Source organism: Syngnathoides biaculeatus, chromosome 23 (assembly GCF_019802595.1).
Source record: "Syngnathoides biaculeatus isolate LvHL_M chromosome 23, ASM1980259v1, whole genome shotgun sequence".
Taxonomy (NCBI): domain Eukaryota; kingdom Metazoa; phylum Chordata; class Actinopteri; order Syngnathiformes; family Syngnathidae; genus Syngnathoides; species Syngnathoides biaculeatus.
In genome coordinates, this window is record NC_084662.1 from 1,799,218 (window position 1) to 1,943,396 (window position 144,179).

At 42.9% G+C, this 144,179-nt stretch overlaps 1 protein-coding gene across 4 annotated transcripts; it reads left to right on the forward strand.

Annotated features, from left to right (window-relative positions):
* The first annotated feature begins 15,321 nt into the window (after positions 1–15,321).
* Positions 15,322–73,692, forward strand: meis2b (Meis homeobox 2b). 4 transcript variants are annotated; one of them, XR_009793871.1, is made up of 14 exons: positions 15,334–15,685; positions 16,028–16,260; positions 16,636–16,777; positions 16,890–16,940; positions 17,119–17,169; positions 18,043–18,189; positions 20,218–20,332; positions 40,994–41,133; positions 47,637–47,713; positions 60,221–60,279; positions 61,038–61,127; positions 64,957–65,053; positions 65,949–66,038; positions 66,205–67,295. XR_009793871.1 is itself a non-coding variant. In XM_061812913.1 (13 exons), exons 1-12 carry the CDS (start codon positions 15,674–15,676, stop codon positions 65,013–65,015), a joined length of 1,176 nt encoding a protein of 391 aa, XP_061668897.1. In that variant the 5' UTR covers positions 15,335–15,673; the 3' UTR covers positions 65,016–65,053; positions 72,771–73,687. The 4 variants fall into 4 exon arrangements, 2 of the variants coding, with proteins under 2 accessions (XP_061668898.1, XP_061668897.1); XM_061812913.1 differs by lacking the exons at positions 65,949–66,038; positions 66,205–67,295 and adding an exon at positions 72,771–73,687 and having other exon boundaries at positions 15,335–15,685; XR_009793872.1 differs by lacking the exons at positions 64,957–65,053; positions 65,949–66,038; positions 66,205–67,295 and adding an exon at positions 57,774–57,829 and having other exon boundaries at positions 15,322–15,685; positions 61,038–61,108.
* The last annotated feature ends 70,487 nt before the right edge of the window (positions 73,693–144,179 follow it).

The window sequence follows — 144,179 nt, forward strand, 5'->3', positions numbered from 1 at the left end:
GGGTTGCTGCTCCAGAACCCTGAGTCCTCTGTGTGCGCGTGGATGTGTCGTGAGTATTCTTTTTTCAGGAGTTGACGTAAATTATAAACTTGAATTACAACGGATCTCTTTTAAGACACTGTGGGACTCTAAGTTGTCAGCAGAATATAATTGCACCTCATCAAGTTGGTAGCCTAGCCACCATATCTTGACTTTCTTTGAGCCTCATTCCAATTTTCATTGTCTTCATTTTTCCATCTGCTCTGGATCACTGCAACCCTGTGTTCATCTCCTTGGGCCCACTGACAACCTGTCATCCCACTCCGCCAGCCTGATCCATATTGGAATCCTGAATCCCAAGTTTTGTAAACTAAGTTCCTAGCCTAGTCTAGTCTAAATAAAATACCAATTCGCACCCTCATTTCCCAGTCTTCTCTGCATCTGGCTTCCACTCCCAGCCTGAACCTGACAATTACCCTCTCAGTGGGGCAAGCTGGTAACAAAGTCCACGGGGATATGAGACCAAAGTCAGCTGGTAACTGAATGAACTGTCTTCGATGAAGCTGAGCCAGCCGAAGTACTTTTGAATAATGAAAGGAATACCCTGGAGTGTGCTGGAGCCTATACCAGCTGTCAATGGGCAGGAAGCAGGGTACACTCTGAAGTAGTTACCAGCCAATCGCAGGGCCCATAGAGACAAACAGCTGCACTCACTCACACCTAGGGGCAATTTAGAGTGTCCAATTATTTTTGCATGTTTTTGGGATTTGGGATGGAACTCATCATTTGTCTTCCTCTAAACACAGTTAGTGGAATTATGAGCAAAAAGTTCCATTACGGTCTCATCTGACCACAAAACTTTTTCCCACGATTCCTCTGTATCATCCAAATGGTCATTGGCAAACTTAAGACGGGCCTCGACGTGCTGGTTTAAGCAGGGGAACCTTCTGTGCCATGCATGATTTCAAACCATGATATCTTAGTGTATTACCAACAGTCACCTTGGAAAAGGTGGTCCCAGCTCTTTTCAGGTCATTGACCAAATCCTGTCGTGTAGTGCTGGGCTGATTCCTTACCTTTCTAAGCATCACTGAGACCCCACAAGGTGATATCCTGCGTGTGGCTCCACTCCAATTGAGATTTGACCGTCATGTTTATCTTCTTCAATTTTGTAATTATTGATCCAACAGTGGAAGTTTTTTTCACCAAGCTGCTTGGCAATTTCTCCTTAGCCCTTTCCAGCCATGTGGAGTTGTACAATTTTGTCTCTGGTGTTTTTGGACAGCTCTTTGGTCTTGGTCATGTTACAAGTTTGCGTCTTACTGATTGTATGGGGTGGACAGGTGTCATTATACAGCTAACAACCTCACAAATGTGCATCTGATTCAGGACAATACACTTTTAAAGGCAGACTAACAAGTCTTTGAGGATCAGAATTCTAGCTGGTAGACAGGTGTTCATATGCTTATGTGCACCTGTGTCACACAAATAAATCGTTAAAATTTCATACATTGTGATTTCTGGATTTATCTTTTTAGATTGTCTCTCTCAGAGTGGACAGGCATTTAAAATGAAAATTTCAGAGCCCTCCATGATTTCTAAGTGGGAGAACTTGCACTATAGCAGGGTGTTCAAATATTTATTTTCTTGACTGTATATTCACTTTAGCAGTTGTAGGCAAATACTCCACACGAACACCTTCCAGGAAGTGGTCAACCTCAGCTCTTTATCCATTCAGTTATGTCAGAATCCATACAACAACCTCCGATTCTGTTATCAAAATCCCTCCTTTGAAGAAGTAGAGGATTCGGAATCAGAGGGGTGAGGTGGGATTAGAACAGGCTTACTGAAAGTAATTAATTAATTAATTAATTATTGTAATTTTTCTGTAATTTATCTAAATGTGAATGTGTGAAGCCCTCTATGATTTCTAAGTGGGAGAACTTGCACTACAGCAGGGTGTTCAAATACTTATATTTATACACACACACACACCACACACACACACACATATATATGTTTTCCCTTCGGTTTGTCCCATTCGGGGAAGCTAGAGCGTCTCATCTTTTTCCATCTGAGCTTATCTCCTGCATCTTCCGCTCTTACACCAACTGCTCTCATGTCTTCCCTTGCAACATCCATCAACATTCTCTTTGATATGTCATGATCCTGCCGTTCCAGCCCTGGCTGTGCGGGTTCCCGCCAGTCCAGCGATGGCGCCACAGCCGCCTCACGTTCCTGTCTAGGAGGTGGCAATGGTTCCGCAGCTGCCTCCCGTTCCTGTCCAGCAGACGGCCATGGTTCCACAGCCGCCTCACATTCCTGTCCAGGTGGTGGCGAGGGCTCCGTAGCCGCCTCACGTTCCTGTCCAGGCGGTGGCACCGCAGTCACCTCACGTTGCGGTCCCAGCGGTAGCGAGGGCTCCACAGTTGCGTCACGTTGAGGTCCAGGCGGTGGCGAGGGCTCCACAGCCGCCTCACATTCCTGTCCAGGCAATGGCGAGGGCTCCGCAGCCGCCTCACATTCCTGTCCAGGCGGTGGCACCACAGTCACCTCATGTTGCTGTCCAAAAGGTGGCGACGGCTCAGCAGCCATCTCTCGTCCGTGTCCAGGAGTACCGCGGCCGCTCCACGCTCCTGATTCGTCTACAACCGGCCCGCCCCTCATTTCTGCTTCAACACCCCTGTCTCGACAGTGACAAGTGTACGGTCTCACTCCCCGGTCTCGATGGCTGCCACCTCCCTCTCCTGCTTCAATGGAGGCCGGTCAACGGCCGTCTGAGGGCCATGCCACGACGGCCACCGAGCGTAGACCGCTACCTGACCTAGCCTCGGTGGCGACCGATCCCCGGCTGCCACATGATCGCGCCTCGCTGGTGACCAATCCATGGCTGCCTCGTGACCAAGCCTCAGTGGCGACCAATTCGCCTCGAAACCACGGTCTGGGAGGTCTTTGTCCAGAGTGGTTGCATGCTGTTGTGTGGTTCCTGCTTTGCCGTTGGGTTCCTCCCCGAGGCCGTCCACCCGAATCAACCCGTGGGGATCCTGGTGCTTCGCGTCCAGGTCATCCTCCTGACCTGTCCAACGGTATGCCTCACGTTTGGTGGCCTGCACGGCCACCAGAAAGACTGGGGTTGGAGGGTGTAGTTCACGGAATCGCGCACCGAAGTCCCCCTTCATCATTTCCAGTGGTTCCACACACTTTTCATTGGGAAACTGGGTTGCTTGGTTATCTGCAGAGAAGTTTTGTGTAGCAGGGAGCTGGATGAACCTGTGTTTTTTCACATGTCCCAAAAGCAGCTCAAGTTTCAAAATGCACTCCCCGCGGCCCTTCTGAGGATAAGCGGCTAAGAAAATGGATGGATGGATATATATATATATATATATACATATATATATATATATATATATATATATATATATATATATATTATATATATATATAATATATATATATATATATATCCTCACAAGGGTCACGGGAGTGCTGGAGCCTATCCCAGCTGTCAACGGGCAGGAGGCAGGGTACACCCTGAACTGTTTGCCAGCCAATCACAGGATACATAAGAGACGAACAGCCGCACTCACAATCACATCCAAGTGTAATTTAGAGTGTCCAATTAATGTTTCATGTTTTCTGGATGTGGGAGGACCGGAGTGGCCGGAGAAAAGCCACGTAGGCACCAGGAGATTATGCGAACTCCTGACAGGGAAGGCTGGGATCAAAGTCGGGGCCACAGAACTCTGAGGCCAATGCTTTACTGCTGCTCCACCGTGCCACCTATATCCATCCATCCATCCATCCATTTTTTTTGCCGCTTTTCCTCATAAGGGTCACACGAGTGCTGGACCCTATCCCACCTCTCAAAGGGCAGGAGGCGGGGTACACCCTGAACTGGTTGCCAGCCAATCGCAGGGCACATTGAGACAAACAGCCACACTCACGATCACACCAAGGGGCAATTTAGAGTGTCCAATTCATGTTGCATGTTTTTGGGGTGTGGGAGGAAACCGAAATACCCAGAGAGAACCCACACAGGGACGGGGAGAACATGCAAATTCCACACAGGCGGTGCTGGGATTGAACCCGGGTCCTGAAAACTGTGAGGTCAACGCTTTACCAGCTGATCCACCGTGACGCCCATATACATATATATATATATATATATACAGAGAGAGAGAGAGAGAGAAGACAGACAGAGAGATAGAGAGAGTGTAATTTCGCAATCTGGGAATATCATGTGAGTGTATTTGATTAAAACAGTAATTTGAGACTAAGATTACAGCAGTACAGATATTTACTTAAATCTTTAATGATAAAAGTTTTGTTAATCCTTCCTGCAACAGTCTCCTGACCGTGGTCAGCAAGCACAGGGGAGACACACACACGCATGCACCCATACATGCATGCACACACACTACACATAACCTCTGAATCTTTACATACTTTGGACTGGCCTACAGTTTGCATTGGCTTGCCCCCCCCCCCCCGCCCCCCCATAAAACTGCATTTACCACACCCTAATTCCAAACAATATCTCAGTGATGATCAGAAATATGAAAATTATTAATGGATGGAGCCCTAATTTGTATAAACCCGCCTTGAGAAGACTTAATATCCTTACATTGTCTCATGTCTGGATTTTATCAATGTTAAACTAACTTCAGTGCCATTAATGGCTGTTGATTTCTAATATTTATGTTCATATGGAGGAGTGGCGCGAATGCAGCCTTATGGGGGCACAAGGCAGTGCAATCTGTACGCCGCTCCCAAGGCTGGATAATTTCAGAGGGTTGCGTCAGGAAGGGCATCCGGCGTAAAACTGTGCCAAATAAATATGAGAGCAGAATGTTTTTTTTGTATGTAGTTATAATAAAGTTATTATTGAACTTTATCTTAACACCCATCTCATCTAGTTTAAATGGGATCCATTTGTCGATGGAGAAGATGATCCTCGACAAAGCATCATTATTTTTCTGGTGAGGCTAAAGAGAAGAATGCTTTTGTTTTTTAGTCATGTGCACTAACTCATCCACTAATACCAAAGACTGACATCTTTGTATTTTTTCGTAGAGCAGTTTTAGTGCTTTGCAAATTTATTCACAACTAGTCATTTTTGGGCGGCATGGTGGTTCAGCTGGTAAAAGGTTGGCCTCACAGTTCTGAGGATCCTTGTTCGATCCTGGCCCTGCCTGTGTGGAGTTCTCCCCGTGCCTGCGTGGTTTTCTCCGGGCACTTTGGTTTCCTTCTACATCCCAAAAACATGCAACATTAATGGACACTCAAAATATCCCCTAGGTGTGATTGTGAGTGTGGCTGTTTGTCTCCATGTGCCCTGCGATTGATTGGCTGGCAACCATTTCAAGGTGAACCTCTCCTCCTGCCCATTGACAGCTGGTATAGGGTTCAGCACTCCCTGCGACCCAAGTGAGGATAAGCATCTAAGAAAATGGGTGGATAAAAGAAGCAATCCTTTGAGCTAATAAAGCCATTAATCTTTTTGGGAATGATGCAACACGTTTTTTGCACCTTTATTTGCGTATAATCTGCTATTCTGAGAAATAAAGTGAAGAATTTTTTGGGGGCTGAAAACTTTCCGTCGCCTCTCACTATTTCAACAGAGAAAAAACAACGGTTGAGATCCGTGAATTATCTAATTTAGCCTGCAGGTGGCATAATTTAACCACACAAAGAAGACACGTTTTGTTTTTATAAAAAGCCAACAGGGTGCGCATTTCGACATCAGATCATCCTCATTTACTATCATATCGAATTTGAAATGCAATGCAGAAGCCAGCATTTAATTCATCCAGAGTTCTGTGCCAAGGCCTGCAAAAATTATGATGTGCCATTAATTATGTTTCTTTGTGACAACTACTGTACATATCGTGCAGTTGTCTTTGCGCTTCATTAGCTAATTAAAATGCATTAATAGTTTTATTCGCTCTTTTGACCATGGGAGATCTTAGTTCATTGTTATGTCATACAGTCATTAAGTTCAAGCGCAAACACGTCTGATCATTTTAAAATCAATCAACCCAAATTGGGCGGCACAGTGACACAAGCTGTAAAGCGTTGGCCTCAATATTCTGATGACCGCCGTTGAAAACCCATCCCACCTGTGTGGTGTTTGCATGTTCTCCCCGTGCCTGTGTGGGATTTCTGGTTTCCTCTCACATCTCAAAGACATGAATTAATGGGAGATGCTAAATTAATTAGAGATGCTAAATTGCTCTTCAGTGTGATTGTCAGTGCGACTATTTTTGTGCGTGTGTCAACAAAAACGACTTCAGAGAACTTTGAATGCTCAGTAGCACTTTTATTTAGTCACTTCCGGCGCTTCCGCATATGCTACTAGACCAAACCATTGAGCAGGGGGTGGACTCTACGATTCCTAACATCTCCTCATTTATCGATGAAAACATCAAAATTGCTGAAGGCCTTATTCCAAAGTGCAAATTCAGGCGTTATCAACCATTAGTGCAAAATTAAGATTGTTTCAGTAATTCAAAACCCGTTTCACATTGGTCAACAATCATTGAATTTTTTTCATTTTTTTTTTTTAAAAGTCAACTACCCGAACCAAGCAGTTCACGACACTTCCAGTGAGGGAAAGAACTGGAACCAAATAAGTGACAAAACAAGCTTATGCTTAAAGGTCAAGTCTATTAGGCGTTCTAACCAGCCAACCACTGGTTGTCCTGCGCTCGACGGCTGGTGATGGGGATGACGTTGTCAGTGATGGGCCAGGCCTTGGCCTATCTGGGCAATTTTGTTGCTTTGTGTCAGTCTTGGAGCCCCTCATGTCTACATCATTTCTGCTGTCCCTCACATCCTCTGTTTGACCAGCTGATTGCTCCTCGAGTGGGCTGTTGCACCCCGATGGGTTGTGTTGTTCTGGGTAATGCCAGATAACGTCCCACTCTGCCGGGCGCAGATCCACCCAGTTCCGGCGGTACAGTACCCGTTCGACATCCACCAAATATCATCTGGGGCCCACCTGCCTTAGACAGACCCCTCTTCGCCACCTGCCTGACCGGTCCCCAGGCAGAGGCTTCATCCTGACGTGCTGTTCAGTACACAGTTCAGGTAGGTCTCTGGTAGACTTGTCATACCAGAGCTTGGCTGACTGGTGTTTAACTCTTAGCTCGTCAACCCCAGTGACCACTCTCAGCTCCAAAAGCGTGTCAGCGACTGGGAGTGGTTTTCTCAGCCTTCAAGACATCAGCCTCCCTGCAGGGCTACTGTGTTTCCCTTCTGTGGGTGTGTTCTGCCACTGTAATATGGCCAGCCATGGGTCGTCACCCGCATTGGCTGCCTTCTTGCAGATGTTTTTCACTATTTTTAAAGCAGACTCAGCCATGCCATTTGACTTTAGATGTCTAGGGGAGGACTTCACATGGTCGAACTCCCACTCCCTTGCAAATCGCCTAAATTTCTCACTGTCGAACTAACTGCCGCAGTCCATTATTACTCAATCTGGTTGTCCATGGCGGGTGAACTGCGCCTTGGACCTCAGCACTGTAGTCTCTGCTGAGAGGTCTGGAAGCAGCTCAATCTCCCAGAAGTCTGAGTAATAATCAACAATGCCCGTATCCTCCACCTCAGTATCTGCTATGTGTAGCTGTCGCATATCCCGGCAGAAATGATTTGCAGTCCCACAGTGGTGACAGTTCTTTCCAAATGGAGTGGAAGAGTTCCGCCCACGTCTGTGCTCATTGCCGCAGAATTTGCATGCCGTAGTCTCACTTGTGGCCACAGTCTTAAATTGATCATTTTCAGAGTGTTCCTGCCTTTGTGGAACCCGAGAACGGTGTCCATCCGTTGCATGCAATGTCTCTCACAACTTGAGTCTTCTTCTTTTTCTTTCGGCTTGTTCCGTTAGCAGTTGCCACAACGTGTCATCTTTTTCAATCTAAGCCCATCTCGTGCATCCTCCTCTCTCACAACCACTGTCCTTATGTCCTCCCTCACAACATACATCAACCTTTTCTTTGGTCTTCCTCTCGCTCTTTTGCCTGGCAGCTCTATCCTCAGCACCCTTCTACCAACATACTCACTCTCTCGCCTCTGAACATGTCCGAACCAACAAACTCTGCTCTCTCTTACCTTGTCTCCAATACATTGAAACTTTGGCTGTTCCTCTAATGAGCTCATTTCTAATCCTATCCAACCTGTTCACACCAAGCGATCACCTCAGCATCTTCATTTCTGTTACCTCCAGTTCTGCTTCCTGTCGTTTCTTCAGTGGCACCATCTCTAATCCGTGCATCTTGGGCTGCCTCACCACTGTTTTATAAACGTTGCCCTTCATCCTAGCGGAGACTCTTCTGTCACATAGAAGACCAGACACCTTCCACTAACTGTCTTACCAAGGGAAACACACACAAAATAGTGTACCGTCATTGCCAGATTAATAACAATCTTTTATTGCTTCCTGACTGTTCTCCCAACGTCTTTATGTCTCAAAAGTATTCACTGTCAATTGACAAGCTGTTGTCATAGTAGAGTAGCTCCAGCTACTGTAGAAAAAATCCCTAGGTAATCAAAATGATTTTGATTGTGATTCTGATACACTCGGGTGGGATACAAAGTGGCGACTTGTTGCAGGCGATACACTTACCCTCTCCAAAATGGCAGTGAAATAAATAAAAACTAAAGAAGTTGTTGTTTGTCTATCTGTGGTGGTGTCACATTCCAAAAATTCTCACTACAACACTATACCTGGATAAATTACCTCAATATCAGCTCTCCTGGGACCCTTGTGAGGATAAGTGGCTCAGAAAATGGATGAATGCATAAAACACCTGTGCTAAAACGTACCGTATCATGCTTTCAATGCTATCAGAGTTCTCTCTGGTGGTAATACTCACTCTCTTATGGATGGTATAGTGAATAATAATTGTAATAATAATCTTTATTGTCATGAACATCCATGCACACAAAATGTTTTCTCTGCATCTTACCCATCACTTGAGTGTGAAACATACTGGAGCAGGGGGCAATCCAGAGAGAGGTTTGCAGTATCTGTGTTTTGCTCAATGAGCCATTTGTTCAAGAGGTGTGGGTGGATACTCTGGTCACAGTCTTGAACCTTGGAAAGCAGTGATCATAACCTTTGGGCCGCAGCTGACTTAATGTCAAGTTTTCTTAACCGCACAAAAGACTCCATTGCAAATAACACTACAGCCACGGGACCGAACGGACTGAGGTTATGTGCCGGAGGGTTACTTAAAAGAGTGCAAAAGTTGTCCGCAGGAGGTACTTGGCAACTTGAAGCCAATTCATTCTTGCCGCTCCCAACACACTTGCCTGAACACAACTTGTCAGAAGACACACAGTTGTCAGCTGACTTTCAGCTTTTTGGATACTGCCCTTTAAGACACCTAACGATTATAGTTTTTAAACTACTGGTATTGAAAAACAATAATAATGATATGGTACTCTGCTATTTTTATCTGTATTTTTTTTACATCAATATGCCTATGGTATTGGTTTCGGTACTTGGTGCAACACTAATGTGCACTGCAATTGGCTCGTGACCAGCTCATGGTGTGCCTCTCCCAAAAATCAGTTGGTCTATAGGCATCAGCAAATCTATAACCCTCGTGAGCATACTGTATGTGGTACAGAGGATGGAAATATAGAGATGTGAATATCTGCTTTTAGAGGAAGAGGATAAATGATGACGCTGAGTGAAGTTGTTTCGCTCATGTGTTGTGTCATTTGTAATTAATTTCCAGTCTTGGGTGCACAAGTCCAGCGATTGACTCTTGTTAAGAGTTGAAAATCTGCTGTCAATCTTCTGTGATACAGGAGATGGGCGCACAGTGGGGCACAGCATTCTAGCACACAGAGTTTCCAGATATCACACTGTTTGAAAGATTCTTGGAAATGTGTTTAGTAAGTGTAAACAAATGGGCCAGATGCACATAATTGGTTTGCAGGACCACATGGACACTGAAAATATTATATGCGCAACCAATTTTAATATATCAGTGTGCTTTTGTGCAATTTTAGGATTTTATTTGGGGGAAACCGCAGAGATTAGACCCAGCTCAAATCATCTTGTTGTTCACGAAAAACTCTTTCCAATGGACCAATCTTTTGAGTAAACATATTAAATGGAGTTACTTCATGAGCTGATTTGTTCCTTTCTCTGTTTAATTGAGCTCAGTTGTGAGCCAGTGGCACACAACAAATTTCCTCAAGAACAGTGAGGTATTTACAGTATTAATATGATGAAATATTAGCAATCATACCACATTAAACAATAGGGCTTTGGAACAAATAATAGAAAAGTAATCATGGCTAAATTTTAAAAAATAAAAAGCTATTCAAACAGGAGACAGATTATGGTACATTCACTCAATCTACAATAATGGAATCACACAATTTTCACACAATTTCCTGAAACTTTAAGTGACACATGGAGTTTTCGTTGACCTAGATCAACGCAGCTCCACATTCCTTAAACCTTGACTGTTTGTTGTCATTGTTGTTATCTTATGCTCTGTTTCTGTGACTCCCAAGTGTGTGTTCGTTTCTCAAAGCAAGCGTTGCAGATTTATTTTAGCAAGCAAAATCATATTCAATTTACTGAGGTAATTTTTCTTATCACCATGTGCTCGATAAGGCTTTTTGAATAGGCAACGAAATTCTCCCGTGTCCAGTGTTGCAGATTGCATATCCCGCCCATGTTTCTGTGAGACTGATTGCTACAGGGTGATTAATGTGCTCATTTCCCATTATTAAAGACTAGAGCAGCGCTGTGGGCTACAGATATAGGACCTCGTCATAAATCTTAGCCAAATGAACAGTCAAATAATCGCTCATCGGAAATGAAATCTGGGCTCATTAATACTGACACCCAGACTGGGGGAAGAAGACACACAACAATCCCCCCCCCTACACACACACACACACACACACACACACACGCCCACACACCCACGCACACACACACCAGTCTGGGTCATGAAGTCACACATTCACATGAATACACATAAAATAAATGTACAAAAAGTGGATTTGAGGGGGGTTTAGTCTGGTCTGCCACCTTGGCGCACCAATCAACAATGACAAGCTCATCATGAGAGGCACACACACGCACACACCTAGTGTGTATGTGTGTGCGTCCGTATATATATATATATATATATATATATATATATATATTATATATATATATATATATACGCACGCACACACATACACACACACGCATGCACAGGCTCATTGTGTTTGTCTTAGCTCCCACACAGGAAAGCAGTTGACCCATTAGTATAAGACAAAGGGATGACGGGCCGCGATTAGAGCCATAAATAATAACCTTGGCACATCATTTGGCATCAGATCTTTTGTGAGACTCTTTAAAGGACTTGGAATGGATTTTAATTGGTAGTTTTGTAGTTTTATTCACAATTTACAAAGCAAACAATCAATCATTTTTTCACTCTATCTATCTATCTATCTATCTATCTATCTATCTATCTATCTATCTATCTATCTATCTATCTATCTATCTATCTATCTATCTATCTATCTATCTATCTATCTATCTATCTATCTATCTATCTATCTATCTATCTATCTATCTATCTATCTATCTAAATTGGAATGAAAATTGAAAAACCTTTAAAGAGTACATTTTTATCAATTCAAAACATTAAAATGAACTTGCAAAATTATATTTAAATAGTGACAATTTTCAGGGAGTCTGGATGCTTATACACGAGTGATCATCTAAAGAATTCAATACTAGATCTGTTGGGATGTGGGTTAACAACGTCCGCCCCCGGCATCATTAGCCAGCAGCGCATCAGTGGAAATTCAGCTACTCTGGGTCGAAAACGAAGGAGGTGGAAAACAGCTTCTTCGGGAGAGAGTGAAGAGGAATGCAGAATGTTGAGAGAATGACAAGAAGATATCCGAAGTTGGTTGATATGATTAGAAGAAAAGTTAATATAATGTGTGTCCGGGTGACCAGGTGGAAAGGCAGTATGGTTGGACGTTTAGGGGCTGGGTTTAAATTATTTTACCATGGTGTGGATGGTAAAGAGCAATGAAGTACCAATTATTTTAAATGAAGAGTTAGCTAAGAACGTCTGGGAGGTGAAAAGATTATCAGATTGAGTGATGAGGATGAAACTTGAAATTGAGGGTGTTATGGAAAAATGTTATTACTGGCCATGCCCTACAGGTAGGATGTGACCTAGAGATGAAAGAGAACTTGTGTAAGGATCTTGACAAAGTAGTTGAGAGGATCCCAGGCAGATTGAGTGTCATGATTGGTGCAGATTTTAGTGGAGATGTTCATGAAGGAAACAGAGTTGATGAAGGACTAATGGGTAAGTTCAGCACTCAGAAAAGAAACTTGAAGGTAGAGATGGGTGTGATTGCAAAAATTGGGAATGGGAATTGTTGTAGTGAACACTTTCTCCTGGGAGAGGAATGAACATAGGGTCACCGACCAGAGTGGAGGAGGTAGAAGCTGTATTATATCCTGTGCTGGTGAGATAGTTTAAAGGTTACTGATTGTAAGGAAGTCGTAGAGAAGAATGCAGTATTCCTCCGTCTTCCCGATCAACCGATACTGCTATTTCTTCATCAGATGAGGATAAAGCCGAGGAATCAGCGCTGGGCATAAAAGGTGTCCCATGCAATCGAGCCTTTGTTGCGGCACGCAACACGTAACATCCGCGCATGTAGTCATGTGACTCGCAAAAATTGCAGTGCGCCTGAAAATTCGCAATTGTGGATGAAAATCTTCTCAAAACACTATTAAATGAGAGAGGATTTAACATCACATTCTCAAAATAGAGTACACATTACAAGACCTATTGGATACATTGTTAATGCAAACCAATGGAATTCCCCTTTAACTTTATTTAGAATTTCATATGTACCTGTGGATAGGGGTGAGTAGAGTGGACAAATATTGTACTCAAGTAAGAGGGCTGTTGCTTTAGAAATCGTATTTGGCCATTTCATGCAGTGTGATCTCAATGAAAGCTGATTCAGTGGAATTCCCCTTTAACTTTATTTAGAATTTCATATGTACCTGTGGATAGGGGTGAGTAGAGTGGACAAATATTGTACTCAAGTAAGAGGACTGTTACTTTAGAAATCGTATTTGGCCATTTCATGCACTGTGCAGTAAGCCTCAGAAGCACCTCTTGTTCAAAGTCACCCAATTTCATGCGGGAAAAAAAATTTGGAACATCTGACCGACGATGTGTTTGTTGTATGTTCGATCACACACATTATTCAAATAAATAGTGCTTAATGTCCATGCTCAGTTTCATATTTGGGTTTTTAGCTCCCCTCTTCCCTTCAGCGGCAGGCAAAGACTTGTGAACAGAGGACCCAACCCGACTGGCTCCAAGGAGCCGAGAGCCCAAATGAGTACCATGGAGGCTTGTTATGCAGATTGGGAAGGGTTAGGGGATAGGCCAGCCCCCTTCTTCACCATGTGAGGCAGCTGGGTTTTGCTGCAGTGGCATTGTTACAGTAATGATCCTTCCACATGTTCACATTTGGTCACTGATCGAAATGTTCAAACACTTAACATAAAAAAGCTGAAATGCCTCTTGTCTCATTTTGATCTTTTTAAAGCTCATCCAAATGTTTTTATTCTAGAGAGGGAGAAAAAGAGCTTGGACCTACTTTAACTGGAAGGGATTGTATGTGTTCTCATTTACAGTACTCTACTTTATCAATCACATAGCTTACATTGTATATACAGTAGACTGGTGTGCATTATTTAAAATTTTGCCCAAGTTGTACAACCCTGTTTCCATGACAAAAAAAAAAATAAAGGGCAAAAGTTAAAGGAAACACATGATTACATATTTTGGAAATAGTACAGGGAGGATGGTGTACGACTGGTTAGAGCGTCTGGGTCATGGTTCTGAAGACCATGGTCCCAGTTCTGGCCCTGCCTGTGTGGAATTTGCATGTCCACCCCGTACCTGCATCGGTTTTCCCTGGGCACTCCTCCCCACATCATAAAATCATTCATGGTAGGTTAAATGAAAATTATAAATTCCCGTAGGTGTGAATGTGACTGTGAGTGGTTGTTTGTTTATGTGGGCCTTGCAATTGGCACGTAACCAGTGTACCCTGCCTCCTTCCCGAAGATAGGTGGGAGAGGATCCAACACTCCTGCAACCCTTGTGAGGATAAGCAGCTCAGTTAATGGATATAGTACAGTATCCCGCATGCAACATCACTGCATGTTTGCACACTATCACATGCCCTGTCTCTACCATGCACCCACTTCCAACAACAGCAACTAACCTCCCCTTGCCGCTCCCCCCCACGCCTACTCCTCTTCCACCCAGATCTCTGCTGGCCTCCTTTCTCAGTCAGTTCTGACATTGCTAATGATTCTCACTGGGATAAAGGATAACGGGTGACAGAGGCAACCAGACCGAGACTGTCTGATGATGGAGGAGAAGGTGGTGTAAAAGGAAACTTGAAGAACTTTGTGTGTGTGTGTGGCGGTGGGGGGGGGGGGGGTATCGGGTGGGGTAGAAGAAGAGGTCAAGAATGGTGATGCACTGGCGCCTCTCTGGTGATGTGTTGGGAAAATGCATATTTCACTGACTAAATGGTCATTTATTTAATGTAAAATAGGGCTTGACACACTGAATCCGCTTTCAATGAGATCACACTGGCTAGCCCAGTTTGTGGTAGGTTATGTGAGGAGGGAGGTGGTAAAATTAGGTAAACATAAAGGAAGAGAATATAGGGAGAAAGAAGCATTGAAACAGCATGGAAATAATATGCAATGACGAGAGATGTAGCTCCCGTGCATGAGGCATGCTTTGCTTGGTTACTTATAGTTAGTGTATTTCTAATTCAAATACATGCCTTAAATATTTCACAAACATAGCATATCAAGGAATAGTAGGGAATATGTTTCTATAGTATGCCTGAAATAAAGGGCTGCACGTACAAAAAATATAGGGGGTGGAAAGGTTGCCAGGTTTCTCCATCCATCCATTTTCTGAGGAACTTATCCTCACAAGGGTCACAGGAGTGACGGAACCAATCCTAGCTGTCATTGGGGAGGAGGCAAAGTACACCCTGAACTGGTTGCCAAACAGGCAGGGCCAGGATGGAACCCTGGACCTCACAACTGTGATATATATATATATATATATATATATATATATATATATAATATATATATATATATATATATACACACACACACACACATATATGTATATGAAATATATATATGAAAACCTAATTGCTTCTTCCACAAACTCGATGGTAAATGTTGGCTGGCTGTCTGCAGCCTTCACCAAGTTCCATCATTAGCATAACTCTCCAGTTCTCGCAACATATAAGCACCTCCTCCGCCAATTTGCGACCAGAGAGCGTGTCGGCGCGCGTGGACATGACATCTCTCTCCCAACAACTTGCGACTCAACGCTCTTCCCATTTTCCAACAGATACCCTGACCAAACATCAAACACGTCCAGTGATCCTCCAGATGAACACAAATCCCCTTGCGGAAGAAGCACAGTCATCAAGTTTACTATTTAAGGATAATGTTTCCTTTCCCCTCTGAGCACTTTTGATTCTCATACAGGACTATAATTATAGTTGGGAATATACTTTTCCGACTTTTGGATTTTCAAGCGATCACTGCTCCTCACGCTTTAATTTACGCGCAAGGATGACGCAAAGGGTAAGTAATACACCCCATGACTTTCCATACTAAATGCATCTTGCATCTAATTAATGCATCTCACCTCCTACATTTTGAGTTGCACACATGATTAAAATGTAATCAAACTCGAGAAGATTTACCCTCTTTTCCTCGAAATTAATATCTGTCGGTGTAACATTTTAGTCATTATGTAAATTCACAGGACTTTTTCCACAATATAGACGTTTGTTTTAAATTGTTTATATTGAATAGTTGAACATCAATTCAGTCATGTCGTTATATGTGTAAAAACATTGCTTTTTTTTATTCGTTAAGAGAATAAGAACTTATCTTCATCTAATCTTCTATCATCTATGCAAGTACGATGAATTGGCTCATTACGGAGGCGGGATGGATGGAGTTGGAGTCCCGACGTCCTTGTACGGAGACCCTCACGCCCCGCGGCCCCTACCCCAGGTCCACCATCTGAACCACGGGCCGCCCCCGCATCCCACCCAGCACTACGGGGCCCACGCACCGCTTAGCATCATGCCAGCCAGCATGGGCAGTGCCGTCAACGACGCGCTGAAAAGAGACAAGGACCAGATTTATGGGTATTTCAAGAATAAAATATTAATGACCACAGCAATAATGTGCGCGATAAAAGCCAAAAACAAGACGCCTTGAAATAAGATTTAGGAATTTCAAGCAATCCCCGTTTGACTTCAAAATTATACCAAACTATTAACTATTCTATTCATTCGAATACTGTACAGTACTTCGTCTCAACGGGCATTCTGCCAAGACAAATTCCCGAGGACCAGAACACATAATCTCTTTAAATACCCGCAATACAAGTGTCATGAAATAATTGTTCAAGGAGCTTCTGGCTTGATTTTCTTTTCCAAGCTTCTTGCAGAGTGTTTTTAATGATGCAGGACCGCCACGGACGCTACTGTTAACTGGCGTTGGACGTGATTGTGTTTCAGCCACCCTTTATTCCCGCTCCTTGCCCTGGTATTCGAGAAGTGCGAGCTGGCGACGTGTACGCCCAGAGAACCCGGGGTGGCCGGCGGAGACGTCTGTTCCTCTGACTCCTTCAATGAAGACATAGCAGTGTTTGCCAAACAGGTCGGGTAGCGGACGTGGACTACAATTCTGATTTAAAAAAAACAAATCTTACATCTTGTTTGGCAAGAAAATTATATTGTTGCGTGACATTTTCCTCATTGTCCACCTTCAGATCCGCGCAGAGAAACCGCTATTTTCTTCGAACCCTGACCTGGATAATTTGGTATGAAAATAAAAAAAATTCTCCTTTATATAAAGGCGCGTTTGCCTGGAGCCATCACATCCCTTTAGGGTGCAGTTATTAAAATCATTATTTTACCCTTAAGCGCACATAGGGTTTTATCAAGAGCCTGAAGGCTTTGCGCACCCTGGCTTACTGTTCCTTGCATTTTTGTATTTAGATGATTCAAGCCATCCAAGTATTGCGGTTTCATCTCCTGGAGTTAGAGAAGGTCAGTATTATTTGGGGATTTCTAAATAACACCGGATAATACATAAAAAAATACTGTGTGAACTAAATATTAAGACACATATTAATCAATTAATGAATACCTGTACACGGATGCACAGCCTTCCGTGCATTTTGAATTTTCAAGCATTCCTTTGTCACTTTTGTTTTATTTTTTGAAATCAGCAGTGGTCAAACTTTTCCGAGTATATATCTGTGTTCAATGATTGAATTTTCTATACATTGTTGTCAATATAAGTCAACTTTTGGAATTATATTGAATTTCAACACTTAAACCTTGTTCTGTGCTTTTCATAATAAATGGACACGTTTCCATTTACAGCAAAAGGTTGGGTCAAATTATGAATAACTCATATTCAAAGTTATTTTCACCCAAATATTTTGGTTATTCATTCAACCCCACAACACGGTTCAAATGACTAGCCCAGTTTTTTAATTCAAATAGACCAAAAACAGTTTTTTTTAATCCAGTAATTTTGTTGTTCGAGTGTACAATTTATAATTTCTTCCAGCATGATTGTGCCCCAGTGAAAGCAATGGCGAGAAAAAGGAACGATTTGTTCCATTTGGTGTGAACGAACATGACCTCAGCAAAACACCTTTTGTAAAGAACAGCTATTACAATAATGTTCTTCTATCTACCATAAGAAACATCTAACCTCACATGTGCTTTTCTGGATCAATGGTTCAAATTCCTGTAGGTAACTTCAAAATTGTTACTTTTCTGTTGAGCATAGTACTTGAAAAGAAGTGACTAAAATCATTTTTGTTCCAGTGTCAATTTTTTGGGGTGTGTGTGTCTTGTGAAAATTTAAAGCAATCACGTATTTAAAAATTATATTGCATCTTATTGTAGGTCCATGAGCTTTGTGATAACTTCTGCCATCGGTACATCAGCTGCCTGAAAGGCAAAATGCCCATCGATCTGGTCATTGAGGAGCGGGATGTCTGCAAGTCGGACTTTGATGATCTGTCAGGATCTTCCACAAACCTTGCGGATCATGTGAGTTTATGGCATTGTAAAGTCAGCTTCTAGAGAGCAGCTTCTCACTGTTCACGCACGTGTTAATGCTCGTGCTACGACACAAGGAAAACAAGTGGTCTACCTCTGAGTGGATGCAATAATTTGGAAGGCCTGCAAATGGGTTTGAAAAAAATTCTGATACAAGAGAGAATCCATATTTCTTGTGGATTCATTCAACTTATCGGATATACAGTAATGTGACATAGTATATTTTGTTAACTTATAATGAATTTTTTAAGCTATTAAAAAACTTTTGGTTGTTTAATTTAATGTATGTACTGGACATTCATTTTAATGACTAGAGATCATTTTAACATGAAATATACAATATATTGAAGGTGATGAGAATTTTTCATCGCACACTTTATGGCTGCAAGTATATGATTTTGATTGATTATGATATAGTTAGCACAAACAACACCTCCGGCCCAGTATTTGGCACATTGTGCTCAAATCTCAGAAAGCTTGACTTCTTTTGTGATGTATACGACGATGGTTATAATGATGTCTGTCTCTCCATCATCAAACAATAGACAGTTTGTGTGTGTGTGTGTGTGTGTGTGTGTGTGTGTGTCTTTGTGAGGGAAGTATGGAAACACCTTGTAGTGACAATCAGCATTTGTAGCCCATTTTTAGGGCGCTTCAAGCACCCCATAATAAAGGTGTAAATATTTAAAAAAAAGTTGTTTTCAAACAGCCAATAATGGTGTTAAAGCACAGTGCTTGGTTGTAATGTAATATTCTACCATTGCCTTAAAAATGGCTTGATTCTCCCAATACCTCTCTCCATTCCCTTGAATGGGCTTTCAGTGCTCGTACCTGTATTCCAGTAATCTGGTGTAAATGGCTTTCTTAAACAAGGCTATATGAGACATTTCTTAACTCAACCACTAAATACCAACACACTGTTATCCTTACTATTCCTCTTTTTTTTGCTGCATTTAATCATACATCATTGTGTATGCTGTGTACTAGGTGTAAGACAATGTTTTTTTTTTGTTTTTGTTTTTTTTCTTTCTCAAATTAATTCAGGTAGACAAACAGTATCACTGTCCTGTGTCTTAATTGTGATTAAAAAAAAGTTTGTTGTTGTGTCATGGTGCCTATTTGGGATCAGACCAAATGCAAAGTGCTACTGAATAGCTTACTGACTGACATAGGTATTTCTATCCCTTTTTTTTTGTGTGTGTAGTACTGACCCATCTCTTATATCTCAACAACTTACCACGTACCATCCAAAACTTCTCCCATTGTTGTTCTTATTTTTAAATGACAGTTTTATGTGTTGATTCCTTGTGCCTGGATGTTTTTTTTTTTTTGCCTGTTTCCACCTAGCAGTACTGTTTGATTTGATTTTAGGACAATTTAAATAAGACTTTCATTTGCTTGATAAATGTGGAAACACATGGCAATTCTTTGAGTAGCTGCGGTTACAGAGGAGTTGTAATTATTTTCTGTCCGCGTAAGGAAAGAGAGGCCATCATTGAGAGGCCTCCTTCACACTGTGCTTTTGTCCTCAAGCTTCTTATTGTCATCTGCCAAGCTCTTCATCTGATCACCATCAGGCAAACAGCTGACGCAAAGAGGTTGAAGTGGGAGATCTGCTGTTTGGCTTGGGCTTATAGCAGTCCGAGTAGCCCGACCAAGACTCCCAATAAATACAGGGTTCCTCCCTTAACCTGCTTATAGAAACGATCAGGACGTCGCAAGGTCCGTATGCTGCAGACTTGGCCAGTTTACCCTCGAGAACTATACTTTTTCTACGGCGTTTCATTTAATGTCCACCACAGGCAGAATGGTAATTGTTTTTTCATGTGCTGTTTAACTTGCTTGCTGCCTCGCAATGCTAATTGCACTTTGCAGCTGTCTTTGTAAAACTGTATAATGGACCTCTTACTGGACCTACTGGACCTTCCTCATCTATTTTCCCACCTCCCTCCTCTCTTCTTTACTTTTATTTTCTTATCTCCTGTCTCCCGGTGTGTGGACCTTACCCTGACCTCTCAGAACCCAGCATCCTGGAGAGACTTGGATGACGCCCACTCCACACCCTCGGTAGGAACCCCTGGACCTTCCAGTGGGGGACACGTCTGTCAGAGTGGAGACAACACCAGTGAACTGGGTAAGAGAGGCCATAGGTCTCCTCCATATCAAAGCCTTGTATTTTTGGTGACCTCTCTTTAAGCTCGGGACCTGCTGTAAGGTGAATCAATAGAATCCATTCAAGAGAATTAATGTACTCATGTCATCAAACCTTGATTTTCATTGTCTATGGCTCATTTTCATATAATTTTATCAATAGCAGTAGAACATTTGGGGAAAAAATCTGATTTAGCATTTCTTTCATGCTATCTTGCTTTTATATAGTTGAATATCTCCTTTGCTAAAGGAGCCACACTTATAGTCCTAGTTCAAAGAATTATTGATGATTTGAAATTTAAACATTCATAATGAAATATTAAATGGGGGCACCCAAATGAAATACATTTGGTTTTATGTCAATAAAGACAAATGTGCAAAATCATAAAGATGTAAGAAGATTCATAAAAACTGTACAATTTATGTGTTGCCATTCAAACCGTGAAAACAAGTGGATAAATAATCCTAACTACTTGCTAAATCCAGTCATGATAATGGGTTCCGACACTTTCACAATATTCATTCCTATCTTGGAAATAGCTTCATTTTTTTTAGCTGTCTGTTATTGTGTGAATAGATCCCTCTGGTGTAATGCGACAACAATCGGGCTCTCTCGAGTGGCATTAACATTAAAGATAGCTTGAGCGACAAAAACAGGAGCTTTTGTAAAAGAATCAAAAAAGGAGCTACAAATACACTAAGAAGCATTTTTGTTAGTTTTCATGAAAAGGCATACTAAGCAACAAGGGAAAAAAGCTGTCTATCCAAAAATTTAATTCATCTTTAGAAAACATGCTGCAAATAATAACTTAATTTCAAACACCTAAGAGTAAAGACATTTTGAAAATAAAAGTTGGATAAAAATATTTAACAATTTTAGTAATTTCACTTTTTTTTCTCTTAAGAAACAATTTTGACCTTTTGATGGCTAACAACTGCCAATAATTTAAATACTTATATCAGTAATATTGAAGGATTTTCTAAACGAAATTCAGTGGGCCATGTCTTTTCCATTGTTGTGAAAATTACTGTATATGAAAATTACCCATATATTCAAAAGCGAATTTGGGAGGACGACAGTCGCAAAGGTGTTTCCTTTAAATATATTTGTAATTTGTATCATTTTCAATCTAGAATTTTAAAAACGGTCTGATGAATAAGAGAAGGTCAGGCTAGAAAGTGGCAAAACAAGTCATTTTCAGCAGTGGCACACAGTTTCAAACATTGTTTTTGAAGATAAATTGTACCATCAAATAGACTGGTCAAAGTGTTAATTTTTGTTTTGTTTTTTTCTCAAGAGGGGAGGTTCTTTGAAGGAACAAAAGAATGAAGTTTAAATGTTTTATTAGTTTTCCAATTACATACTAACTGTTAGGATTGTCCTGGAACAATGAACATTGCTATTAAATTAGAAGCCAAATTTTCTTTTTAGGTCTCCCCTGGTTTGCCTGGGTTGCTATTCACAAATTGGAGCTCTGGGACAGTATTCAAACAAAAGTTGCTTAATTAATGAAAACCTCTGACAATGGTGTCCTGGCTATGACTCATTTAGAAGTGATAAAGAGATCCCTTAACTGTGTATTTGCTTTCTTTCAGTCACTTGCCCTTGTGTTGCCCAACTGTTTGTCTGATTTCTGGTGTGTTAATTGGAGGCTATAAGAGATTTATGGCTTGTTTTTGTTTTTCTCCCCTTTGACCACTGTAAAAATAAAAATGGACTTTAAAGAAACGTTCCACCCTCTGCCCATCAGGCATCAATTGGCAGAGCATTGACAAGGACAATGGGAGGATGCTTTGCAAAACAAGAGAAATCGAGAGGATTAAGTAGATAATCAGAAACAGATCACAATTTTTCCTGTGATATTACACCAAACATTTTGAAAATCATAAGTTTATAGGAGGATGTTCTTAATGGATAGTTTTCAGTTCTTTTTTCTTTCGTGATTTAAAGTCAAGCTAGCCTGAGTGTCGGTACCTACTTTCCTTTAGGCTTTTTTGAGACAACAGTGGTTGAAAATTCAAGGTCCATGGCCTTTTGACCTGGATAAGAATACATTGAGAATGGGGGTGCAGAATACCCCCTGTGGGGATGTAAGGGCAGAGCATTATATGTACATGAAACAAAGGAAGAGAGGCGAACAGAATGATCAGAGGGTGCCATTCCTGCAGCAAAGCTGGCCATATGCTCCATGCTGAGGCTCCCTGCTTTATTTTCTGGCTATGATAGAGAGGAATCAAATGTAGCGTAAGAGAAAAACTGCAGTTTAAAAGAATACAATGGAGGATTTTGATTCAAAACTCTCAAGAGGGCGGCACGGTAGACCGACTGGTTAGATCACTTCACACTTCTGAGCACCGAGGTTCAAATCCCGGCCCCTCGTGTGTGGCTTTTACATGTTCTGCACGGGTTTTCTCCGGGCAGTCCGGTTTACTACCGCGTCTCTTAAACTTTGAACATTAAGTGAAGACTCTAAATTTCCCTTAGGTGTGATTCTTATTGCAAAAGGACTGTGGTGTGCAGACACCCACACATGCAGTATATATTTGTATACCCAGACACCCTGCTATATTGCAAGATTTGCCACTTAGAAATCATGGAGGGGTCTGACATTTTCATCGTTGGTGCATGTCCATTGTGAGAGACATAATCTAAAAAGAGAAATCCAGAAATCATAATGTATGTTTTTTTTAATGATTTATTTGTGTGATACAGCTGCAAATAAGTATTTGAACACCTGTCTATCAGTTAGAATTCTGACCCTCAAAGACCTGTTAGTCCGCCTTTAAAAGTACACCTACATTCCATGTATTAAATGAATGACCCTGAATCAGATGCACCTGTGTGAGGTCATGAGCTGCATAAAGACACCTGTCCACCCCATACAATCAGTAAGACTCAAACTTGTAACATGCCCAATACAAAAGAGCTGTCCTAAGACACCAGAGACAAAATTGTACAACTCCACATAGCTGGAAAGGGCTAGGGAGAAATTGTCAAGCAGCTTGGTGAAAAAAGGTCCACTGTTGGAGCAATCATTAGAAAATGGAAGAAGCTAAACATGATGGTCAATCTCAATCGGAGTGGAGTCCCATGCAAGATATCACCTTGTGCGGTCTCAATGATCGTTAGAAAGGTGGGGAATCAGCCCATTACTACATGACAGGACTTGGTCAATGACCTGAAAAGAGCTGGGACCACCATTTCCAAGGTAATACACTAAAACACCATGGTTTGAAATCATGCATGGCATGGAAGGTGAAAGCACTTGATTTCGATGACACCTCAGGGAACAGTGAACTTTATATCATTAGGATGGGGTGGACGCACCAGTGATAAACATATCACCGAGAACTCTGGATTTCTTTGTAATATTAATTATAGCGATGTTATACTAATTGATCGCGGATTCAACATTCAAGAGACTCTTGCTTATTATAATCCAACCATTCAAATTCCTGCATTTACAAAAGATAAAAAAAACAATTGGACTCTAAAGACATTGAAACAACTAGAGTCATTGCCAATGTTAGAATACACCTGTATTGTGCGCAAAAGATACACAATATTACAAGGGACAATACCGATAAAGATGCTCCAGCCAGATGTAACTTCTGGTTTAACACCTCTTGATAAAATTGAGTTTATTGTGCACTTATAAATGCCAGGGAGTCTGTTGTACCAATTAACTAAATGTATGTAATTGTATGCATAATCAATTATAATTATACATACAGTACATACATTATATGCACAATTTTAATTTGGTTTTACTAACGGTAAAACATTTGTGACAAATCTTGGCACACATAATTTTATTCAAATTTGTGTCCTGTGCATTCCAGAAAAAGTGAGATGATTTAAGATTTTGTTTGCATTTGAAAATTATCTTTCTCTTGTATTTTCACTTTATATTCAAATTTCATACAACTTAATATTGAGATACATACATGCACTGGTACATACATAGATGTACACATACAAAATATGCAATTTGCAAACATAAACAATGAATATACAACTATTTAGATTCTATTAACATTTTTAAAAATACAACAAAACCTTCAGGAAGAATACGAGGTTTGCAAAATTAACGTATCTCTTAATTTGGCTTTTGAAAATTCAGAAATTTTCTACAGTCTGGGCATGTCCACCTCCTCTTTGGAACATTTTTCAGTCGGAGCCAATTTATGTGAAACTTTACCATTTTACACAAGCCAGATGAACGACTCACAACCAGTTTGTCATCAATAGGCTTTCTGCAGTAGCATACACTTGCTGTGTCACTTGTAGTAACATCTGCTGTCTTCACAGATCACTGAAAACACAGGTCTGGATTTCTTGAAAACCAACTTCCCACTAATTTTGGGAGAATAACATTTCTGTGATATTTGCTAGCTTTCAAAGTCTGTTCATTGAAAAACGTGCCATCATATGTTAATCTTTGTACATGACAACCTTGTCTTGTCCGAAGAACAAAATCACAAAAGTTTAAACCGGTAACCCCTAACCGTGGCTGGATTTGGGAAAAAATGCACATGTGATTTCTTGAGCTCCAGAACACCTTCCCTTTCTTCCAAACAAAACTAAGAGTCATGAGCTGCCTCTTCAAGATTCTGTTCTTTCTTGCAGTGCACTTTATCTCGATGAGCCCCACGCTGCAACAATCACAAGATGTGTCGCCATCAATGTCAATGTAACGTACAGTAGATCGGACTTGCAAACGAAATCAATTAAACTAGTAAAATTATGTAAAGGTATGCAATAAGGATCGAGACCGATTCCTTGTATCTTTTCTGTATATCATTGTTTGTGATAATTGTCCAACTGCTGTGCAATATCTGATAAAACTGTCAAGTTTAGGTCCGACGATGATGAGTCCGCCATGATACTTAGAAACAATCTTGCCGTCGAAGACAGCATCATAAACAAAAACACGTGTTAGGCGTAACATCCCTGAAAATCATCTATTGACTGTCAACTCTACAAGTAATTGAATCTGCATGAGCAGTGAGCATGCAAACCAATGCAGAGGCAAGTAGGCAAGTCCCAAGTGAAAATCATAAGATGTACAGAGTATTGAGTCCAGTCGAGTTATTTTAACAACAAAGTATTACTGTTATTATATGTAATATTTATGTAGATTTAAGTATTTAAAAGATGTTCACACAATGCACCTATATATATATATATATATATATATATATATATATATATATATTACTATTTATTATATATTGGTGAACCAAATAAATGTCAGGTTCTGATTGGTGAACCAAGTAAATGTCAGGTTCACCAATCAGACATTCATTAAACAGGACAAAAAAGGAAGCAAAAACACCAGTTCAAGTCTCGCGAGGAGAGGAACTGCCTCGTACAATTCACCACTGCACTCTCTGATTATCCTTTCCTCAGCTTCTTCTTCTTCTTCTTTTCCTTTCGGCTTGTCCCGTTAGGGGTCGTCACAGCGTGTCATCTTTTGCCATCTGAGCCTATCTCCTGTATCTTCCTCTCGAAACCCAACTGCCCTCATGTCTTCCCTCACCACATCCATAAACCTTCTCTTTGGTCTTCCTCTCACCCTTTTGCCTGGGAGCTCCATCCTCAGCACCCTTCCACCAATATACTCACTCTCTCGCCTCTGAACATGTCCAAACCATCGAAGTCTGCTCTCTCGAACCTTGTCAGTAAAACATCCAACTTTGGCTGTCCCTCTAATGACCACATTTCTAATCCTATCCAACCTGCTCACTCCAAGCGAGAACCTCAACATCTTAATTTCTTTCACCTCCAGTTCTGCTTCCTGTTGTTTCTTCAGTGCCACCCTCTCTAATCCATACATCATGGCCGGCCTCACCACTGTTTTGTAAACTTTGCCCTTCATCCTAGCAGATACTCTTTTGTCACAAAACACACCAGACACCTTCCGCCAGCTGTTCCAACCTGCTTGGACCCGTTTCTGCACTTCCTTACCACACTCACCATTGCTCTGGATTGTTGACTCTAAATATTTGAAGTCCTCCACCCTCGCTATCTCTTCTCCCTGTAGCCTCACTCTTCCCCCTCCACCTTTCTCATTCACGCACATATATTCTGTTTTACTTCGGCTAATCTTCATTCCTCTCCTTTCCAGTGCATGTCTCCATCTTTCTAATTGTTCCTCTGCATGCTCCTTGCTTTCACTGCATATCACAATATCATCTGCGAAGATCATGGTCCAAGGGGATTGCAGTCTAACCTCATCTGTCATTACCACTGCAAACAGGAAGGGGCTCAGAGCTGATCCCTGATGCAGTCCCACCTCCACCTTAAATTCCTCTGTCACACCTAAGGCACACCTCACCATTGTTCTGCTGCCATCATACATGTCCTGTGCTATTTTAACATACTTCTCTGCCACACCAGACTTATGCATGCAGAACCACAGTTCCTCTCTTGGTATTCTGTCATAGACTTTCTCTAGATCCACAAAGACACAATGTAGCTCGTTCTGACCTCTGTACTTTTCCACGAGCATCCTCAGGGCAAATAATGCATCTGTGGTACTCTTTCTAGGCATGAAACCATACTGGTGCTCGCAGATACTTACTTCTGTCCTGAGTCTAGCATCCACTACTCTTTCCCATAATTTCATTGTGTGGCTCATCAACTTTATTCCTCGATAATTCCCACAGCTCTGAACATCTCCTTTGTTCTTAAAAATGGGAACTAGAACACTTTTCCTCCATTCTTCAGGCATCTTTTCACCTGCTAGTATTCTGTTGAATAAATTGTTCAAAAACTCCGCTAACCTCATTATACATAACACCCTCAATTTCAAATTTTAGTCTCATCACTCGATCTGATACTCTTTTCACCTCCAAGACATTCTTAGCCAGCTCTTCCTTTAAAATAACCCCTACTCCATTTCTCTTCCCATCTACTCCGTGGTAGAATAATTTAAACCCTGCTCTTCTAGCCTTACTACCTTTCCACCTGCTCTCTTGAATATCAACCTTTCTCCTAATCATCATGTCAACCAACTCCTGAGCTTTTCCTGTCATCGTCCCAACTTTCAAAGTCCCTACACTCAGTTGTAGGCTCTGTGCTTTCCTCTTTTTCTTCTGACGATGGATCTGGTTTCCTCCTCTTCTTTGCCTTCGACCCACAGTAGCTGAATTTCCACCGACGCCCTGCAGGTTAGCAGTGCCAGGGGCGATCGTTGTTAACCCGGGCCACGACCGATCCGGTATGAGATTCTTTAGATGAACGCTCATATTTATTTGGCACAGTTTTTTTTACGCCGGATGCCCTTCCTGACGCAAACCTCTGCATTTATCCGGGCTTGGGACCGGCCTACAGATTGCACTGGTTTGTGCCCCCATAGGGCTGCATTATTATCCTTTCCTCAGCACCTCTATTTATTTACTTTTAAGACCCCCTTTATTTACATGGATGTTACAAAAAGGAGACGACAAGCAAAACAGTTTGAAACAAGGTGTACATGTGTGTGCATGTGTGTGTGCATGTGTGGAAGATTGCTGAATAAATGTGTGGTCATCATTTCTTTAACAGGCAGCAGTTCTAACAGTTCTGATGATTAGATGTTTTTGTTCTTGCTATCTCCTGCTAGGAGGCTGCCACGTTATCTAGAGCAGAGCAAAGCATTTAATTATTGGAAGCAGATGTATGATGATTATGATCACAATTATTCATACATTTCCCCCCTGTTTATCCTACATTTGCTACCACGTTTTCTCGAGCAGAGCAAAGCATTCTTCATAGCAGGCAGAGACAGTAACTGAATTGGAGCAGAGCAAAGCATTTCTTCATTGCAGGCAGAAAATGTAACTGAATTGGAGCAGAGCAAAGCATTTCTTCATTGCAGGCAGAAACAGTAACTGAATTGGACTAGAGCAAGGCATTTCTTCATTGCAGGCAGATCAGTAACTGAATTGGAGCAGAGCAAAGCATTTCTTCATTGCAGTCAGAAGCAGTTACTTAATACTATTTACAATTATTTCTACATTATCCTCCTGTTTATAGTACATTTGCTCAAATCCTTACATTATCTAATAGGTCACCCTTTCGGCTTACACTCGGAGGAAAATATAGCACTAATTACTTGTAATCTTCTGGATCAAAGAACGGGTCTGGAAGCGAAGTCATAACGTCATCATCGTAGTCAACAATATCTCTGTCATTACTCGGTTGTGCCAATAATGGATATATTTGTGCCAATTTTGAATTTGTCGGGGCAAAAGCAGTGGTTATAAGTTGGTTAAGTGATGCCTTTATGCAGGGAATACAACAGCATCCACACAATGCAAGAATAACACAGCAAACAGCGATAGAAACTAGGACGGAGAACGCCATTTATTTTAGATTTGACAAACTTTTCTTCCCACCACTCAGATCTGGCTAATGTGTTTACACCAGAGTGCGCCTTCATCTTGTGGTTCAGGGTGCGGAGGCCTTGAATGGCTCTTGTGCGTGACACATCAGGTGCTGTGATATTTGGAATAAACAACACTGGTCACCGAACATTGAGCAGTTGCCACCCTTCTCGGCCAGGAGCATGTCGACTGCTATGCGGTTCTGGAACGTCATGCGTGAGGTTGAAGCTGGTTGTTCCCTTATGGCAATAAAGCCTGCTTCCGGATAATTACCTAGTTTCTGTACATTGTGATGTATGCAGTTGATTCTGTCAACATTTTTATTCGGGGTTATCCATAACAAGATGGATTCCCATCCTGCAGCAATCTCGTTAACCAACTTATACTCATCTGGTATGCAGTTGGGATGCCATTTGCATCAATGTATGTCAGATCTCCCTCTTTCCAAGAGGACCTTCGCCTTCGGGAGAACCCAAGGGGAGCTCTAAAGATGGATGCGGCCAAATGTATATCCTTTGCTTTGGATGGAAACACAGTCACAGATAAGAGCAGTGAAACCAGTGTACATGTTCCTGCTGCATTTGTCAGTGTGTCATACAACTTTTGACCAACACACCACCACAACAAATCGCTGCATGGGAGCAGTGGGGCAGTTTGCAGATGGATATCATGACACCATGTTTTGTTGAGACTTCCCACCTTAAAATATGTCCCTGTAAAGCTAACACAGGAGAAATTAGCCACTGCAACATAAGTAGAAAATATCAGTTTATCATTTACTGCCTTAGTTGTTGGATAAACACTTTTCCATTTCTGACAAGTGGTGTTAGGAGTTGTTTTAGTTATTACCTCTAGGGTACATTGTATTGGGATTTCTGCTGGAATCATGCGTAGTAGTGGCCCAGGGCCCATGCACGTGATGCAACTATAGTTTACCTTGTTGGCTGCATTCTACATTAATAACAACCAGTTGTTTCCCATTTGTAAAAAAAAAAAATAATAATCATAATAATGAAAAAATGTTCCTCAGGTTTTTCGGTTAAAATACTCCCTCCATAGTATAAGTACTCTTTTGTATGGCATTCGGGTCTAAGGTAGCATTAAATTGGCAAATGGTGAGAAGAAAGTGGGGGTTTCATTTAGCATAAGCCCAAAGATGGAATCCCCGGCAATTAGACTCTGCCAAGGAATTGAAAAAGTGCTGAACTGATTCACTGGGAGGCACACATGGAGTCCTCCTCTCATGCCTCGGTGACTCCCGCATAGTTGTTTACCAATGTTATTTGAAATGAGGTTGCTCCTCTTTATCTTATGTGTAGTAGGCATAGTTGACTGAGTATAATTATTGGTTCGGTTGTTATGTATTTTTGTCAGCTTTACAGGTGTCCAAAAGTAGCATATGAACAAAAATATCATTACGGCTGTCAATGTTGCAGCCCAAACCGCTATCATATTATTTAGTCATTTTGAAGTCATGTCGACCAAGTCACCCCTAAATGAGTCAAGTGTCTTTTAAATCTTCACCAGCCTTCAGGTATTTTCAGATACTATAAATCTGCACCCACCGTATGCTGGACTTTGCTCACCTTTCCCCTTGGGTGACTCAGCTGAGATGACCTTTTACAGTGTGTAAGGTGTATCCACGGGTTTATTTCTGCTATTTTGTCCATGTCATTCAGCTCTTGCTCAGTCTACGCCAGCGTTCGGGTAAAACTGCATGTACAGTAGATGTTAATTCATAAACAGACATGAAGACATGAATAGACAAATGGCAGTAATAAGGTTATTAAAGCACAGTAACTTCTTACATTATTTTTTCTGATGGTGTAGTGCAGGGATGTCAAACTAATTTCTCTTACGGGACACGTTGTATTTCGGCTTTCCCTCAGAGGGACATTTCGAGTGAAGGCAGCGTGGGATCAATTCCCGCTCAGTGATGGTGTCGACATCTGCACTGCGACTGGCTGGCGACCAGTTCAGGGTGTAGTCTGCCGCTGCCCGAAGTTAGCTGGGATTGGCTCCAGCTCTCTCTCCGAATAAATGCAGAAGGGTTGCGTCTGGAAAGGCATGCCGCAGGAATGGCACAAAAATGGCTTCACACGTCAATGCTGATAAAATTTCCAATTTGTTTCTAGTCCTATCAAATTGATGCATGTGAAATTTCCTAGTGACACGCCATTGGAAAACAATGTGTTTTAAGTTTTTCAAAAGAAGTTAATGGATACACAGAATCCCCCAACTTTTTTTTTTTTTTTTTTGCATTCATTATCAATTAATAGCATTGGTATTATCTCTGGATCTGTGCAAACAACACAATCTTTTGGGCACGTTTTTTGTATGTAGTTATCCAATTTGTTTTGTTTTTATTTTATTTTATTTGTTTTTTGGGGGTGGGACCTTGAGTGGTTCCCACAGGTACCACTCGAACAGAAAAATGAAAATAACGGATAGCGTTCATCCAACACCCAACAGCAAAATTTCACTGTTTAGTCACCATTATGACAGCAGTCTCACTCCCATGTGTAACCGGACTCCAGCGACCTTGGCAATGGGAATGAGAACAGCTATCTTACAAGTGGCCAATAAAAACAAATTAGTTTTGTTTGTGTGTTAACAATGGTTTCAAAAGCAATAACTTTCCTACAATCAAGAAATGAATTCAAGTACACCTTTTTGCAATTTTTTAAGCTGTTTGGTGTTCTTAATAACTCCTGAAAGGGACCCACTTGTGTGCTTTTTTTCCCTTCATCATTTGTCTATCTCTTATTGTGTGGAAATTATTGGGAATTTTTATGGTCTCCCAAACAGTGTTTTGAATGGAATGAGACCCTTACGTGCTTGTAATGTATGTATAGTTAGACTAAATCTATCATTGTGTCCAAATTGCTCCTACGTGTGATTGTGAGTGCGGCTGTTTGTCTCCATGCGACCTGCAATTGGCTGGCAACCAGGTCAGGGTGTACCTTGCCTCCTGCCCGTTGACAGCTGGGATAGGCTCCAGCCCTCCGCGCGACCCTTGTGAAGATAAGCGGCTAAGAAAATGGATGGAGGGATGAATGGAAGTGTAGCTTGAGGAAACTGACCACTTTTTGTATACACATTCCCTTGTGGATTATGTCGCACGCAGATCAAACAAGCCCTACAAAAAAAGTTTTTTGTATACAAGTTAAATCCATGGATCATGTAGTGCCTTTGTACCAGGGCTATCATTCCCCCTGTTGAGACCTGAGACTTCCCATGGCTCAAGATTGCCGCCCACTTAAAACATGTTTTTGGTAGAATTTTTTATTTTTATTTTTTTTTGGATCTGTGCTGACATAATTCCCATTTTGTAATGTAGTACCTTATTTTTTCCACATTTTTAGTTCTACTGGTAAGCTTTGTTGTTGCATTTTGTTTAACACATCATCTCAAAGTATGTCTTCATTTGTTACATGGTCAGCTAATCCCATAAATGTTTTGGCTGCTGCTTCTTTTGCTATTTTATCTGTAAATCCATTTCCTAACGATTCTTTGTCTGTATTTGATGCGTGTACTGCACATTTATATATGGCTATTTCTTTTCATAATTGAACTGCTATGAGCAAATTTTGTAGTAGCTCTGCATGTGTCACTGTGTTCTCTGTAGTTGTCGCTATTCCTCTATTTTTCCAGGATTGTCTGTGTAGATTGTGATAACACCGTGAATACAGCAGCATCTGGTCTCAGATTGTTTAAGACTGTCCAATAAGATATTGTCTGTACAGTTCAGTCATCCCAATCCAAATCTGGTTATTTTTCTGTCCAATCAGGAATATTTTGTATTACCAAAACAAATTGTCCCAAACTCTTCCACTCCCGTTGTAATGATAATAACCATTGTGTGAGGTGGTGTCCATTCCTTGTGTAGTTTGTCAGTCAGTCTTGTTCCTCTCACCACGACTGATATACCATCTGAGTACAGATAATCATGATTTTGTCTAGTGTGGGCTGTTATAAGTTTATCTTATACTACATTGTTACATGCAATGAGTCACCTCCTACGTCATTTTGTGGTTGTTCAATCAAGTCTTGAGCTGTTTGCAGCAAGAAATCTCCTGTTCTTGTGGGAGGTTTGCTTGGAATATGTAAGGTGTAATAATAGAGCGCTGGATTCCTATTTTGTAAGATATTTAACTGTCCTCCCAGTAATTCCTTTTTTATCTTTTTACTTCTATTTTTCCTGTCAGAGAGGGAATTAAGTGCAGTCCTAGTTTCAGCAAGGCATCTCTTCCCAAAAAACGTATGGGACAAATTAAAAAGTTGCATTTTGGGAGCATTAGTTGTGACATTTTTGATGGGGAGATGGCTGCTCTCGTCCTCATCTGCGGCCACAATTATTAAATGTTTCGCATAAAGCTGCATAAATTTCTCCTTCCTCTGTCAGAAAGGTGTCAACTTTCTTTTTCTTATTTTGTAGCACTCTTTCTGCGTGTAGTGCTTGGTTAACGTAATGTTACAGGCTGCCAGTCGGTTTGTCAACCCAATGTTTTTCAATCCATTGTTTTGGAGGATTATTTGAATTTGCTTGAAGAGCATTTTTTTAATTGCCCTTGATACACACTCCCTGGAGTGTGATCTTCAGGAATGCCACTGTTTGCTTTAAAACATGCAGTCGTTCCAATTCTATATTCTTCAAATTGTTCATTGTTATTTTATTTTGCTCTTCCAGTGGCAGAACAATTTGGTTTTTTTTTTTCTAAATCTAGCAGAGGTCCGCAATATTAACCCTCGAACTCCCTGCTGCTGTGAGAAAGTACTTTGCTGTCATACAAATTTATTGTACTTCCACACCATTTAAGTGGTAAGATTTTCTCAAGTCTTGCGTTCCCTGGACGAATTATATTACATCACCTTCATGAGATGTGATACCTTTTATGGCCGTTTTCACATCATCTTGAGTCCAGCTTTTTGTTGTTGTTGTTTTGTTTGTTTGTGTGTGTGTGTGTGTGTGTGTTTCTCTTATTTTATCCTGCAGGTTAACTATATATATTTTTTCTGTGTATGTTGAGCTGGCCAGCAAAGTCATATTGTGTTTTCCACAAATTTAGATGTTTTGTTTTAGTAGGACATTTGCTTTCTACAAACTTCTTGTCCTTACACATCATTATTATTTTTTTTCAGATGTTGTGTTTCAACTATTTTGCTATTTATCAACTATTTTGCTATTTGATTTTCCCCTGTTGGAGTCAGTGGTTCACCTTGGGTGACTATACTGACTTCCTCCTGAACAGGGTGACAATTACATTCCGTTTGAGGTAATTTTCAAGCTTCTACCACAAGTGGCGGAGAATTCTTACCTCTGCATCCTCAAACAGTTGTCACTCAATTTCCTGTTCAAATGAGGTAGCGAACCGCCACTCACACTTTTACACATGCACACGTTTCACGGAGCTCATGTACAGTGAACTGTGGTCAAGAGTGTTTTGGTGCCAAGTGCACATGTGAACATCCTTGATTTTAATAAAAAATGTTTGCATCGCTATGAAGATTTATACTTCTTCTTCTTTTCCTTTTGGCTTGTCCCGTTAGGGGTCGCCGCAGCGTGTCATCTTAGATGAATACATATTTGTTTGGCACAGTTTTACGCTGGATGCTCTCGACACAACCCCTCTGCATTTAGCCGGGGAGAGAAGCTCATACCACCTGGTATTCCCAGGCGGTTTCCCATCCAAGTACTAACCTGGGCCAAACCCACTTAGCTTCCAAGACCTGATAAGAGCGGGCATTTTCAGGGTAGCATGGCCGTAAGATTAGTCAAAGTAAAACAGAATATATGTGCATGAATGAGAGGGGTGGAGGGGGAAGGGTGAGGCGAGAGAGAGAGGAGATAACAAGCATGGAGGACTTTAAATACTTGGTGTCAACATTCCAGACCAGGGGTCAGAAATGCAAAATTTTGAAAGAGCCACAATGGAACCAAAATTCATAGATAGATAGATAGATAGATAAGCAAGCAGGGGAACCTTCCATGCCATGCATTATTTCAAACAATGATGTCTTTGTGTATTGTCAACAGTTCCCTTGGAAATGGTGGTCCCAGCTCTTTTCAGGTTGTTGATCAAGTCCTGTCATGTAATCCTGGGCTGATTCCTCACCTTTCTAAGGATCATTGAGACCCCACGAGGTGATATCTTGCATGGGGCTCCACTCCGATTGATACTGAGTATCATGTTTAGCTTCTTCCATTTCATAATGATTGCTCCAACAGTGGACAACAACTTTTTTCACCAAGCTGCCGGGCAATTTCAAAAATATGTATAATATAAAAATATATATAATAAGTTTTGTCCGATACCATTAAACATTTAGAAGGTGATAATAAATGAAGGTACATGGAAAAGTTAGAGACACTTGGCATAGAGGATCCATATTTAATGTTGATGTTTTCGCCTATAAGAAATCTGAATTCGCTTCCCTGTCTTCGACAATTGGATATACACATGTATCTGGTGAAAAAGTCTTTGAGATTTACACAGAAGAGTTTGAAAGCGTATAAAAGTTTGGAGGACGAAGAACTGTCTCATCTATTGTGATAACCAACAGCACAACAGGTCTCAGGAATTGTGAAAAATCTGCTCCAGTTAGCTTTGTTCGGCTGGCAATATGGTGCCATAAAAATGGTGACATCATGTGCTTAATCTCTATAGGGTGTTTTTGTGTTTTATGTCCATGTCCATTTTCCATTAATTAATATGTGTAATATTAATTCAGTTTTGTCATCGTTCAATCTATAAATGAAAATTTCAAGTTTGTATTCCTGCATTGGAATTCTTTTTCAGATAAAAACTTACATCACCTCTAGCTCCAATGAATAAATTCTCCAAAATATTGCAAATGACAACATTATTCAAACAATATTTTTCTAAGAGTAATTATACCAGCAAATGATTGCCTTATCTTTAAAGCAGGGAGATTTCTGACAGCACCAACCGACCACGTGTGATGTCATTTGGGACCATTGTGGTCGTGCCAATTGGTTTAACCACAGGAAAATGATCCTATCCACTAGTGCCTGGTGGTTTGGCTTCTGGCTGCCTGTTTCTTTGTGGCTGCCTAGCCTTTGGTTGTTTTCTTGTAAGCTGTGTGATATGCAAAGGGGATTCCCTTTGATACCTCAACCCCCAAGGTTGACCAGAGCTAAGGGGGCTGAGCTATCTGAGGAATGCAGGGAAGAGTCTGGGGGGGGAGAATAAGCTTTGAATGTCCATCACAAAGAGGAAGATAAAACAAAAGGCAGATCAGAGACAGGTCAAAAAGATTCTATATAATTATACTGAAAAATGTATTGTGAGGAACAGCATTTGTTGAATTTTTTTGGTAGAAGTAAGGAAGATGGAATGTTGTATGGTACGGGTGCTGACATGATGTCACAGTGTTACTCTTGGCTTCTACGGAAAAATGTCCTTAGTGTGTGTGTGTGTCGTGTGGGTGTACTAAAAAGGATGGGGGCGCCCGAATGACGGAGGTGGGATAGATGTTAAGGGAGAAGGAAAGAAATATGGGTTTAGTGGTCACATCTCTATTGTGGTATGGTTCAATAGGCTCACGTGTGTGTGGTGTGTGTGTCTGTATGTGTGTGATAAAGAGAGAGATTTATGTCTTAATTACACTATAAAATTAAACAGTCATTTTTTAGTTGTTGTATTGAAATTTTACAACACTACTTTTTTTCTTTAAAGAAGTGGTGGTGGGTTTTATGAGGTTAGAATGAATTCATGGGATTTCAATTCATTACAATGGGGAAATTTTACTTGAGTTATGCGCTTGGTCATGTAACAAATTAAACTTGTAAGTGAAAGTATAACTTCTCTTTATTTTTTTTATCAGAAATTTTGTGAGGTTTTCAACTGCTTAGTTTTTACTCCCATTTTTTCCAGCTTGCAAATATTTAATCATGTCCAGATCCTAGCATAGAAGTATTCCCTGAAACTTTGAAACAATCCAAAATGCTCCATTTAGAGCTGTGTATCATGCCTAACAAGGGAAAGAACTGTGTGGCATCACTGCTGATGGATCAGGGACCTGCAGAGCTTATTAGATAGGCGTGCTGGCCTTGCATCACTGATGCAAATGGGGTACAGCAATCAGTTCTGCTCAGTGCTCGCCACTTTGTCTTTTTCACACACTATGCACTGACTGCTCGTCACACCGTAGCAGTGTTTAAACGTAAATGTATAAACCATGAGTAAAATAAAACAGCTCAAATTAAATCCTTAAATATATAAAGCATGAGTAAAATAAAACAGCTCAAATTCTGTGAAGATTTGACATGAAAAACAAGGAAATATGAAACGCTCCTACACTTGGTTAAACATCAACCTGCCTTACAATATATATTAATTTACAGAAGACAGAATAAGACTGTTTGATCTTAGTGCCTCTAAAATAAATTCCTGTTGTAATATCCTTTTCTATTGATTATTTTGCGATCAATTATTATTAAACAAGTGGTATTTGTAAGCTAGAGTGGCGCTTTAATAGAGTTTAGAAACGGTACACTGTGGCAAATTAGAACAAATGGAATTTGTATTTTTCCTCTTCCATCTAACCTCAAGACTCTCGAGGCTAAGTTTTACAATCTTTTTGTCTCATGATCCCACTTCCAACACAAAAGCACACACATCTTTGAATACATCTGTCTATCCATCCATTCTCTGAGTCGCTTATCCCAACAAGGGTCGCAGTAGTGGTGGAGCCTATCCAAGCTGACACTGGGCAAGTTGTGGGGTCCAGCCTGAACTGGTTGCCAACCAATCGGAGGGCGCATTAAAAAAAGAAATAATAAAATCAAATTCACACACATATTCACCTCTCATGCATGTTCTTGGAATGTGCAAGGAAACTGGAGAACCCAGAGAAAGCTCATGCAGGCAAAGTGCACCAGGGGAGGGCAGATTTGAACTGTGAGGTAGATGTGCGTTTATCGTGCCGCTTGTTTAAATACATAAACTGGAAATATGAATGTTGCAAAAAGAGAAAGAGAAATATTTTCATGAATTAGCATCCAATTTCTTTCTTCTCTTTTGTCCTCTTCACATTCCAGTCATAACTGCTTCGATTTGACCAAATTGTCATGTCATTATCCAAGCCGCTTATCCTCACAAGGGTTGCGGGAAAGCTGGAGCCTATCCCAGCTAGCTTCAGGCAAAAGGCAGACTACACCCTGAACTGGTCGCCAGTCAGTCGCAGGACAGATATCAACACCATCAGAGTAAGTTTCTTTCGGCTTGTCCCTTTCGGGGTCGCCACAGCGTGTCATCTCAGATGAACGCACATATGTTTGGCACAATTTTTTTTTACACCGGATGCCCTTCCTGACGCAACCCTTCTCAGGGAGTGGAGGCCCCAGTGGGATACGAACCCACAACCCCTGGTTTATCAAACCAGTGCTCTAACCACTGAGCTACAGGGCCTCGATATCAACACCATCACTGAGCGGTAATCGATCCCACGCTGCCCGCACCAAAGGCAGGCACGTGTACCCCTACACCCTCAGTGACTCTTGACCAAATTTATTTTTTTTAATCTCAAGGGGGAAAAAAAACATACATGCCAACTGAAGAATCAAAAGTATCACAATATTTTGGAATGTTTAGTGTGTCAAATGAATAAAAAAAAAACAAAAAAAACAAGAAAAGTCTATACAGACAGTGTTGTATATACTGTATATCACTGCTGTTAAGAGAAGTAAAGGCCGGGATGAGAGTACATATAGGGCAAGGCTCTTCCTCATATCTTCGGGTGCTATTTTTTGTGTATGTTTTTCTTCTTCGCCCGAGGGCAATACTCCAGCCATCCCCACAGTATTGCCTACCCCATTCACCTCCACCCTCCAGTGTCACGCGTGGAGATTGTAGCAGGCAGTGTGAAGCTGCCGCTGTTCGGTGGGGGCGGAGAAAGAGTAATGGGAGGCGGGGATGAGGCAGGGGGTTGGCAGAATTGCACGGGTGTACGATTTTGAGACTGAACCGTCACACACTGCTTAGATTGGCTGAGTTGCCAGGGAGCAGTCAGAAGCGATTAGTGTAGCAGAAGATCTGCCCTGCGGCTTTCTCCTCTCTGCAGCACAAGAAAGAGGGATGAGGCAGGAAGAGAAGAGGAGATAGTCCAGAGTGAAGGGGGGAGGGGGTGTGACGTGTCATACATAGAGGTAATTAGTCTGAGCCAAGGCTCTCTCTTTTTTTTCTTCTTTACTTTTTTTTGTGTTTACCCTACAACTACAAGGAGTCAAAGAATTGGACAATAGTGAACATAGCATGTTTATAAAGTATAATTATATAATATGGGCTAATGCTTATTACCATAGTTGGATATTTCCAATATTTGGGAGAAAGAAATTCTGACAACAGAATTATTAAAAATTATATGATGACCAAAATGACTGTTTTAGTCCCTGAACACTTACAACAACAAATATACGACTTACAGGCAGGAGTTTGGACTCTATTACAGCATTTAGCTCTTTAGTATTTGTTTAATTTTACAACAGAGAGGAATTTTGAAGTCCAAAAACATGCATAAAAGGTATTGGTGGAGAATTTTTTGGTGTATGGATTTAGGCCATAAGTGTATCCATTAAATAAGTACCACAATGAGTCAATTTATTAGGAAAACATTTATCACGATGTCCTCTTACAGTGAAGATTTTTTTTTTTGCCATGAAGTGATGACTTCAAAAATAAAAACCAGAGACACCTTTCTCAGATGTCAAAACTCAGAAAGACTTCATTTAAATAATGATTAATTGAGAGGTGAGCTAAGCTTTGTGTCCTTTTATTCTGGATTTCCTCTATTGTTGTTGTTTTAATGTCATTAACTTGGAATTTGTAATGTGTAAAAAGAAAGAAAAACTGCTAAATTCTAAGGATTTGAAAAGGGCTAAAATTGGTAAAAAAAAAAATAAATCTATAATAACATTGTGCATGTTTAATTTTCCAATCAAAATAGTGGATGGGACAATAACCTAAATTCACTTAAAAAGCCTATACCCAGAGAGATATAACCTAACACCATTTAATTCTGAAAAAAAAGATAACAGTATTGAATAAGTGACCGAGGCAACCTCATCTCACTCTCTGTCCATGACTCTGAGATGCATACCATCCGTCAAAACTCCCACAGCCCCCCATCCCTGCCCCCCTCCCCACTCCTCATCCATGGAACACATCCTTTTTAATGTCAATATTCATTAGCTGAAATATTTATTCATGAATATGGCTTACAAAAGATGCCCTTGATTGATGCATCCCTAAAAACAAAAAGACATGCTCAGGCAAATCTTAAGAAAAGTAGGGTTTCTGTCCCGCCTCAGGGGAGGAGTCTTTCAGATTCATTATTCAGATACCCTCCAGGCAGGCTTTCAAGGCTACTCTGCCCCGAGGGCAAGAAAAAATAACCACCACTGTTAAAAGTAAATCATCTCAGCTGATACACAATTAATGCCAGTGACGGACCAGAGTGCGTCTTGCGCTGCAAAATGGAGGGAGTTAGCAAGCAGGGGCAGAAATCTTTGTTGAAAGGAAGCCTCCTGCCATAATTCGTGCCACTTTTTTTCTGAAATCAAACAACCATGGCGCGAATGGCGGGATCCAGAGACCCAGACGATCCTGACGCAGGTGTTGTATGCCATGCATGGAGCGAGGGTTGGGGGATGGGCTTTGTCGTTGACTGAACACATGGATATAAAAGGGTGATGAATTTACTATCTCCAGCCCCGGCCCCGCCAACTCATCCACCCTCATTTTGCTTCAGCACTCAAACATGTGCCTTGTTTCAAAATGAGTCAAAATTGGATTTGATGTTCTTGGGTTTGTACTTACTAACATACACAGATCAGGCTTCCTTTCTGTTTTTACCCTTTTTCTTCTAAAGAAATCATTAGTCTCATTTCAAATAGAGGTCACATATAAATAACATTATGTGTAGCGCAGAATGCCTGAATGAGTGTTCATTATTTCACGTTGGGCACACAACTCCTGCAGTCATTTCTTCATGTCAAGAGAGTGACTCCGATTGTATTAATAGCTCTTGGTTTTTTTGAGCTCCCACACTCCAAACTCCTCTTCATTATCCAATGTCCGGGGGAGTCAAACAGAGGTAAGAGGAAGAATCTTGTGCTGCCATTCTGCGCAAAAATACACCCTTTTTCTGTGTGCTTTTTCTGACAGACAAGGATGAAGTTGAGGTGTAAGGGGTAAATTACGTGTCCAGTTCACAACATGAATCCTTGTTTTTTTTTTTTTAATCGTAGGAGATGGGCTTGACAATAGTCTGGCATCACCAGGAACAGGAGATGAAGATGACCAAGACAAGAAGAGGCAAAAGAAAAGAGGCATCTTCCCTAAAGTGGCTACAAACATAATGAGAGCATGGCTATTCCAGCACCTTACAGTAAGTTTTATAGTGGGTACATTGTATTAGAAACTCTTCTCTGGTAAGCGTTTCCACTGCAAGTTTTTTTGATTGTGCAACTGCACTTCGGTGTAAAAACTGGCACATCTTGATTTTTGTGCAAGACTCATGAGGCTATTTGGTCATTTGTCAGACCTATCCCTGCCAAGCTGGGCGTGTTGGCACACCAAGAGTGGAGATGCAATTGGCTGAATTGGTGCCTATGAGGATTACATCTTGGTTTTGGCATAGGTGATCAAACGAACAAACATTTAGACAAATTTGATCGGGACAAATGCAGGCAGATAGACAAGCAAGCTCCTGGCTCTGTGATGGATGACAGACTTATTTCAACAGCAGGCATCCAACCCTCTTAATTACTGCAGAAATTAATTCATCCATCCATTTTCTGAGCCGCTTATTCTCACAAGTTTTGCAGAAGTACAGCCCAGCTCATTGGGCAGGAGGCAGGAAACAACCTGAAGTGGTTGCCAGCCAATGGCAGGGCACATAGAGACAGACAAAAGTCGCACTAACAATCATACCAAAGGGGGAATTTAGAGTCTCCAATTAATGCATGCTTTTGGGATCTAGGAGGAAATTGGAGTCCACGGAGAAAACCCATGCAGGCATAGGGAGAATATGCAAAGTCCACACAGGCGGGCCTGGGATTTGAACCCTGTTCCTCAGAACTGTGGGACCAATGCTCTAACCAGTTGCTCCACTGTCCTGAAATTAATTAATTAATTCAATACGATTAGTATTGCTGGAAAGTCTTGGCCAGTTCAGGGTGCACCCTGCATCCTGCTCGTTAACTGGGATAAGCTCCGGCACTCCCACAACCCTTGTGAAGATAAGCAGCTAAGAAAATGGATGGAGGGATGATTAGTATTCTCATCAATGTTGTTTAAATCATGCCACTTACTGGCCGGCACACAACTATGGGGGAAGTGTAAACAAATAATGATTGAAGTTGTTATAGATACATGAGGTCCACAAATATTTTCGTCCTTTCTACTGGCCCATTATGTATTTTTTAAGGGTATCCACTAAGGATCAACACTTCAGTCATGCATCTGCATCTTCTTGTGCAGATAAAGACATCTCCATGCAAGACTGTTGTGGCACTTTTTAAGGTAACAAAAGAAGTCACTTCGATTATACAGGATTAACCAAGGCTTTGATGACGCCGATACTAGTGCATACATCCCACTTTTAAATGCGCTGGGGGTACTCAGGTCCGTAAAATTACCCAAACCATGTCTAGCCAGCCTCCTCCTCCCCCTTCAAATGTACATACATTTTGTGATGCCATGATAATGCGACAAAGAGATGCATTCATCAAAAAACCATGACAATACTATAGTATGCGAGACAGTTCAAAATTGATTTATATCTGCCTTTGTCGGCAACAATTTTGAAGGTGAATTCTTCCTATTCCAAGGTAGTTGGTGTGCACAGGGTTGTTTTTTTTTATGTTATTGTTCATTTATCATCCACTGCCGAATGGAGAAAAGGCCAACATGTCAATGTCCATTTTGTAACAGTATTACATAGTTTATAAAGATATTACCATCCAAAAGAGAATGAAAGAAGACTGAGTGCTTTACCTTTTGTCCTTGATCTAAAAAAATATAGCCAACCTTGTTTTAATTTTTTTTTTCTATACTTCACACTCATAAGATCTAAGTCAATGATTCTCAAATAGTGTGCTGTGAGCACTCTTCAGGTGTGCTGTGGGGAAAAATATTAATTTACAATCAGTAATCTTTATATTTTTTTTTTTGCTAGTGAGGCATTGTGTCAGACAAATAAATATTCCTTTATTACAGTAGGTGAGAGGAAGTGCCTACAGTGATGAATGTATCCACTTTTTGTAAAGTTTTTGTGTGTCGTTGTGCCGTGAGATTTTTCAATTGTAAAATATGTGCTTTGGCTCCATAAAGATCGGAAATCACGACTTTAAGTTCTTTAGTTAATCATAGGCCCATACAGATCCTCTAGTAATAGTAACACCCTTGCTTACCAAATCCCTTGCCTTTATATTTTCCAGATAAAAAAGGAAGCTAATTGAATTATCCCCTTTCTGTTCTTCATCCTCCTATAGGTCTAATTTGTTAAGCGAAAGTATTAGCCATGGCAGGATGTGGCAATGAAAATGTGTAAGGAGACTTTAGCTTCCGAAAGGACCACTGCAACACCCAAGCGATCAAGCATTCATCAGATGTTGAGGTTGTGAATGGAGCTGGATTATGTTTTGTCAGAGGTTGCTGTGTGAGGCCTACGGTTGATTACAAGGTATGGGGCTCTTCCGTCGGAGCTTCATGCTTTTGTCGTGCATTCTGAAGGGACTTCAAAGATCCCCTTCTGAGGAGGCTGCAGAGAAAGCAACTCTAAAGGTTTTGATTCACGATATTGTTCATTATCGTCTCATTTGCCTGTTGGTTTCCATGCAGCCTTACATTTTGGCAACATAGAAGAGACCAATGCCAAACCACTAGTAGCCTAACACTTAGAAAAGTGGACTCATTCTTTCCCAAGATCTGTTTCTCTATTCAGGTGACATTTGTGCAGTGCAGGTACTTGATCTGAATTATGTCCCATTGATTTGACAACAGGTTTGCACAATTGAACCATATGAAATATTGGACTTGGATAAGTTGCAAAAAGAGAAAAAAAATCAAGTAACTTGACAATTTTTTTCCCGTGTTGAAGCAGCATCACTGCTGTATTGTCAAAATGCATATGCTTCAGTGCCTTGTGAAAGTATTTGGTCCCCTTGAACTTTTCAACCTTTCCCCACATTTTAGGGTTCAAACATATTTTTTTTTTTTTTTTTTGTGGCAAGAATCAACAAGTGGGACACAATCGTGAAGTGGAACGAAATTTATTGGATATTTTAAACTTTTTTTCACAAATAAAAACCTGAAAAGTGGGGCATGCAATAATTCGGCCCCCTTACATGAATACTTTGTAGCGCCAACTTTTGCTCCAAATACTGCTGTAGCTGTAAGTCGCTTGGGGTATGTCAGTTTTTAACATCGAAAGACTGATATTCTTGCCCATTCTGCCTTGCAAAACAGCTAGAGCTCAGTGAAGTTGGATGGAGAGTGTTTGTGAACAGCAGTCTTCAGTTCTGCCCACAGATTCTCAATTGGATTCACGTCTGGAGTATGGCTTGGCCATTCTAACACCTAGATACGTTTATTTGTGAACCATTTCATTGTAGATTTGGCTTATGTTTTGTTTGACAGTGGGGATGGTATGTTCAGGGTGATGAACTGTGTTGCTTTTACGCCATTTTAACGTCGATTTTGGTTTCATCTGACCAGAGCATCTTCTTCCACATGTTTGGTGTGTGTCCCAGGTGGCTTGTGGCAAGCTTTAAATGAGACTTGTTCTGAATATCTTTGGGAAATGGCTATCTTCTTGCCACTCTTCCATAAAGGCCAAATTTGTGCAGTGTATGACTGATGTTTGTCCAATGGACAGACTCTCTCACCTCAGCTGTAGATTTCTGCAGTTCATCCGGAGTGATCATGGGCCTCCTGGCTGCATCTCTGATTAGTCACAATACTCCTTGAGATGTTTAAAGTTTCTTTCAGCTTGTCCCTTTCGGGGTCGCCACAGCGTGTCATCTCAGATGAACGCACATATATGTTTGGCACAATTTTTACGCCGGATGCCCTTCCTGACGCAACCCTTCTCAGGGAGTGGAGGCCCCAGTGGGATACGAACCCACAACCCCTAGTTTACCAAACCAGTGCTCTAACCACTGAGCTATGGGGCCTCTCTCCTTGAGATGTTTAAAGCTTGGGAAATCTTTTTGTATCCAACTCCGGCTTTAAACTTCTCCCCAACAGTATCTCGGACCTGCCTGGTGTGCTCCTTGGTCTTCATGATGCTCTCTGCACTTTAAACAGAACCCTGAGACTGTCACAGAGCACATGCATTAATACGGAGACTTGATTACACAGAGGTGGATTCTATTTATCATCATCAGTCAACATTGGATCCTCACTGAACATCTGGAGTAAGTTTGCTGCACTGAAAGTAACGGGGCCGAATATTATTGCATGCCGCACCTTTCAGGTTTTTATATTTTAAAAAAGTATAAAACATTCAATAAATTTTGTTCCACTTCACGATTGTGATTGTTGATTCTTCACAAAAAAAATGACAATTTTATATCTTTATGTTTGAAGCCTGAAATGTGGTGAAAGGTTGAAAAGTTCAAGGGGGTCGAATACATTCACAAGGCACCGTCCATTTCAACATTATATTCATGTGTGTTAGTGTGTACACAAGTTTATCTATCTATCTATCTATCTATCTATCTATCTATCTATCTATCTATCTATCTATCTATCTATCTATCTATCTATCTATCTATCTATCTATCTATCTATCTATCTATCTATCTATCTATCTATCTATCTATCTATATCTATCTATCTATCTATCTATCTATCTATCTATCTATCTATCTATCTATCTATCTATCTATCTATCTATCTATCTATCTATCTATCTATCTATCTATCTATCTATCTATCTATCTAAATTGGAATGAAAATTGAAAAACCTTTAAAGAGTACATTTTTATCAATTCAAAACATTAAAATGAACTTGCAAAATTATATTTAAATAGTGACAATTTTCAGGGAGTCTGGATGCTTATACACGAGTGATCATCTAAAGAATTCAATACTAGATCTGTTGGGATGTGGGTTAACAATGTCCGCCCCCGGCATCATTAGCCAGCAGCGCATCAGTGGAAATTCAGCTACTCTGGGTCGAAAACGAAGGAGAGGTGGAAAACAGCTTCTTCGGGAGAGAGTGAAGAGGAATGCAGAATGTTGAGAGAATGACAAGAAGATATCCGAAGTTGGTTGATATGATTAGAAGAAAAGTTAATATAAGGTGACCAGGTGGAAAGGCAGTATGGATGGACGTTTAGGGGCTGGGTTTAAATTATTTTACCATGGTGTGGATGGTAAAGAGCAATGAAGTACCAATTATTTTAAATGAAGAGTTAGCTAAGAACGTCTGGGAGGTGAAAAGATTATCAGATTGAGTGATGAGGATGAAACTTGAAATTGAGGGTGTTATGGAAAAATGTTATTACTGGCCATGCCCTACAGGTAGGATGTGACCTAGAGATGAAAGAGAACTTGTGTAAGGATCTTGACAAAGTAGTTGAGAGGATCCCAGGCAGATTGAGTGTCATGATTGGTGCAGATTTTAGTGGAGATGTTCATGAAGGAAACAGAGTTGATGAAGGACTAATGGGTAAGTTCAGCACTCAGAAAAGAAACTTGAAGGTAGAGATGGGTGTGACTGCAAAAATTGGGAATGGGAATTGTTGTAGTGAACACTTTCTCCTGGGAGAGGAATGAACATAGGGTCACCGACCAGAGTGGAGGAGGTAGAAGCTGTATTATATCCTGTGCTGGTGAGATAGTTTAAAGGTTACTGATTGTAAGGAAGTCGTAGAGAAGAATGCAGTATTCCTCCGTCTTCCCGATCAACCGATACTGCTATTTCTTCATCAGATGAGGATAAAGCCGAGGAATCAGCGCTCTTTTTAGACTATCAGTGATCAGTGATTGATAATTCAATCACTTTTAGTGAGGCTAACTACTATTATTGTTGACTACCAAGTTTTTTTGTTACTCTTGGATTCCTATTAATATTATGTATTTGCCTGGTCATTTCGCTGCTCTGGCGATGGCACCACATGTTCATGTTCTCTGTAATTTGCAAGACGAGATGCCAAAAACGTAATTGGCAGTTAGTTGTTTTCAAGCGTTAAATGCCTATGCTGAGTACAAACGTCGATTTATCAACTACTGTGCACATGCAGTTTTTTTTTCACCAAATCTGAAAAGAAGTTGAAAATTAAGTTCTCAGAAAGTCATCCTTCACTAACGACCGCAGGAGGCAGCCGAAGGTCTGACAGCAGCAGAATGGCGATTGCCCCGCGACAATTTTTCCCAGTACATGGGTCACCTGTTTGCCATCTGCTGTCCTCCACTCGCCATCTCTCTCTCTCTCTCTCACTGTCCTCCACTCTCCATCTTTCTCTCTCTCTCTCTCTCTCTCTCTCTCTCTCTCTCTCTCTCTTACACACATACACACGCACACGCACACACACAGAAAGTCACGCAAATGACTTGGTGCGAGGATAGGGGCATGAAGCGAGGTGGGGAGGGGTTGAAGGGTGAAAGAGGTCCTGGCCTTGCCAGGGCCCCCGACAAAAGACACTATTGTGCCTATTTACATCCCATCCGATCATTTGTCAGACAATCCCGAATAATGTCAAATAATGTCACACAAAGACACGTGCTTTTAGCCCCAAGTGTTGTCGGGGCAAACCTTGGTCAGGCTCTTTTTTTTTTTTTTTTTGCAATATAGGAATTAGGGCATGTGACACCTTATAGCGTTTTCACTTCTGATAGTTGGGAATATTAAAATCACTCACTCTTTCTTATCCCCCAAAGCACCCGTACCCTTCAGAAGAACAGAAGAAACAACTTGCACAAGATACAGGCCTCACCATTCTACAAGTCAACAACTGGTAGGTGGCTCTAAAATGATTTTTCTGTATTTCAATTCATCGCTAATTTTACAGTGACTATATTAGTCCCAGAATACGCATGTTTGGAAACAGCCCTGGAACAATGAGGCCTCGCAATTTATCATCACCACGGATTACAGATATAATAATTCTCTGCTATAAGAAGTTCATGACTTCCCTGACCAGATATTTTGCAGATTTTTATTTGGACAATTTTTGTGTACTCTTGCTCTCTCTCACTATATTATGTTTCAGCCTGCCACGATAACACATTTTGTCAGGACAATATATTTCCTGCAAAACTATGACGCTGACCGAGGGCTAGTTTAATTTTTTTTTTTATAAAACAATGTCCATGCCCATTGTCCAAGCCGCTTATCCTCACGGGAGTTCTGTAGCCTATTCCAGCAAATATTGGCTGAAAGGCAGACTACACCCTGAACCAGTCAATCGCAGGTTTTATATCGAGACCATCATTGAGTGAGAATTGGTCCCACATTACCCACACCAAAGTCGGGCATGTTTGCCACAACAGTCAGTGACCTTTTGTAAGAATGATACAATCATTATATAGAGCATATTAGATCAAGTATAATGCTGGCCTATGGGGGCACAAGCCAGTGCAATCTGAAGGCTGGTCACAAACCCAGATGAAGGGAGAGGGTTGCGTCAGGAAGGCCATCTGGCGTAAAACTGTGCCAAATAAATATGAGCATTTATCTAAAGAATCACATACCGTATCGGCCATAGCCTGGGTTAACAACGCCACCATGTGGCACTGTTAACCAGCAGGATGTCGGTGGAAATTAAGATAATGTGGGTCGGAGACAAGGAAGAGGAGTAAAGTTGATTTGTTGGCAGAAGAAGAAGAGGCATGCCAAGACCCTACAACTGTGTGTAGGGACTTTGAATGTCGGGACTATGACAGGAAAAGTTCAGGAGTTAGTTGACATGATGATAAGGAGAAAGGTTCATATATTGTGCATCCAAGAGAGCAAGTGGAAAGGGAATAAGTCTTAGAAGCATGGTTTGGATTTAGAGAGTCGATGGGAAGAAAAATGGAGTAGGGGTTATTTTAAAGGAAGAGCTGGCTAAGAATGTCTTGGAGGTGAAAAGAGTATCAGATCGAGTGATGAGTGATTTGAAATTGAGCATATTGTGTATAATGTGATTAGCGGCTATCCCCCACAGGTAAGATGTGACTTCGAGTTGAAAGAAAAATTCTGGAAGAAACTACACGAAGTAGTCCTGAGCATCCCAGAGAGAGAGAGAATTGTGATTAGTGCAAATTTCAATGGACATGTTGGCGAAGGAAACAAGGGCGATGAAGAAGTGATGGGTAAGTACGGCATTCAGCAAAGGAACTTTGAGTGTCAGATGATGGTGGACGTCGCAAAAGTATGGAATTGGCAGTGGTGAACACTTATTTCTAGAATAGACAGGAACATAAAGTAACCTACAAGAGTGGAGGTAGAAGCATGCAGGTGGATTATATTTTGTGGAGACGGTGCAATCTGAAGGAGGTTACAATTGTAAGGTAGTGATGGGCGAAAGTGTAGCTCGACAGCATTGGATGGTGGTGTGTCGGATGACTCTGGTAGCGGGTAAGAATACTAAGAAGACAAAAGATAGAGCAGAGAATCAGGTGGTGGAAGTTCAGAAAGGAAGAAGGTTCTGAGGCCTTTTGGAAAGAGGTGAGACAGGCTTTAGATGGACAGGAAGGACTCCCGTAAGACTGGAATACTCCTGGCCAAGGTACTCAGAGAGGCAGGCAGGAGAGTACTTGGGGTGTCTTCTGGTTGCAAAGGTGAGAAGGAGACTTGGTGGTGGAACCCCAAAATACAGCAAGTCAAGAAAAGAGGTTCCCGAATAAGAAGTGGGACATGGAGCGGACTGAGGAGAGGCGGAAGGAATACAATGAGATGCGACGTAGGCCAAAGATAGAGGTGGCAAAGGCTAAACAAAAGACATGATGATTTTTACACCAGGTTAGATACGAAACAAGGAGAAAAGGATCTCTACAGGTTGGCCAGACAGAGGGATAGAGATGAGAAGGATATGCAGCAAGTAAAGGATAGCGATGAAAATATGTTGACTGGTGCCAGTAGTGTGCTAAGAAGATGGAAAGAATACTTTAAGAAGTTACTGAATGAAGAAAATGGGAGAAAAGGTAGACTAGAAGAGGCAAGCGTGAATGACCAGGATGTGGCACTGATCAGTAAGGGAGAAGTTAGAAAGGCACTGAACAGAATGAAAAATGGAAAGTATGGAAGCAATTTAGAGAGGTGGCTGTGGAGTTTTTGACCATCTTATTCAATCGAATACTAGTGGGAGAGAAGATGACAGAAGAATGGAGAAAAAGTGTGCGAGTCCCAATTTTTAAGAACAAGGCAATGTTCAGAACCTTGGAAACTATAGAGGAATAAAGTTGATGAGCCACACAATGAAATTATGGGAAAGAGTAGTGGAGGCTAGACTCAGGACAGAAGTAAGTATCTGCGAGCACCAGTATGGTTTCATGCCTAGAAAGAGTACCACAGATGCATTATTTGCCTTGAGGATGCTCGTGGAAAAGTACAGAGGTCAGAACGAGCTACATTGTGTCTTTGTGGATCTAGAGAAAGTCTATGACAGAATACCAAGAGAGGAACTGTGGTTCTGCATGCATAAGTCTGGTGTGGCAGAGAAGTATGTTAAAATAGTACAGGACATGTATGATGGCAGCAGAACAATGGTGAGGTGTGCCTTAGGTGTGACAGAGGAATTTAAGGTGGAGGTGGGACTGCATCAGGGATCAGCTCTGAGCCCCTTCCTGTTTGCAGTGGTAATGACAGATGAGGTTAGACTGGAATCCCCTTGGACCATAATCTTCGCAGATGATATTGTGATATGCAGTGAAAGCAAGGAGCATGCAGAGGAACAATTAGAAAGATGGAGACATGCACTGGAAAGGAGAGGAATGAAGATTAGCCGAAGTAAAACAGATTATATGTGCGTGAATGACAAAGGTGGAGGGGGAAGAGTGAGGCTACAGGGACCACACAATGAAGTTAAGGGAAAGAGTCGTGGAGGCTATACTCAGGACAGAAGTAAGTATCTGCGAGCAACGGCAGTGGCGGAGGAGTGACGCTCCAGGGAGAAAAGATAGCGAGGGTGGATGACTTCAAATACTTGGGCTCAACAATACAGAGCAATGGAGAGTGTGGTAAGGAGGTGAAGAAACGGGTAAAAGCGGGGTGGAACAGTGGGCAGAAGGTGTCTAGTGTTCTATGTGACAGAAGAGTCTCTGCTAGGATGAAGTGCAAAGTCTATAAAACAGTGATGAGGGTTTGGACTAGAGACGATGTCACAGAAGAAACAACAGGAAACAGAACTGGAGGTAACAGAAATTAAGATGCTTAGGTTCTCGTTTGGAGTGAACGGGTTGGATCGGATTAGAAATGAGCTCATTAGAGGGACAGCCAAAGTTGGATGCTTTGGAGACAAGGTTAGAGGGAGCAGACTTAGATGGTTTGGACATGTTCAGAGGCGAGAGAGTGAGTATAGTGGTAGAAGGGTGCTCAGGATGGAGCTGCCAGACAAAAAGAGGGAGCGGAAGACCAAAGAAAAGGTTCATGGGTGTTGTGAGGGGGTACATGAATTCAGTGGGTGTTAGAGAGAAAGATGCACGAGATGGGCTTCGGTGGAAACAGATGACACACTGTGGCAACCCGTCACGGGAGAAGCCGAAAGGAATAGGAGAAGTTGACCAAGAGTTGAAAGAGAAATTCTGGAAGGAATTGGATGAAGTAGTTCTGAGCATCCCGGACCGTGAGAGTCGTGATTTGTGCAGATTGTAATGGACATTTTGGTTAAGTAAATAGGGACGATGAAGAAGTGATGGGTAAGCACGGCATCCAGGAAAGGAACTTTCAGAGACAGATGGTGGTGGACTTTGCAAAAGGATGTAAATGCCAGGAGTGACCACTTTTTCCCAGAAATTGCAGGAACAAAAAGTGACCTACAATAGTGGAGGTAGAACCACACGGGTGGATTATATTTTGTACAGACGATGTAATAGGTAGGATGTTACTGACTGTAAGGTTGATGTAGGGGAGAATGTAGCTCGACAGCATAGGATGGTGGTGAGTAGGATGACTCTGGTGATGGGTAAAAAGATGAAGAAGACAAAGGTAGAGCAGAGAACCATGTGGTGGAAGATGAGAAAGGAAGAATGTTGTGCGCACTTTCGGAAAGTGGTGAGACAGGCTCTCCATGGACAGGAGGAGCTCCTGGAAGACTGGACTACAACAGCTAAGGTGATCAGAGAAACAGGCAGGAGAGTACTTTGTGTGTCTTCTAGTAGGAAAGGGGAGAAGGAGACTTGGTGGTGGAGCTCCAAATTACAGCAAATTAGACAAGGAAAGAGATTAGCGAAGAAGAAGTGGGACACTGACAGGACTGAGCAGCGGCGAAAGGAATACATTGAGATGTGAATTAGGACAAAGGTAAAGGTGGTAAAGGCTAAACAAGAGGCATATGACGACATGTACACCAGGTTGGACATGAAAGAAGGATAAAAGGATCTCTACAAGTTGCCAGAGAGTGGTATCAAGATGGGAAGGATATGCAGCAGGTAAAGGTAATTAAGGATGGAGATGGAAATGTGTTGACTGGTGCCATTAGTGTGCCGAACAGATTGAAATAATACTTTAAGAAGTTGATGAATGAAGAAAATGAGAGAGAAGAAAGGATAGAAGACGCAAGTGTGAAGGACCAGGAAGTGGCAATGATTAGTAAGGGGGAAGTTAGAAAGAGACTCAAGAGGATGAAAAATGGGAAGGCAGTTGGTCCTGATGACATACCTGTTGAGGTATGGAAGCAATTTGGAGATGTGGCAGTGGAGGTTTTGACCAATGTTCAGAGAAGAAAATAAGTATTTTAACACCAAGTTCTCCCACTTAGAAATCTTGGAGGGGTCTGAAAATTTCATTGTCAGTGCATGTCCACTGTGAGAGAGATAATCTAAAAAGAAAAATGCAGAAATCTCAACGTATGATTTTTTCACGATTTATTTGTGTGATACAGCTGCAAATAAGTATTTGAACACATGGGAAAACCAAATTAATATTTGTTACAGTGGCCTTTGTTTTCAATTACAGAGGTCAAACATTTCCTGTAGTTTTTCACCAGGTTTGGACACTGTAGGAGGGATTTTGGCCCCCTCCTCCACACAGATCTCCTCTAGATCAAACAGGTTTCTGGGCTGTCGCTGAGAAACACGGAGTTTCAGTTCCCTCCAAAGATTTTCTATTTGGTTTAGTTCTGGCTCGGCCACGCCAGAACCTTGATATGCTTCTGACGGAGCCACTCTTCGGTTTTCCTAGCTGTGTGCTTTGGGTCATTGTCATGTTGAAAGACCCAGCTACGACCCATCTTCAATACTCTGACTGAGGGAAAGCAGTTGTTCCCCAAAATCTCACAATACTTGGCCGTGGTCATCCTCTCCTTAATAAAGTGCAGTCGTCCTGTCCCATGTGCAGGAAAACACCCCCAAAACATGATGCTACCATCCCAATGATTCACAGTCGGGATGGTGTTCTTGGGATGGAACTCATCATTCTTCTTCCTCCAAACACGGTTAGTAGAATCATCTGACCACAAAACTTTCTCCCATGACTCCTCTGCATCATCCAAATGGTCATTGGTGAACTCAAGACGGCCTTGACATGTGCTGGTTTCAGCAGGGGAACCTTCCATGATTTCAAACCATGACGTCTTAGTGTATTATCAACACCTTGGAAACAGTTGCCCCAACTCTTTTCAGGTCATTGACCCGGTCCTGTCGTGTCGTCCTGGGCTGATTCCTCACCTTTCTAAGAGTCATTGAGACCCAACGAGGTGATATCTTGCATGAGGCTCCACTCCTATTGATATTGACAATCATGTTTAGCTTCTTCCATTTTCTAATGATTGCTTTAACAGTGGACCTTTTTTCCACCAAGCTGCCTGGCAATTTCTCCGTAGCCCTTTCCAGTTGTGTGGACTTGTACTATTTTGTCTCTGGTGTCTTTGGACAGCTCTTTGGTCTTGGCCATGTTACAAGTTTGAGTCTTACTGATTGTATGGGGTGGACAGGTGTCTTTATGCAGGTAACAACCTCACACAGGTGCATCTGATTCAGGATAATACATGGAGTGGAGGTGGACTTTTAAACGCGGACTAACAAGTCTTTGAGGGTCAGAATTCTAGCTGATAGACGTTTTCAAATACCTATTTGTAGGTGTATCACACAAATAAATCATTAAAAATATAATACATTGTGATTTCTGGATTTTTCTTTTCAGATTCTCTCTCTCACAGTGGCCATACACCAAGCAGGTAGCAGAAATGTAGATTCTGAGGTTCTCGCTTAGTGTCAACAGGCTGGATAGGAATAGAAATGAGCTCATTAGAGGGCTAGCCAATGTTGGATGTCTTGGAGACAAGGTTAGAGAGAGCAGACTTCAATTGTTTGGACATGTTCAGAGCCGAGAGAGTGAGTACATTGGCTGAAGAATGCTGAGGATAGACCTACCAGTCAAAAGAGCGAGAGGAAGACCAAAGAATAGGTTGATGGATGTTGTGAGGGAGGACATGAGGACAGTGGGTGTTACAGAAGAAGATGCACGAAATGGGCTTTGATGGAAAAAATGACACGCTAACAGGACAACCCGAAAGAAAAAGAAGACGACAGTGGACATGCACCTACTAAAAAAATTGCAGACCCCTGCATGATTTCTAAGTTGGAGAACTTGCAATATAGAAGGGTGTTCAAATACTTGTTTTCTTCACTGTATTTAACCGAATATTAGCGGGCAAGAAGATCCCTGAAGAATGGAGGAAAAGTGTGCTAGTTACCATTTTTAAGAAAAAAGGCGATTTGCAGAGCTGTGGGAATATCGAGGAATAACGTTGATGAGCCACATAATGAAGTTATGGGAAAGAGTAGTGGAGGCTAGACTCAGGACAGAAGTAAGTATCTGCGAGCAACAGTATGGCTTCATGCCTAGAAAGAGTACCACAGATGCATTATTTACCTTGAGGACGCGAGTGTAAAAGTCCAGAGAAGGTCAGAAGGAGCTACTGTACATTGTATCTTTATAGACCTCGAGAAATCCTATGACAAAGTACCAAGAGAGGAACTGTGGTACTGCATGCGCAAGTCTGGTGTGGCAAAGAAACATGTTAGAATAGTACAGGACATGTACGAGGGCAGTGGAACACTGGTGAGATATGCTTTAGGTGTGTCAGAAGAATTTAAGGTGGAGGTGGGACTGCATCAGGGATCAGCTTTGAGCCCCTTCCTGTTTGCTGTTGTAATGGATAGGCTGACAGATGAGGTTAGACTGGAATCCTCTTGCACCATGATGTTCACTGATGACATTGTGATATGCGATGAAAGCAGTGAGCAGGAGGAAGAACACTTGAAAAATGGAGACATCCACAGGAAAGGACAGGAATGGAGATAAGCCGAAGTAAAACTGAATATACTGTAAGTGCGTGAATGAGAGGGGAGGAGGGGGAAGAGTGAGGCTCCAGAGAGAAGAGATAGCGAAGGTGGAGGACTTCAAATACTTGGGGTCAACAATCCAGTGCCATGGTGAGTGTGGTAAGGACATGAAGAAACGGGTCCAATCAGGTTGGAACAGGTGACGGAAGGTGTCTGGTGTGTTTTGTGACAGAAGAGTCTCTGCTAGGATGAAGAGCAAAGTTAATAAAACAGTGGTGAGACTGCCTATGATGTATGGATTAGAGACGGTGGCAGTGAACAGACAACAGGAAGCAGAACTTGAGGTGGCAGAAATGAATATATTGAGGATCTCGCCATCTCGTTTAATTGTGAGGCCAACACTTTACAGCTCTGCAACACTGTTCCACTAATAATAATAATAATATTTATTCTTATTAATAATAATAGGCGGCACGATGGCTCAGATGGAAAGTGTTGGCCTCACAGGATTCAATCCCGGCCCCGACTGTGTGGCGGTTGCATGTTAATGTCGTGGGTTTTCTCCAGGCACTCCGCTTTCCTCCCACATCCCAAAAACATGCAACACTAATTGGACACTCTAAATTGCCCCTAGGTGTGATTGTGAGTGTGGCTGTTCATCTCTATGTTCCGTGTGATTGACTGACAATCAGTTCAGGGTGTACCCTGCCTCCTGCCCGGTGACAGCTGGGATAGGCTCCAGCACTCCCGCGACCCTTGTGAGGATAAGCGGCTAAGAAAATGGGTGGCTGTATTGATTGATAATAATTATTGTTATAATATTAAATGAAACGATTTTGACTGTTTTAAAATATGATGCCATATATTTTAATATCACGGTTATTTTCTTTGTTTTTATATATGGTATGAATGTTGTCATGTTATTGAACTGTTTACATTCTGCTGCCTGAATAATTTATGCTGACCATTGGCTCTTGAAAATGAGATTTTAGCTCTTAATAAAATTTTGCCTACTAAAAAAAACCCACATAAAATGTCAACTTTTAAAGCCAGCCCTCCAGCTGCTACATTATGAGATGAGACATTTCCCTGTCAATCAAATGATGCTGAAAATGAGTTTGCTTAAGTCAACAACCCTGTGGATATTAATAAAGTGTTCTTCTGTGCTTAAGCAAGTGTGTGTGTGTGTGTGTGTGTGTGTGTGTGTGAGTGTGCAAGCATGTAGGTATGCATGTGTCTTATGTGAGAGGCACACACACAACTCAGAACACTGACTTTTTAACAATGTCGCTCCAGTCGAGTGAATTGTTCAGCTCCTTAGATTGCTAGTTTGTTAGCTTACAGGCATCTAAATAGTTAACTTTCCCTAAAGTTTCCCAGTTGTGTGTATCTATGAAGGAAACACCATTGTTCCATCAGCTTGCTGCGTTGGGATCAGTGGGTTGAGTGTTACCACACTTTAAAAATGTATTGAGCCCAGAAAAAAATCTTTATGGAACTATAGCCCGCCCCACTCTGCCTCTGAATGGGTAGCACCAAGAAATAAGATGTACTTTGATTCACTGCGTGTAGAAGCTCTTTACCAACACACCGAGAAACATACATATATAGGGGGTCTTAACCCATACATCTATAGCCGCAGCTTGACTCTGCTTTCCTCCCACATCCCTAAAACATGCATGGCAGGTTGAATGAAGACTAAATGGCCTAGAAGTGTGATAGTAGTGCAAATGGTTTTGTATGTGCCCTGCAACCTGCCCGCGATGCTAGTGAGGATAAGCGATAAGGAAAAGGGATGGATGAAACATATTATTAAACCTCAAGACATACAGTATTTGCATGATAGTCAACCTTTTGGTTCAGTTAAACCTGGCCAGTAAATCTGCAAATAAAATATGTCCTTTGTCCTGTTGTTCCATTTTCAAGTATTGATCGGAACCGAAGATGTAAATATGATGAATCAGGTATTTTCCATTGTTGTGTTAGACTGAAAAAAAAGCTTTCACTTTGGGAATGGAATGAACAAATGGTATACAGATTCAGGGTGTCTTTTTCCAACCAATCAATTTTAAATTTAAATCAATCTACTCGTTACTTTACATTCTATGACGGACATTTTTAATTGCAGTATTTCTTTAGAAAGAAGAGAAAGAAAGTGAACGCACAGAAATTATCACTGAATGTGAGGACTTTAAATTTTGGGACTAAAACAGAAAACGCTCAAGAGTTGGTTGGCATAATAATTAGGAGAAACGTTGATACAGTATATTGTGTCAAGGAGACCAGGTGGAAAGGCAATTAGGCTAGAAGTGTTGGGGCATGGTGCCAGGCTTTGTTATACACGGAGTCCTTGGTCTAAGACTGAGATCCCTTCCTACAGTAGCAACTTAACTCGCATTTCGACTTTAGTCGGATTTTACCGTTAAAGTCCAAATTTACGATGACCGCTGGGATTGGCTGCAGAATTAACGCGATCCTCGTGAGGACAAGCAGTTCGGGAAATGGGTGGGTATGGGTATTTCGTATAATAAACTAAAATACATTAAAGTAAATAGGGCTAGTAATATATGATTCTTCACTTACTCTTAGGGAAAGGAAGCTGGGACTGTGAAGGATGAAGGGAGGCTGCGCTCAGCTACAGCTAAGTAAGCAAGTGCAGGTAACAGTTGCTAGTGGTAAATTCCTCCTCAGCGTCCTCTCCTTTCTGCTCTTTCAAAGTTGTGAAAATATGCCGTGCCATTTCCCTTAATGAACATGAGGGTGGTATTAAGCCTACATTGATTTGGATTCTGGATCCATAACGTACATAATCTCAGCAACGATCGAATAACTTTGCTTTGTTTTTGTTTTCTTCACAAAAAAAGTTGCTTCGCGATCACTGTATCTCTCATTGGGGTTAAACCCTTCACATGCGCTAAAATATATAATCGTTGCCACGGTCATCCAACTGAAGCCCAAGTCTTTATGTCCATCATGTCCATTGGTGTTAATTCTTTCTCTGTTCTGTTGGGGTGGAGGTGGTGGTTAGGAGCATAGCAGCGACTGCCGTGGAGAAAGCAAGACACAGACGATAAATAGAAAGCCACTTTGGAAAAACACATCTCGATGTGCACATGTGCAGTGACATGTGAGATGAGGTCAGGATTGCTCAAACGAAATCTCCATCAATCTACCTGCGCAATCGACATATTGGCCACATTTGAATCAAGCAACGAGATTGTCAATAAACTGACCTCTTTTTGGGAGAGCGGGGTGGGCACAATCGATAACAATCGACGCATTGGGCACCCCTGGCTTATTCTGTTCCAGGCTACAGGGTGCTGGAGCTTATCCAGGGGGACTTCGGGTGAAGGGTTAGGGACTACACCCTGAACTGATCACCACTCAGTCACAGGGCAAACTGTGGGTGAGATAGAGGAATAAATTTGATGAGCCACACAATGAAGTTATGAGTGAAAGTAATGAAGGTTAGACTCAGGGCAGAAGTTAGAATTTGTGAGGAGCAGTATGGTTTTATGCCTAGAAAGACAACCACAGATGCATTATTTATTTATTCAGCCATCCATCCATTTTCTGAGCCACTTACACTTACAAGGGTTGCAGGAGTGCTCTCTGTCTGTCTCTCTGTCCGTCGGTCCACCTCTTTGTCTAAAATACACCTGTTCTGTTTAGCTGTATAGCCTTGCAGAGTTGTGCATCTGTATTCCTTCTGTGCTTGAACAGTTTTGTTTTACAACAGTTTGAAATACAGTGAACCTCAGAGTTCGAACATAATTTGTTCTTGTGACTGAGTTCTTCAACCCCCGAAACATTTTTTTACCATAGGAAGTAATGTAAATGGGTTTGATCTGTTCTCAACCTCTGATTAATAAATTCCTTTTTAAATTCCTGTTAAAAATATGTACACCCTACTTTCAAACAATAAAAAAATCCATAAACTTAAAGCAACTTGAATGTGTATTAATTACCATTTTGGTAGTGCAATGCCTTGAGAGAGAGGGAGGAAGTACATAGTCAAAGTCTCCCTCCATGATTTGACTTCTCCATGATTTGACTCCAGTAGCGTCTTCATTTTTCTATTATCTGATCTGTGGCGTTTGCTTTGTAAGGCTAGTCACTCCTTTGGCAATACCATATGTCTTGTTTTTTATTTTTATTCTTCAGGTTAGTCGAAATAGTCAACTTGGCCATATGTTAGCAAGAATCATAACAAACACGCACCACATTTCCGTCCTTAACATATTTAGAGCCATGGTGGTTCCCTAAACTTTCATTTTCCTTCGCTGCTGGGAGCACTAATGTTTTTGGGGGGTCTATGGCAAAGAAAATAATGGAAAAATAACAAAAACCAATCTTGAGAAGAACTCAAGAATGTGCATACTTCAACTATGAGTATGCTCTGGCGTGCTATGAGTACTCACTGGCTTGAGTATGAGTGATTGCTTTACACATAAATAAAATACACGTGTAAAATGGAATGAAAAAAATATGGATCACGATATTGAAATCAGACTTAATGAAATAGCAACACATTCATACCCACATATTTTGCAAGTTTTAATGAGGATGTCAACGCATTTAGACTCGTTATGATGCCTTGTGTTCATGAAAAAGCATTGGCAAACCAGTTAGTCACATAATAGCCTGTGGCTACAAGCCTAAATCTGAATCAATATTTTTTTTTTAACAAAACGTGACAAGTTTCTCATGCATCAGATTGTTTCTGTAGGAAGTGAAGCTTATTATTAGAAAAGACCCAGGTGGCACAGCATGGATTTCCACTTCTAAAACTGCTACATGTAAGTGATAAGAATCACTAACTGAAAAACACATATTATATATTTTAATCAATATAACGTTATGAATGACAGCATGAGGTACATAAAATTAAGACATTAAAACGATTAAAATGGAAAGCCATGAGTTTTCTTAACTGAGGAAAATGAGTGTTTGAATCAATCGATTTTGTTTGATGGTCTAATAAATTTTGATGTTGTGAAAAAGTGATATTATTTTGATATACATTTGATTTCCAGGTTCATCAATGCAAGAAGGCGAATAGTCCAGCCTATGATTGACCAGTCCAACAGAGCAGGTAAAATATTGTTGTTACAGAGTGACATATCCTCAAGTAAATGACGGAACTTAATTTGCTTTTCGGTGGCATGGTGCAGCAGCTGTTGACCATTGGCCTCACAGCTCTGAGGACTGGGGTTCAAATTCCAGCCCTGCCTGTGTGGAGTTTTTATGTTCTCCCCGTGCCTGCATGGATTTTCTCCGGGCACTAGGGTTTCCTCCAACATCCCAAAAACATGCATTAATTGGAAACTTTAAATTGCGCCTAAGTGTGATTGTGAGTGCGACTCTTGTTTGTTTCTGTGTCTTGTGATTGGCTGGCAACCAGTTCAGGGTGTACCCCACCTCCTGCCCAATAATAGCTGGTATAGGCTCCACCACTCCTACGACCCTTGTGAGGCTAAGCAGCTCAGAAAATGGATGGATGGATTGATGGATGACAGCGATGTGAAATTATATTAAATTAATAAAAATTAGGAAGTGTAGATGAAATACTTTCAGTTGTCATAGGCACAGATGGAAATAACTTGTTTCAGCCTGGATTTGAGCATTGTCAGCATTCAGCCCTGTCACACATCATCTGATAGATCATTTCAGATTTTAACAGCAAAAAACTGAAAGGCATTTTCACTTTTTTTAGAACTGACTCTGGGCAACACCAGGGGATCTCTTCCTAAAGTTCTCAGATCCAGAGAAGGTTCATATGCCTGTATAAACAGGAGTACTGTAATTTCATGCTTTGTCCCATTGACGTTTTTATTTTTCTGTTCTTCTCAGTGAGTCAAGGTACAGCTTACAGTCCAGATGGCCAACCAATTGGAGGCTTTGTCCTCGATGGCCAGCAGCATATGGGTCTCCGACCCGGAGGTAAGAAGTCACTCTATAATTACCTCCAACAATTTTCCATCCAACCATTTCATCTGCTTATCTGGGATCAGGTCATGGGGGCAGTAGCTTTAGTAGGGAACCTCCAGACTTCCCACTTTTCAGTCACAACATCCAGCTCTTCCAGGGAGACCAAGACGCATTCCCAGGCTTGCTGGGCGACAGAGTTTCTTTAGCCTGTACTGGGTCGTGCCCAGAGCACCTCAGCAGGGAGGCAACCATACAGCATCCTATTCAGATGGATGAGCCACCTAATCTTGCTCCTTTCAATGTGGAGGAGCAGCTGCTCTACTCTAAATCACCAGGCTTCTCACGCCATCTCTAAGAGCCCAGACACCATGCAGAGGAAACTCATTTGGCCCACTTGTATCAGGGATCTTGTAAATACGCTCACAACTCGTGCCGGTAGGAACATAGATTGATTGATAAATTTAGAGCTTCACCTTTCAGTTTAGTTCCTTCTTCACCACAACAAACTGATACAAAGTTTGCATCACTGCAGACTCGGCTCCAATCCACCTGTTACTCTCCCATTCCATTCTTCCATCACTTGTGAATAAGACCCCAAGACACTTGCTCACATTCCTGACTTGGAAAGAGCTTGGCACCCTTTTCTGACTGAAGACCATTGTCTCAGATTTGGAGGTGCTGAATTTCATCCCAACCGCTTCACACTCAGCGGCGAGATGCTCCAGTGAGAGTTAGAGATCATGGTTAATGAAGCCAACAAAAACACATAATCTGCAAAAAGCAGTCTAAGGCTACCAAACTGCCTTCTAGGATTTGGCTGTGCCTAGAAATTCTGTCCATAAAGTTATACCCTGAATCAGTGACAAAGGACAGCTTTTGCTAAGTGTAACCCTCACTGAAAATGAATCTGACTTACTGCCAGCAATGTGGTCCAAACTCTGACACTGTTCCTACAGGGACCAAAAACCCTGTATAAGGGGGTTCAGTACTCCATGCTCCTGAAGGACACCCCCCCCCCCACACACACACACAGAGGACTTCCCGAGGGACAAGGTCGAATGCCTGGAACACACACTCCAGTCACCCTTCTTCAAAAGGGGCTCTGCCAGCCCAGTCCGCCAATCCTGAGACATGTCCAACGAATGTTTCAACCAGAACACCCTCAGAACATCCGGAGCATCTAGGAACTCTGGGAGAATCTCATCCGCTCCAGGGGCCGTGCCACAGAGAAGTTTTTTAACAACATCTGTGACAACCCAAAAGATAGGAGAGCCTGTGTCAGAGATCCCAGTCTGCTTCCTCATTGGAAGATGTCTCTGTAGAATTGAAGAGGTCTTTGAAGTATTCTCTCCATCGACTCACTTCCCGATTCAAAGTCAGCAGCACTCCATCCCCACTGTACACAGTGTTGATGGGCATTGCTTCCCCCTCCTGAGATATAGAGCGAGGGTCGGTAGCCTTTTCGACTGAGAAACTCATAAATATCAAAAGATTTGAAATGTAATTTCAAAAGAACCATACAGTATTTTAAAAACAAAATCCAGGTGTATTTGCACATTTATGTAAGACCAACACTTTTAGAGTACAATGAGTCTCAGAATTCTTTTGGATAACATTGTTACGCTGTTGTTGACCAATTTTGACAAAATTACTTCTTACCATTAATGCGACTTCTGGTGCTGCATGGTTTTACTGGTGGCTCTATGTTGTTTCATACAACATGAGATTAAGATACATGTAGGCGTTGAAACTTCCATCCGTTAATCGTGAACGTAATTCACTTTGATTTGCCAACATGATTGTACGATGGTGAACAGTTATTGCCGACAAAGGGATGTCTTATTTGTTTCATTATCATGTCTTTATGCAAAGTTGTCAAAATGTTTACTGGCAACATCAACGACGAATGCTTGGCATGCTCCCCATCTGTGAATGACTTTCCATTTCTCACAATTGCTGAAATGCCAGCAAAGCTATCTGAATTCCATTAATCGTGTTGGGTCCAAACAAGGATTTGCTGCTGACTAACTTGGACTTTGGAAAGTAGCTTTTGCGATCTACGTTCGATCCTTCTGCACCTGCGCACATCGACTGCCACAGCAAACTACGGCAATCCAACTAGGACAAACTGTCTGCATCACTTGCGTTGCCTGTACGATGGAAATAACATGTACAGTATGTCATTATGAGGGCTCCGCAAGCCATATGCAACCATCAAAAGAGCCAGATATGGCTTGCGAGCCATAGGTTCCTGACCCCTGTGCTAGAGGGTGGACCAGAATTTTCTGAAAGCCGCCTATACTTCATTCTCCATGGCTTCACCATACTCCTACCACACTGCAGTTTTTCAGGAGTCCCACAAGCCTAAACTGGCTGATACCACACCCTCTTCAGCTTATTGTACCTTACCCCTGATGATCAGGTTCAGGAACTGTCACCACAACAGGAACTGCCCCCCTTACGGCCACAGCTCTGGTTTTCTGCCATAGCAATAGAGGCGCGGAACATGGTGAACTCAGACTCAATGTCCCCCATCTTCCCAGAAACGTGAATAAACATTTGTCAGAGGTGAGAGTTGAAACCCCTTCTGACAGTGACCCTCCCAATACGTTTGGGGCCAATCGGGTTGGACTGACATTTGGAGTAACAGCTCCACTCTTCTCCTCGCTCAAGTTTCCAAGACAAGGACACCCTTATACTTGAACATGGTGGTTGTTATAGACAATCCATGATGAGCACAGGAGTTCAATAACAGAACTCCAGTTGGGGATTTCATCCTGACAGGTCTCACTCTCATTTCCCACATGAGCATTGACATTTCGCAATGGCATGATGGAGTCCTCAGCAGGAGACCTCTCCAGGATCCCTTCCAAGTACTCCAAATTGACTGGGTACTCTGAACTGCTGTTTGATGCATAGGCACAAACAAAGGTCAGGACCCTCACCACCACCACCCGGAGGGGGAGTGAGGCTACCTTCTCATCCACTGTACAGGTGCCAAGCCAGGGGGGCAATAAGTATACCCACAAGTGCTCTGCACCTGTCACCATGGGAATATCCAGAGTGGAAGACCCCTCTCAAGAAGACTTGTAAAAGAGCCTGAGCTGTGTGTGGAGGCGAGCCCAACTATGTCCAGTCGGAACTTCTCAACCTCATACATCAGCTTGGGCTCCTTCACTACCAGAGAAGTGCCATTCCACATTCCTAGACCCAGTTCCTGTCGCTGCGGATGAGACCACCAAGGTCTCCGTCTTTGGCCACCACCCAACTCACACTGCACTATGGCTACCTGATGAGCCCATGCCAAAGGGGACCAACGTTACCCTTTTGAGCTATGCCCAGCGAGTTTCCATAGGTGCCCTGCATCCGGACAAAGGAAAATGTGATTCCATCTATTTACTCATCATAGGGGGTCTTTTAGTCCTGTATTGTCTCATCCTCACCTAGTACCTGTTTGCATGGATGGCCCTGCCAGGGGTATAAATCCCCAAAGAACTCTGCTCCTCACTCAGGTCACTGTTGATCACTTAGATTACTGGGAGAAAACAACCCATCACCACAATAAGGTGATAGCTCATGGATTGCTTGAAATTACATTTGCTTCATTTCACAGTAAAGATACTGGAAATAGAATTATTGGACTTTGTAACCACAACCTCCTAAAATGTCTTACCATATAATGTTCAAGAAAATAAATTAAACTTATCTTTGTTGTCATATGCGCAGTTAAGGTGGAGTGCAATTAAAACTAAAAATCCAAAAGAGCACTTTTACCCAAATAGCAACGCGGTGTAAGTGTTGTGTGTTTCAAGTCATATTGCTTTAAATACTCTTCTTCTAGGTGCAATGGGGGGCATGGGTATGAACATGGGCATGGATGGGCAGTGGCACTACATGTAAACCCATACCACCGAGGCCAGCCTCAACAACAGGGTGAAGTAAGTACATTAGAGCATACGTTTTCTTTTTACGCAGCATATTCTGACAAGCTACTGAAGGCTGTCCATCATAAAGTTAAGAAGTAGAGTGCCATAATAAGTACAAATCTCAATTCCAATTCGGTTACTACATTGTGTACATGGTAGATAGAGTGATTTCCAAATCTTTACAACATATATTTAATTTAATACATAAAAAAGACAAGATATCTCATTTTCAAAATTGAAAAGGTTTTCCCTCCCAGACCAGGAAACAGCACTGACATGCTGAAGCCCAGTTTGACACTTGCACCCACCCGACCTCATACCATGCCCCTAGTTCAGGTTTGAGTAACTTTCTTATTAGATGTGTTATACATAGATGACATAGAGCCTACCTGAAATGGCATTCCTCCCAGACCTGCAGTCCTATGACAAACTCAAGTTAAAAAAAAAATAAATAAATAAAAATAAATAAATAAATAGATGAACAATAAATAAATAAACTCCTATGTCTAAAATATGTACATTGTGCTTTATACAATAGAGATTATGAACAATACAACAAATATCTGGCTAAGTTAGCAAGAATTGCTATTCCTATGTACAGTACAGATAGATGTGTGGTATTGACATTATGAGCAGCAATGTACACACCTGAGAATTATGGAGAGTATATTAAATTATTGGGATTTATAGACAATGTAGCAGAATAATCAGTTGGGTAATGCACACAGTGCTGCAAAGGAAAAATGAATAAGTGCTTCATGTGTGGTTTGTATATGAGCTGATTTATTGTCTGGGGTTAATGGTGGTGGGTGCAAGGGAAGGACAATAATGGGAGCAAAGCAGAGAGGGAGTTGAGCATCCTGACTGCCTGGTGGAGAATCTGTCTTTGTCACCTCCCTGATGGCAGAAATTTCAAGAGGCAGTGAGATGGGAGAGTGGGGTCATCTGCGATCCTGGTGGCCTTGCGAGTGAGGGGGGTGTGATAAATGTCCAGAAGGTGAGGTTAGACAGACACTGATAATCTTCTCAGCTTCTCTAGCCCTACAAATCCCTGAATATGTATCTGTGCCCATATGTGATGAATGAGAAAAATATACAGTATGCAGTGAGTGGCGTGAGTGTGTGCTAGGCGAGTGATTGATTAAGAGGCATGGCTCCTGCAGGTCGAGCCCATCAGGCAGGATAACCAGAGACAAAGAGGCCCGCCCGACCCAGTCCCACAGCACCGACCCAGGCGATCTCCACCACCACCACATACACACTACAGCCAGCACCCACTCCACACCCCCGAGTGTGGGAGGTGGACGACCCCAAAGAAGGAAGGGACGAAAAGACCCAAACCCACAAACCCCTGCGACCCACGCATCCCACCAAGAAGAGGAAGAGGCGACTTCAGCAGGATGCTAGGAATGGAGAGAAGAGAAGGACCAAGGGGTGACAAAGGATTCCAAGGAGCAACGGGGGCACCACCAACCCCACCAGTAGTCACCACAGGGGACTCAGGGGAGGGGGGTGCCAGCTGGTAGTGTCCCAGCCCCACTAAACATGGGCGGCTCACAACCACAGCATCAATGCTCCGTGGGAGGACAATCCAGTGGTTCCCCCCCTCCTCCCCCTGAAACAAGAAAAGAAAGTCACAGCGCCACAGACATCAGAATTATAAACACAGGGACAACAAGAGAAGATTCCTATTCAATCCATGTGTCCTTTAACTATGCAAATCAGCAAATTGGTCTGAAATGTGAGAAAGAAAAAGGATAGATAAGCAAAATAAATAATAACATGAACTAATAAGACAAATAAGTACATCGATGAATAAGAAAAAATAAAGAATGACAAACAGAATAATAATAAAACAGCAACCTCGACATCAAAGAATACAGAATTCAAGTTTACTTTTCCTGTGACAAAACCCTTATTGTCAGATGGCGCACTACCCAGGCAAAGAAATGAAGAATCTAGATTTAGCATGTTGAGGAATGGTGACCAGCTATTTACACAGATATGTAAATGTTTTACTTCATTCTGCTGATATATTTTCTAGCGATGTTAACAGCATGCTTGTTTTTCCAGTTAGACAAAGTTGTTTTCCTAGTGGTAGCTGACACGACAAGTAATGCTAGTGAATATTTGTTAGGTTGATTGTCACCAAGTCTGCACAATCTTAGTGAAAGCAGATTCGTGAAATTCAAAATCGGTTAGGTTCCTCTACCCCTCCCCAATCCCGCAAATAGTGAAAATCCAGGAATAATGGATGCATATTCTTTTGCCACCTGAAGGTGCATTTAAAAGTCTTAAATTTTCTCGAATATGGACAGTGCAATTTATGTGCATAATGAGTTCCAATACATATAAATATTATTGTGTGACTTGTCCACTGAAGCACACTTTAAAAAACTCATTACATTGCTAGCATGCATGCTCCAGCACATGTATTAGCCTGTATGTAAGATACAAATGTATTTAAATGGGAAATCCAGTGCTTTGTATGAACAGTGTATCCAATAGGTCATGTAATATGTACCCTATTTTGACAATGTGATGTTAAATCCTCTCTCATTTAATAGTGTTTTGACAAGATTTTTATCGACAATTACGAATTTTCAGGGGCGCTGCCATTTTCGAGTCACATGATCTAAGTGGGCATATGTGATATGTACCGTATCGTCCCAAACGCTGGATTACAAGCAACACCATTATGCCCAGCCCTGATTTCTCGGATTTATTCTCATCTGATGAAGAAATAGCAGTATAGGTTGAGTGGGAAGACGGAGGAATACTTCCATACTGATTTGAATCTGTGGCTGTAATTAATGTTGAATATTCGGATGATTCTTCGGGCGGAATAACTACTCGGAGGCCTACGCGCGACATAAGTGCGTAAACAAAGGCCCCGGGAGCTCTGGGCCTGCAGCCGCGGATAGTTCTTCGGACGGGAATGACGCGGAGTCTGACGAGCGAGCTGTGGCAGCGGCTTCTAGGCGGCGGAGGCGGTTAGCCCCGGACGCTGAGGCTAGGCTAAAGGCCCCCGCCACCAATGAAGCTCGGCTAAAGGCCTCCGCCACCACCGAAGCTAAGCTAATGGCCTCCGCCGCCCTAAAGCTCAGCTCGCGGCCCACCGCCAGAGCTCGCTCGTCAGACTCCACATTATTCCGCCCAAAGAACCATTCGAATATTCAACATTAATTACAGCCACAGGTTCAAATCTGTATGGAAGTATTCCTCCGTCTTCCCAATCATCCAATATTACTACTTCTTCATCAGATGAGGATAAATCCGATAAATCAGCGCTGGGCATAATGGTGTCCCATGTAATCTAGCGTTTGGAATGGCACGGTACACGTCACATACGCCCATGTAGTCACGTGACTCGCGAAAATGGCAACGCCGTTGAAAATTCGCAATTGTCAATAAAAAAAACTTCGCAAAACACTTTTAAATGAGAGAGGATTTAACATCACATTTTCAAAATAGGGTACATATTACATGACCTATTGAATACACTGTTCATGCAAAGCACTGAATTTCCCTTTAACACCTGTAAGCAACAAAAGCCTACATTGCAACACGCGCTAACAGTGTACCCAGGTCAAGATGTTGTTCACACTCACTGTGTCACATTAAACTAAAATCATCCCAACACAGCAAACAGCATGACAATAAAACAATAGCTTCATTAATAATAAACTTGTCGAACACCAGTAGTTTGAGGGTGCTCTGAAGAGTTGGTATATTTTTTTTATTATTATTGCTGCTTTTAATGAATTGAAGTAAGTTTCCCCCTGTTCTTTGGAATCCTTGCAAAAATTTATCTGTGCTAACCAGTCGGCTACCGTGCTGCCCCAAAAATAGCTCAAGTAATCACAAGCAATTTTTTAAGGGTGATTTTATTTATTGAGAAAAATAAAAAATATTCAGTGACCTGGCTGTGTGGAAAAAGTAATTGACCCTTCTTAAATCACAAATGAAATTTTCTGCAAAGCTGAGTTAATTTTGACTGACCCACACCCAAGACTGACTACCTCGCATCTTATTCATTCCATAAATCACTTAAATCGAACTTATTTGATAAAATAAAGTCAACCAAAAGCTTCTGCAAAATGCCATGATTAAAGTTAATTCAGCAACATATAAGGAATAAAGAAAGAAGTAATTGACATCTATCAGTCTAGAAAGAATTACAAAGGCATTTGTAAAGCTTCAGGACTCCAGCAAACAATGGTGAAAGCCATTATCCATAAACAGATAAAACATGGAACAATGGTGAATCCTTCCCAGGGGTGACCAGCTGTCAAAATAACCTCATGAGCACAGTGAAGACAGATACAGGAAATCAAAAAGGAACCCAGGAAATCTGAAAACTTTTGTGAGAACGGTCAATGGACTGATGAGGCGAAAGAGGAACTTTTTAGAAGCTGTGTGTCTTCTGTGTGTCTTGTTACATCTGGCATTATTGTCACACAGCATTTTCAAGAAGAAAATAACGAACAGCATACTAAAAGTCAAACATGAGAGTGAGAGGGTGATCGTCTGGGTTGATTTTTCCCCTTGAGGACCTGGATGACTTGCTGTTATTGATGGAACCATGATTTCTGCTCTTTGCCAGAAAATTTTGAAGAAAGGTTTTGGAATTGCCAATTCAAGGGCTGTACCTGAACGTGATTGAAATGCGGTGAAAAGACATTAATAAGGCTGTTCAAGCTCAGAAACCCTCCATTATTGCTGAGTTACAACAATTCTACAAGGAAGAGTAGGGAAAACTATCTCCCCAGAGATGTGAAATACTCATTGGCAGTTATTTGCGTAATCTTTGTGTGATACATTTGTTTAATGATCTGAAACACTAAAGTTGGGAAACTATGCAGAGAAATTAAGAATTTGAGAAGGGGGCAAGGTATTTTACACAGTTTAAAATAAATCAGTGCACATCTTCAAGTTCTGTTTGTAAATATAAACCCCTCCACTAAGATGGATGGTAATCATGCAATTATTGTAATCAACAGTGTTTCATTGCATACAAAACAGTATTTTTTTTTCTTTATTTTCTTCTATGCTGGTTACATTTCAATTTAGAACAGTTACAAATTTAAATGGTACTCAAGATGGTCAAAAATTGGATCTCCACCTTTATTCAATTTCATTTTTTCAAGGTTCATTTTGTAAGTAGTGGACAGATTGATAAATTATAATTTAGTTTCTCCATCAATAGGTAGTGGAACGACATTAATACGATCACCAGCAGTGGAATCCATGTAAATATTCAACAAGATGACAGAAATTGTGTAGTTCTCTGAGACAGTAGTTCTCAAAGTTTGGCACAAGTACGACTAGTGGTACTCCTCAACTTCTGCTTGTGGTACTCAAACATATCACTGGTAAATGTTCAAACTGTCCTTAATATTACAATGATTTAAACTTGTCTTTAATGCAGTTCATTATATTTTTCAAGTTCAGCTGTATTTAACTTTTAAGTGTATATTTTTTTTCAAGAAATCTTCTCAAACTGTTTATTTTTATGGTTTACTGTAGGTAAAATAATTAAATGTACATGCAGTGCATTTATGTTGCATCATTATTTGTCATTATTTTCCTATATTTAAGCCCAAAATTCACTTACGTTGCATAATGTTACTGTAGCTTACAGTAATATTTTTTTTCTTTGGGAAAAAACATCTCTCTTGTGTTTCATGAATATTTGAGTTTACTACACTAATCCTTTGGTTACCTACCACATCTTCTTTCCCTTTGGACAGCTTCTTTTTCCTCTCCCTCCATCTTTTCTCACCGTGCAATCTGACTAAGAATCATGCAAATCCCACCCCCACCTTTACTGTTCCTCGTCTTTCGGCGCCCATCAGCATTATACTGCGGCTGACACTTCTCAAATCAAGACATATTGCCTGCCGAAGGCATCCAAGCACAGAGAATTTTATTTAACACCCACACTCGACTGCTCAATGAGCCACGCTGTAATGACACTTACCTTGATTAATAGAGCTCTTTATATGTAAATAGGATCTCCATTTGCTTCATTTTTCATCCAGTGGACCAATTTTCGCCAACACAGCTGCCTCGTTCCCTGTCTGACAATCCCCAAATATTGCTAATGAACTTCAAACAGTATATATAAAGCATCATGGCGATGACAAAAAAAGAAATACATCTTGGTGTGGCTTTTCAACCAGAATAAGCACTGTACTGTATGTATTTGGAGGTGATTTAATCTAATTACTTTTTATTTAATTATGAGTGGGTAGTTACAGTTGAATTCAATGAATCCTGGTGTATTTTCTTCCCCCAATTTCATCTGCAGTGAGAGCATATGCTGACTGCAGCAGTAAATTTCCTTAGGACTGGAGAAAATTACACTTTTCCATGCACAATAAAGCCAGAGCCATAATATTTAACCAGCATGGAATACATGAGTGCGTCTGCATGCATTAGAGCCTGCTGTCGTCTGCGTTCCCCTGGCATCAGTTCCGTGCAGGCTGCAGACACATCTCATGTTTGCAACACTGGCTCCACCATACTGGAAAACGTCCTTTTAAAAATGAGGATGAAAAATATAAAATAATTAATTGCTTGAATGAAGGCTGAGCAGAATGTGATACTTAAGATTGACATCTACCTAAGTCTATTTTACCGAATCTGAAAAAGGAGACACAATTTGTTCAATAACTGCAGAATCTGATGTCTAAAAAATTATTTTACAACATAATTCTGCTGTCTATATGAGATCAAATTGGGTCTTGGGGAGATGGGGGGAGCGGGGTTCTTAGAGAGGTTGTGCTAATTTATGACATGCATTTTAAAAATACTGTATTATTGTATGCATGATGTTTCATAAATATGTAAATGGCCAAACCTTATGTATTTTGGTCAACCTTAAAAAAACATTCGAGGACAACCTTTAAGCCAATAATTTTACTCTGGCAATAGACAAAAATACTACATAAAATAATAATTTGCTCTTGTTATGCATAACAGAAAAAAATATGGAAGGAAAATGTTGAAACACCCATCATTACACACACACACACACACACAAGCTATAATACATGAGGCAATAATCATGTTATTTATTCTTACAGCTAAGCAGCTGTGATATGTTAAATGCATGGGTTGTTGTGATATATTAAAATAAAACATTATTATTCAAATGCACACTAGCACAACAATAATAGGTATGAATTATAATGCTTTAATTTGTTTATTTTAAGTTAAAATTTTGCGACCCTTAGACCTTTACTTTAATGAGTCCCCCCAAAAGAATTAAAATAAAGTCCATTTGAAATAATTTCCACTAGGGAGTACCGCGTTTTCATTTTTAAGGGCCATAAAAGTTATTTCAAGGATTGAAGACTTTCCTAAATTATATTATTTCATCTGGTCAAATTGCAATTTTACGCGTGCTCTTCTAAAGTGGACACGAAGCCATTTTAATGATGAACGCGTCCATCTGTTTGTCCACATTTTCGTTGTGTGTTGCGTCAATTAAAAAAAAAACAGCAACAAAAATGGAACAAAAATCATTGACTATTCAATTTTCCACGGTCTAAAAAATGTGACGGCATGTATAAGGGGCTATCTGTGTTGTATACTAAGAACATTATTTTCTCATAATATTTTATTTGCACATGTACTGTTTTAATTATGTATATATTTTTTTCTCGATCAAAACTACGATTACATTTTGTGACCTCACCCCACTGTTTATTTTTGTGCCTAGGCCTCCATGGTTGCCTCAGGGATCTTCTTCATTCTGCTTGTGGACTTTGAGGCCGCCCGTTGCATACCCTCGCGCCCACCTCCTATTTGTGTTGCCCTCGCGTGAAGGACCGCTCGTGGGGAAAAGCGTCACCTGCTGTTGGCAACTTTTTGTTGGGGAAACGCCGTTTGAAAAGAGACTTTCGTATGAACTTGAAGAACGTGGGGAGCCGTGCAGCTGCAGCGCAAAAAGGGAAAGAAAAAAAAAGACATTTAGAACAGCAGTCACACATTTTAAATTATTTATTTATTTTTATACCACGGCGGACCACAGGGACGACAAATGTTTCTTCTCTTTTTAGTCGTCTGTGAAGCTTTACTCCCAAATAGTTAACCAGCTCTCCAAATAACAACGTATTGATACACACACACGCACACATCATGCAAACACTGGAAGATATCTGAAAAATATGTATCGTAATTTTAATTGTTGTGCTGTATACATTTGTGTTATGTGTGTGTGTGTGTATATATATATATATAAATATATATATATATATATGTTATGACACCACAAAACAAAACATTGCCAACCTTGAGTGTTCCCCTCACTCCCACTCATATTGTTACATTTTCTTTTCATGCTTGTCTCTCTGTGTGCAACTGGAAGGAATTTATAAATTGTTCGGTCTTTTTGGGTTATGTTTCAATTATTTTTCTATCACTAATACACAGAGGGTGAGAATCTGCACTAGAACTAAATCGAGACGAAATAAAGAAAAGGGGACAAAGCGCGGTGTGACGATATGAAGAAAGCCTTTGAGGAAGAGAGAAAAAGTGGAGAGGTCATGTGTGGGCGCTGGGGAAAAGCCAAGAAAATGAGTTGTAGGAGTAGGTCACGTATCCAGCTTCGGTTCGATCGGAGACAGGATTGCAGTTGTCTGCTGTAATTGGATTGATAGTGACAGCCGTGATGGATGGGCCGGTTCCCAAATTCAGGAAAATAAAGGCTTCAGCTGCTTTTCACGACACGTCTTTGTTTTACAGGCTAACTTGTGCGCGTATGTTTGTGTGTGTTATTCGTTTGAGTCAATGCGTGTTTGTTTTTGTGGCTAAGGTAGGATCATGCTACTCTGGGTAAAAAATAATGTCGAAAATTGCGGTAGGCTTGTTATACTTCCTTTATAAAACACGCTATTTTTTCAGTTAGTAAGTTAACTGTTGTTTTTTTTTTTTAACTCTTTTGTATGAGCATGTTTCCATAGGTCAGTTTACGGCCCGGGATTTCAGGAGGGAAATATAAATAAATAAGCGCATGAATCCTCAAGTGCTTGTATCGATGAGGAGAGCACAAGCCACGACAGTCCATCGGGGAATCCAACATATACAGTGCGTGCCCTTATGAGTATTGATGCGAAATTATTTTAATATACAAAAATTAAAAGAAGTCAACACGAAGTTAATAATTTAAAGATGAAAAAGTTACAATATTTCTTGAAAGAAACGAACAATTAGTGTATTATTATTATTATTATAATCCTTCAATTATCTGAGCCGCCCATCCTCCCAGGGGCCGCGGGAGTGATGGAGCTTATTCCAGCTATCTTTGCGCATGAGGCGGGGTACACGCTGAACTGGTTGCCAGCCAAACACATTCACACCTAAGGGTATTAAGAATCGCCAATTAATCCTATTATTATTATTATTATCTCTGCTACGAATAGTCGTAAAAGTATTGACGATCGGTGTTTTATTTTTTCAGTATTTAAAAGGTAACTTCAAGCAAAATAATAATAATAATAATACAAATCCATGTGGCAGATAATATTTGCTCTACTTTTATGAGCGGACTGCATTTGAAGCGACTATTACATTTTCTTGTATTGTTGTTATGATACTACATTTTTGTTTAAAAAAATAAAGAAAAGAATGTCGTTATAGAGATCCAAATTCCTTCATTATCACTGTAATGACTGGAATACTATATTTAACTTCAACTCGTTTAGGAGGCGTTATTTAAAAGACTAATCCAGCCCACAAATATTTTTCGGTGTTCTCCATCTCTCACTAAGCGCCAACAGGCCTAATTGGTTCGCTTGTGCAGAGTGTGCACAGGATAAATGCGTTGTGAAAGCTGCCGGAATCGCGCGCCTGTCTGTATGAAATATAGGTCAGAACTGCAGCAAGCTCAATGCAGAACGATGAATCACACGATTGCCAAACTATACTTTTCGCAGAACTCGATTCATAATGACCTTGTAAAGGCTGCAGTATACAGTACTCTTTAAGTTCTTCGTCATTATAAAGTACAGTAAGTCATGGTAAATTAAAATACGATACAATATATATCACTGTAAGTCATTATGATATTGAATATTTAATATAGTATTTCATGAGAGTACTATTGAAACTAATCAAGGTACGGGATAAAAAAAAAAAATATTCTTGTTACCCAATTACAACGGGTACAGCTGCTCTGCTATCACGTTGCTTCACGATTACGTACATGAAATTTCAATAATTTGCAATATACTATTAATGGGTCTGTAATATTTCATAGCTAATAATTAGCAATTACATAGTTAATTTTTTTTCGTGAGGGGTGTATTGCAATTTGAGCCTTATGATTGTTGTTGTCATGCATTTGGTTGTTTGAGTAAAATAGTGTTAGCAAAAATCCTTGCCGAGATGGAGGACTATCATGACAACATATGAAAGGCTGACCAGGCAGGAACCACAATCAGAGAGATTGAAAACACCCAGAAATGTACTCTCATATTTTATCATTTGGTTTTGATTATTTGTAATCACAAACAAATGCATCATGGTCAAACTGTGTGCACTTCAAATTAAAAAGCACACTCGATGAAAGACCAATAGGCAGCCGTTCTGCCAATTGCGTCTGAATGTAAAGTATGTGACCTCACAGCTAAACTCAATTAACAGCCCTCGGGTGGATTTTTTTATTTATTTATTTTTTATACAGGACTGTATATTTGGATCCAGATTCCTATTATTCTTCTTTTCCTTTCAGCTTGTCCCATTGGGGGTCACCACACCGATCCAGAGTCCTATTAATGTAAAAAAAAAAAAAATCTCTCTTTAATATAGTTTCTTCAAAGATCTAAGGAAGGCGTGTATTTTTATCTTTATTTAACATTTTTAGGAGCACACCTTTTCTGATATTAAAAAATATGAAATCAACTTGCTTTCAAAACGGGAATGTCATTATTTGCCATGGGGAATTTTTGAAGTATGTTTGGCACTAATACATTTGTGTTGAATATGTGTACACCAAGTGAAATATATCCCAAAATATTTATTTTGACTGGCAGTAGTTTATAGGAACATAACTCGCTCTAGGAAAAAAATGTATCGTATACACTCTTGAACACACACACACGCACACACACACACACACACACACACACACACAAATCCACACTAATGCAAATATTGCTGACTGTATGAGAAAAAAAAACATTTTGATGAGAATTCTACTTCAGCAGCATGCAGATTAATCTACTATATATTTCATGCACGAGTGAGAATGCTTGTTGTGGTTGTCTTCCCTAAAATATTCACAACTGATGTGTGCTGGCACCAAATGCATGAAGGGCTCTGCACATCTTAGTATTGTACTGTATATGCATGTCTATTATGGATTGTTAAATTCTATTTTTACTTCTTGTAAAGCTTGTATAGTGTATTTTAAAAACGGGCTGTAAGCAATATAACGTAAAACACACACACACTATTGCCTTAAGAGAAACCAACAAGAAAATATATGCAGAGCACCAAGATAATGCCAAAGCAAAATGTATATATGCCAAAGGTTATATTTAGACTGCCAAGAAATGTTAACCCATCAGAGGTCTGAAAATGATAGGTAAAAGTCTAATCTTTTCTTTACGGCTTGTCCCGTACAGCGTGTCATCTTTTTCTATCCAAGCCTATCTCGTGCATCTTCCTCTCTAAAAACCACTGTCCTCACGTCTTCCCTCACAACATCCTTCAACCTTTTCTTTGGTCTTTCTCTCGTTCTTTTGGCTGACAGCTCCATCCTCAGCACCCTCTGCTCTCTCGAACCTTGTCTCCAAAACATCCAACTTCGGCTGTCCCTCTAATTATCTAATTTCTAATCCTGTCCAACCTGCTCACTCCTAGCGAGAACCTCAACATCTTCATATCTGTCACCTCCAGCTGTGCTTCCTGTTGTTTCTTCAGTACCACCGTCGCTAATCCGTACATCATGGCCGAACTTACCACTGTTTTATAAACTTTGCCCTTCATCGTAGCAGAGACTCTTCTCTCACATAACACACCAGACACCTTCTCCCAACTGTTCCATCCCACTTGGACCTTTTTCTTCACTTCCTTACCACACTCTCCATTGCTCTGTATTGTTGACCCCAAGTATTTGAAGTTGTCCACCCTTGCTATCTCTTCTCCCTGTAGCCATACTCTTCACCCCTCCACCCCTCTCATTCATGCACATATATTCTGTTTTACTTTGGCTAATCTTCATTCCTCTTCTTTCCAGTGCGTGCCTCCATCTTTGTAATTGTTCCTCTGCATGCTCCCTGCTTTCACTGGATATCACAATATCATCCCTTGCCATTTGAGCCCTTCTGTAGAAATGAGTGAGCCAAAGAAAATAAAAGTGAAACGTGAGTGCAGAGTATTTAATAAAGAATCTTCTTCTTCTTTTCCTTTCGGCTTGTCCCGGTTAGGGGTCGCCACAGCGTGTCATCTTTTTCCAGCTAAGGCGATCTCATGCATCTTCCTGTCTAACACCCACAGTCTTCATGTCCTCCCTCACCACATCCATAAACCTTCTCTTTGGTCTTCCTCCCGCTCTTTTGCCTGGGAGCTTCATCCTCAGCACCCTTCCACCAATATACTCACTCTCTCGCCTCTGAACATGTCCAAACCATTGAAGTCTGCTCTCTCAAACCTTGTCAGCAAAACATCCAACTTTGGCTGTCCCTCTAATGAGTTCATTTGTAATCCTATCCAACCTGCTCATTCCGAGCGAGAACCTCAACATCTTCATTTCTGCCACCTCCAGTTCTGCTTCCTGTTGTTTTTTCAGTGCCAACGTCTCTAATCCGTACATCATGGCCCGCCTCACCACTGTTTTGTAAACTTTGCCCTTCATCCTAGCAGAGACTCTTCTGTCACATAACACACCAGACACCTTTCGCCAGCTGTTCCAACCTGCTTGGACCCATTTCATCACTTCCTTACCACACTAACCATTGCTCTGGATTGTTGACCCTAAATATTTGAAATCATCCACCCTCGCTATCTCTTCTCCTTGTAGTCTCACTCTTCCCCCTCCACCTTTCTCATTCACGCACATATATTCTGTTTTACTTCGGCTAATCTTCATTCCTCTCCTTTCCAGTGCATTTCTCCATCTTTCTAATTGTTCCTCTGGATACTCCCTGCTTTCACTGCATATCACAGTATCATCTGAGAACATCATGGTCCAAGGGGATTCCAGTCTAACCTCATCTGTCAGCCTATCCATTACCACTCCAAACAGGAAGGGGCTCAGAGCTTATCCATGATGCAGTCCCACCTCCACCTTAAATTCCTCTGTCACACCTAAGGCACACCTCACCATTGTTCTGCTGCCATCATACATGTCCTGTACTATTTTAACATACTTCTCTGCCACACCAGACTTACGCATGCAGTACCACAGTTCCTCTCTTGGTACTCTGGCATAGGCTTTCTCTAGATCCACAAAGACACAATGTAGCTCCTTCTGACCTTCTCTGTACTTTTCAACTAGCATCTTCTTCTTCTTTTCCTTTCGGCTTCTCCCGTTAGGGGTCGCCACAGCGTGTCATCTTTTTCCATCTTGGCCTATCTCATGCATCTTCCTCTCTAACCCCAACTGCCCTCATGTCTTCCCTCACCACATCCATAAACCTTATTTTTGGTCTTCCTCTCACTCTTTTGCCTTGCAGCTCCATCCTCAGCACCCTTCCACCAATATACTCACTCTCTCGCCTCTGAACATGTCCAAACCATCTCTGTAACCTTGTCTCCAAAACATCCAACTTTGGCTGTCCCTCTAATGAGCTCATTTCTAATCCTATCCAACCTGCTCACTCCGAGCGAGAACCTCAACATCTTCATTTCTGCCACCTCCAGTTCTGCTTCCTGTTGTTTTTTCAGTGCCACCATCTCGAATCCGGTCATCATGGCCAGCCTCATCACTGTTTTATAGACTTTGCCCTTCATCCTAGTGGAGACTCTCGTGTCACATAGAACACCAGACACCTTCCACCAACTGTTCCACCCTGCTTGGACTCTTCACTTCCTTACCACACTCACCTCATCTGTCAACCTATTCATCACTACCGTAAGCAGGAAGACACCCCAAGTACTTTCCTGCCCGCCTCTCTGAAAACCTTGGCAGTCGTATTCCAGTCTTCTGGGAGCTCTTCCTGTCTGTCTAGAGTCTTTCTCACCTCTTTCCGAAATGCCATTTCTCAGATTCCACCGCCTGATTCTCTGCTCTACCTTTGCCTTCTTAATCTTCCTTCCCGCTACCAATAATCCTACACACCACCATCCTATGCTGTCAAACTACACTCTCCCCCACCACTACCTTACAGTCAGTAACCTCCTTCAAATCACATCATCTGCACAAAATATAACCCACCTGCGCAATTCAACTTCCGCTCTTGTAGGTCATTCTATGTTCCTGTCTCTTCTGAAAATAACTGTTCACCACTGCCAATTCCATCCTTTTTGTAAAGTTCACCACCATCTGACCTTCAAAGTTCCTTTGCTGGATGACGTACTTACCCATCACTTCTTCTTCGTCCCTGTTTCCTTCGCCAAAATGTCCATTAAAATCTGCACCACTCACAAATCTCTCTCTGACTGGGATGCTTAGGACTACTTCCTCTGGATCCTTCCAGAATTTCTCTTTCAACTTGAGGTCACATCCAACCTGTGGGGCAAACTCGCTAATCACATTATACATAATGCTCTAAATTTCAAATTTCATCCTCATCACTCGATCTGATACTCTTTTCACCTCCAATACATTCTAAGCCACCTCTTCCTTTAGAATAACCCGTACTCCATTTCTCTTCCCATCTACTCCGTGGTAGAATAATTTAAACCCTGCTCCTAAACTTCTAGCCTTACTCCCTTTCCACTTGCTCTCCTGGATGCACAATAAATAAACCTTTCTCCTAATCATCCTGTCAACTAACGCCTGAGCTTTTCCTGTCATAGTCCAAACATTCAAAGTCCCTACACACAGCTGTAGGGTTTGTGCATTCCTCTTCTTCCTCTGCCGACTAAGCCATTACCCTCTTCTTTTTTTGCCTTCGACCTACATTTTCAGAATTTCTACCAACGCCTTCAGATTAACAGTACCGGGGGCGGGCATATTTAGCCCGTGCCATGACCTATCTGTTATGGAATTTGTTTGATGAACGCTCATATATGTTCGGCATAGTTTTACGCCGGATGCCCTTCCTGATGCAACCCTCTGAATTTATCAGGGCTTGGGACTGGCCTACAGGTTGCACAATATTGTGTTCCCCAAAGGGCTGCAGATAGTAAAAACAGCAGTCAAATAAACAAAGTTAGCACATAAGTAACACAATTCACATGCGACCTAGTCTATGTGAAAGTTAAAAGGGTATGTGGGTAAGAAAGTTTGAGTATGAAAAATGTAAAAGATATGTAGATTTAAAGGATATGGAGATGAAAAAGATTCAAACCAATGGCTCTCACTCCAGTAGTTGCAGGTTGAGGCTGTGTGTCTCATATACCAAGAAGGTTTTTACAGAGTTCAATATCAGGCCGTCATTTTAGAATGAAGCATACAAATTATGCTAGCAAACAATTAAAGCAAGAATGGTGGCTAATTGGCAGCTAATTTACACACTCATCAGAATTTTTTTTCAATGACAAACTGCAATTCAAGAGTCAAGTACTAAGGCAATTTTTTTGCTGGCATTCAAAGCCACTTAAACTGAATAACCTCTATGCTTTTATCAATGAAGCCATGTTTCCAAACCTCCAGAGGATGGCACAGAAGCTAGGAAGTAGAGTGTGTGGCCCGGTGTGGCCCAGCAGCAGTTCTTTGTGAGAGCCAGTGCTGCAGTGTTTTGCGCCAGCGTATGTACCAGAGTTCCGGCACAAACTTTTTGTTGCATGTAGACTCCGATGACAAACTCAAACCATATGGGATCTGCATCAATGGTGCTGTAGATGAGTTTTCACGCATGGTGATATGGCTTCATGCTTACTCAACAAACAGTGATCCAAAGATAATTGCTGGATACTTTATTAATCAAATGTCGTCAAGGAATGGGACATCTGTCCGAGTTCGTTCAGAACCTTGGCATCAAGAACCGTTTCACTGAGCAAATGCAGAGGTTAGAGGCACGACCATTTGGACAACTTTTAACACAGATGTTATAGTATGTATGGATCGAGCAATCACAACCAAAGAATAGAGAACTGGTGGGTTTTTTTAAGGAGGCAACAGGAACAGTTTTGGATGAACATCTTCCAAGATTTAAAAGACTCAGACTTGTTTTCTGGTGACTTCCTGGACAAAAGTATCATTCAGTTCACATGTCTTGAATTAATCGCGGTAAGGACTGCAACCCCATCCTCCCAATTGTCTTCCACTTCACAAAAAGTAGAATACCAACCTGTGGGTGAGTTTGAGTGTGGTACGAATAGTTAGACATGAGGGTCAAGAGCTCACTCTAGGCTATATTCTAAATCTTAAGGTGACAGTATTGTCAGCTAATATAATTACTAAAATGAAAATTGCAAATTTAAATAAAGTTTGTCTTGTTTTAACTAATAGTTAGGGCTAGAATTGTGCAAATGTTTAAACTGACGCTGAATTGTACTCTATATTGGCTAGTTAAGTGCAACATATATTGATTGATGAAATGTGTGAGCTGATTTCATCACTATTTTTATTTAGAAAGGACTGCAGGAAGTTGTTAGGGGCTCAGCCGGCAGAAGAAGAAGAGAAATGCACGGACCATACAGCTGTGTGTAGGAACTTTGATTGTTGGTACTATGACAGGAAAAGCTCAGGACTTAGTTGACATGATGATTAAGAGAAAGGTTGATATATTGTGTATCCAAGAAAGCAAGTGGAAAAGGGAGTAAAGCGAGAAGGTTAGGTGCAGAGTTTAAATTATTTTATCATGGAGTAGAGGGGAAGAGAAATGGAGTAGGGGTTATTTTAAAAGACGAGCTGGCTAAGAATGTCTTGGAGGTGAAAAGAGTATTGGGAAAAAGATGACACGCAGTGGCAACCCCTAACAGGAAAAGCTGAAAGGAAAAGAAGATGTACTTCCAAAGGTGTTGCCTGAAAATTTCACTAGATTTTGCAAAGAATCCAAAAAATCTTGATTTGCAAAGAAGAAAAGTTTGGGTAGAACAAATGTGCTTAAATTATTAAATCTTATTCTTTTCCTTTCGCTCTTTTGCCTGGCAGCTCAATCCTCAGCAACTTTTTTACCAATATACTCACTGTCTTGTCTCTGGACATGTCAAAACCACCGGAGTCTGCTCTCTCTAACCTTGTCTCCAAAACATCCAACTTTGGCTGTCCCTCTAATGAACTAATTTCAAATTCTATCAAGAACCTCAACATCTTCATTTCTGCTACCTCCAGTTCTGCTTCCTGTTACTTCTTCAGTGCCAACGTCTCTAATCCGAACATCACGGCCGGCCTCACTACTGTTAATAAACTTTGCCCTTCATCCTAGCAGAGACTCTTCTGTCACATAACACACCAGACACCTTTCGCCAGCTGTTCCAACCTGTTTGGACCTGTTTCTTCACTTCCTTACCACACTCACCATTGCTCTGGATTGTTGACCCTAAATATTTGAAGTTGTCCACCCTCGCTATCTCTTCTCCCTGTAGCCTCACTCTTCCCCCTCCGCCTCTCTCATTCATGCACATATATTCTGTTTTACTTCAGTTAATCTTCATTCCTCACCTTTCCATTACGTGCCTTCATCTTTCTAATTGTTCCTCCGGCTGCTCCCTGCTTTCACTGCAGATCACAATATCATCTGTGAACAGCATGGTCAAAGGGGATTCCAGTCCAACCTCATCTGTCAGCCTATCCATTATTACCGCAAACAGGGCGGGGCTCAGAGCGGATCCCTGATGCAGCCCCACCTCCAACTTAAATTCTTCTGACACACCTACAGCACATCTCACCGCTGTTCTGCTGCCCTCATGCATGTCCTGTACTATTCGAACATATAGCTCCACCACACTGAACTTGCACATGCAGTACCACAGTTCCTCTCTTGGTACTCTGTCATGGGCTTTCTCTATGTCTACAAAGATACAATGTAGCTCCTTCTGATCTTCTCTGTACTTTTCAACAAGCTTCCTCAAGGCAAATAAAGTATCTGTGGTACTCTTTCTAGGCATGAAACCGTACTGTTGCTTGCAGATATTTATTTCTCTCCTGAGTCTAGCCTCCACTTTTTTCCATATGTAACCTGTATGTCATGAGAACCAACTGTCTTTCCATTTTTCATCCTGTTCAGTGGCTTTCTAACTTCCCCCTTATTAATCATTGCCACTTCCTGGTCATTCATGCTTGCGTCTTCTACTCTTCCTTCTCTCCCATTTTCTTCATTCATCAGCAAAGCAAAGCATAGCAAATTGATTTGTATCGCACATTTCATACACAATGTAACTGTTTTTACATGATTAAAGGCATTTGAAAACAAAGAAATAAAACACTTAAAACGGAATAAAAATAAATAAAAATGACAAAAAAGCGAGTGAGTTGTGATTGGTGCAGATTGTAATGGACATATTGGTAAAGGAAACAGGGGCAATGAAGAAGTGATGTGCAAGTGCAGCATCCAGGAAAGGAACTTTGAGGGACAGAACGTGGTGGACTTTGCAAAAAGGATGTAGATTGCTGTAGTGAACACTTATTTCCAGAAGAGGGAGGAACATATTGACCGACAAGAGCGGAGGTAGAAGCACGCAGGTGGATTATATTTTGTGCAGACGATGTAATCTGAAGGAGGTTACTAACTGTAAAGTAGTGGTAGGGGAGAGTGTAGCTCGACAGCATAGGATGGTAGTGTGTAGGATGACTCTGGTGGTGGGTAGGAAGATTAAGAAGACAAAGATAGAGCAGAGAACCATGTGGTGGAAGCTGAGAAAGGAAGAATGTTGTGCGGCCTTTCGGGAAGAGGTAAGACAGGCTCTCGATGGACAACGGAAGCTCACGGAAGACTGGACAATGACAGCCAAGGTAATCAGAGAGACAGGCAGGAGAGTACTTGGTGTGTCTTTTGGTAGGAAAGGGGAGAAGGAGACTTGGGGGTGGAACCCCAAAATACAGGAAAGAGATTAGCGAAGAAGAACTGGGATACTGAGAGGACCGAGGAGAGGCGAAAGGAGTACATCGAGATGCAACGTAGGGCAAAGGTAGAGGTGGCAAAGGCTAAACAAGAGGCATATGAAGAAATGTATACCAGGTTGGACACGAAAGAAGGAGATAAGGATCTCTACAGGTTGGCCAGACAGAGGGATAGAGATGGGAAGTATGTGCAGCAGGTAAGGGTGATTAAGGACAGAGATGGAAATGTGTTGACTAGTGCCAGTAGTGTGCTAAATAGATGGAAAGAATACTTTGATGAATGAAGAAAATGAGAGAGAAGGAAGAGTTGAAGTGGCAAGTGCGAAGGACCAGGAAGTGGCAATGATTACTAAGGGGGAAGTCGGAAAGTTCACATTTCTAAGAACAAAGGGGATGTTCAGAGCTGTGGGAACTATAGAGGAATAAAGTTGATGAGCCACACAATGAAGTTATGGGAAAGAGTAGTGGAGGCTAGACTCAGGACAGAAGTAAGTATCTGTGAGCAACAGTATGGTTTCATGCCTAGAAAGAGTACCACAGATGGATTATTTGCCTTGAGGACTTACGGGTTAGAGACGGTGGCACTGAAGAAACAACAGGAAGTGGAGCTGGAGGTAGCAGAAATGAAGATGTTGAGGTTCTCGCTCGGAGTAAGCAGGTTGGATAAAATTAGAAATGAGCTCATTAGAGGGACAGCCAAAGTTGGATGTTTTGGAGATAAGATTCGAGAGAGCAGACTTCGATGGTTTGGACATGTTCAGAGGCGAGAGAGTGAGTATATTGGTGGAAGGGTGCTGAGGATGGAGCTGCAAGGCAAAAGAGCGAGAGGAAGACCAAAAATAAGGTTTATGGATGTGGTGAGGGATGACATGAGGGCAGTTGGGGTTAGAGAGGAAGATACATGAGATAGGCCAAGATGGAAAAAGATGACACGCTGTGGCGACCCCTAACGGGAGAAGGCGAAAGGAAAAGAAGAAGAAGATGCTAGTTGAAAAGTACAGAGAATGTCAGAAGGAGCTACATTGTGTCTTTGTGGATCTAGAGAAAGCCTATGCCAGAGTACCAAGAGAGGAACTGTGGTACTGCATGCGTAAGTCTGGTGTGGCAGAGAAGTATGTTAAAATAGTACAGGACATGTATGATGGCAGCAGAACAATGGTGAGGTGTGCCTTAGGTGTGACAGAGGAATTTAAGGTGGAGGTGGGACTGCATCATGGATAAGCTCTGAGCCCCTTCCTGTTTGGAGTGGTAATGGATAGGCTGACAGATGAGGTTAGACTGGAATCCCCTTGGACCATGATGTTCTCAGATGATACTGTGATATGCAGTGAAAGCAGGGAGTATCCAGAGGAACAATTAGAAAGATGGAGAAATGCACTGGAAAGGAGAGGAATGAAGATTAGCCGAAGTAAAACAGAATATATGTGCGTGAATGAGAAAGGTGGAGGGGGAAGAGTGAGACTACAAGGAGAAGAGATAGCGAGTGTGGATGACTTCAAATATTTAGGGTCAACAATCCAGAGCAATGGTTAGTGTGGTAAGGAAGTGATGAAATGGGTCCAAGCAGGTTGGAACAGCTGGCGAAAGGTATCTGGTGTGTTGTGTGACAGAAGAGTCTCTGCTAGGATGAAGGGCAAAGTTTACAAAACAGTGGTGAGGCGGGCCATGATGTACGGATTAGAGACGGTGGCACTGAAAAAACAACAGGAACCAGAACTGGAGGTGGCAGAAATGAAGATTGTGAGGTTCTCGCTTGGAGTGAGCAGGTTGGATAGGATTAGAAATGAGCTCATTAGAGGGACAGCCAAAGTTGGATGTTTTTCTGACAAGGTTTGCGAGAGCAGACTTCAATGGTTTGGACATGTTCAGAGGCGAGAGAGTGAGTATATTGGTGGAAGGGTGCTGAGGATGGAGCTGCAAGGCAAAAGAGCGAGAGGAAGACCAAAAATAAGGTTTATGGATGTGGTGAGGGAAGACATGAGGGCAGTTGGGGTTAGAGAGGAAGATACATGAGATAGGCCAAGATGGAAAAAGATGACACGCTGTGGCGACCCCTAACAGGACAAGCCGAAAGGAAAAAGAAATGAGCTCATTAGAGGGGATAGCCAAAGTTGGATGTTTTGGAGACAAGGTTAAAGAGAGACGACTTCGATGGTTTAGACATGTTCAGAGGCGAGAGAGTGAGTATATTAGTAGAAGGGTGCAGAGGATGGAGCTGCCAGGCAAACGAGTTAGAGGAAGACTAAAGAAAATGTGGATGGATGTTGTGAGGGAGGACATGAGGACAGTGGGTGTTCGAGAGGAGGATGCAGGAGATGGGCTTAGATGGAAAAAGATGACACGCTGTGGCGACCCCTAACGTTGACAAGCCGAAAGAAAAAGAAAGTGCAGGAACAATTAGAAAGATGGAGGCATGCACTGGAAAGGGGAGGAATGAAGTAAAACAATATGTGTGTGAATGAGAGGGGCGGAGGGGAAAGAGTGAGGCGACTGAGAAGAGATAGCGAGGGTGGACGACTTGGGGGCAACAATACAGAGCAATGGTGTGTGGGGGAAGGAAGTGAAGAAACGGGTCCATGCGGAGTGTAACTGTTGGCGGAAGGTATCTAGTGTTCTTTGTGACAGAAGAGTCTCTGCTAGGATGAAGGGCAAAGTTTTATAAAACTGTGGTGAGGTTGGCCATGATGTACGGATTAGAGACAGTGGCGCTGAAGAGACAACAGGAAGCAGAACTGGCAGGGGCAGAAATGAAGATGTTGAGGTTCTTGCTCAGGGTGAGCAGGTTGGATAGGATTAGAAATGAGCTCATTAGAGGGAGAGCTTAAGTTGGATGTTTTGGGGACAAGGTTAGAGAGAGCAGAATTCGATGGTTTGGACATGTCCAGAGGCGAGAGAGTGAGTATAATGTTAGAAGGGTCCTGACGATGGCACTGCCAGGTAAAAAAAGCAAAAGGAAGACCAAAGAAAAGGTTGATGGATGTTGTGAGGGAGGAAATGAGGACAGTTGGTGTTAGAGAGGAAGATGCATGAGATAGGCTAAGCTTAGATGGGAAAAGATGACACGCTGTGGTGACCCCTAACGGGAAAAGCCGAAAGGAAAAGAAGAAGAAGACACTGCTAAATATCACTGTGTATAATCTGCATAGCTATGGTAGTCAAAATCAAAGAATTTGACCCAAGGGTAGCATATACAGCCTGAACAGGAGAGGTCCAAGAACTGAACCTTGAGGGACCCCATAGTTCATTGCCATTCGCTGAGATGACAAGAAGAGATCACAAAGTAGCTCCTTTCCTCCAGGTAGGACCTAAACCATTTAAGAACCGTTCCATGTAGTCCTCCCCACGTTTTCAACTTGTTTCGCAATATATGGTGATAAACGGTATCAAAAACGGTGCTGAGATCCAACAAGACCAAAACTGACACCTTTCCTGAGTCAGTAATCATCCTTCTATCATTAGCACTTTGATAAGAGCAGCTTCTGTACTGCGATGAGTTCGGAAACCTGATTAAAATTTGTCAAAAAGTCCATTCAATTCAAGAAATTGCTGAGTTGATTAAAAATAACTTTCTCAGGAATTTTGGCGATGAACGTGAGATTTGAGATGGTTCTATAGCCTTCTAACATGGAATCGTCCAGTGTTCTGTTTTTTAGAAGACAGTTAACAGCAGCTACTGTAATACCTTTGGGAAAGTCGCCAGACTGAAGTGAGCGATTGATTATTTGCTGCAAATCAGGTAGCATTGACTTCACAATAGTTTTGAAAATGTCAAATGGTACTGGGTTGAGGCAACTCGTTGATGGTTTCAACTGCTGAATAGTTTTCTCTACAGTTTTTTGGTCAACTGTATCAAATTCTGACAAGTTAATAGAGTTTTCTCTGGGTGGCTTCAGATGTGAGATCATTCGATCTTTTTGTTGATTTCTGCTGACATTTAACCTGATGGATTGTATTTTTTCACTAAAATAACAGCCAAACTCATTGCATTTATCAGGTGTCACAAGTTCTGGATCTATCTGATTTGGGGGGGTTGTAAGCTTGTCAACCACAGCAAATAGAGCACTAGTATTGTTGAGGTTCTTACTGATGATTTCAGAAAACTGTTGCTGTCTAGCTCTAAATCTTGGTTAAAATTACAAAGATGTCGTCTGTCGAGGTCAGTCAATTTGGAGTTTAGTTTTTCTCCACTTGTGTTCCGCTTTCCATTACCTTCTCAAATTACTCTTTCCATCTACTTAGTTCACTACTGTCACCACTCAACATATTTCCATCACTATCCTTCAGTCACTCATATTTGAAAAATGTACAGGTGTGGTCAGTCATGCCTGCAGATAAAGTTGCAGGTGTGATTAGGGATGGAATCTCAAGACCTTAAAACAATTTACTGAGTTGTTTTACCTGAGTATGTAGTTTTAACTCATACCATAATCATAATTTATTTATATTGCACTGAGACAGACATTTTTAAAGAGGTCAATAGACATTCAATTTCAAACCTAAGTATTCATATAATCAAATCATTTTATTTCATCATGATCTATTGTTATAATCTAGTGTAATTTACGGCGCTATCTATTGTCAATTCATTGATGAACGCTTGCCGTAAATTATCTATATCTTCCTAAAGCATGTGGAGGGGAAAGGTTTTCAACTTCAAGTAAACACGGTACCACGGGAGAAAATGACTGTTCACATTTAGATATATGGACAGACTAGTCTAATGTTCAAACTTAGATCAAGTCAAAGTAAATCACAATGTCATATTTATCATAGTTAGATACTGAAACATTACCTGTGTTTCTTCCAGTAATGTTTTCAGTGTAACTGAATTTCCTTTGACATGGCTCATGATGTTGATGACTTTCGACGTAAATGCGCTTGCAGTACATGAAGCAGCTCAGAACATCTGCTTTTGGCATCACTTCGGTACATGCTCAGTACAGTTAACTTGCATTTTATGTTTCCGGGTGAATACTGATTGTTAAAGATCAGGCTTCTTTTGTTACCAACGTTTATGAAATAAACCCGTAAACAACTCCTGCCTCCCGAGCCAGTCACCGAAAGGACCACCTACGCCGCCTACGTCAAAAGTGTGCTGCTGGGGATGACTTCAAAGGACTTTCGCCGGGCCCGAAAAGGCATCAACAAGGTCCTGAAGCCTTTCTGCGAGTCGGAGTCAAGCGATCAAGACAGTCAGAAACGATCCAATAGACCCCCCTCCAGACAGGACTCGATTCAGTCATGGTGAGCTTAATTATTGCTATTACTGTTAATTATAACTACAAGTGGTGCATTAGGCAACCCCTCGTATATCCAGACTTGCATCATTGCTAAAATTGGCCAATAGCTGTCACGAAAGTTAGTCAAAAGAGTTTAGATCGGTTCAAACTTTGATGAAAATCACTCATCCCCACTGTAGGAAGCCATCTGACCATTTTGATTTTTAATGTATTTTCAGTTTCACTAGTGATACACCCTCGTCGCAACCCCCCTCGAACAAGAAGCCGTTTCAGTGTCAGGACGAGTGCCAGTCACAGCAAGGAGGTTGGCAGCCACCTCCCAGTGAGTGGGGTCCATCAACCCCCCAAGCCATTTCAGTGTTCAACTCCGCGGACTCTGCCTACATGTCCATAATTCAAGAGCTGTGAGTCAAATAATCGGAAATACTGACTATACTAGGATATTTTGACTACCAAGTGAAAGGCAATTGTTAATTTCCTATTATTATTGTTATTATCATGTCACTACATTTTTCGTATCATATCCAATTGCCATGGAACAGCACAAGACTCCGAGTTGCACCAGTGTTTCAGAAGGTTCCTCTGACGCTTCCCCTCCCTGTTGTTCACGTTAGACCCTCTGACATTGATGGTGTCCTCCAGATTGCGCTGTTTTCTCCATTGTCTACGAATTACTTGATGATTATCGTCCTGACGGTCCATGCGAATGTTCTGCTGACATGGATATCTAATACGCATGAGATTGTGCAAACACAGGCACGTAGTAACGATGAGCCTTACGGTAGCTGGAGAATTGCTCATAGTGGTCAAGAGAACCTGGAACCTATTGGCAAGGATGCCAAAGGCATTCTCAACCACACGACGTGCCCTTGACAGCCTGTAGTTGAAAACCCTCTAGTCGTGAATTATACCACGGTGCGAATACGGCTTCATCATGTTAGACCTCAAGGCGAATGCGTCGTCACCGATTAGGTAGTACGGCACATCCTCGTTGTCGTTGGGCAGGGGTTCAGCTGGCGGGAAGCCAATGGAGCCATCATCGATGCATTTTTTCAATTCGGACCCGTTATAGATTTGTGCATCGGACGCTGCTCCTTCCTTGAAAAACACAAATTACATCAACCCAAACATAATGTACAAGTAGTAACACCAAAAATGATCTAATTCAATCTCCACTAAAGACATTATTTGAAAGAACACTTACCATCAACATCTGCCAAAATGAACTTGTAATCTGCGTCCACTAGGGCCAGAATCACCACAGAATAGAATCCCTTGTAGTTGTCGTAGGTTAATCCGGAAGAGTGAGGGCATCTGTAGGCAACATGTTTGCACCACAACAATGAGGGAAGTTCCACCTTGTCACGAACTGGTTGGCAATCTCACGCCAGGCTTCAGGAGTGCTTTTTGTCATCATCTCATCCAGATACTCGTCAATTATCGACCGGCACACTTCACGGACAAGGAGATTGTGTTCGATGGAACGCGCCACCCAAACTTCATGTCAGCATACTTAGATCCAGAGGCCAAATGTCACAGCGTTACCGCCAGTTTCAGGCCAGGGTCGAGGGACTTTCTATAAAAGGTGTGCTGCTTCGTCAATTTGCCTCTGACGCGTCCAAGAATCTCATCAAACATATCAGGTGGTATGCGCATGAAGTTCGTGAAAGAACTGATATCTTCCCGGCGAACCTCAACCATAAATTGGTCGTACAGACCAAAATCTTGACGCCTTAATATCCATGATTTAATTCAGCATTGTCATCTTCGTCGGGGTCCCCTTCCCTCGATGTGTTCAGCTATGTTCAAGTTCAGTACATCTACTTCATGGGATATAGCAAGAATATATAGCCTCCTTAGTCTTTCTGGATCTTCCATAGTAGGTGCTCTCGACTGTATCTTAAAATTAAATGGACCTTGCTTACAAAGCATCTGGTTTATATACCCATAAGCATGGACATTTGGGAAACGCTCGAATGACGCTCAATGGACGCCAAAGGACGTTCGTTTGACTTTTGTTACACGCTGTGTGCGCTAGGGAATTGTTCAGTGGTCGTTGACTGGTCCCCAGTGAGTCATTCACTGCAAAGCAAACGATTAAGTAACAACCAAGTAAAGCCAGAGTTACGACTGACTAACGATAGCCAAACGCGTGCACCGCTCGGCGAACCTTATAAAACGTTCCATGAACGTTCTTGAACGTTCTGCAGCGTTTAAAATTAAATGTTGATGAACGCTGGTCTCGGTGAGAACTTTTGTGCATGTTCAAACCTTTTTTTCCGGACCGGCGTTCTCCGCCGATTCCCAGCGATCATTGACGTTCACCAGCGTTCAAACAACGCTTTTCTGGCGCGATCCCGGCGACCATGGGAGACTACCAACGTTTCCTCAAACGCTATAGAACGCTGACCAGAATGTCATGGTGTGACAGGGCCTTTACAGTCAGTAACCTCCTTCAAAATACATCATCTACACAAAATATAATCCACCTGCGTGCTTCTACCTCCGCTCTTTTAGGTCACTCTATTTTCCTGTCTCTTCTGGAAATAAGTGTTAACCACTGCCAATTCCATCCTTTTTGCGATGTCCATCACCATTGTACCCTCAAAGTTCCTTTGCTGGATGGCGTACTTACCCATCACTTCTTCATCGCCCCTGTTTCCGTCCCCAACATGTCCATTTTATTAAATTAAATTATTAAATATTATATCAAATTATTATTCATCCATCCATTTTCTTTGCCCCTTATCCTTACAAGGGTCGCAGGTGTCCTTGAGCCTATCCCAGCTCTCAACGGGCAGGAGGTGGGGAACACCCTGAACTAGTTGCCAGCCAATCGCAGGGCACATCGAGACAAGCCACCGGGCTCACAATCACACCTCAGGGCAATTTAGAGTGTCAAATTAATGTTGCATGTTGTTGGGGTGTGGGAGGAAACCAGAGTCTTTTTCTTCTTCTTTTCCTTTTGGCTTGTCCCGTGAGGGGTCGCCATAGCGTGTCATCTTTTTCCATCTTAGCCTATCTTCTGCATCTTCCTGTATAACCCCAACTGCCCTCATGACTTCCCTCACCACATCCATAAACCTCTTTGGTCTTCCTCTCGCTCTTTTGCCTGGCAGCTCCATCTTCAGCACCCATCTACCAATATACTCACTCTCTCGCCTCTGGACATGTCCAAACCATCGAAGTCTGGTCTCTCGAATCTTGTCTCCAAAACATCCAACTTTGGCTGTCCCTCTAATGAGCTCATTTCTAATCCTATCCAACCTGCTCCCTCCGAGCGAGAACCTCAACATCTTCATTTCTGCTACCTCAAGTTCTGCTTCGTGTAGTTTCTTCAGTGCCACCGTCTCTAATCCGTACATCATGGCCGATCTCACTACTGTTCTGTAAACTTTGCCCTTCATCCTAGCAGAGACTCTTCTGTCACATAACACACCAACACCTTCCGCCAGCTGTTCCAACCTGCTTGGACCCGTTTCTTCACTTCCTTACCACACTCACCGTTGCTCTGGATTGTAGACTCTAAATATTTGAAGTCCTCCACCCTCACTATCTCTTCTCCCTGTAGCCTCACTCTTTGCCCTCCACCTTTCTCATTCACGCACATATATTCTGTTTTATTTCGGCTAATCTTCATACCTCTCCTTTCCAGTCCATGTCTCCATCTTTCTAATTGTTCCTCTGCCTGCATATCACAATATCATCTGCAAACATCGTGGTCCAAGAGGATTCTCGTCCAACCTCATCTGTCAGCCTATCCATTACCACTGCAAACAGGAAGGGGCTCAGAGCTGATCCCTGATGCAGTCCCACCTCCACCTTAAATTCTTCTGTCACACTTAAGGCACACCTCACCATTGTTCTGCTGCCATCATACATGTCCTGTACTATTTTAACATACTTCTCTGCCACACCAGACTTACGCATGCAGTACCACAGTTCCTCTCTTGGTACTCTGTCATATGCTTTCTCTAGATCCACAAAGACACAATGTAGCTCCTTCCGACCTTCTCTGTACTTTTCCACTAGCATCTTCAAGGCAAATAATGCATCTGTTGTAAACCATACTGTTGCTTGCAGATACTTACTTCTGTCCTGAGTCTAGCATCCACTGCTCTTTCCCATAATTTCATTGTGTGGCTCATCAACTTTATTCCTCGATAATTCCCACAGCTCTGAACATCTCCTTTGTTCTTAAAAATGGGAACTAGAACACTTTTCCTCCAATCTTCAGGCATCTTTTTGCCCGCTAGTATTCTGTTGAATAAGTTGGTCAAAAACTCCACAGCCATCTCTCCAAATTGCTTCCATACCTCCACTGGTATGTCATCAGGACCAACTGCCTTTCCATTTTTCATCCTTTGTAGTGCCTTTCTGACTTCCCCCTTACTAAACATTCCCACTTCCTGGTCCTTCACACTTGCCTCTTCAACTCTTCCTTCTCTCTCATTTTCTTCATTCATCAAGTTCTCAAAGTATTCTTTCCATCTATTTAGCACACTACTGGCACCAGTCAGCACATTTCCATCTCTAACCTTAATCACCCTTACCTGCTGCACATCCTTCCCATCTCTATCCCTCTGTCTGGCCAACCTGTAGTGATCCTTTTCTCCTCCTTTTGTGTCCATCCTGGTGTACATGTCGTCATATGCCTCTTGTTTAGCCTTTGCCACCTCTACCTTTGCCCTACGTCGCATCTCGATGTACTCCTTTCGCCTCTCCTCAGTCCTCTCAGTGTCCCACTTCTTCCTCGCCAATCTCTTTCCTTGGATGACTTCCTGTATTTTGGGGTTCCACCATCAAGTCTCCTTCTCCCCTTTCCTCCCAGAAGGCACCCCAAGTACTCTCCTGCCTGTCTCTCCAATTACCTTGGCTGTCGTAGTCCAGTCTTCCGGGAGCTTCTGCTGTCCATCGAGAGCCTGTCTCACCTCTTTCCGAAAGGCCACACAACATTCTTCCTTTCTCAGCTTCCACCACATGGTTCTCTGCTCTACCTTTGTCTTCTTAATCTTCCTACCCACCACGAGAGTCATCCACGAGGGTCAACAATCTAGAGCAATGGAGAGTGTGGTATGGAAGTGAAGAAACGGGTCCAAGCAGGTTGGAACAGCTGGCGAAAGGTGTCTGGTGTGTTATGTGACAGAAGAGTCTCTGCTAGGATGAAGGGCAAAGTTTACAAAACAGTGGTGAGGGCGGCCATGATGTACGGATTAGAGACCGTGGCACTGAAGAAACAACAGGAAGCAGAACTGGAAGTGGCAGAAATGAAGATGCTGAGGTTCTCGCTCGGCGTGACCAGGTCAGCTAGGATTAGAAATGAGCTCATTAGAGGGACAGCCAAAGTTGGATGTTTTGGAGACAAGATTCGAGAGAGCAGACTTCGATGGTTTGGACATGTTCAGAGGCGAGAAAGTGAGTATATTGGCAGAAGGATGCTGAGGATGGAGCTGTCAGGCAAAAGAGTGAGAGGAAGACCAAAGAGAAGGTTTATGGATGTGGTGAAGGAAGACATGAGGGCAGTTGGGGTTAGAGAGGAAGATGCGGAAGATAGGCGAAGATGGCAAAAGATGACACGCTGTGGCGACCCCTAATGGGACAAGCCGAAAGGAAAAGAAGAAGAAGATTATCTCTCTCACAGTGGACATGCACCTACGATGAAAATTTCAGACCCTCCATGATTTCTAAGTGGGAGAACTTGTAATATAACTTTATTTCTGATCTTATAGGTGGATTGCATACTCGTCAGTCACTATGAACTTCTACAATATAAAACTGGAGAAACATTGTTTTGGTGAAGTATAACTTCTTAAGAACTGAAGATTGTTCAGACTCGAATAAATCATCATGCCAGATTTTTGTTGGGTCTAAGGATTTGGAAATCGTGGGGACAAAGACATTGGGTCCCTGCACTTGAAGTAGAGATGGCGAGAAAATTGGCCCATATTTGTATTCATGTGGAAAGAGTAATTGGCCATGTACGCAGAAAATACCATGTTCTTTAAGGCACTTTACCTACAGAGTATATTCCTGAGAGACCTAGTGAAACAGAGACTCCACTCGATAAAATTGTCCAAGTTTGCTGTCCATTAACTAGTCTGTGATTCAACTATACCAATGTAATAACAACGGTTGAACTGGATATATGACTCAATCTTTATTCACAATGGCAAAACAGATTTCACAGAATAATTGAAATTGAAAAGTATAGGAGGTCCCGTAGCTCAGTGGTTAGAGCACTGGTTTGGTAAACCAGGGTTTGTGGGTTCATATCCCACTAGGGCCTCCACTCCCTGAGGAGGGTTGCATCCGGTGTAAAAATTGTGCCAAACATATATGTGCGCTGTGGCGACCCCGAAAGAAACTTACTAATTGAAATTGGAAAGTATACAACTCTAAATCCGGAAGCTAGAGCCATGTTTACTGTATAGAATTTACTGGAATGTAAATTATATTCTTCACAATTGTTCAGAAAAATTAACACATACTTTTATCATGTAAATCTTTGAAATATGGAATGTAAATAAAATTGGAAATTTGAATTTAAGATGGTGATTCCTTGATAACTTCTTTCAGAATTTAACCATTCTCTGAACCATTATGTTGCCTTGCATGTAGGGCAGTGCCAGGTTCCTTTGGGTAATCTCTTAAATTTAGCACATTTTAAATGTGTCACGGACGAGACTCGGGGGTGGACCCAAATGCACGACTCGGGTGAGAGGTAAGCAGTGCGGAATAAGCCTTTATTCGTTCCAATGTCGGTTACCAGGGAGTCAGTCCAAACAAGCAGCAAGATCAGTAACGGCAGGCTTACGGGGTAGGTCGGGAGACAGGCGTTGGTCGGTACACGGGAGGTAGACGTCAGGAGTACGGTAGTGCGGGAACGAGGCATGAGAGGCAACGATCTAGCAGAGTCTCTGTCGTCCCCCGGGTCCTATATGTACTGAGTCTAATCGGAGGTCATGAGGCGCAGATGTGACCCTTCCGATTAGACGGCCACGCCCAGCCCTGGCTGGAATCCAGGATCCTGACAGTACCCCCCCCCCCCTCAACGGCCGGCTCTGGACGGCCCAGGCGCATCAGGGTGAGCCGCGTGAAAGTCCCTGATGAGGGAGCGGTCCACGACGAAGCGGGAGGGGATCCAAGAGCGCTCCTCCGGGCCATATCCCTCCCAGTCCACCAGGTACTGGACCCCCCTCCCTCTGCGGCGGGAAGACAGCAACCGGCGCAAGGTGTATACCAACCCACCGTCGACCATGCTGGGGGGCGGGGGGGACTTGAGCGGAGGAGCCAGCGACGACGTGCGATTCGGGCGAAGTCTGCTAACGTGGAACGTAGGGTGCACCCTCATCGACCTGGGCAGTTTCAACGAGACGGCGACCGGGTTAATAACCTTGGAAACAGGGAACGGGCCAACGAACCTGGGAGCAAGTTTGCGGGATTCCGTCCGCAGCGGGAGATCTTTGGTGGAGAGCCACACTCGCTGTCCCACTCTGAGCTCTGGTGCGGCCCTCCTCTTGCGGTCTGCTGCGGCCTTGTAGGCGCTGCTCATGCGCAGCAGTGTCCTCCAAGCTGCTTCCCAGGTCCGTTTGCAGCGTCGCACCACGGCCAGGGCCGACGGAACTGTGGATTCTGTGACCAGTGGAGGAAACAGGGACGGAGGATACCCATGCACGACATGGAGTGGAGCCATACCTGTTGAAGCGGAGGGTAGGGAATTGTGGGCATACTCCACCCACTTGATGTGCTGGCTCCACGTGCTCTGGTCCCTGGATACCAGACATCTAATTCCTGGTTAATCCTCTCAGTCTGGCCATTAGACTCTGGGTGATGACCCGATGTCCGACTTGCTGTAGCTCCGATGAGGTTGCAGAACTCCTTCCAGAAACGGGCGCTAAATTGCGGACCCCTGTCCGAAACGATGTCCTGGGGTAGACCGTGGTATCGGACGACCTCGTCTAATACCAACTGGGCTGTCTGCTTGGCCGACGGGATCTTCGGGAGCGGCACGAAGTGGACCATCTTGGAGAAACGGTCTACTATGGACAGCACCACTGTGTTCCCTTGTGAAGGCGGCAGGCCGGTAACGAAGTCCATCGCGATGTGTGACCACGGACGGAAGGGGATGGACAGGGGTTGCAACTCACCAATGGGCCGTAGGCGGGAAGTTTTATTGGCAGCACACACCGGGCAGGCGTTGACGAACTCCCTTACATCCTTGCTGAGGTTAGGCCACCAGAACCTTTGTTCGACCACTGACCGTGTCTTCGCCATACCCGGGTGGCAGACCGTCTTGTTGGTATGGGCCCAGTTGGTGACGTCTCCCCGCAGGGATGGGATGACGAAAAAACGGCCGGATGGACAATCCGCGGGTGGCGGTGTCTCTTCCAGGGCCTCCTTCACCCGCGACTCGATCGACCAGGTGAACCCGGACACGAAGCACCCCGCTGGCAGGATAGTAGCGGCGTCTGAATCAGTGCGCCCTCCCTCGTGGATCCGCGAGAGTGCATCCGGCTTGCCATTTTTGGAGCCTGGGCGGTAAGACACCTTAAAGTGGAAGCGGGTGAAAAATAGAGCCCACCTGGCCTGACGGGCGTTCAACCTCTTCGCGGACTTCAGGTATTCAAGGTTCTTATGGTCCGTGAAGACAACGAACGGTACTTGCGAGCCCTCCAGCCAGTGCCGCCACTCCTCCAATGCGCTCTTGACCGCCAGCAGTTCCATATCTCCCACGTCGTAGTTCCTCTCTGCCGGGGTCAACTTTCTAGACAGGAACGCGCACGGGTGAATCCTTCCATCCCTGGGACTCGTCTGCGACAAGACTGCTCCGATTCCTGTATTCGATGCATCCACCTCCACCACAAACTGGTTATCGGGATCCGGAATAATGAGAACGGGCGCAGTAGTGAAACTTGCCTTGAGCCTGCCGAAGGCCTCCTGGCAGGTCCCGGACCAGTCGAAGGTGGTATTTGGCGAAGTGAGTGAATGCAGAGGAGCGGCCACGGAACTGAAGTTCCTTATGAATTTCCTATAGAAATTGGCAAATCCCAAGAACCTCTGCACGTCCCTCCTGTTGGTGGGGGTAGGCCACCGCAGCACCGCGTCGACCTTCCTGGGATCCATCCGTATCTCTCCCTCAGCCAGGACGAAGCCCAGGAAGGACACGGATGCCTGATGGAACTCACGCTTATCCATATTCACGTATAATTGGTGCTGCTGCAGACGCCGGAGCACCTCTCGGACTTGTTGAATGTGAGAGGCTAAGTCTGAGAATGTGAGTGACTGAGTGAGAATGTCATCCAGGTAAACAAAGACAGATCTGTTCAGGAACTCCCGGAGCACGTCGTTAATGAAGTTCTGAAAGACGGCCGGAGCGTTTGTCAGTCCAAAGGGCATCACAAGATACTCATAGTGCCCTGTGGGGGTGTTGAACGCCGTCTTCCACTCATCCCCTTCCCGAATCCGCACCAGATGGTAAGCGCTGCGCAAGTCGAGCTTGGTGAAGATCCGGGCTCCCTGGAGGAGTTCGAATGCTGTAGAGATAAGCGGCAAAGGGTACCTGTTCTTGACTGTGATGTCGTTCAGTCCTCGGTAGTCGATGCAGGGTCGCAGCGTGGAGTCCTTCTTCTTGACAAAAAAAAACCCCGCACCGGCTGGTGAGGATGAGGGGCGAATGAGTCCGGCTGCCAGCGAGTCCTCGATGTAGTCCCTCATGGCTTGATGCTCTGGTCCTGTTAAAGAGAACAGTTTCCCTCTGGTAGGAAAGGTGCCTGGCAGGAGTTCAATCGCGCAGTCGTATGACCGATGTGGCGGTAGAGACTTTGCCTTAGATTCAGAGAAGACCTCCCGTAGGTCATGATAGCAGGAGGGCACTGCGGTCAGGTCCAGGGCGGTACCAGGCTCTGTTAGCCGAACCGGCGCGACTTGAATACCCCTGTCTCTCCGGACAGCGAAACAACGACTGAGACAGTCCTCACCCCAAGTCTTGATCTGACCCGTGGTCCAATCTATGTGCGGATTATGTTCTTTGAGCCACGGACTGCCCAAGATGATGTCGCTATTACGTGCGTCGAAGACATGAAAGCTAATTCGCTCCGAGTGAGCGTCCGGAAAGCTCATACGTAGCGTCTGAGTACGATGTGTAACCCGACAAAGGAACTTGCCGTTGGCGGCATAGGCGTGACGAAACCGTTGCGTGGGGAAGGTTGCCGCCCCCAGCTCCTCGACCACGCGGGGATTTATCAGGTTTGCTTCCGACCCAGAATCTATGAAAGCCGTCACAGAGCATGAACGGGAGTCCGTTCCCAAGGTGAGGGGAAGAAGGGACCTCCCTGACCCCGTCGCGGTGTACCGCACACTCAACGGAGTAGCGATCCTGATGTCAGAATGCCCTGGTCGAGTCGGGCAACGGGCGATCAAGTGTCCCAAACGCCCGCAGTAAAAACAGCGTCCCTCTCGTCGCCGACGTAAGCGCTCCTCCGCTGAGCTGCCAAGCCCCTCCACTTGCATGGCTTCCGGTGAAGCTGACAACACGGGTGGCCGGGAAGCGGAAACAACCGGACTGCGACTCTCCCTCTCCTCCTCCCTCAGGCCCTCCATCTGTCTCTGCACGGTGAGGCACTGGTCCACCTTGAGGGCCAATGCGATGAGGGAGTTAAGCGAAGGCGAAAGATCCATGGCCACGAGGTGACCACGGATCTGTGGGGACAGTCCCTCGTAAAACGCGTCATGGAGGGCTTCCTCATTCCAGCGGCTCTCGGCAGCCCGAATCCGGAACTCGATGGCGTAGTCGGACACGCGGCGACGCCCCTGGCGAATTGTCATGAGTGACGACGCCGCCTGGCGTTCCGGAGCCGCATACTGGAACACCTGGGTGAGCGCGCAGACGAAGCTCGCCCATGAGCGGCTGGTCTCCGAGTTACGGCTCCACTCGGCGGTGGCCCATGCCTCCGCCCTCCCTGTCATGTGGGAAATGACGAAGGCGATCCGGGAGCGGTCCGTGGGAAAAGCGGAAGCTTGCAGCTCAAAGTGGAGATCGCACTGCGCCAGGAAGGGCTTGACGTTACGGGAGTCGCCTGAGAACCGCTCTGGTCGAGAGAGCGGAGTGATGGTGGCACGGGGAGGCACAGGAGCGGCCACGCTAGGTTGGGAGGCTAGCCACGGTTGCAGCTGGGTGAGAGCTCCTGGATCTGGTGAGTCATTCCCTGGAGAGCAGCCTCTTGCTCACCCAGGCGTTTGCCCTGCACTTGCAGCGCACGGCGAATGGCTTCAGAGTCGGCTGGGTCCATGTTCTTGGCTAGATCGTTCTGTCACGGACGAGACTCGGGGGTGGACCCAAATGCACGACTCGGGTGAGAGGTAAGCAGTGCGGAATAAGCCTTTATTCGTTCCAATGTCGGTTACCAGGGAGTCAGTCCAAACAAGCAGCAAGATCAGTAACGGCAGGCTTACGGGGTAGGTCGGGAGACAGACGTTGGTCGGTACACGGGAGGTAGACGTCAGGAGTACGGTAGTGCGGGAACGAGGCATGAGAGGCAACGATCTAGCAGAGTCTCTGTCGTCCCCCGGGTCCTATATGTACTGAGTCTAATCGGAGGTCATGAGGCGCAGGTGTGACCTTTCCGATTAGACGGCCACGCCCAGCCCTGGCTGGAATCCAGGATCCTGACAAAATGAAACCAATGAAAGGGACAAGTACTGTTGTCACAACTGATCATTTTTTGTCCATTGTCAGTCTTACAATAACGATACAGAAACATTTTCAGGAAGAATGGTTGCTTCGACAGCTCGCTTTGACTAATGGTTCTAGCTAGCCGAGTAGCTGAGGTAGGATGCACATTCTGAAGAAGCGTTCTGCCTTCGCCGCAGTCATCTACCAAAACTCTGGGTTGCGTGTGATCCTTTCGATAAATAAATCCTCTTCCCTCCATACTACAAAGTCACAATAGTCGACATCTAACTTGTGAAGCTGTGCTTGTACCTGGTAATAATATGCATGGTAACGCTTCACTTGGATATTACCATTAATGCTTTCCAGAGATTTTTGTCCCCAATTACATCCTTCAGTTTCTTGTAATGTTGATTGTATGGACACTGGGGTAAAAAGTGTAGAAAGAACAATTTTTAACAAAATGAAATTCTGTTTCTGATGCAGACATATGAAAAGTCTAGAGAATATTTCAAAAAAATTAAAAATTGCACCATTATAAACCTAGCAAATATGTAGCCCCACTGCACGTTTGTATACTTATTCTTAAACTTATTGTATGAAAGGCCGATTGCCTAAGATACTGAATAAATAATAATAATTATTGAAAAAAAATAAAATTGCATTTACCTTTAATTCATTGCAACCTGTTCCACAGCAATTACATTGGGAATTCTATCAGTTGAGGCACCCAAATAGGGCCACTTTCTGTTCAGCTGCAGCCCACCGGAAAGAAACACTGACATTTTCATGACTCTGTTGCTGCATTGCTTCATACTGTGTTCGACTAACCTCCTCCTGGTCAGTTCCCCATCTGGAAAAAAAGGGAACATTTGTATTCAACCACACATACTAGTCAGTCACTATGAACTTTTACAATATAAAACTGGAGAAACATTGTTTTGGTGAAGTATAACTTCTTAAGTACTGAAGTAGAAATTTACTGTGTAGCTTTACTGGTGAAGCTATTTACTTTTGGATAACGTGATCTTCATCAGAGGCTTTGATGGGTTCTCTGGATTGTTGTGGACTGTTGCCTGCAGTTTTGCTGCTGTTTTGCTTTTGATGCTGTTATCCTTCCAGCACGATGCGTGAACCACAAATTGCACTCTGCCTGTTGTCTTGTTTCCTTCTCAACAGCCTTGCAGTGCTCTTCTTTCAAACAGCAGAGCACTGCTGCCTTAAATCATCCAGTGACAAGTTGGTATACTTGTCTTCATGCGTGTTCACCAATGGATTTAGGAAGTACGATTTTGCTATCGAGTTGTTGCCCGGCACCTCACCCCTTCGAGGGAGGCTCTTTTCATTAAAATGACCGGAACACCAAGTCATGAAAGAGTACGGGGAGGAGTCACTGGCTTCAGGACTCATCCGAGCATCATCGTCAGTGGCTGGAGCACGATTCTTCTCTGTCACAAAGAAGGACACCTCGCTCCGGCCCTGTATTGATTACCGGGGACTTAACGACATCACCATCAAGAACAAGTACCCTCTTCCCCTAATCGCCACAGCATTCTAGCTGCTACAAGGGGCCCGGATCTTCACCAAATTGGATTTACAAAATGCGTACCATCTGGTACGCATCAGAGAAGGGGACGAGTGGAAGACTGCCTTTAATACACCAACAGGCTACTACGAGTACCTGGTGATGTCGTTTGGTCTGACTAACGCACGAGTAGTTACGGGAGAGACTGAACAAAAATGTGTTTGTCTACCTCAACAACATTCTGATCTTTTCTCCGGACAAAGAGATTGAATGCTCGCCAATCCAGGTGAGCACTTTTATTTCCACTCGCTTCCGTTTCACTCTGTCCTTTCGTCCAGGCTCAAAGAATGGCAAACTGTACACACTATCCCGGATTCATGACGGGAAGCGAACGGAGGTTGTGAGTGTTCCTATACTTCCCGAGGCCTGCTTCGTGTCCGGGTTCACCTGGGAGATCAAGACACGGGTAAAGGAGGCTCTTCGGGCCCAGCCGAATGTCCTTCCGGTCGTCTGTTCGTGGTACCCTCGCTAGGAGGAGACGTTATCGATTGGGCCCACCCGAACAAGACCGTCTGTCATTCCGGCAGACCCGCTCAGTAGTTGAACAACAGTTTTGGTGGCCAAACCTGGGAAGGGACGTGAGGGAGTATGTCAATGCGTGCCCGATCTGTATGGCCAATAAGACCTCTCGCATGCGACGGATGGGTAAGGTACAGCCGCTACCAATTCCCTCTCGCCCCTGGCCACACATTTCTGTAGACTTTCTTACAGGTCTACCCTGCTCCCAGGGGAACACAGTGGTACTCTCAGTTATCGATCGGTTTTCTAAGATGGTCCACTTCGTACCAGCTCCTAAGATTCCGTCCGCCAAGCAGACTGCGCAGCTACTGCTACACAAAGTCGTCCACTATCACGGCCTGGCAGTGGATGTAGTGTTGGACAGAGGACCGCAATTCGTGTCTCAATTCTGGAAGGAATTCTGCACCCTCATCGGGGCAAAAGTAAGCCTCACTTCAGGCCATCACCCGGACCAACCATATTATCAAATGTAATGTTCCAATACTCTCAAATATAGTTCCAATATTACAATAAACAATGTTAATCATATTTATACACACACATAATTGTATTACTCTCATATTATTTACTTGTTTCATTAAAACAAGTAATCTCAGTTTAAAGGAATAACACATTAACTACAATTCTGGGAACACAGGACTCTGCCACCCACACTTATGTCAGGGCAGCATAAGCAGATACAGGCCATGGACAAAGGGGTGCGGATGCAGGCGGCGTAAACAACTCTGTCAGGGTAAAAACAAATAAACTTTTGAAACTGTTGTGATGTTTTCATCACTTTCTATGTAATCTCATGTTGACTTCTGAATCAATTAACCTGTGTGATTCTTAATAAAAGGCTCAGGTATGGTATGAAGCTACAGAGATCAGGCCAACTCACTGTGACTTCATCTGTCCTGGCCAGAATCTTGCCTTTGGTGTCCGTGTCTATTGTCTCAAAACTTTTTGTGGCGAGGGTCACTCCTCAACTCAGGGTGTGATTCTCCCATGACATTTTAAATTGGTCCTTGGAGCCGGATGGTGACGGGGTCAAGTGCGGGAGGAGTAGTGATGACTGATTGAAGACTGCACAGCAAGTATTATTAAAAGCCCTCAATTTTGAAGCGAGTCTCTCTGGAGCGTCCCGAAACGTGGCCCAGTTACCATCCGAAGCAGAAGGGAGAGCACGGTCTACCGGGGATTTTTTGGTACCCTTATACCTAGACGGTTTTCAGTATGTTGTTTGGTCAAAAGGACATTATTGCAGATAACGTAACTTCTGTATGTGGAAAATCAATCATGTTGACAGTGTGGTTCGGATAACGTACATGAATGATAATTTAGATCATTTAGTTAATTAGATATTTTAAATTACTGATTAATTACCTTATTATTTATGTAGTATATCAGCGTTTGAAAATACACAGACATGTACTATTGGATAAAAATATTTGAAGTAAATAAACACAAGTACTCAATAATTTTGAAATTCATAAATTATATACACAAATAGAAAGTTTTATCTGACTTTTATAGCAAGGAACCCACTTTGACTTCTCCCCAATGAATGTTGTAGAATTAGCCAATTTTGTCACAGCTTCTAAAGCAAACAATACTACTTCAACATGAGAACACGATTCACACATGTAACAAAAATAACTTTATCAAGGAGTTGTCCAAATTCAAACGTCTGCAGATTTTTTTTTTTGTGTGTGTTGCGTTCTTCCATTTGTATTCCGATAATGTTGAGTTTGTATCATTTAACACCTCATACAAGCAAAACAGGAAGCAAGACATACTTGCTTAACAGAATACTTAAACGATGCAAAAAAATTTGCACATCCATCCATTTTCTTAGCCACTTATCCTCACAAGGGTCGAGGGGAGTGCTGGAGCCTATCCCAGCTGTCAACAGGCAGAAGGTGGGGGACACCCTGAACTGGTTGCCAGCCAATCACAGGGAACATGAAGACAAACAGCTGCACTCACAATCACACCTCGGGGCAATTTAGAGTGTCCAGTTAATGTTGCATGTTTTTAGGACGTGGGAGGAAACCGGAGTGCCCCGAGAAAACCCACACAGGCACGGGGAGAACATGCAAACTCCACACAAGTGAATCTGGGATTGAACCTGGGACCTCAGAACTGTGAGCTATGTTTGGAAGAAGACAAATGATGAGTTTTACCAGCTGAGCCATCGAAAATTGCACATATAAAGTGAAATAAAGACAGGGGAATACTAATTAAGGAAGTGAAACATCCGAAGCATTGGCGCATTCTTCAAAACAAAAAGAAAAAGTTGCAACAAAAAACAACGTACCACACATGCCATTTACGACAGTGATAAAAGGTATTTATGCACTATGTTGTTAATAGACCACATTTTGACTCTCAAGCTATCAAATATATGCCAACAATTTAAAATCACCCTGCCAAGAATCAAGATTTTGTCGCCTGACAATGTCTTGCAGGAAAGTGGTTGGAAACGGAAACGAAAAAAATGTGTGGGTACATGCTTTTCCAGTTATTTCCCTGGTCTCTGGTGTAAAAGGACGTCTGTAATACTAGGTAGTTTATTATGTCCGGATATTCTACTTCAGGGAAGTCTTTCACATCCTTTGAAAGTACGTCGTTGTGGAGAGTATACTTATAAGTATCTTTACAGTGTTTGACCTTATGTACATATCTCGCTTTTTCATCGAGTGAGTTAAAGTAGGCAGAAAACATCGGGCGTTCGCTGCTTCGACATGGGTCTGTGGACGTTGCGATGTTGATGTCGCCTAGTTCAGGGGTACTCAATGCGTCGATTGCGATCGACCGTGAGGTAGTCTTGGTCAGCCATTATTCCCTCTAAACTGCGCACGTGCACAAATGTGCACCGCTGATGAAGACTCTTCGCAGATATTCTGAGTTGCGCCCCAAAAAAAATCCTATGCAAATTGAAAATATAACATACAGCTATTAGGTTTGTGGCATTTTGCAATGTGATTCAATGAGGGAGGGGTGACTGGTTGTTACATCCAATGGCACAATTCACATCAGTACTGTAATAAATGAAAAGAAGAAGCTACTGGTTTCTTTCAGGCAGCGCACGGAACTTTCAGCGGAACTAACAACGACCGCTGCTCTGCTACATTGTTTTACTGGTTTACCTTACACCCGCCTCCGAACCCATCCTGCCCGCGCTCTTAAAGACGTACACTCATAATTACAAATTTTACACTACTTACACAGGCCATCAATGTGTTTTATAATGACAGCATCCACAGTCCGCTTATGTTTACTTTGATATTAAAGCAGAAAGTTAAAAAAAGAAATGCTGTTGTTTTAAAATGGAATGACTGTCAAAGTATGTGAATAATCGAAGAAAAAGTGGTTAAACTGGATGAGATTTTCTTTTTTCCGAGTGGGAAAGGTCTGGTCTGAAGCCAAAGTAGAAAGTGCAGGATGAGATGGTGTGTAATTTTCAAATTCCACCTTGGCACAGTCTGATCCAGCATGACAGCACAGACAATACAGTGCACAAAAAGCTAGTCCTGTATTTTAAATGTAGGAGACAACATAACATTAACCTTAAAACGGTTTGGGAGCATCATTCTCATCATTCACCTAAAACATAATTTGTAGTATATTGTTAACAAAAAATAAATAAATAAATCAGCCGCAATGGACCCATGTGTTTCTTCACAAAACATCAGAATGTTGCCATGTAAGGATTTTTCAATCTCCTGCCATGAAAATTCTGTTGATGCATTTGTAGAGAAGAACTAGGAAGTGACGTTTTTTGGAAACGCCTACAGTCATGGGTTTGAGTGTTTATGCCTGTTTTAATGCCGAGAAATTAGCTGTTTTTTTCCTGCGTGTTAGCCAAAATGCCAGCTCGTTGTGTTCCTGGATTTTACTTGAACACCCGAGAGGATGGATTCTCTCTTCACACGTTTCCAAAAGACCCGGTTCATCGTGAAAATGGATTGCTCGAACTCTCTAACTGGGATCTGAGGGTTGACGGAAATCCAACTGACAAGAAGACGTCTTGGTAAGAACAATTTTCTTACGAGGAGTGATTGTCGACGGGAAATCTGCGTGAAGAAAATATTTCAGTTGAAAAATGACATAGATTGTAGAAATAAAGATGACCTTACTAAAAAGACCTAAGATAGGTATGAGGATACCTAAAGGTGGTTACAAGAGAGGAAGGAGGCAAGAAAAAGGAAAGAACAAGATAATGAATAGAGAAAACAAACCACACCCCTCTACCCTGACTTACACCACCACACAGAAAAGTTGTAAAGACTGGGAGGACTACTATCTCCCGCGCAGACTGCTCCACGAATGACCAACTTATCACCAAGTTAGGTGACTTATAACCAAGGATCCATATGATCAACGCCGACACACAAAATGGCACAGAGTTAGAGTTATCGTTAATATATTTATTATGGACTTGCAACAAAGCCAAAGTATCATCCTTGCTTCAAAGAGTCTTGTTCACAGGACGAGCTCCTGCACACAGTATCTTCCGATAAGTGTTCAAGGACAACTCCATCAAAACCAAAGAATGTGCTAAATCATCATCGTACGATGTGCCACATCATCATCCGAGAATGCACCTTTGTTCATTTCATCTGCTCACCCCTCATTTTGACCTTGTCTGTTTTCTAATAAAAAAGAATACGTGAGAGGCTGGTTCAGAACGTGTTTGGAGATTGTAACTGGCCTGTCTCTCACGTCCTCCTGATCAGAAGAAAGATGACTTCTTCTCCGTTATTTGTGCAACTATTCCAGCAAGTTAGGTGATAAACCTGACAAAAGGACAAGATCTTTGTGTGTTCCAAATGATAGACCTATTAAAAAAATAGTTGGGGGGAACTAATTTGTCTCACAGTTTGTAACATAAGTTAGGTGTGAATTTATAATGCACTGAAGAAAACAAGTATTTGAACACCCTGCTATATTGTAAGTTCGCCCACTTAGAAATCATGGAGGGATCTAAAATTTTCATCGTAGGTGCATGTCAACTGTGAGAGACAATCTAAAAAGAAAAACCCAGAAATCACAATATATGACTTTTTAACAATTTATTTGTGTGATACAGCTGCAAATAAGTATTTCAACACCTGATAAAACCAATGTTAATATTTGGTACAGTAGCCTTTGTTTGCAAATACAGAGGTCAAACGTTTCCTGTAGTTGTTCACAGGGTTTGCACACACTGCAGGAGGGATTTTGGCCCGCTCCTCCACACAGATCTTCTCTAGATCAGACAGGTTTCTGGGCTGTTGCTGAGAAACACAGAGTTTCAGCTACTTCCAAAGATTTTCGATTGGGTTTAGGTCTGGAGACTGGCTAGGGCATGCCAGAACCTTGATATGCTTCTTACGGAGCCACTCCTTGGTTTTCCTGGCTGTGAACTGTGGGTCAGTCATGTTGAAAGACCCAGGCAAAACCCATCTTCAATGCTCTGACTGAGGGAAAGAGGTTGTTCCCCAAAATCTCACAATACATGGCAGCAGTCATCCTCTACAGTAGGGATGGTGTTCTTGGGTTGGAACTCATCATTTGTCTTCCTCCAAACATAGTTGGTGGAATTAAAAAGTTCCATTTTGGTCTCATCTGACCACAAAATGTTCTCCCAGGACTCCTCTGTATCATCCAAATGGTCATTGACAAACTCAAGACGGGCCTTGACATGTGCTGGTTTAAGCAGGGGAACCTTCTGTTCCATGCATGATTTCAAACCATGACGTCTTAGTGTATTATTAACAGTCACCTTAGAAACGGTGGTCCCAGCTCTTTTCAGGTCATTGACCAAGTCCTATCAAGTAGTCATGGGCTGATTCCTCACCTTTCTTAGGATTATTGAGACCGCATGAAGTGATATCTTACATGGGGCTCCACTCTGATTGAGATTGACCATCATGTTTAGCTTCTTCCATTTTCTAATTGCTCCAACAGTGGACCTTTTTACACCAAGCTGCTCCGCAATTTCTCCGTAGCCCTTTCCAGCCGTATGGAGTTGTACAATTTTGTCTCTGGTGTCTTTGGACAACTCTTTGGTCTTGGCCATGTTACAAGTTTGAGTCTTACTGATTGTAAGGGGTGGACAGGTTTCTTGATGCAGCTAACGACCTCACACAGATGCATCTGATTCAGGATAATACATGGAGTGGAGGTGGACTTTTAAAGGTGGACTAACACGTCTTTGAGGGTCAGAATTCTAGCTGATATGTTTTCAAATACTTATTTGCAGCCATGTCACGCAAATAAATCGTTAAAAAATCATATATTGTGATTCCCGGATTTTTCTTTTCTTCTTTTCTTTTTAGATTATCTCTCTCACTGTGGACACGCACCGACGCTGAAAATTTCAGACCCCTCCATGATTTCTAAGTGGGAATACTTGCAATATAACGGGGTGTTCAAATATTCATTTTCTTCACTGTAAATTCCCTTGGTCAAACCAGAAAAATATAACAAAGCACTTGTATTGCATTTAAGACAATTTAATCACACACAATACAATACAAGACCAAAACAAGAACAAAATAGAAGTACAAAGACAGTTTAGTAGCGTGTAACAAGAGCTAACTAGCCAAACAACCTAAACTCGGAACAAACTTTTCCAGCGAATGTTCCAGGAAGGCAGTGTAGCCGTTAGCCGGTGGCCCGCTGACACGCAGGTGGTTTGGCGGGGAGGTGGGCGGCCGCATGCGACAAGGAGAAAGGGGCTCTTCCTGACCGGGCACCGGTGTTTAGGCACCCCTGACGTACTTACATTGCCCGGCATGGGTCCTCCTGAATACATGAGACTTGTAAAAGGGTTAGGAAATTGAACAATTATGGGGCAGTCATTTTTAATTTGATCGGGTTCCTCGTCCTCCTCGTCCATCTGTCGGGGAGTCTGTTGTCAGTTAGATGTGATCCGCATATCGTCTAATATGGCTCAAAATGATAGGGTAATATGGCCCTAGTCACTTCACTTGCTCCTGAGATGTTCTCTTCTTCAAAAAGAGCTTCATTCTCAGAAGGGGGGGTCAGAAAATTTTGAAAATCTCTCTTGTTCATCTGCCATTGCAGGGAACACAGTGTGTTTTCTATGGCAACTGTCCCAGTGTGACATCTGTAAATGACATCACAGGCAATATGGCCACCACTGGGATGTCAAGTGAGACTTTCACAACTTTGCGCTTTCATAAAACGCTCTCTGCTTAATTCATCAAAGTGATGCAGTATGCTAGCAGGCCGCACGTTACATCGATAAGACAGTACCAAAGACTCTGGTAAGACCTTGCAGTCTTTTGCAGGCCCTTTCATCTAAAGAGGGAGCTAACAGTAGTCATTGTGGTAGCTGTCTATAGCACGCCGAACGCTAACGTTAGTGCAGCACTTAGCCGTCTGGTCGTGACTGTAAACAAACAGCAGCTCACCCATTCCGATGGAGTATTGATTGTTACTGGTGACTTCAATCAAGCGTGTTTAAAGACTGCCTTACCCAAATTCATCCAGTATGTGACCTGTCCCACCAGAGGAGACAAAATACTGGACCATGTTTACTCTCACATTAGACATGCATACTGTAGGGATTTGCGAGTTTGGACCCTGGGATTTGCGAGTCTGGACCCTATGCGTGTTCACGAGTCGAGGAAGATACGACCAATGGTTAGAAAAAGTTAACAGCAAATCAATTTAATACAAAGGAATGTGCAATACAGATGTCCAGGTCATATATAGGTATCTGCCGCATAGAAGACGTGTGTCTTCTGGGAGGATAGCTCAAGAAGAAGACAAAAGCTGCCCAGTAACACAAGGTTTTCATATGTATGGGTCCATGGTAAAAGTGGCTGCCTCCCCCCGCAGTCTGGTCATGGGCCGTGATGGTAACTTTCCGCTCATTATCTGGTGTCGTTCATCTCCACGGCAACGCCTGGGAGAGGATGATGGGACCAGCCGGTTTTCTGCATACAAAAATCAAGGACAACCACCGGCTCCACAACACATCCTTGTCTGATGAGCAAATGGACAACACAATATCTGTTGATTAAATGTATAAGGTCATATTTAAGCCAATAATGAAAGTGCAATAAAAGTAAAATAGTCTTAAATCCAAATCTTCAACAGATCCCTGCAACAATCAACCATACCCTCCTGCCTGAAATCTGCAACAATCATCCCCATTCCAAACAAAGCAGCCATTGACAGTCTAGTTGATTACAGGCCTGTTGCACTCACACCTGTGATTATGAAGTGCTTTTAGAGGCTTGTTGCACCCCACATATGGGGCTCACTTCCTCCCTCACTCGACCCCTACCAGTTTGCCGACAGAGGAAACCAGTTCACCGAGGATGCTATCACAATAGCTCTCCACACTGCACTGAGCCACCTGGAACGCCAAGGTAACTACGTCAGGATGCTTTTCGTAAACTTTAGTTCAGCCTTTCATACTGTTGGAATTTATTTCTAAATCATCATAAACTTAAGTTAGTAATCTGACTCCAATTTGTGACCTTACCCAACTGCCACTCATCCAACAATACGCGCGCTCGTTCTGCAATAGAAAGGTATCAGGAAGCCGGCATTTTCACACACGAGTGGATTTATTCCTTCAACAAACACCTGGGTCTCGGGTCCCTCTCATTACAACCCTGTACGCCTCTGTTGCCACCAGCAAACGTACTCTACATCCGAGTTGCCCAGAACAATTTAAAAGTACAATCTACTAATTCACTATTGGTTCTGTGTCTCCTGCAGTTATCCTTGGCGCTCTCTCATTGGTCTCCTTTGGTCCGCCGGGCCGACTCCTCCCCTGCAGAATCGTGTGCTGGCTCCTCCTGGTGGTGGTTTCCTGACAGTAGTTTTTCCACCAACTGCCTCTGAGTCCTCTCGTCTCTGCACCCTCCTTGCAGTTAGCACCGTCTGTTCTAAAACATTCCCTTCTTGCACATTCTTGCACCACATACCCTGTTTCGTTCCACCAGTCACACAATCAGCACTTTACAGTCTCACACTTTCATACACAGGATGCAGCAACATCTAATGAACTACTTTAAGCTCAAACTCTTATATTCCTTTAATACCATCCTCACAGGTATATTAGTTGACAAACTCTCCCTCCTTGGACCATGTCCTTCGATCTGCTGTTGGATTTAAGACTTCCTCACAAACCATCCACAGTCTGTATGACTTGGCTCACACCTCTCTTCCTCAATCACCCACAGTCCTGGGTCCCCCCAAGGCTGTGTACTGATCCCTCTGTGATAGTCTCTGTACACGTATGACTGCATCGCAGCCCATCCCAGCAACTCCATTATCAAGTTTGCGGATGACACCACTGTGATGGGCTCATATCAGAAGGAAATGAGTCTGCCTACAGAGACGAGATTGGTAAATTGTCAAAGTGGTGTGGCAACCAGATTCAAGGACTGTTTTTCCATCAACTCCTTGAACTGAAACCAGTGAAATAACAACACTGCAATGGAATATTACGTAATTGCACTTTTGTGCATTTATTTATTTTAGTAGTAACTGTGCCTTGATGTTTTATCTATTGTTTTTTACCCAACATGTTCTTCAAATTTTATTCTATTTTATTGCACCTTGTGGAGAAGCACTCATCATTTCATTGTATGCACAGCATATAATGACAAACGCTTTTGATTTGATTGATTTGATAAAGACAGCTGTACACCCCATACAATCAGTAAGACTGAAACTTGGAACATGGCGAAGACCAAGAAGCTGTCCAAAGACATCAGAGACAAAATTGTACAATTCCACACAGCTGGAAAGGGCTATGTAAAAATTGCCAAGCAGCTCTGTGAAAAAAGGTCCACTTTTGGAGAAATCATTAGAAAATGGAAGAAGCTAAACACGGGCAATCTCAATTGGAGTGGAGCCCCATGCAAGATATCACCTCATAGGGTCTCAATGATCCTTAGAAAGTTGAGGAATTAGCCCAGGACTACACGAAAGGACTTGCTCAATGACCTGAAAAGAGCTGGGACCACCGTTTCCAAGGTGACTGTTGGTAATACACTAAGACTTAATGGTTTGAAATCATGTAAGGCACGGAAGGTTCCCCTGCTTAAACCACCACATGACAAGGCTCGTCTTAAGTTTGCCAAGGACCATTTTGATGATACAGAGGAATCATGGGAGAAAGTTTTGTGGTCAGATGAGACCAAAATGGAACTTTTTGCTCATAATTCCACTAACTGTGTTTGGAGGAAGACGAATGAAGAGTTCCATCCCAAGAACACCATCCCTACTGTGAAGCATTGGGGTTGTAGCATCATGCTTTGGGGGTGTTTTACTGCACCTGTGACAGGACAACTGTACTGTAATCAGGAGAGGATGACCGCGGCCATGTATTGTGAGATTTTGTGGAACAACCTCTTTCCCTCAGTCAGAGCATTGAAGATGGGTCGTGGCTGTGTCTTTCAACATGACAACGATCCAAAGCACACAGCCAGGAAAACCAAGGAGTGGCTCCGTAAGAAGCATATTAAGGTTCTGGTGTGGCCTAGCCAGTCTCCAGACCTAAACTCGAGAGAACATTTTTGGAGGGAGCTGAAACTCCATGTTTTCTCAGCAACAGCCCAGAAAACCTGTCTGATCTAGAGAAGATCTGTGTGGAGCAGTGGGCCAAAATCCCTCCTGCACTGTGAGCAAACCTGATGAACAACTTCAGGAAACGTTTGACCTCTGTCATTGCAATAAAATGCTACTGTACGAAATATTAACATTGGTTTTCTCAGGTGTTCAAATACAGGGTACCTCGGTTTTCGTACAAATTGGTTTTCAAACGAAAGTTTTGAATTTTTTTTGCTTTGGTTTTCAATCGAAAATCGGTCTTCGAACACCCAACCAGCTTACCCATGATGATTTGTCACTGGGCTTTCGAACGCACCCCCGACAAAAATTGAAAAGATGTAAGACCTACGACCGCACGCGGCGCAACCAGTTGACTCACACACTCCTCTGCTCGTGGACGTTTTCCATTGCTGTAGTGACTTATTTTCTTCAAATTGAGCAACATTAACGCCCGGCTCCAAAGAAGGCAAATGGAACTGCTGGTGCTGAAAAAAGGAAAGTGGTGCGTAAAACTGTCGACTTCAAGAAGGATTTGATAGCCAAGCACGAATCTTGTGTGCGTGTTTCTGAGCTATCGAAGAAGTGTGGGATGGGGAAAGCAACTATCATCACCATTGTGGAACACAAGGATTGCCCTCAAAGCAAGTGATGTAGCTGAAGGAGCAACCGTGTTGACCAAGCAGAGGCCACAGATCTTGGAGGGAATTGAAAAGTTGCTAATTATTTTTGTGTACGAGCAGCAGTTAGCTGGAGATAGTGTTGTTGAGGAAGGGAGGAGATTTCGTCGGAGGAGTCTGTAGGCAGGAAGGATGTCTGAAGTGGCAATATTAAAGCTATCTGCGCTAAATGGAATGACATTCATAATTTTGTAGAACTTCATCACCTGAGTAAAGCTGAATGTTGCAGAGCACTGCAAAATTTTAATGACGTTGTTATAAACCACTTCAGAAAAGTGCTTAAAAGATGGCAGAAACAAACATTAGATTTGGTCTTTATGAAAAAGGGACACGTCACCCCCACTGAAGACATCTGAAACTGTTGTTTTGCATTGCTTTTTTCTTTTGTTCCATTAACCCTACCTTTAGTTGCAAGTTATATTTTTTTATGTTATGTACTTTCTGTGCAAATAGAAAACAATTAGTTTTTTCTCCCCCTCATTATTGCTTGTTTAAAGTTATTCTGCACTTATGTTGATTTAAAAAAAAAAGGTTTACAAGGCCGGGGGCCGAGTCGATACAGATATGGCAATGCACTCCCAGCCTAGAAAACTCTACTACGCTAACGCATACATTTTAAGCAAAAAATAAATATATTTCTTAAATGATTTAATTATATAAAGTATTTAAACTCTACATGTATTCCTACTATGCAGTTTTCTATCAGGAAAAGCTAAAAAAAATGCTTAAAAAAAACATTTGCTTTTAGGCTTGGAACGCATTACTTTGTTTTCCATTCATTGTAACGGGAAAACGTGTTTTGGTTTTCGAACGTTTTGGTTCTCAACCAGCCTTCTGGAATGCATTGTGTTTGAGAACCAAAGCACCACTGTACTTATTTTATCACACAAATACATTGTTAAAAAAAAATCATACATTGTGATTTCTGGATTAATCTTTTTAGATTATCTCTCTCACAGTGGACATGCACCGACGGTGAAAATTTCAGACCTCTCCATGATTCGTGGGAGAACTTACTATATATATAGCAGGGTGTTCTAATACTTGTTATCTTCACTGTAAGTCTGAGCCCAGTTCTTCACCGACAAAGGTTTTGTCATCTTAATAAGGAAATTGTACCTATTTTTATTCATATGTACAAATAGGTACATAGACATATCATATGTACAGTATATAGAGAATTTACAGATAGAATACTGTACATGTTCGCTGGCTCCAGTCAGATTCCCGTTGCCTCCAATACCATCACTTTTCAGAAAAGCAAAACCAGGATGTCTGTTGAGCCATTATAGTAACATTGCATCGTCAAGAGAGCAATCCATTTTTATACACCTTTGAAGTAACTTGTAAAAGTTCTACCAACCAGTATCGATTAGAAAACAAAATATGAAAGTGACCGATAAAGTCAAGTTATACAGTATGCGTGTATATGTACAGGATTGTGACAGGTTTTATGGATAGAGGGGGCTTACTAGGAGATGTCCTCACCTTCAATCCTGCCATTTTCCAATCCGCTTATACCAGGGTGGCCAAACTACAGTCAGTGGGCCACAAAAGCCTCATTTACCAATTCAATCCAGCCCGCCAAATATTGGTACAGAATTGCCCAAATTATACTAAAAATCATGAATACATTAATTGAACCTTGTCTGTCATGCCAACTGGTTCCACCAGGTTGAGGTGTACCTCCACCTTAAATTGTTCTGGCACACCTCACCACTGTTCTGCTTCCCTCATACACGTCCTGTACTATTGTAACATTTTTCTCCTCCACGACAGACTTCTGCATGCCATACCACAGTTCCTCTCTTGGTACTCTGTCATAGGCTTTCTCTAGATTCACGAAGACACAATGTACAGTGCTCCTTTTGATCTTCTCTGTACATTTCCACTACCATCCTCAAGGAAAATAATGCATCTGTGGTACTCTTTCTAGCCATGGAACCATACTGTTGCTCACAGATACTTACTTCCGTTCTGAGTCTAGGCTCCACTACACTTTTCCATAACTTCATTGTGTGCTTCATCAACTTTATTCCTCTACAGTTCCCACTGTTCTGCAAATTATCTTTTTTCTTAAAAATGAGAACTAGCACACTTTTCCCCCGTTCTTCAGGCATTGAGAGCCCGCTAATATTCTGTTGAATAAGTTTGTCAAAAACTCCACAGACACCTCTCTAAATTGCTTCCATGCCTCTACAGGTATGTCATCAGGACCAACTGCCTTTCCATTTTTCATTCTCTTTAATGCCTTTCTATTTTCCCCCTTCCTAGTCATTGCCACTTCCCGGTTCTTCACTCTTGCCTCTTCTACTCTTCCTTCTCTCTCATTTTCTTCATTCATCAACTTCTCAACGTATTCCATTATTTAGCATACTACTGGGACCAGTCAACACATTTCTATCTCTATCCTGAATCACCTTTACTGCTGGACATCCTTCCCTTCTCTATCCCTCTGTCTGGCCAACCTGTAGAGATCCTTTTATCCTTCTTTTGTGTCCAACCTGGTGCCATATATTTATATGCCATATGCCTCTTGTTTAGCCTTTACCACCTCTATCTTTGTCCTACTTCGCATCTCAATGTGTTCTTTTTGTCTATCCTCAGTCGTCTCAGTGTCCCATTTCTTCTTCGCTAATCTCTTTCCTTGTATGACCTCCTGGGGTTCCACTACCAAGTCTCCTTCCCTCCTTTCCTACCAAAAGACACATCAAGTACTCTCCTGCCTGTCTCTCTGATTACCTTGGCTGTCGTTGTCCAGTCTTCCGGGAGCTTCCGCTGTCCATCAAGAGCCTGTCTTACCTCTTTCCGAAAGGGCGCACAACATTCTTCCTTTCTCAGCTTCCACCACATGGTTCTCTGCTATACCTTTGTCTTCTTAATCGTCCTACCCACCACCAGAGTCATCCTACACACCACCATCCTATGCTGTCGAGCTTCACTCTCTCCTACCACTTCCTTATTGTCTGCACAAAATATAAACCTGTGTGCTTCTATCGCTGCTCTTTTAGGTCAATCTATGTTCCTGTCTCTTCTGGAAAAAAAGTGGTCACTACTGTCATTTCCATCTTTTTTGCAAAGTCCACCACCATCTGTCCCTCAAAGTTCCTTTCCTGCATGCTATTTACGCATCACATCTTCATCACCACTGTTTCCTTCACCAACATGTCCATTACACATCACATTATACATAACACCCTCAATTTCAAATTTGAGCTTCATCACTCGATCTGATACTCTTTTCACCTCCAAGACATTCTTAGCCAGCTCTTCCTTTCAAATAACCCCATACTCCATTTCTCTTCCCTTTTACTCCATGGTAAAATAATTTAAACCCTGCTCCTAAACTTCCATCCTTATTACCTTTCCAACTCCTCTCTTGGATGCACAATACATCAACCTTTCTCCTAATAATCATGTCAACCCACCCCTGAGCTTTTCCTGTCATATTCCCAACATTCAAAGTCCCTACTCTCAGTTGTAGGCTCTGTGGATTCCTCTTCTTCTTCTGCCGATGAATCCAGTTTCCTCCTCTTCTTTGTCTCTGACCCACAGTATCTTAATTTCCAGCGACGCCCTTCAGGTTAACGGTGCCAAGGGCGGGCGTTGTTAACCCGGGCACAACTGATCCAGTGTGGTATTCTTTAGATGAATGCTCATATTTGTTTGGTACAGTTTTTTCGCCAGATGCCCTTCCTGACGCAACCCTCTGCATTTATCCAAGCTTGGGACCAGCCTACAGATTGCACTGGCTTGTGCCCTCATAGGGCTGCATTGCTATGCGTTACTCAATGGAACACTTATCTTTAATGTTTTACAGTTGTAGATATATAATGATTTACTTATCCTATCCTATTTACAATGTGTGCTTTGTCTTTTGTCTTAGTTTCTCTCTCCCCTTATAAACTTTGTTCTATTCAGCTGATTGACTCTGATTCTCAATAAAATTAAATTATAATGCACTGAGACCTTGGTCTTCGAGCTTAATTGGGACCAGAACCACTGTGAAGTAGCGGGGGGTGTATGTCTATGTGGGTACAAGATAATTTAAAAGTTGTAAACAGAATGTAAAGAACGGTTGATAAAGAATGCTCCCACAGTTGAGGATTGGATTAAAGTGGTTCAAGATATCTTTAAAATTAATAAGTTAACTTTCATCTTGAGGCAAGAACAAGAAAAGTTTGAGAGATATTGGGAAAACTTGACAAAATATGCCATAACATCAAAAGATGTTACTACATAATGCGAAATAAAGTTCATCTTAATTTTGTTCATTGATTCCCACCACTTATTGCTTTTGTTGTTGTCATTATTACTATTATTATCTTTCCTTTTTCTTTGTGTGTTGTCCATGGCATTTCTTTTAACTCACAAGTATTGCATCTTGTCTTGTCAGAACAGGTATCACCCAAGGGTTCCGATACCAAGAAAATTTGAAAACCAAACATTTTTTTCCTTGAACTGAATATGTAAGTCATTGTACATAGTTTTTGGAACATTTCTTCTTTGGTGCTTTGAGGTAGTATTATTTTTTTTTCTTTTTTACATGTTTGTGTTGTGGAGTTAGCATGTTCTCCCTGTGCCTGCATGGGTTTTCTCCGAGCTCTCCGGTCTCCTCCCACATCCCAAAAACATGCAACATTAATTGGAGACTCTAAATCACCCCGAGGTGTGATTGTGAGTGTGGTTGTTTGTCTCTATGTGCCCTGTGATTGGCTGGCAACCAGTTCGGGGTGTACCCCGCCACCTGCCAATTGACAGCTAGCATATGCTCCAGCCCTTCCCGTGACCTTCATGAGGATAAGCGGAAAAAGAAAATGGATGGATGGATTTTTGTGTTGTTGTTATTGTTTGTTTACTTGTTTTCTGTTTAAGATTAATTTCCTTGCTCACTTATGGTATGAACTTGGTTGAGGATGACCTACTAGATCAGATAATTGGAGACGAGAGAAACCCTCCTATTCTGCCATTTTGTAAAGGTATTATTACCCCAATGTTATTGAATGTAAATTAATTGTATTTTTTTCTCCTTTTTTCTCCCCTATCTTCTCTATTTTCTTTCTTTTTTTCTGTTTGTAGATAAAAGTGTTGCAAAAAAAATTAAAATTGTAAACAGTATTTTTACTTTGCATATTTGAGACAAAAAGCAGTATTTAGTTAAATCTTTAATTATAAAACCTTATAAGTATAATATATACAGTATTGTAAATTTATAGTACAATTGTCAATTGTAAAACACTTACTGTATTATATTAATGTATAGTTACCATTCATCACTCAGACTTCTGCTGGAGGCGCTGCCAATGATTGTGTGTGTATGGGTACCAGAATGTTTAAACACCAGTCCAGCATTTATACTTTGCATACTTGAGACAAAAATTACAACAGTACAAGTAACTAGTTAAACAATAACAATACAAGAATAATATTTTTTATTTCAGTCCGAAAAGTGGCAAACAAAGCAAATGCGTGATGTGTTCTAATGTAGAGCACAAAATGTTCCAGATGAACCATTGTGATGCCAAATCCGTCTCGCTCTTGTGACATCACTTCCGTCTCACCGTTATGACGTCACCATCGTCTCACCATTGTGACGTGCCCTCCTCCGACAAGAAGAACACTGGATGTATCTCTCACCATCTCCAGCCCAGTCTGGCCAGATCTCCACTCATCATAGGGTGGTGAGAATCGTAACAAGCACAGCAAACCTGATAACCAAAGCAACCATAAGCAAGCGTGAGCCGATAAACAAACTAACTGTCACAAACAAAGCAAACGCGAGTCCTGGCACGTCCTCCACTGACAAGTTGTAGTCCGCCAAACGCTCCCGACACACCCCAGTGACGTCATTTCTGTCTCACTCTCGTGATGTCTCCTCTTGGTTGACCGCTGCTTCGCAAGCAATGTAATGTGCCTCTTTGTTGCATCATATTGTTCAAGCATATTAAGCATAGCAAAAGAACATTAAAAGCAAAACAAGAGTGCAAATATGAGACAACTTTATGTACAATTAATCCATTTAATCCAACACCTTTTACAAGGACATAACCCCATCAACACAATTTCAAAACTCGACAGCTCGTACCAATTTGTAGCATGCTTCTGAGGTGAAATGCTTTTGAAATTTTTCAAACCAACCTTTGCTTGTCGAAAACCCTCATCTTCGAGGGGGTGAATCCCTCATCCCTTTGAAGCCTGAGGTTCATCATCACACATTTTGGTTCCTTATTAAAAGTTATTGAAGCGCTTTTACAGATGTTTACCATATCATTCTTTATGTGGGGCACCACTGATTCATTCATGCCATAATTGCACCACAAAAGCCTTCTGCTGTCTTTGATCATACCCAAAAGTTTTACTTTTCCACCAATTTTCATTATATTCCTCTTCATCATCATCACCAAGCCATTTTTCTGCAATCCCCTTTCCACAAAGCAAATGCAGCTCCCATTTCAAACAATCCTCTAATTTCACACCTTCCTCTTTTTCTTGAGTGCTTCAGGAGACACTTTAACATCAACACAGCATTTTGGCAGCATTGTGAACTAGAGAGGTTATCGCGTACACAGTCAACAGCGTAGGAAATGACAGATAGGAAGGACAAGGAAGAGGAGGGAGAGAGAGTTGCTGGGTGGGGCTTCGATGATGCGCAGCCAATCAGCTCAGGAGATAGTAATCCACGCATGCTCTCAGTGGTCCTTGATGCGGCTGGAATGCCGTGCCAGGGATCATTGCTTGCCTTGTATCAAAGTGCCTTCCAGTAATACGTACTTTACGTAATGTATGCCGATCTGGCTTTTTTTTGGGGGGGGGTGAAGTTGTGATGCACTGAAGCCGCAATAGATGAAGTGCGAAGTAGAGAAGGATTACTGTGCTAAAAGCCACAGCAGAATCTTAAAAACTCAACTGTGACACAGTAAAACCCTGTTCCAGCATAAAAGGGATACAGATCCTCCATTCTGATTGACCTAATAACTGCATGGCAAAAAAAATAAATAAAAATCCGACTTTTGAAATTTCACTCAAAGAGCAACAATGACATTGTTTGGAAAAACATTGAATGTCTATTGAGAGGATTTTCAATAATGTGTCAGTGACCTCTTGTATTTAAGTCAGTATTATCTCAGAAACGGAGAAAGTGTCCTATATCCTGGGTTTTACCAAAGAAATCAATGCTTTCTCTCAGCCTGCCCCTTCTCTCGCTGCATCTGACTCTCGACATAAATTGTTTCCTTCAGATTAGGGGAAACGTGAGGAGGATTCGGACAGGGCCTCTGGGCACAGAACTCGTCGCACTGGCTGGCCTCTGTTTCAGAATTAAAGTGACACATGTCGTCCCAGGTTTTTCACCTGGCATTTTTGTTGGCACTATTGTCCAGCCTGTGTGACAGGCTCTTACATTATAGTTAGCACATCATCGTGACCCCAAGCCCGCTGGTCCTTCACTGTGAGGCCCTTTGTTTCCACATGATGGAAAAATATATCACTTTGTGTTTCCAGAAGCAGTCCATTTTATCAGAGAGATATTTAAAGATTTCCATTCAGGGACTTTTATTTATTTATTTATTTATTTGTTTCTTTGTTTGTTTGTTTATTTATTTTCATTGATTAACATTAGCAACTCAGACTCTCTGTTCTACAGTGTCTAAGAAAGGCAGCATGAGCAAATTAATTGACTGAAGGTTCTTGTCTAAAATGCTCATAATCCGTATAGTTAATTATAATACTTTACAGTTGCTAAAGGAAAATTTTAGAATGGTGCAAAAGACAATTTCCTTAAACTGTCTAATGCAAGATGCCTTCAATGTTCAACAAAAGTCTTGTGTCCTTTATTCATACCAATTTTTATAATTTTTGGTTTTTAGTCTTAAACTATTGTCAAAGAAGTCTTAGTGTTTTCTGGCTCTTTCTTGTCTTGGTCTTGGCTCATTCTTAACTCATCAGAGTCTTGATTTTGAGGTTTTATATACAGTGGAAATGAAAAATGTCCACTGTATATGTTTTATATATCAAGATTAATGTGAGCTATACCCTCCACAATGCCATATAAAACAAAAAGAAATCTTTGTGAGGGGAATTTCAAATATACTGAGATATTTGGTGAAACAAGTGCACACACCCTCTTATAACTGGGGATGTAGTTTTGTTCAGAATTAACGTTCAGACAAATGCTAAATTGGAGTTGGCACACAACTACCAACATTTTAAGTGCCTCTGATTTCCTCCAAATGAATCAATAACATAATGAAAAATTTTACACTTTGCCTGACTGTTTTATTTACTTATTTATTTTGCTTTCAGTCAGAAGGCTGAGTGTTTTGTGCTAACACAGATTGCAACTTTGAACTGTTCATAATTGTCTGTGCTGAACATACCTTTTGGAATCATGGACAAAAATTCACTCTTGGTTTGACTGGACTGTAACAAAATCTCCAAGACACAAGTTGTTAAGATCCAATGAAAAAAAGACTGACTGACCTGTTATGTGACTATTGTCATGCAACTATAGTAAATCTTCTCTACTTACCTGATCACCTGAAGCAAAAAAAAAATATATAATTTAAAAAAATAATTGCCAGGATACATTAGTACCGTACTCTGTAGCGGGAAGGCGCATTGATAGGGTATAATGCAGCATCCCTAGCAAGACGACATGGACCAATGAAGCAAAAAAAAAAAAACCCTTTCACTTTTTGCAGGTGGGTCAGGTACTAATTAACCATGAAAAATGAGGGATTACTGTATTCTTTACTTTCTTACCAAAAACAATTCTCTCACTTTTTTTGTGGTTTAATTGTAGAAAATTTTGGCTCTTACAGTTACTTGTCTTTTGCAAAAAGTGACACCTCAATTGAAGTCATCTGGAGACACTGACATATAACAATGTGTCGTCTGAATAGCTATGATAGTCAAAGTTAAAGTTCTGAAGAATCTTCCCCAAGGGTAGCATATACAGACTTAACTGAAGCGGTCCAAGAAGTGACGCTTGAGGGACTCCATAAGTCGTTGTTATTCGATTAAATTGAAGAGGTACAATGGATATAAAATAACTCCATTCCTCCGGGTAGGACCTGGACCATATAAGGGCTGTTCCATTTTGTCTTATTTATGTATCCAACCTGTTCAGCTGTATATTTTGCTCTACCATATCAAAAGATGGACTGAGATCCAACAAGACCAGAATTGACATTTTTCCCGAGTTAGTATTCAACCTTATATCATTTACCACTTTGAGAACATATTCTTTTCTGTGAAGAGTTTGGTAATCTGTCAAAAAGACCAATTAAGTTCAAGAAATTACTGAGTTGATTAAAAATAACTTTCCCAAAAATCTATGAAAACCTGTGTAAAGGAGATTTGAGATGCATCAATAAATAGTTTGGTGACATGGAAGCGTCCAGCATTCCACTTTTTATTTACCCTAATTAATGGTTTTTCACTTTTTGCGGGTGGGTCTGGTACCAATTAACTGAGAAAAATGAGGGATTGCTGTATATTGACTATTGTCTTTCATAAAGAGTTCCAAAATTACAATAACTCCCCACATACTGAACAGGACAATTTAAGTTTATACGAGTCTAACCCTTTCAAAACATCAGATAAACCATTGCCGCTTGTGGCATTGCATGGTCATCAATCCATTTTCAGTACCTTTTATCCTCACTCAGGCTGTCTGTGTGTTGGTGCTTATCTCAGATGACTCTGGGTACTAGCCAATCTAAGGCAAACGGACGCAGGGCACACGTAAGACAAACAACCATTCACACTCACATTCAGACTCATGGGCAATTGAGAGTCTTCAGTTAACCTACCATGCATGTTTTGGGATGTGGGAGGAAACCAGGGTTCCCAGAAATATCCCACGCAGAAACAGGAAGAACATTAAAACTCCACACCGGTGCACCCATTTTGAACCAGAGACCTCAAACGACTGTGAACTATGTGCTAACTAGTGGGACTTGTTGGTATTCAGAGTGTACTTCCCCCTCCTGCCCACATTCAACTGAGTTAGGGACCACCACACCCACAACCCGTTGAGGATAAAATGTATGGAGAAGGATTGGATACTTTCTCCCAATAATACAACAGATTATAATGATTTAGATTTGGGAATTAAACTATGTAATCTCATTACATCTAATGTGTTACCTCCCAACCGCGGGTATATATTTGGAATGTCCTGATCCGACCACATGATCACAAATCAGAATCAATCATGTAATTTTTAGCTGATTTACCTCGTACTCAAAGCAATCCCTCATCCTATGTTAAAGCTTGGGCCAACATACCACCATCCTTGCAACCATCCATCCATCCTTCCATCCATGCATTAGCTACCGCTTTTAGGGGTCGTGTCGCGGGGTTGGGAGCTTCAGCTTCCGGAGGGATCCCGAGGTGTTCCCAAGCCAGCCGAGAGACATAGTCTCTCCAGCATGTCCTGTGTCATCCCCGGTGTCCCTTTCCAGTAGGAGATGCCTGGAACACTTTACCAGGAAGGCGTCCGGGAGGCACCCAAATCAGATGCCCCAGCCACCTCCTCTGCCTTTTCTCAATGCAGAAGAGCAGCAGCTCGACACTGAGGCCCTCCGGGATGCTTCTCACCCTATCTCTAAGGGAGAGCCCGGACACCCTGCGGAGGAAACTCATTTCGACGGCTTTTATCCGGGATCTTCTTTTCTCATGACCTACAGCTCATGCCCATAGGTAAGGGTAGGAACGTTGGTTGACTGGTAAATTGAGAGCTTCGCCTTTCGACTCAGCTCCCTCTTTACCAAAATAGACCAACACAAAACTCCCTGAGAGACATGGTCGAACGCCTTCTCCAAGTCCACAAAACACATGTAGACTGGTTGGGCGAACTCCCACGCACCCTCAAGAATCCTGCCGAGCTCGTCCACTGTCATCCACCCCCGGGGCCCTGCCACCAAGGAGCTTTTTAACCACCTTGGTGAAACTCAACTCCAGAGATAGGAGAGCCTGCCTCAGAACACCCAGACTCAGCTTCGTCGTGGAAAGGCGTGTTGGTGGAATTGAGATCTTTGAAGCATTCTCCCCACCAACTCACAACATCCCGAGTTGAGGTCAGCAGCGTCCCGTCTCCACGATACATAGTGTTGACGGTGCACTGCTTCCCCCTCCTGAGACATTTCTTCGAAGCTGTCCTGAAGTCGTTCTCCATGGCCTTACTGAACTCTTCCCACGCCCGGGTTGGTGCCTCAGTGACCACCGAAGCTGCATTCCGCATGGCCAGCCGTACCTATCAGCTCCCTCGAGAGTCCCACAAATGCCCGATAGAACTCCTTCAGCTTGACAGCATCCCTCAATGTTGGCGTCCACCAACGTGTTCGTCGGTTGGCACCACGACAAGCACCAATCACCTTACGGCTACACCCCCAGTTAGCCGCCTAAGCAGTGGAGGCGTGGAACATCATCCACTTGAACTCAAGGTCCCCCGCCTCCTCTGGGATGTGAGCAAAGTTCTTTCGGAGGTGGGAGTTGAAATTCCTTCTGACGGGGGACTCTCCCAGACTTCATTGCCACATGGGCAATGAAGTCCCCCAGGAGAATGATGGAGTCACCAGAGGGGATGCTCTCCAGCACTCCCTCTAAGGACTTCAAAAAGGTTGGGTACTCTGAATTGCTGTTTGGTGCATAAGCACAAACAATCGTGGGCAACTCCAGAGTGGAACAGAGTCCAACCCCTCTCAAGAGGAGTGGTGCCAGAGCCCAAGTGATGCATAGAGGCGAGTTCGACTATATCTAGTCGGAACTTCTCAACCTCACGCACCAACTCAGGCTCCTTCCCTGCCAAAGAGGTGACATTCCATGTCCCTAGAGCTAGTTTCTGTAGCTGGGGATCAGATCGCCAATGTCCCTGCCACTGCCCAACTCACGTCGCACCCGACCCCTATGGTCCCTCTTGCAGATGGTGAGCCCATGGTAACCCATGTTACCCTTTTGGGGTGTGCCCAGCCGACGCCCATGGATGCAAGCAAGGCCACCGGATGCTCGCCTTCGAGCCCCACCAGGCCTGGCTCCAGAGGGGGGCCCCGGTAAACCGCATCCAGGCAAGGGAAAACATGATCCAATTTTTTTAGTCATGGTATGATTTTAGAGTCGTACTTTGTCTGGTCCTTCACCTAGTGTCATGATCCTACCGCTCCAGCCCGGGCTGTGCGGGTGTCGGCGGTTGCTCTGATTGGGAGGTGCACACCTGCGCCTCATGCAGCCTGATTATGCTGTGTATTTATATGACCCCGATGACGACTGGCCGGGGCCAGTTCATTGAGCTTCATGTCCTGTTCGAGTGCTCCGGTATCCCTGATCGACAACCCGTGTGTACCGACCTTCGCCTGTTCTCCGACCAACCTTGTAAGCCTGACTCCTTTGATACTTCTGCGTGGCAACTAAGACATCGTCACTCCCACTCCTCACCGGCAACGGCCAAACCGGCAGACACACAGCTGGTGGCGAAGCTTCCAGCCCAGAGGGAGGAGGAGCCGCCAAATCACGAGGCGTTCTGCCGCGAAATGGCGAATTGGCGGCTCTCACGGCTCAGGTCCGGCAAGAGTTGGCGAACCCGCCGAGCTACGCTGACGTCGCAACGGCGACAAACTCGCTGCTGACGCAGGTTCACGTGGCAGTTGGAACTGACCCGCTCCCGAGACACGCCCAAGTGTCAGTTTCGACTGACTCTCTGCCTACTCTCGTTCACGTCGCCGTTGAAACGGACCCGCCCCCTCGCCAAGCGCGCGCTGCAGTGGGAACGGACTCACCACCTTGCCAACTGCACGTCGCAGTGGGAACGGACTCTCCACCTCGCCAAGCGCACGTAGCTGTGGAAACTGACCCGCCTCCTCGCCATTCCCACGTCGAGGTTTTGGCTGTTCCGAGCAGAGCTCACGCGGCAGTTGGAACTGACCCGCTCCCGAGACACGCCCACGTGTCAGTTTCGACTGACTCTCTGCCGACGCTCGTTCACGTTGCCCTGGAAACGGATTCGCCACCGCGCCACGCCCTTGTTGCTGTTTCAACGAATGCACTGCAAGCTCACGTGGCAGTGGGGAGTGACCCGATGCCGCCTCACGTTGCTGTCCAGGAGGTGGCGACGTCTCCACAGCCGCTTCTCGTCCGTGCCCTGGAGTACCAGTGGCGACCGGTCCGCGGTCGCTCCCCGTTCTTGCTCTGTCGGCGACCGGTCCACGGTCGTCCCCTGTTCCTGCTCTGACGGCGACGGGCACGTACATATGTTCCCGTCCCGGAGGTGGCGATGGTGCCACCACCTTCTCACTTTCCTGTCCAGGAGGAGGTGGCGGTGATGGTGTCGCCGCCTTCTAACGTTGCTGTCCAGGAGGAGGTGGCGGTGATGGTGTCGCCGCCTTCTAACGTTGCTGTCCAGCAGGTGGCGATGGCGATGGTGTCGCCGCCTTCTCCCGTTGCTGTCCAGGAGGTGGCGATGGTGTCACCGCCTTCTCACGTTCCTGTCCAGGAGGTGGCAATGGTGAGGGTGTCGACGCCTTCTCACATTCCTGCCCAGGAGGAGCTGGGGAGTTCTGTGGAGCCACCCCGGAGCTGGAGAGACTTCGGGATGGCTGTGATGGTGGCGGTCATGGCTCTGGTCCTTCTCTCCATCACCCTCGTCGCTCCTGAGGGCTCCCAGCCACTTCTGGACCTGGCCTCGTTGGTGACAAATCCACGGCTGCCTCCTGACCAAGCCTCGGTAGCGACCAGTCCCTGGTCGTCTCGCAACCACGGCGTGGGAGGTTCTCGTCCGGAGCAGTTGCCTGCCTCGGCCTGGTTCCTGCTTCGTCGTTTGGTTCCTCACAGAGGTCGTCCGCCCGAATCGCTCCGTGGGGACCCTGGTGCTTGGCGTCCGGGTCGTCCTCCTGACCTGTCCACCCGGACTCCTTGCGTTTGGTGACCTGGATGGCCACCATACTGGGGTTCTGGGGGGGTTGGCGTGCCCTCCTCCGGACCCCCCTTCCGCCCACCCCTGCCTGTGTTAATTATTGTCTGTTTCTTTCGTTTAGGCACGTCTGGGAGCCGTGTCTTTGAGGGGGGGGGTACTGTCAGGATCCTGCCGCTCCAGCCCGGGCTGTGCGGGTGTCCGCGGTTGCTCTGATTGGGAGATGCACACCTGCCCCTCATGCAGCCTGATTATGCTGTGTATTTATATGACCCCAATGAGGGGCCAGTTCGTTGAGCTTCATGTCCCTTTCGAGTGCTCCGGTATCCCTGATCGACATCCCGTGTGTACCAACCTTCGCCTGTTCTCCGACCAACCTTGTAAGCCTGACTCCTTTGATACTTCTGCATGCTTTGATCATTCTCCTGTGTACCGACTCCTGCCTGCCCGCTCACCTGCTCTCTCTGCCCGACGTCCCAACTACCACTGCTGCACCGGACTGCCTGCTCGATCCCCGACATCGGCATATAATAAACGTTTCTCCTTGAACTACCTTGCATCGTCCGAGTCCTGCATTTGGGTCCTACCCCCGTTCCGATGGGACGTGACACCTAGTACCTGTTTGCCATGGGTGACCCTACCAGGGGCATGAAGGCCCAGACAACTTAGCTCCTAGGATCATCGGGACACATAAACCACTCCACCACGATAAGGTGACGGCGCAAGAAGGGGGGCGAACATGCCATTGCACCAAATTGGTGCTATTCATGCACCAAGTAAATAAAATGTATATATCCACCATACACATACATGGATACACGGATATATTATGAGGCATCCTGTACACTGATCAGTATTTTGCTCAGTGTTAATTTTGTGTTTGCATAAATGTCATGTGGCTATCCAGTATTTCATGCATTTACTAATATTGTGTTAAAATCCACTCTTTATTTTCTTTCTTATACTTAAATTGCCTAAATTGGCATAAGGTTAGGGTTTCTGAGAAAATCTATCTATCTATCTATCTATCTATCTATCTATCTATCTATCTATCTATCTATCTATCCCTCATTGTTTGTCAAGTATGTGCCAATACATATTGACATATTATTATTATTATTAATAATAATATTGACAATAAATACTTTGACACATTAAAACATAAAAACACATTTTGCAGAGTCGCTAAACCTTTTGGAATTTAATAACAAGAGGGAAGAAGTTGTGGTAATGTCTGCTGGTTTTAGTGTGCATTGATTGATAGCACCTCCATTTGCAAAAGAAATTGCATAGTGTTGCTTCTGCCGTCTTTCAGATGCCCCAGCCACCTCATTTGGCTCCTCTCAATTCGGATGAGCAGCAGCTCAACACTGAGCCTCTCCTGGATGATCGAGCTTCTCACCCTATTTCTCTTAGGGAGAGCGCGGACACCCTGTGGAAGAAACCATCAACTTTTACATCTAATTTCAATAAGTATGTTTAACGCAGGGGTTGGCAACCTATAACACCCAAAGAGCCATTTCGACCTCGTTTCCATGGAAAAAACAACACAGGGAGCCACAAACATCGTGACATCTCAAATGAAGATATATTTTTGGTGTCCATACACCCTCCATCTCTATGTTTCAGAAATTTTTATTTTATTCATTAAACACATTAAATACATTTTTAACTCCTACCAAAAAAAAAAAAAAAAAAGAAAGAAACAATTGCAGAGTTGAAGGTCTCTTTCAAATGAATTAAAAAGCTGAACTTAAATGATCAATCTAGCATCATCCTTTTGGGTATCGTAGTGTGAAGCGGTGCCCTGATGTGAATTTAAAAATACTGGACGGTGTGGCTTTGCCAGATCATTGCCATCGATGCCTCGTTCCCGCTTCTTCCGCATTCATCATCCTGAACCCCTGTGCACCGACCTCCGCCTGTCCTCCGACCAACCCCATAACCTTGACGCTCCTGATACTACTGGTCGCTCTGACTGACTCTCCAGCATTCGACCTCGTAATGAATAAAGATCTTTCTTTAACTGCCTTCCTGTCTACCGAGTCATGCATTTGGGTCCGCCCTAGTGTTCTGGTTATGACAGTTTTCATAACAATATCTATCTTAAAATTTATATAGGCATGTTGGTGGCACTTTAACATGTAATTATTCTTACAGAATAAACCATTTGATTCTCTTTCAAATAAAATTAATTTTTACCAATAACACAATTAAATGAATTTATACCTATAAAAGCTACATGAACAACAATTTAAGTTGAAATGAGGCTGGGGGTTGACACCACAGGGCCACCATCTGGACCACAATTGCTCAGGATCAAGGAATCTTTGATACAAGCAATGCAACCCTTAGTGCTTTACATGACTTCGAATCAACTGGCCCAACCACTTGTCTACAAGGACACAGACACACACACAGATACAAGTGAAACCACTTGTAATGACATAAAACACACTCACTCACACATCACTGTCATGAGGATACGACATGGAGTAGGACCCAAATGCAGGACTCCGTGGCAGGGAGTCCAAAAAGGCAGCGGCTCAAAAACACATAGCAACATGGAAGGTCCAAAAAAAAAAACGTGAAAATGAGGTCTAAATATTTCTAGGCAAAAAACGAGACTTGACTTAGCTGTGGTGCCACAGGAACGCTTGCCGTGACAACGAGGTGAATACACAATGAGAGGCTCCTATACTCTCACCGACTAATGCAGTCTCAAGCAAAATAAACTGGCAACGGAGAATGAAAAAGACAAGGCTTATATGCCTTGCCTAATTAGCATCAACTAGGTGCAGGTATGGAGCTTCTGCCAGAGGCAGCTCCACCCAGGGCTGTGGCCTGGCCACGCCCGTGACAGAGCCCCCTCCCAAGGCCTCAGATCCCAGACGCGACAAAAAAATTAATAAATTAAAAAAACACCAGGGTGAAAGGGGGGCCCAGAGTAGGGCACAAACCCCCATCCCAGAATGGTGGCTGTCCAGGCCACACAAAGCAAGGAGCTTGGCTGAGTAGTTCAGGAGGTCAGCTCGGATGCCAAGCAACTGGGTCCCTACAGGACGAATCAGGCGGACATCCACAAGGAGGGTTCCAAAGGCAAAGCAGGAACCAAACAGGAGCTGGTGACAGCTGCGGACCAAGTCAAGCCGAGGCACGGTTGAGAGGTGGTTACGGCTACTGGTTCAGCACTGCCGAGGCAGGGTCGAGAGGCAGCAATTGCTGCTGCTGATGGTCGAGCACCGCTGAGGCGTGGTTGAGAGTCGGCGGTGAGTGCACTGGTCGAGCACCGGCGAAGCGTGGTTGAGAGGCAGCGTCGCCAAAACATAAGCAAGAGGTGGCTGGGGGTCAGGCACCGCCGTGACATGAGTATGAGGTGGCTGGGAGTCAGTAGGCGCCTCCGCCACATGAGCCAAAGGCGGCTGGGGTTCATGTGCCATGGTGACATGAGCGAGAGGCAGCTGAGGTTCAGGCACGGCCAAGACATGCGCGAGAGACAATTGTGGGTCATCAGGTGCCTTCTCAGCCTTCTGAACTCAAAGCTTGGTTAGAGTGGATACAAGAGTGGCGAAGTGCTCACAGACTTGGGAAGGTGAAATAGAAAAAGTTTACTAACTGGCAGATTTTGCTTGGTGTGGTTTGGGTGGAGTATAGCAAGAGGCAAAAAGCTGCGCTCTACTTTGCCGCCACGCCGGGGCCCCGGATAAATGGCCAAATGGGTGTCCCAGAAAAGGTAGGAGGAAGAGGACTTGGCCTTAGGCACATGGGGCTGGAAAAGGGAGTAGGTAAAACAAATTGACTGCAACGAAAAATAGGGACGGAAAAAACAAAATCTAAATCTTGGTCAAAATTGGGCAGGCAGTCATATAAATCCAGATTCTCCTCAAAATCAGAAAAATCTGAGTACACCAAAACTGGGGTGGTGAATGGGTCGGGCATGGGGGATAATCATAACACATGGGTGGCGCAGGTGGCAAGGTAGGAGATGACAAAAAGACAGACCCCACTTGGATATAAGCTTGGTCAACAACCTGAGAGTCTTGGGAGGCATACAAGTGGCACTGCATTTTGCCTGGTGGAATCTGTTCAGGCCAGTTTGTTCTGTCACAAGCATATGACGGGGTTTGACCCAAATGCAGGACTCCAAAGCAGGGACATTATGTTGAGCGTGGTTTTATTACAGACAGAGCTCATATACGGGGAAGCAGTCCAAAAAGGCAGAGGCTTAAAACCATTTGGCAATAGCCAAGGTCCAAAAAACATGAAAACGAGGTCTGATTACTTCTTGGGATTGCCCGGGCTGTGCAGGTGCCCGCGCGGTCGCGCTGATTGGGAGGCACACACCTGCGCCTCATGCGGGCTGGTTATCCCCTGTATATATAGGACCCGATGACGACTGGTCCGCCGCCAGATCGTTGAGCTTCATGCCCCGTTCGAGTACTCCCATATCCCTGATCGTCAACCCGTGTGTACCGACCTCCGCCTGTTCTCCGACCGACCCCATAAGCCTGACTCCTTTGATGCTCTTGTCTGCCTTGATCGATCTCCCGTGTACCGACTCCTGCCTGCCCTCTGACCTGCTCTCTACGCCCGACGTCCCAGTTACCGCTGTTGCACCTGACTGCCTGCCCGATCCCCGACCTTGGATTAATAAACGTTTTTCCCCGAACTACCTTGCATCTTCCGTGTCCTCCTGCATTTGGGTCCTACCTCCGTTCCGATGGGTCGTGACAGGGATAAAACAAGACTTGACTTAACTGTGGTGGCACAGGAACGCTGCCGTGACAATGAGGCGAAAACACAGTTAGATGCTTGTGTACTCATGCCAACTAATGCAGTCTCAACCACAATGAACTTGCAACTGAAAATGAAAAACACAAGGCTATTATATGCCTGCCCTAATTAACGTCTATATAGTGCAGGTGTGGAGCTGCTGCCGTAGGTCGCTGCACCCAGGGCAGCGGCCTGGCCACCCCCCTGACAATCACGTGAACATCGGGGACAGTGCCTCTGGATTGACAGACTGGGGTTTTAAGAAGGGGAACCAGAGGGTATGTTCCAACTACAAGGGATCACACTCCGCAGCATCCCTGGTAAGGTCTATTTAGGGGATGTTAGAGAGGAGGGTCCGTCGGGAAGTCAAATCTCAGATTCAGGAGAAGCAATGTGGTTTTCTTCCTGGCTGTGGAACAGTGGACCAGCTCTACACCCTCAGCGGGATCCTTGAGGGTGCATGGAAGTTCACCCAACCAGTCTACCACATGTGTTTTGTGGACTCGTAGGAGCCGTTTGAGCGTGTCCCCCTGGGAGTTTTGTAGGGGGGTCTTCAGGAGTATGGGGTACTGAATCCCCTGATATATGGGCTGTTCAGTCCCTGTACGAGTGGTGTCAGAGTTTGGTTCGCATTGCCGGTAGTAAGCCGGACAAATCTGAGACCATGGTGCTCGTTTGGAAAAGGGTGGTGTCCCTTGAGATCCTGCCCCAAGTGGACGAGTTCAAGTATCTTGGGGTGTTGTTCACGAGTGAGGGAATAATGGAGCGGGAGATTGACAGGCAGATTGGTGCAGGATCTGCAATGATGCAGAATTTGTATCGGTCTGTTGTGGTAAAGAGGGAGCTAAATCAAAACTCGAAGCACTCATTTTACCAGTCGATCTACATTCCTATTTTCACCTATGGACACGAGCTATGGGTTGTGACTGAGAAAACATGATAGATAGAGTAACAGTGATTTGATTTCAATTCCTCAGGATTTTTTGTTTTTCTTTTCATGAAAAAATATTTTTTTTAAGTTTTAGAATCAGGTCTTGTCTTTGGAAGACTTTTTCTTCTGGCTAAAACCTTCGATGGTACCTGCCATACCAGCAATTAACGAATCCACAAGCCCAATTATAAGTATATTTGACTTTTACCCATAGTAAAATAAAACTGATGTGAATCAGCTGAAGTCCTAAATTACCTCACAAATTGATTTCACATGCAGTGATACCTATTATACACATTCAAACCAATTTGCGTCACAAAAGTAAAATTAAATTTATTGAGCAAAACTTAATTTAATTTAAAAAATTTATTTCAAATTTAGTCAACCAGCTGATTCACTGCCATTCACCAAATTGCACTTTGCAACTATATCAACAAATAAATTGCCAATTCTCATACGGAAATTTCATTCAAACAAATACATTTTGTGCACACAGCTTGATGCCATTGACACTTTCATGCTATGTGACCACTGTGTCCACGCACAATATGTGATCAACCCTCAGCCCATAATTTCCAAACACAATCTTAAGTGTTTTAACACATACAGTAAGTATATCAATTAAATCATGCCTCTAGTCCAAACTAGATGCACTGCTCCAACGAGCCTACATTACAAATGATTTTAAGTGTGTATCTTGTACAAGCTGCAGCACACACTCATGGTGGGGATGTCAGAAAGTCCCAGCCAATATGACAAGCTGGCCACACTAGAAGAGCTCATCAGTAATTTAACTAGGGACCTTATCAAAGGCTATTTAGAATCTGTCGGACACGTTGGCCTTGAAACACTCAATGAAAGCATCTCCCAACTTATGAGTGAAGCTGAGCACAAAACCCTAAAAGCTTGAATGGTTCGGTGCTTGTTGCTTGGATCGACCGAGATGACACGCAAGTGAAATCAAAACTGAAACTGAAACTGAAACACTTAAACAAGTCCAGTTTTCTGCACAGCTAACATACACCACTGTGCATTTAAATTTGTCTGAAGCCCACCTCTTTGATGTGGAAATGCAGTTGGATGACACAGTAAGTTTGATTCGCCGACCTCGCTGCAATTGAGGGTGCCCAGGTCCCTTCTGAAGACAGTAAGGAATTAAATTATGATGATGATAAACCGAGACAAGCTCCAATTGCTAGCATACTAACATCTAGGGTCAACATAACCAGTTACAAGGCGCTTATGCCGAGATTGCCCACCTAAAAGCTAAATTGGTGGAGTTAGCCTACCGACCGTCAAATGAACATGTGCTTGAATTACTACAAGATGAGCAGCAACAAGTGACTCTTCTTCGGAGTCAAGTATCCAGTGACTTCCAGTGGCTCACTGATTAAGAATCAGAATCACAATCAGCTTTTTTGGCCAAGTATGTAAAAACACACAAGGAATTTTTCTCTGCTAAGTAGGTGTCTCCCGAGGATGACATACATGTTGAATATCAAGAATAAAAGACACTCTGTTGACTATTAAAGAATGCAGCCCTATCGGGGGCACAAGCCAGTGCAATCCATAACAAAGTCCAAAGCCCGGAAAATGCAGAGGATTGTGTCAGGAAGGGCATCTGACTTAAAACTTTGCCAAGAAAATATGAGTGTTCGTCTAAAGATTCCCATACCAAATCGGTCATGGCCCAGGTGAACAAAATCCGCCCCCAGCAGCGTTAACCCGCATGGCGTCAGTGGAAATTAAGCTACTGTGAGTTTAAGATAAAGAAGAGGAGGAAAGCGGATTCATTGGCAGTAAAAGAAGAAGAATGCACAGATCTTAAAACTGAATGTAAGGACTGAATTTTTGCTCAGGAGTTGGTTGACATGATGATGAGAAGAAAGACTAAAATATTGTGACCCAAGAGAGGAGGTGGAAATGCAGTAAGGTTAGAAGTTTAGGGCCAGGTTTTAAATCATTATTATTATAAATTATTAGGGGTTATTTTAAAGGAAGAGCTGGCTAAGAATGCCTTGGAAGTGAGAAAAACATCAGTTCGCGTGATGAGGGTGAAATTTAAATTGAGATTGTTATCTATAGTGATTAGCAGCTCTGCCCTAAAGGTAGGGTGTCACCTAGAGTTGAAAGAGAAATTCTGAAAGGAACCAGATAAAATACAGTAGTTCTGAGCATCCCAGACAGAGAGAGTTGTGATTGGTGCAGATTGTAACAGACATGTTGATGAAGGAAACGAGTGATGAAGAACTGATGGGTAAGTACGGCATCCAGGAAAGGAATTTTGAGGGACAGATGGTGGTTGAATGTTGGAAATGGCAGTACTGAACATCTTTTTCCACAAGAGGCAGGAACATAGAGTGACCTACAAGAGCGTGGGTAGAAGCACACAGGTGGCTTATATTTTGTGCAGACGATGTAATCTGAAGGAGATTACTGACTCTAAAGTAGTGGTAGAGAAAAGTGTAGTTCAACAGCATAGGATGGTGGTTTGTAGGATGACTCTGGTGGTGGGGAGGAAGATTAAGAGGACAAATGTAGAGCAGAGAACCTTGTGGTGGACGCTGCGAAAGGAAGAATGTTTGTGTGGCCTTTCAGAAAAAGGTGAGACAGGCTCTCGATGTATAGGCGGAGCTCCCGAAAGACTGGACTACTACAGCCAAGGTGATCAGAAAAAAAGTCAGGAGAGTACTTCGTCTATCTTTTGGTAGGAAAGAGGAGAAGGAGACTTGATGGTGGAACCCCAAAATTGAGGAAGTCATACAAGGAAAGAGGTTAGTGAAGAAGTCATACACTTGGAGGACTGAGGAGAGACTAAAGGAATACATTGAGATTTGACGTAGGGCAAAGGGAGCCAAGAACTGCTCTGCTATTTCAAGCCTAGGCAATTACAAAAATAATTCAGTTCTGGGTGCAGTTAGAACAGGCATTATCACCACCAGCTTGGGAAATGTCCTCAGACTGGTGCCTTGTGTTGGACCACTCAGAGGGCAGTTACCTGTCAGGTAGCGCTCTTTTAAGGGACAATACCGCTGACTCCCCTGTAGCCACATCACCACGGCTGAACCGACTTAAAGAACACATTTCTCAGTCGGAAGTGAGCCATTGGCACAGGAGCTTCTTTGGTCACTTCAAGTTATCACGGTGTTACTCTGCAGCTCTACTGCTCCCAGGCCCTACCAGACTCCAGTTGTTCTTCATTTACTTTACAGGAGCACAATGTGAGGTGTGTGCTCATGGCCGTGACCTCTAGGAAGGTTGGTGGATGCTGGAGCTGCAGGATCTTCCACCTCTCACTGGCCCAAGCAGTCATCCCCACCAATTTGAAATTCTCGACAATCATTCCCATCCCCAAAAAGAAATCCTTAACTCACCTCAATGACTATCGCCCTGTTGCCCTCACACCTGTCATGTCATGAAGTGCTTCGAGAGGTTGCTTCTTAAGTACATCAAAGACTGCCTACCCCACAGCTTTGACACCCACCAGGTTGTATAGAGGGCGCATAAATCAACAGAAGACGCCAACGGCATAGCTTTGCAAGCTGCGTTGATTCACCTGGAGCAACTGCAGAACTACACTAGGATGGTCTTTTTGGATTATAGCTTGGGCTTTCATACAGTCATTCCAGCCATTCTGATGACTAAACTGGGCCTACTTTCTCTGTCATGCACATGGATCAAAGACTGCTTGACGAACAGACCCCAAACTGTGAGAATCGGCTCCCACCTAAATTCCACCCATACACTGACCAGGGTCACCACTGGGCTGCATGCGAGGTCCCCTTCTGTACTGTCTCTTCCCCTTCAACTGGAGCCCAGTCCACAAAAATAACATCGTCGTCAAATTAAATGACGACACAACAGTGGTCAGTCTGATCTCAAAGTGAGATGAGGCACACAACAGAGAGGAGGTCAGAAGCTCACAACCCGGTGCACAGACAGCAATCTGGCACTCACCACTATATAAATAAAGGAGATCATTGTGGACTTCAAGAGGAAAATAATTGAAGTGGCCCCGCTTTTCATCAGTGGCGAGCATACGGAGTGCCACAGAATGTGAATGATGAGACAGTTGATGAACTTTTGGACAATTTCACCTCGAAAATCACAAATGTCATGAATGCTGTCGCTCCTGCTAAAACTAAGACCATCCTGAGGTGACCTAGAACACCATGGAGGAGCACAATGACAGTCAAGAGATCTAAATCAGCGTGTAGGAAAGCGGAAAGCAAGTGCAGAAAAACTAAACTCCAAATTGACTATGACCTCTACAGACAGTGTCTTTGTAATTTTAACCAAGAGTTAGTTCGAACTAGATGGCAACACTTTTCTGAAATCATCAGTAAGAACCTCAACAATTCTCGTGCTCTATGAACTGTGGTTGACAAGCTTACAACCCCCCGGAATCAGATAGATCAAGAACTCGTAACAGCTGACAAATGCAATGAGTTTGCCTAGTTTAGTGAAAACATCCAATCCATCAGGTCAAATGTCAGCACAAACCAGCAAAAAGATAGAATGATCTCACATCTGAAGCCACCCAGAGAAAACTCTATTAACTCGTCCTGTGTCAAGTTGAACATAAAAGCGAACAGTCGAGAAAACGGTTCAGCAGCTGAAACGATAAATGAGCTGTCTTGACTCAATACCAACTGACTTTTTCAAAGCTATTGCTATGTCTGTGTTGGCTCATTTGCAGAAAGTCAATTCCTCACCTTCCTCAACTCAAGTTTCTTAAAGATCTTAAGTAGCTGACATTAAGTTATTTTTAATCAACTCAGTAATTTCTTGAATTTAATTGGTCTTTTTGTAAAGAATCTGTTCTTATCAAAGTGCTAAATGATATCAGGTTGAATACTAGCTCGGGAAAAATCTCAATTTTGGTCTTGTTGGATTTTAGTCAATCTTTTGATATGGTAGAGCAAAATATACTGCTGAACAGGTTGGATACACAAATAGGACAAAATGGAACAGCCCTTAAATGGTCCAGGTCCTACCCGGAAGAATGGGGTTATTTTATATCCATTGTACCTCTTCAGTCTAATCAAATAGCAATGACTTATGGAGTCCCTGAAGGGTCAGTTCTTGGACTGCTTTAGTTAAGTCTGTATATGCTACCCTTGGGGAAGATTTTTCAGAACTTTAACTTTGACTATCATAGCTATTCAGACAACACATTTCTCAGTGTCTCCAGATGACTTCAATTGAGGTGTCACTTTTTGCAAAAGATAAGTAACGGTAACAGCCAAAATTTTCTACAATTAAACCACAACAAAAGTGAGAGAATTGTTTTTGGTAATAAATCAAAGAATACAGTAATCCCTCGTTTTTCATAATTAATTAGTACCTGACCCACCTGTAAAAAGTGAAAAACTTTTTTTTTTTTTTTGCTTCATTGGTCAATGTCATCTTGCTGGGGATGCCACATTATACCCTATCAATGAGGCTTCCCGCTACAGTACTCTAATGTATGCTAGTGTTTTTTTTTTTTTTTGTATGTTTTTTTTTTTTTTTTGTGCTTCATTGATACATGCTATCACGCAGGGGATGGCGCACTGAATCCGCGATAGGTGATCCGCTAAGTAAAGAGGGATTACTGTCTTCCTGTTTGTAAATATTCGCACTAAAAAACCAAAGACCAAGGTCTTTGGTGGTGTTCTAATAGAACCTGACCTGACATAAAACATCATATCAAATTAATTACCAAAGCTGCCCTTTACCATTTGAAGAATATATTCAGACAAAAGGCTTACATTTATCAAGCAGACCATGAGAAGCCCATCCGTGGTTTTATCTGAAGTAGACTAGACTATTGTAATGGTCTTCTGACTGGACTCCCCAAAAAGCACATCAAACAACTGCAGCTCATTCAGAGCACTGCAGCTTGGGTTCTGACCAGAGCAAAGCGGTCTGAGTATATTACTCCAACTCTAAAATCTTTACACTGGCTTCCTGTCAGTTTTAGAAAATATTTTAAAGTTCTACTACTGGTCTATAGTAAATCGCTTAGGCCCTTGAGTACATGAAAGAAATAACAATGGAATATAAACCCAGTAGGGGTCTGAGATTGACAGACTCATCTTAAATAGTGGAGTGCAGAATCCAAAGCAAACATGATGATGAAGCCTTTACCTTTTATGCTGGATACAAATGGAATAAGTTGCCAACAGAAGTGACATCAGCCCCAACTGTGAATGTATTCGAATCCAGGTTAAAGGTTTTAGAGTATTTCAATTTTTGAAATATAATTCTTACAATGTATATTGTTTTAATTGTACCTTTTATGGGTTTTTTTTTCCATTTTGAGTGATGCAAAATATTTTTTTCTTTGTTTTTGCTTTTAATATTGTAAAGCACAGTGAGTTGCCTTGTTTGCGCAGATCGGTGCTATTTCTTGGTAACTTGGAGACTGGGAAAGAACGGAAGGAAAACTGGAGACGGAGAAGGACACAGTACGGTTATCAAGAGTGTGGCCAGGACACTACCCTGTATGCGGCTGCTTCTTGCAGAAGCTCCTCACTTGCAACTCCTTGCTCAAATTATGCCATGTATTTAAATCTTGTGTGTTGTGTTACTAGTTGTGAGTTGTTTGTATGAGACTGCATGAGTCACCATGAGAATACGAGCTTCTTGTCGTGCATTATCCTCATTGCCATGGTCCAGTGTTACTGTGCCACCACATCCAAGTAAAGTTAAGTCTTTTGTTTGCCTCGTAGTTGGCCGACCTCATTTTCATGTTTTTGAACCCTTCGGCAGCTGCCTCATCTCGCCCACTCCTCGATAGTGCTCGACAAACAGCAGCCGCCCCCTCTTGCCTACGCCGAAGCACTGCTTGACCAGCAGCAGCCTCTACCTCTTGCCCACGCCTCGGCGGTGCTCAATCAACTGCTGCAGCCCCCGCCTCTCACCTGTGCCTCGGCGGTGCTCGACCAGCAGGAGCACCTCTTGACCATGGCTCTGTGATTTTCAACCAGCAGGATGCATGGCCATTCACCCACTTTTTGGTGTTTCTTGACCATCAGTAGCAGCCACCAAGTCTTGCCCACCCCTCGGCGATGCTCGACCAGCAACGGCTGCCCCCTGTCAACCACACCTTGGCGGTGTTCGACCAGCAGCAGCAGCTGCCTCTCACCCATGCCTCAGTGGTGCTCGATCAGCAGCAGCCTATCGACCGTGCCTCGTGTTTCTTGACCAGGAGCATCAGCAGCTGCCTCTCGCTCCTGCCTCGGTGGTGATATGGCTGCAGCTGTCACCTGCTCATGTTAACATCATGCTTTGCCATTGGGACCCTCCTCACAGACGTCTGCCCAAGTGCACTATAAGGACTCTGGGGATTGGGGTCCTCACCGACCTCTTGAACTGCTCAGCCAAGCTCCTCGGTTTGGGTGGCCTGGAAGGCCACTGGACAGACTTGGGTGGGGTTTGGACCTTTGTTTTTTGTTTGTTTTGTTGCCTCTGGGATCCGCACCTTTGGAGGGTTTCTCTCAGGGAAGAATGGCGCGGGAAATCGACAGGCGGATCAGTCTGGTGTCTGCAGTGATGCGGAATTTGTATCAGCCCATTGTGGTAAAGAGGGAGTTAAGTCGAACAGTGAAGCTCTCAATTTACCAGTCGATCTACGTTCATAGACTCGCCTATGGTCATAAGCTGTGCGTTGTGACCGAAAAAACAAGATACTGGATACAAGCAGCTGAAATGAGTTTCCTCTGCAGCATGTCCCCACACTCCCTTAGAGATACCTTGAGAAGGTCGGTCATCCGCGAGGGGCTCAGTGTCAAGTCACTGTTCCTCCACATTGAGAGGAGCCAGATAAGGTGGCTTCCTGGTGAGTTGTTCCAGACACGTCCCACCAGAAATACACCTCGGGGACACGCTGGAGAGACTATGTCACTCAGCTGGCTTGGGAATGCTTCGGGATACCTCGGAAGAGCTGGATGAAGTGGCTGAGGAAAGGGAAGTCTGGGTCTCCCTGCTAAAGGGACTGCCTCTGCCATTGGACCTGGAAAAGTGGTGAAGATGGATGGATGAATGATATTTGAAATAACCATGTTATCACTCCTGAACTTGGGAAATATATGACAATGGATAGAGTCTTGTATTAATTCACACAAAATAAAGTGACGGAAATAAGTATTTGAACACCCTGGTATATTGCAAGTTATCCCACTTAGAAATCATCGAGGGGTCTGAAATTTCCATCGTAGGTACATGTCCACTGTGAGATAATCTAAAAAGAGAAATCCAGAAATCAAAATGTATGATTTTTTTTAATGATTTATTTGTGTGATATAGCTGCAAATAAGTATTTGAACGCCTGTCTATCAACTAGAATTTTAACCCTCAAAGATCTATTAGTCTGCCTTTAAAAGTCCACCTCCACTCCATGTATTATCCTGAATCAGATGCACCTGTGTGAGGTTTTGAGCTGCATAAAGACACCTGTCCACCCCATACAATCAGTAAGACTCAAACTTGTAACACAGCCAAGACCAAAGAGCTGCCCAGAGACACCAGAGAAAAAATTGTACAACTCCACACACCTGGAAAGGGCTACGGAGAAATTGCCAAGCAGCTTGGTGAAAAAAGGTCCACTGTTTTGAGCAATCATTAGAAAATGGAAGAAGCTAAACATGACGGTCAATGTCAATCGTAGTGGAGCCCCAAGCAAGATATCACCTCGTGGGGTCTCAATGATCCTTAGAAAGGTGAGGAATCAGTCCAGGACTACACAACAGGACTTGGTCAATGACCTGAAAAGAGCTGGGACCATCGTTTCCAATGTGTCTGTTGGTAATACACTAAGACCTCATGGTTTGAAAAAATGCATGCCACAGAAGGTTCCCTGCTTAAAGCAGCACATGTCAAGGCCTGTCTTAAGTTTGCCAGTGACCATTTGAATGATACAGAGGAGTCATGGGAGAAATTTTTGAGGTCAGATGAGGTCATAATTCCACTAATTGTAGTTGTATGAAGACGAATGATGAGTTCCATCCCAAGAACACCATCCCATCTGTGAAGCATGGGGGTGGTAGCATCATGCTTTGGGGGTGTTTTTCTGCACATGGGACAGGACAACTGGAATGTATTAAAGAGAGGATGACTGCGGCCATGTATTGTGAGATTTTGGGGAATAATCTTTTTCCCTCAGTCGGAGCATTGAAGATGGGTTGTGGCTGGGTCTTTCAACATGACAATGACCGGAACCACACAGCCAGGAAAACCAAGGAGTGTCTCCGTAAGAAGCATATCAAGGTTCTGGCGTGGCCTAGATAGTCTCCAGACCTAAACCCAATAGAAAATCTTTGGAGGGAGCTGAAACTCCATGTTTCTCAGCGACAGCCCAGAAACCTGTCTGATGTAGAGAAGATCTGTGTGGAGGAGTGGACTAAAATCTCTCCAGCAATGTGTGCAAACCTGGTGAACAACTACAGGAAACATTTGACCTCTATAATTGCTTTCAAAGGCTACTGTACCAAATATTAACATTGGTTTTCTCAGGTGTTCAAATACTTTTTTGGAGCTCTATCACACAGATATATCATTTAAAAAATCATACATTGTGATTTCTGGATTTTTGTTTTCAAATTATCTCTCTCACATGCACATAAAATAGAAATTTCAGACCCCTCCATGATTTCTAGGTGGAAGAACTTGCACAATAGCAGGGTGTTCAAATCCTTATTTTCTTCACTGTACCACTTAACGTGTCAACTACTTTTACCGTGTTATTTCATATTATAACAAAATAAATAAATGAAAGGAAAACCCGAAATGAAAACACTAGAAAGTTGAGTTGCATATACTGAAAACTCTCCATAAAAACAGATGACATATAGAAGACCCTTGCAAACACAAGTCCCAATGTGATGAATGAATAAGCCTGGGCAGGACTCATCCATCACTTCTCTTCTGTGACATGCAAAGAGTAATTTGACAGGAACGGTCAAATAACGTTTAGCACACGTGGAACCGTGTTTGAGGAGAGATTATTACTGTCACAATTTTAATGGATTATCTTGGACCAGCAAATATTCAGCCATTGGGAAACAAGGGCTGTGCATTAGCATAGCTATCAGAGGTATAGTCAGGCAGCAGCAGGTTGGTGATTGACAGATGGAGGTAGCTGCCCAACAGACATGCAGACAGT

Bases quoted from the DNA above. Each gene is read 5' to 3' on its own strand.
- meis2b (XM_061812913.1), top strand. The intron at 41,134-47,636 runs GTAAGTTTTATA...TATCCCCCAAAG, and splicing joins GGCTATTCCAGCACCTTACA to CACCCGTACCCTTCAGAAGA. The intron at 60,280-61,037 runs GTAAAATATTGT...TGTTCTTCTCAG, and splicing joins TGACCAGTCCAACAGAGCAG to TGAGTCAAGGTACAGCTTAC.